Genomic DNA, 112,980 nt, shown 5'->3' with positions numbered 1-112,980 from the left:
ATACCTAGTAGTGAAACTACGGCCCGTTTGCCCCACATACACTTTATTGCAATCGTCACAGGTAAGCTTATAAACTCCAGACTTTTTCCCATTCTCGATCTTATCTTTGCCATTGCAAAGCTTTGAGTGCAAAGTATTATTTGTCTTAAAGGCCACAGGAATGTCGTTAGACTTAAAAATTTTGTAAATTGCATCAGACAACTTGCCAACATAAGTTATGCTCGCTTTATATTTTTTAATCGGTTCAGAGGATCGTGCCGCATACAACATAGTGTTGACCATACTATTCCGCTTTTTCCTGATGATACCATCCACAACAGACTTATCGTAACCATTCGAAACTGCTAAGTGATAAATATTATTTAATTCAATCTGATAGTGTTCATCAGAAAGAGGCACAGTCAACATTCTATGCACATAACAATGAAAAGCAGCCAACTTATGCTGCCACGGATGCGTGGATAAAGCCGGGATAACTGTATCGGTATGTGTAGGCTTACGGTAAATTTTGAACTGATGCCTGTTGTTTACTTTAGTGATTGTTAAATCTAGAAAATTCAATGAGTTGTCTTGCTCTAGTTCCTTTTTAAACTTAATTTTTGGATGCTTACCATTAATTTCAGCAATAAATGCATCCAGCAGGCCCATACTACCCGTCCAACAAATAATCAAATCATCCACGTATCACGTATGGACCATTTTGAGAACCAGCATATTGTGGGCAACAATAATATATTATACTATTTTAGATACGTGGATGATTTGATTATTTGTTGGACGGGTAGTATGGGCCTGCTGGATGCATTTATTGCTGAAATTAATGGTAAGCATCCAAAAATTAAGTTTAAAAAGGAACTAGAGCAAGACAACTCATTGAATTTTCTAGATTTAACAATCACTAAAGTAAACAACAGGCATCAGTTCAAAATTTACCGTAAGCCTACACATACCGATACAGTTATCCCGGCTTCTTCCACGCATCCGTGGCAGCATAAGTTGGCTGCTTTTCATTGTTATGTGCATAGAATGTTGACTGTGCCTCTTTCTGATGAACACTATCAGATTGAATTAAATAATATTTATCACTTAGCAGTTTCGAATGGTTACGATAAGTCTGTTGTGGATGGTATCATCAGGAAAAAGCGGAATAGTATGGTCAACACTATGTTGTATGCGGCACGATCCTCTGAACCGATTAAAAAATATAAAGCGAGCATAACTTATGTTGGCAAGTTGTCTGATGCAATTTACAAAATTTTTAAGTCTAACGACATTCCTGTGGCCTTTAAGACAAATAATACTTTGCACTCAAAGCTTTGCAATGGCAAAGATAAGATCGAGAATGGGAAAAAGTCTGGAGTTTATAAGCTTACCTGTGACGATTGCAATAAAGTGTATGTGGGGCAAACGGGCCGTAGTTTCACTACTAGGTATAAAGAGCATGTTGCGTCATATAGACATAACCATCCAGAGAAGTCCAATTTTGCAAAGCACTTATTAGATACAGGTCACACTTTATCTGAGAATCATTCTTTTGATATTTTACATGTTTGCGAAAAGGGATTGCGTTTGGGTGTTCTGGAACAACTGGAAATAATTAGGTACAACAATAGGGGCATGATTCTTAACGAACAATTGAATGTTGCGTCATCGCCGTTATTACGAATTTTTCCATCTCACTCACACTTGCACGGTAGGGGGAGTGGTCAAGGTATAAATATGGCCGACCATTCTGGACAGGTCATTCCGTTGCCGGGCGTCAGACCGTCAACAACTCCTGAGGATGCCTCGTAGAGAGGCGAAACACGTGTCGAGGTTTATTCTTTTGGTGGTGGTTTGTTATATTTATTTGCGTATTTATTTTTGCGGTGGGAGGGTGGGAATATTAATTGCATGTAAAAATACGCAAGTAAGTATAACGGGTTAGCACTGATTGACTAGCACGTTATCTTTTCGCGGATTAGCAAAATAATATTTTGGTTTTAAAAATTAATTGTTTTTTTTTTAATAAATAAATAAATAAATATTGGGGACATCTTACACAGATCAACCTAGCCCCAAACTAAGCAAAGCTTGTACTATAGGTGCTAGGCGACGATATACATACTTATACAGGGTGGAAAGGCACGACGATCCTTTCCGGAAATGGGAGATAGTTTAGCCTAAGCTCTATATTTTCTCCATAGAAACTATGTTAATATGGGCAACCGTTTCTAAATTATGACCTTTTAAACATCCACGCAAAAAACTACTTTGTTCTAACCCTAACAGGTGACAGGGTCAATGAACTTACTTGTAAACAATCAGTATTCGACAGGAAATTATGCTAATTTGTTGCCATCTAACCATTTTTAGGTCTGCTTACAGCACGGTAAGAATCATTGCAGGATTTTCGCTTTCTTAGTGGTTCCACTTGTTCAATACTTGAATGAAATAGTTATGTTATTCCTTAATATTAATAATACTAACCACAACATTGTTTACAACGACAGTTCAAATGGTGACATTGACAACCACTCAAAAGTACGCAATCGTCTTATAAATATCTCTGGTTTCCTTGACTGATAAAAAGGTTTTAGTTTCTTAACACGTTTCACAAAATTATTTTCGAATAATTGAAAACTATCTAAAATAATTAAAAATAACAAGTAGGTTGTGTTAGTTGCACCAAATGAACTTGCAAAAATTAAATACTAAGAATAAATCAAGAATAAATACTTCTTAAATACCTAACTAACAAACCGTCTTGCGTGGTAGGAAATAGACAAGACGTCTGATGTTTGAAATTAAATTTTCATTGAACTATACTTATTGAATGTCATATTCTTCAAATAAAAATGTTAGATGCTCGTGGCTATTTAAATTTGTGGGGCTGTGTAAAAGATATGGTGTACCAAACCAAACGGAATGTGAAACTGCGGACGAAATGAGACAAAGGCTAATTGGTGCTTTCTGCGGAGGATAAATGACGAAGAGCATACACTATATCGCATGTGCATCGACATACTCGGGTACGGGCTGCGGCGGCGTTGCACACTGGAACCCGCCCATACATTGCTGTGCTCAAAACTACAATAAGTAAAATTAAGCAAAAAAAATACTATTCTACATTCGTAATGTCAAGTAGTGCTTATAATAATAATTATTTACATTATATTTATATTAAAAAATAAAATATTCCTATGATGACGTTACATATTCACCGATAAACATGTTGACAGCTTCCGGGTGAAATATTTTTGAATTAATAATTGGCAGAGGTCGTGTGCAGGTGATGATGGGATCAGAAGAAACCAAGAGCCTATTAAAAACATCTGTCATGTTGTCGAATCTACAAGTTTTACGACTAAATCTCTCTCGATAGTTTTTAAAATCCTTATTCCTCGCTTCCTGGGCCTCTTCACTTAAATTGCCTATTGGGATCAGGTGCTCAGATATTATTGCGACTCCTTGAATAAGGATTTTATGAACAGTAGGTGTCATGCGACACCACCGGTACAGTTTTACATATAACTTTGCTGTCTCTAGACAGTATTTTTTGAATTTACACGTATCGATCTTGTAGCCACTGGAAATTGTTTGTAAAATTATGTAAAAGCGACGTATGAGTTCTTCATCTATTTTAGTAATTTCGGCTGATATTTCGTAGTTTTGGAAAAATTTTCGAGCCACATTACCGTTATTAATATTGCCAAAACCTGGTTTTGGTTGATCTATTATTAAGGAAGTTATTAAGTTATTATTAAGTAAAATTGTATCACTTTTTTCATCTGAAACAGTCGAAATGCATAGAAATAACCTTAAGGTAAAATATTACGCACTAAAACATTGTTTTAGTGAGAAAAAGTTATATTTTCGCTAAAGTAAAAACGCCTGATCAAATAGTCGGAGCAAAAAATTTGGCCCATTTCGAAAACTGGACAACATCTTTTACTTTCGAATAAAGAATCTTAATAACGACAACTTTTTTAGCTATCATGCCTAAAAATTATCAAAAGATGTTGTCCATTATCGGAAATATGACCATTTTTATTAAATTACAATATATGTTACTATTTGTCGGAATACCACAAACCCAAAATTGTTTTAGAACATAAAATACGTAAAACATAATCTACATACCTTGCTCAAGATAAGTCATTGCGGATTTTGAGTTATTCATACCAACTACAATTACTTGAAATAACTATTTTGTTAATCAATACAAATTACCACTGAGATGTGACATATAAAATCCTAGACCTTTGACATAATGCAACTATGTAATGACAACTGATAATGAAGGTATTTTTCTGCAGTGAGGTGCAATATCTCCCTGTTTATGCATATATTTCAATTTGAGTACAAAATACCCACAATTGCAAAGTTGAGTTTTGAGCACTGCAATGTATGGGCGGGTTCCAGTGTGCGTTGTAATACACGGAGGTACATTTGAACACCGTATGTGAAAAGAAGATAGTATTAAATATTGGAAAAAAGTAATTATCTAAGAAAGTAATAAAATTGTTTGTAATATTTTTGCATGCATTTGATTTATTTGACATTTATGCGTCATTCATACATCATTGCGATACTGTCAACGATCGGAAAAAAGTGTAAAGTCCCGAGCTTTCCCGACGGAGATCCTTAATCTAGCCGTCATGTGCACATGCTATAGGGTTATCACCACAGTTAAAAAGTAGTATTTTTGCAATTTTTATTTTTTACTCAATTAACGATTCTTACCATTACCAATAGTCTCTGTATCACTTAAACGACCTAATACTTCCGGGAAGGATCGTCGTGCCTTTCCACCCTGTATAGATAAATACATACTTATATACATAGAAAACACCCATGACTCAAGAACAAATATTTGTGTTGATCACACAAATTAATGCCCTTACTGGGATTCGAACCCAGGACCATCGGCTTCGAGGGCAGGGTCACTACCCACTAGGCCATACCGGTCGTCAATTGTCTTCAAAATATCCTGCTTTCGCTTTGATACACAAACGCAAACGTTTGTTAAAATTTTCAACGAAATGCCGCAGCTCCTCCCAGCATATTTTGTCCCATTCTTTGGTAAGTGTTGCTTTTAGAGCGTTTACACTTTTGTGTTTAGTAGCACAGGCCCTTGTCTCTAAGATTGACCACAAACTATAATCCATTGGATTTAGATCAGGCGACTAGGGTGGCCACTCTTTTGATCTTATGAATCCGGAAAAATTATCTACCTATGCACCACTGTTATTTTCCCGGATTCATAAGTTCAAAAGAGTGGCCACCCTATTCGCGTGATCTAAATCCAATGGATTATAGTTTGTGGTCAATCTTAGAGACAAGGGCCTGTGCTACTAAACACAAAAGTGTAAACGCTCTAAAAGCAACACTTGCCAAAGATTGGGTCAAAATATGTACCAATCTAATATGTATATCAAAATATGTATGTATCAAAAATGTATATACTTAGGAACTCTCTATGGTTCCCAAGATTCAGGCTCGGCCTAGTTTGGAGACCACTGTCAATTTGTTTTGATGTAATGTTTTTTGCCTCATTAAATCTTTTTTTTTTTTTCATTTTTAAATAGCTGAGGCATTTCGTTGAAAATTTTAACAAACGTTTTAACTAACAGACAATTAATTTATGTTGCATAAAAAGACTGTAGTATTAATTTTTAACTTACTTTGTACTAGTTACGTAAGTACTTAATAAAATAATTAGAAAAAACGTTGTCAACGTATTTTTGGGCCACCCTGTATAGGATCTTTGCATCCTTATCTTATACACGTGTATTAGAGGCGTAATATTAAGTCCAATTGAAAGTTGATTTGTCTTTTATTAAATTGAGCCCATTAGTGATTAATTATAAAATTTATAAATAGATTTATGTTATACTTGACTTATAATAATTATACGTAATTACCTATGCTCACTCGGGGCACGAATACTAAATTGATGATGTTTATTATTAAAGTTTATTGCTTATTGAAAATCCTGTATTACTGTAATCATCATTCTGCTTATTAAAAATCCTGTATTACTGTAAACAGGTTCCATATCATGTCTAATAATATCGAGCCTTTAAAGGTAAAAAACTTTAATACTTACCGTCACTTCAGTGTTCATGGCCCGAGTTAGCGCAGTATGATAATGATTATTCTCGTAGGTACATACCAAAATAAACAACATTGGTAAAAAAAGTCTAATATTCTAGTATTTATAAGCCAATCGGGGGTGACATTGATCGATCCAATTAATAAACAAATAAGATCGAAAGCTTTTTTCTAACCAGGTTCGGAAATTAACAGATCTGTTTAAGGACAAATTTTGCTACAAATAAATGTCTCTGCTTGATCATTATATTTACGTCTGTAAGGGTGGTATTACACCTGTCCAATTTCTTTGTCCAATTTGTATTTTGTATCACATTTTGCTTAATAAGTGTGAGACGCAGTGACATTGTACCAAGATATTGGACAGATGGAATACCACCTTAATTCGTTTTTGTAAACGTGGAGATTATTTTTAATTTGTCTGTCAGTGTAATGGTCTGTAGCAACAGTAGCAACTAAGTGTCTTATTTTAAAAAAAATCTCGCAAGATGAAATAATGAAACGCCGTTAAATTGTAGTTTTGTTTATTATTAAGTACCTACTCTCCCAAGAAAAACACACCGAAACAGCAAAAGTATTATTAACAGACTGTCTAAACTAATTAACTAAATTTATGTTTATAAATATAATATATCTAAGCACGTGTTTAAGGAATCATTGTCACATTGGCAACGGTCATAACAGTCATTCAACATTGTTCGCATTACCTACATATTGGCACTACTTTGAAAAAATCTGTGCTGGTATCTCACACTACTACTCAAAGTTGAAACTGTTGAAAGGCAGTAACTCTGTATGCTTCCCATACATAGACACCGCATTTTTATTTTTATTAACAGAACAAGATATAGTCGTATCATCGAGAGCGTGGAATTGCATATGTAGTAGTATTGTTTGTTTACAGGCATTCTATATTTGAATTTTCTATTTTCTTGTACTATCAGCATACAACCACTACAAATGCAATTCCATCTTCTCGATAATTCAACTTATACGAGTTTATTTTAAAGTAGTGCCGATATGCATATCGACATTTTTTTCCGGGTTATTACGTCATTAGCCGGGAAGTACCTCAGTGCGGTTTATCTTTAAGTAGGTTTTAAATTGATAGTGGTCTGCGGAGTTTATGATAAATGGGTAATTTAATATAAATAATTATATTATATTTTATCTCACTAAACTTGTTCGTAATGCATACGAATTTAGTTATACATACCTATAAAAATAAAAACCAAAGCAAGAGCATTACCCGTCCGTCACAATAGAAAGATTTTACTAATGACCAAAATGAAAGTTCCCTTTGTTTCCTGTGAAATTTTGAAATTTTCCGCCTTTTTGGAAACATCCGCACCTTTCACATGAATTGTATCCATATCTACGAGTATGTATTAAAGTCGCCTTGACTATACACTTGATTTAGACTTGACTAATATTATTGTATTTAAAATTAAGTATGAAAAATAATTTTGCCTATGCTTATTTGCTGAGAGTACATTTGACGTTTCAATTAAAGTTAAAAATACTGTATGTACAGGAAGGAAAATAGAAATGTTAGTTAATTACAGCCTCTAGTCGACGTTGTCTGATAAGTAATAATATTTAATTTAAATCAACATCAATGACTCAACCCGTTTTTATCGGGGAGTCCCCAACAAATTTAAGTACAATACACATCGAAGATACCTATTTTTGCGATTTCATAACTTATTCCATTTTAATAAGGCGTAAAATGTGCCTATTATCTTTAGAGTCGACTGTAGGTGCCTAGTACCTACCTGAACGCGAGTACCTAGCTACTACAAAATCTTTGGTATAATGTATTAGTTATTAATTATGAGTTTAAGTACATTAAGGTACCATATATACTACAGATAATAATATAATAATAATAATAATAAAAAATCTTTATTTCCAAAAATACAAATTACAGAGTGAGGCAGAGGTCTCCGCACTAGGCTTCGCCTGTATCGCGGGGTACCAGGATAAATACATATTTATAATAAAATTGAGAAAGAGCTGCGTTGATTACCCATTACAAAGTAAAACATCCATACATCGTTTTCTGGAAATGTTCAACACGTAGGAGCGGAAGATTTATTCAGTAAATACCTAATTGCATTACTATTTCTCAATACACATTACTACATTGACGTTTTATCGTTTAGGTTGATTTCTCACCACAAAACATATGGACATGGTCTAATAAAACATGGTCTTCTATTCCCAGAGTGACACAGGCCTACGTCACAATAACATGGCCGCTATATATAGCGCTATCGCATATTATCATATAGCGCTGTCGCATGATGACGTAGGCTTGTGTCAGTTAGGTAACCTAGAAAAGACGGGAATAGAGTACCAGGCGAAGTATATTATTATACCATGCATATGGCGCTGTATCTTCTATTTGCTCTGCAAAACTCGGAATTATATATATACCCCCTTATTCATGAACGTTTACTAAAGTTGACAAGCGGATAATAATCGTTTGTCCCTTTCCATCATACCAATACGTCGGATAAGGACAAATGATTATTATCGGCTTGTCAACTTTAGTAAACGTTTATGAATAAGGGGGTTAGTAAATAGTAGCTTCTATAAAATTTATTCAGACATGAAAAAATAAGTAGAAAAAAAAGTATAGTCAATCTCTTTCACCAAAGTCAAAAGAAAAGTATTTCTCAATGCAATATAGAAGTTGAAGAAGTCATTCTTTATTCTATGTAATTAAAATTGCACATTAAACTTTATAGCCGTCTTGGGCTGTTCATTTATTCAGAAAGCCCATCTCCAGCCTTTGTTATTTAAAATTGCTTGCCTTTTAGTCTTGTCTTAGTTATCAAAAAATGAATAATAAAGGAAAAATTATAACTTCCTGTTTTTCAGCTCATAGGGAGCATGGCACACTGCGTCCGATTCGCACGTCGCTCCGAAGTTTTAGCGAGACAACGCTATGAGCGTATTACAGGGACACACCGCTCGCACGTCGGGGCGATGTGCGAACCTGGCCGCGTAGCCAAGATGCCGATCGCTTACGCTCCGTAGCGATCGAAACGCAACTGTCACTGTCGCACTAATATGGAAGAGTGATAGAGAGACATAATGCTTTTCGTTGTCGAAGCGATAGCGATTGTAACCTTGGCTAGGCCGGCAGAGGCAGTATGCCATACTCCTAATTAATATTAACCAAAACGAAATATTGAAGCATTATAGCTTTTCAATCCGTCTACATTGTTTAAATGTGGGTTTTTCTAGACTATTTAAATGAATCATATTTTATAATTATGCCTAAGGAAATCGTCAGATTATCTACATTAGTTTAAAAAAATAACATAATACCTATGTACGTATTCATTTATTAGTGAGGTTATTTTGTTTTATTAGTGAGATTTAGCGAAGCATTTTTAGCGAAGTAATCGATTGTGCTCAGTATTTACTTGTAAACTTAAAAAAAAAAATTATCTATAGCCGTTTTTGTATGTGACGTCCATTTACTTTATGGAATAGGTGAATTGCTGATGATCTTCATTCAGCACAACACGCTTATAAATCGCGTAATATAACTTTGCTGGCCGTTTAAATTCACTTGAATCCTAATTTCAGTAAACTACGGAGAAATTCGAACACTTTCCTTAATTTCTATGAAACAGAAGTACGTAGGTCGAACAATTTTTTGATAGGTATTTTGTAGATTTTGAGTGTTGAAAGGTAAAATGTAATCGTAAACATTGCTAAATATTCATGCATTATTGTGTATGACCAGAATTAGTATGTGGGTTGACATTATCCCATGGCCTTATTAGAGTTTAACTGTGCGGGAGCTATTCTTCCCATGGCCCGGTAAAATGTCTTGTCATGTCATAAAAACTCACGTAGGTAAGTAATAAAACTGTTTTTGTGTTCAAGCTAGAGCGAATTCATGTACCTAGCTAAAAAATCTCCTTTTAAAGACTTTCCCTGAAGAATTTATTCTTGTAGATAGTATCATAAAATTGAATAATTGTGTTGCTTTTAACCAAAAAATGATGGATGAGTTCGCATCACGCGCGCGATTTGTCGTAACTAGTTGCGTTAGACTGCAGGATGGGCTCGAATTCGTGAGTGACACCGCTAAACTACTACCATTTTTTGTGTTTCGTAGTAGATTTGGAGTTAAACCTTGACTATGATAACCGATATAAGATGTGGGAGGAATATATCCCTTCGCCTGATCAAGAATATAATACGACAAAATCGAGTATGACAGTTAATTACTTAGACAGGCGACGGGATAACCGTAACCCACATTTTTACTTTTGGTTTAAAGGAACATCTCCGACTTTCGTAAATACATTTTTTACAAGGCGTTCAATACGGTTGTAACAGTATATACAGTACGTATGAAGACACGCTAGTTCTTAGGGGCCTGGTAAAGGGTTAATTCACTGTAATTAGTCTTCAGTTAATTAGTTCCACTATGTTACGCAGCAGCAATTAATTAAGCAGTTTCTTTTAAGTTACATAGGTACATGAAATTGTGTGAGCGTACAATATGCTATATGTATGGATTAAGAGGAATAAATAAAATATTATAAAATTTATATAGTTTTCGTAACACAATGGACTCAATTAACTTTTTAAGACTAAAATCACAAGTCCTGAGCTACGCTTACTTTTTTTTGCAATTCACCCGAATTAGCGCATGGGTCTCAATGTATGACTTACTGTTAAAATTCGAAGTAACTAGGGGCACACCATGTAAAGAGGGCATTTTTAAATGTGCTCCTGTTTGGTTCCGAAGATGAATTACTCGTTGTGGCTCGGTTTGAACTGTTGATGTTGATGGAGATCCAGTGTGGTTCACATTGTATTGACGCAATAATGTTGGTGCTGGAGTTGTCACCGTCTTTTTTCTATCTGGCATCCCAACAGGATTAAATAGTAATTTCCAGTAGGTTTCCGTAGGTAGCAGATTCGTGGTCTAAAAACGTACAAATTCATTTACAAAACGCTTAGTAACCCAATTTGAAAATTTTGCTTCATTTCGGAGAATTATTTATTGTATTTATAAATCCATATTTATAACCCCGTGAGAGTCGCCAGGCGACTGGAAAGGTTTGATAGCGTACCTATTTTAAGAAAATACTAGTATATACATTTATATACTAGTATTTTCTATTAGCCCTTTGGCTGTCCACTCGCTCACACGAGTGTATGGACTTTAGAAATTAGTTATTACCGAACATTAATAATTTAGTAGTCAGTTGTAAAGTGCGGAACATCTAATTTGTTTTAGTGTGCTGTACCATACTTTGTTTCAACTAGACTCTAATTTAATACTAGTGCGATTAAAAATTCCAAAAAGTGTTAAACATAAAAATATTAGGTACTTACTTATATATGTTGCAGTCAAAAGTGTGAACTGGTCAAAAGAACTTTTAACCGACAAAAACAGGCAAAACTGCTTTTGACTGAGCATGTTCGTACGTCGGGCTACGGCCGACTCTTTTAGTATGAGGGCGCCGAAGGCGCCCGGCTTTGGAACGCGTACAGCGAGCCTCGTACGTCCCTACGTACCCTCGACGTACGAGGGACGTGAACAGTTTACAAAATATGTCACTTTCAATGATACACTGATTATAGTAGGGGAGCCCAAGAGGGGATTTTTGTGTTTACTCGAGCGCGTCAGATGATATGAGTGATATGATAGCAAGATGAGTGATATCTTGCTACCCCGTGTAGTAGAAGTTATAGAAAAAATATAGCATTAACGTAGACAAAAACGACCTAACCCACAAACTGCTTAACAATTTTTTAACCCTCCAACAACCTTCCGAAATAAAATAAAAATTGTAGATGCTTTCCGGCTCGCTGTAAAAAATAACTTTATATAACTTTTTTTTCTTCTTATCATCTAATATTTCGATTCCAATAGGTCTGTACGACGCTCGAGTAACTACACATTTAGCATCATCGGCTCCCCAGCTATTATTTTACATTATCCTGAATAACTCGAAAACAAAAGAAGATCGAGGACTGATATTAAGCATAGAGTGTTCTTAGGACCTGCCAGTACACCGCCTGAAAGAATGACCAAATCCGTCGTTGGGGGCACTTCTTGCTCGCTTAGCCTGCTAGACCCTTTATATATGTCGTAGGCCGATCGTAAGATCAGGTAGATCGTAATGTTCCTGTGTAATGTTTTGACGATAGTCACATTAAACCAATACATAGGTAGGATAGGTTCGTTAGGTTGCTTCAGATGCCCGAAGGGCAAGCTGCCCAGGAATAGGAGCTCCGCGTAGCGGGGCTCCGTCGACTCAGGGAACGAGTCAAAGATTTTCACGTTTCACGATATGCCTAGGAATTTCACGATATGCCTGATCTTACGATCGGCCGCCGACATATACATGCTGAAGCAATTTGTACAACATTAGCTACAATGCAATAATCTTATTAAATAAACGCCCAAAAACGTCATTGTCTAATTCTAGTACGACCCTTTTTTGGTACCTACGATTGAACGAAGTAATCTTTAATTTGATGTAAATTACTTTTTCTTTGGATTATTCCTGTTCGTACCCTTGAAGTTTAGGTAACTTCCATCATCTTCTTATTTAATGCGCCTTCAGTCACCTTAAGTGACCATTATATTTATTTCATACACATACACTTACGTTTTTTATAAGTTTATTCATGGTATTCCGTAATTATTGTGACGACGCGACAGAATTAAGCAGGTTGGTCGCCCGGGCGGACCGTCGCGCAAGAAAATATATGTGTTCGAGATTTTGAATTTCGAACGAAAATTGTACGAACTTGAACTACTGGGTCTAAAAGACATCTTCTTTATACTGTGCCTATATAAGAGGAGGAAGTTATACAAAGGCAAGGATCTAACAATAGGTAGACTGAAAGTTTGTCACTACAGCCTAGTTTTCAGCTCTTTGCAAAACTTTCTACAGAAGAGTGCGTCAAGTCATGGTTAGACCTTATTCAATTAAAAGTACTTAATTGGAACTTTTAGTTCGACAAAGTACCCGGATTGCGTGGGATCCTCAGAAAGTTTATGTTTATTAAGGTAAAAACTTAGTAGGTAATTTGTTAGACATGATTCAGTAATTACATTTCAAAAGGAAGAAATAGAAGTCTATTTTGTAAGAAATTCGTATATAATCTCAAGAAAAAGTTCCTACAGTTTGTATCAAAAGTTAACATTACCGTTTTATCTGGGGGCACGGCCGTGCCCCCGCCAAGACGAGGCAAAGGGCAAAAGGCAGTGCATATCTTTTCTCGGCACGTTTCGTCGGTTTTTCGAACCCTCGTAGTTTCGGCTTGGATAATGCTAGAGGGCTGAAAATTTTTGTATACAATATAGATAGTGGACTTATCAAAAACACCAAGTTTTATTAGGCTACCTATTATACTTAAAATTTTATAGATATTTTAATTTTCACTGTCCGAACCATATGAAATTCGTGTCATAGAAAATACAGACTACTTCCTGAAGACCTAGAAGGCTGAAATTTGGCATGTAAAGATAGCTCTGTATGCTAACACATATGCTGATGAGAAATATGTAACTTTCGCCCTGCAACCCCTTGAAATGGGGGTACCTCAAAATAGCTGTAAACCTGAAAACATTGGTTCCTGAAGTCCTAGAATCGTGAAATTTTGTGTGGTAGCAGTGATTGGAGTGCTAATAAAGAAACAACAATAAAAAAAACCAAAAAGTTTTCAAAGTGCAGATTTGAACCAGCTTCACGTAAACCAGCCAAGTAGCGCCCTCTATATTGGTACTGTTTCTTGTCGTAAACTTTTCGAAACGGTACTTACCTACAACTTCAAACACAAGGGAGGTTCTGTGAGCTGAAGAACCTCGCGAACATAGCCTAAGTAAGTGTAGCCTATTAGAAGTGTAGCCTGTATTGATACTAAAATTGTTTTATCGAACCTGATTAGCAGTTAAAGGAGATCGTCGATTTTGTTCGGCACGTGGGCCCAGAACAAAGTTGAGCGTTTTGGATTGACCCACGAACGTCTTATTAATCGTCATAATCTCAAGATCACGAAAGAAAACACAGAATTACGAATAAAACGGAATGATGAGAAATCCTGCAGTGAAAACATGAATCTAGAAAGAAAAACTTTTGTACACCACCTATGCGTATACCATTCATACTATTCCGTAAATAAAGTCCTGTTTTTTTTTTCAGAAAAAATTACAAGATCTGGCGTGTAAATATAACTGAAAATTTTTCTCATATAATATGAAGCAATATTTTGATCTCGTTTGTAGTTCATTACTTCCTAATAAAAGTGAACATATTGTTAGTAGGCAATATTACGGGAATTCTGCGTAGGTGGCGCCACTACCACTATCTAGATCTGTCACACCCGTCTGGGGGTCCACCGTGAAACAAGAGATTCGAAATTTCGTTATCTAACCACTCAATCACTCTTGCATATTCGAGCGATAAAGAGGCAGATAACTCAATTTCAATTTGCGCATTTCCCGGTAGGCCCTTTTTAACAAACCGCCTTGATGCATCAATGTCACATTTTATTGTCTGTGAAAACTTGTAAAAAAACAGTTTAAGGTACAGTATGTATAAGTTACTCTATGATTTTACTAGAGGCGGTAGTGCTGCACTCTGGCGGCAGAACATTGCAGTAATATCCCCTATTGACCATTTGTAATACTTCATTCAACAATAAAAAGGTTTATTTAAGGTTGGCGTTGCTTGCAAATATGTGACATGTGACAGATTGATAAAAGATGGGTGCGTTTCGTTGTATAAAAAAAGTAATATATATTATCAATTTATCATTATTTTGAATACATTTACATCTCTTAAATTTAAACCAAAATGCAAAGACAATTAAGTATTTTTTCTAAACTACGTAGGTATGTTAGATATTTTGATAGCCGTTTGTAATTTAAACGTAGATACAAAAAAAAATAAACGATACTGTGATATTCTTAAATAGTATCGAAACGCACGTATGTCAGCTATGAGGCTATGACAGACAGTGGCAGTTAGTCAAACTAGAATACAGACTTGTCTACCCACCATAAAGCTTAGTGCAAAGAGAATATATAGCTCCTTAGTGAAAAATCCACACGGTTTGTGTGAATTTGAGGGTTATGTCAATGCTAATAAAGTTGTTGACGACGCAAAGCTTTTGTTAATAAATGTATTGATTAACGGAAATAAATAATGTAATGTCTTTTTATTATGTATTTCTAATTCCCGTTTCATTTACACCCTAGATTATATATTTTACCGTAATAAAATCCGTATATAATTACTGTAATAGTCTGTACCATATACGCGATGGTTTTTCCTACGGACCCAAAATCGACGATCTCCTTTCTGTACTCGATGTAAGCATGTAAATAGCTAGAACACATGTCTCAAAAAAGAAAAAATGTCTAATGATATTGAAACCGCTACTTGTTTAGGCGCTGATCTACAATGACTCTATCATTTTGTGAATTTTCCAAAAACTGAATAGGTACCTATTCAAAACACACAAGAACACAAAATACACAAAAATCGGTTGAGTAAGCTGAATCAGAGACCTTCGTTAACGCTTGGGTCATTAAAAAAATCCCTATTATGTTTATAATGCTTTAAAATTTCTAGAAACTTACAATTTATAATACATAAAATTCCCGACTTATAATTTATATAGGCCCTACATAGATGGCGCTAGCAATAGGTACGTAACTTTTATAAAAACCTAAATGTTAAAATGTTTTAAAATTATGCCTGTATTTATATGACCTTTTACTATCGTAGTTTCTATAAACGAATATGTAATTTTTAGCCTATTTCTAGCTCGTAAGTATACTCAACTCTTACAAAAATGAATGAAATCCCACCAAAAACATGTCAAGTTCTAAATACAACTCTTTTTGCCTATTTAAATATGGTTGCATTTCCCTAATTTCCGCACTATCTGGCCAACCATTTTTTATATAATTGACCACTCGACCTAGCAATGGATCTTTTGCCGTCTTTAAACGTATTTCATTACAGTCTATAAAAAGCGCGTCAGATGCAAAATGCAAGTAAGATTGCTCCGGAGGGTCGACTTTCCTACTCTGTCCTATTGGTAACCGCGACAGCGCGTCGGCGCAATTTCCCGCTGAGTTTACATACTGAATGTCAGAATCATAAGCCATTAATAGCAATGCCCATCGCTGCATTCGACTCGAAGTCATGCTTGGCACACCAGTTTGGGGACCGAAAATACTTACTAATGGTTTATGATCAGTTACTAAAGTGAACCGCTTGCCATTGATGACATTTTTGAGTAGAAAAAACAATTGCGAGTGCTTCTCGATGTATCTGCGAATAATTTTGTTCAGCTGTATTGAGTTTCCTTGATACATACGCCACAGGGCGCTCCCGCCCCTGCCCGTCTGGCTGGCTGAGCACGCCGGCGACCCCGCGCGGGCTAGCGTCACACGTTAGCGTCACGTGGTTGTTAGGGTCATAATGCACTAGTATCCGCTTCCCTATCAACAAAGATTTGATTTTATTAAAAGCCTCATCGCAATTTGTGGTCCAATTCCACCGCGCACCTTTCCGTAGCAAGCTATGTATGGGGTCCAAAATATCGCTCGCGTTAGGAATGAACTTAGAATAGAAATTAACCATACCCAAGAACGATCGCACCTCGGTCACGCACGATGGTGGTGGCATTTTTGCTACAGCCGCGACCTTGTTAGGGTCTGGTTTTATCCCGTCTTTGCTAACCACAAACCCTAAATAACAGACCTCATCGGCAAGAAATGTGCACTTGCTTTTCTTTAACTTTAAACCTAAGTGCCTTAATTTCTTCAATACAGCTTCTAACGTAGATAAGTGATCCTCCCGAGTTTTTCCAAATATCAATATATAGCACTTTAAACTCTCGCGTTTTGTACACATATTTAATTACACAAACGGGTCTACCGCGATATAATTTCATTGTTTTTACCTTTAATTCCGACGTTTCAGCTGAGTTGCACCAGCTGTTGGGACGTCAGTCTTTCCGTGACCACAGCTGGTGCAACTCAGCTGAAACGTCGGAATTAAAGGTAAAAACAATGAAATTATATCAATATATCGTCACAAAAACTCTGAGCATTAGGAATATCCCTCACTATTGACTCACTTATTCTGCAAAATATACCCGAACTTGATGACAAGCCATACGGAAGCCTATTGTACTTAAAAAGCCCCCGGTGAGTATTAATAACTGTTAATATGTTTGAATCCTCCGACAAACAAATCTGATTATACGCCTGTGACAAGTCTATTTTTGTAAACAATTCTCCCCCCGATAAGTTCGCAAACAATTCCTCAACTTTCGGCAACGGATACCTATCTACCTTAAGAACCGGATTAAGCGTCACCTTAAAGTCGGCGCACACTCTCAAACCTCCATCCTTCTTAGATACCGGCACCAGGGGAGTCGCCCAGTCGGCGCAGTCAACGGGCTCGATGACGCCGCTCCGCAGCATGGCGTCCAGCTCGGCGTCGACGCGGCCCCGCAGCGCGAACGGCAGCGGTCGCGCGCGCCGGTACACCGGCGCTGCACCCTCGCGCACGCGCAGCGTGGCCGTCCCACCGTTGTAGCACCCGAGTCCCCCATCGAAAACTTCCTTATATCTGTCGAGAATTACATTTAAATCGCTATTAACACTGCTAACGGAATTGACATTGCTAACCGTAATTCGGCCAGCCACTCTCTGCCTAACAAACTGGTTTCACCCTGTTCTACAACATATAAGTCCAAATTCTTTGTAATTGAACCATAAGTTACTGGCACTGTAATTACACCATATGTTTTCATTTTAGTGCGGTCGTAAAATCTGAATACACTACTTGGTTTTTTTAGAGTCTCATTCCTAAAATATAGTTCGTAAGTTTCTTTGCTAATAAATGAACCAGCCGCCCCGGTATCAATTTCCATTATTAATTGTTGTCCATTTACACACATAGGTAAACTCACCGGCTTGTATTGGCTTAATGAAACTTTGTACAACGCTTCCTCCTCCTCCTCCGATTCAGTTTCTCCTTCGCTATCCTCTCCGGTAACAAAATAGGTCCGCGGCCGACCGCCATTGCGCCCTCGAGCCGCTCTTTCATTGCCAGATGACCTCTTGGGACACATTCGACGTAAATGCCCCGTCTTGCGACACATACTATATATATATTCTTTGAACTTGCACGTCGATAAACAATGGTTAGTGGCGCCGCAGGCAGTACAAGGCGTTGCACCGCCTGCAAGTGCAGCTGTTCCCCGCGCACTAAAACCTGTTTCCCGCTGCTGGCGCTGCGCTGGCGGCCGCCGCCCAGCCCCGCGCCCCGCGCCGTCCCCGCTAGCCACGCGATGCACCGCTCCCGCGGGCTCTCCGGCTGCTCGACTGCCGCCGCCCGTCATAATTGCTGCATCACGCTCCGCCGCCTCCAATGAACATGCCTAGGTCACCGCCTTAGCATACGTCAAATCCTCCTCCGCAAACAGCCGTTGCCGTATAACGTCCCCACTCACGCCGCATACCAACTGGTCTCGAAGGTTGTCCGCTAAGGTCTCTTTAAAATCGCAAGCTCGCGCCAACTTCTTTAGCTCCGCTATGTACTGCGATATGGACTCGCCCGCCGCTTGCCTTCTAAGCCGAAAACGGTATCGTTCGGCCATTATGGATGGCTTCGGCTTTAAATGTTTATTTGTCAATGGATTGTTTGTCAGAAAACACATCGATATGTTCGAATTTACAAAAAGTACGCGCCGCCGTAACAACTTAGTCCTTCCGCCTCATAGAATTCATATGTACAAAGTCGGACCATACTATAGGTGTATACAAATATATAATAAGCTCCCAATAGATATTAAGAACGAGACTGATTTTAACGTGTACAAGAATAGGCTGAAGACCTTCTTAACCTCAAAAGCCTACTACTCAGTCGAAGAGTTTATGACAGATATAAATATATGATTTGATCTAGGAATTACTTTGTTAGTTTATAAATAAATGTGCTAATCACTTGTAAATGTATTATAATAAAATGTGGATAACGTACTTATGAATTTGGACCCTTTTATGAATCTTATCAATTTAACCATAAATGAATTTCAATTTAAATGTACTATTTTATATTACTTTTATTTTTATTTTATTTCAAACAACTATGATTATGTCTTAAAATTTTACTTAAATCTGTACCTGTATTATTCCTTTATTTTAATTGTAATGAATTTCTATTGTTTACTTACTTGAATGCGACTTTATGTTTGACTATGTAATTATGTATATTTAGTAATTAGTCTTAGAATATATGTTGCTATGCCCTGACAGGGTAACCATGCATGCACTTAATACAAATGTAATACCTTAATGTAACCATGGTTCTGCAATAAATGAAATGAAATGAAATGAAATGTTTTTGCACCAACGCTACCAACTCCGTGAAAGATAACTCCGATGGCTTTTTCGGACTCGCCAAATTTGTCATTAACTCATAACACCGATCACCAACCACCGCAATTAACGTTGATAACTGCTTATCGGTCGTCACAGAATTAGCTTTAAAATACATTTCAAGTCGCTCACAGTACAAGTCCCAACTGCCATTTTCGATGTCGAACTCGCGAATTTTACCGATAGACATTTTTTTTATTATTTCGCACGCGTCTCACAGGCTATTATTGCGATAAATAGCTTTAAAACTTGTTTTCCGAAGTCGCCAATGAAGTATTTGATAATTAAAACAACGAGAGTACGCTAACACAGCTGATGCTTTATTCCGACTAACGGTATGCATACATATTATAAGTACCCACATATCTATACATAACACTATGCTGAAACGTTTTCAGAAGTTTTAGGCTTGAATTTGGTTTTGTATGATAGCTGTGTGTTCGTAGTATATAAAACAGCGGAGTTCCGGGCATTGGTTCACTTTGAAAGAAAAATAAAAATTAAGTTTGAAATTTCGATTTAGTGAATTTACAGGTGTGCTATGCTGAAACGTTTTCAGGTGTTTTAGGCTTGAATTTGGTCTTGTATGATAGCTGTGTGTTCGCAGTATATAAAACAGCGGAGTTCCGGGCATTGTTTCACTTTGAAAGATAAATAAAAACTAAGTTTGAAATTTCGATTTAGTAAATTTACAGGTATGCTATGCTGAAACGTTTTCAGAAGTTTTAGGCTTGAGTTTGGTTTTGTATGATAGCTGTGTGTTCGTAGTATATAAAACAGCGGAGTTCCGGGCATTGATTCACTTTGAAAGAAAAATAAAAATTAAGTTTGAAATTTCGATTTAGTCTACTTAGAGGTGTGCTATGCTGAAACGTTTTCAGGAGTTTTAGGCTTGAATTTGGTCTTGTATGATAGCTGTGTGTTCGAAGTATATAAAACAGCGGAGTTCCGGGCATTCGTTCACTTTGAAAGAAAAATAAAAATTAAGTTTGAAATTTCGATTCAGTCTACATAGAGGTGTGCTATGCTGAAACGTTTTCATGAGTTTTAGGCTTGAATTTGGTCTTGTATGATAGCTGTGTGTTCGCAGTATATAAAACAGCGGAGTTCCGGGCATTGTTTCACTTTGAAAGAAAAATAAAATCTACGTTTGAAATTTCGATTTAGTCAATTTACAGGTGTGCTATGCTGAAACGTTTTCAGAAGTTTTAGGCTTGAATTTGGTTTTGTATGATAGCTGTGTGTTCGTAGTATATAAAACAGCGGAGTTCCGGGCATTGGTTCACTTTCAAAGAAAAATAAAAATTAAGTTTGAAATTTCGATTTAGTCTACATAGAGGTGTGCTATGCTGAAACGTTTTCAGGAGTTTTAGGCTTGAATTTGTATGATAGCTGTGTGTTCGAAGTATATAAAACAGCGGAGTTCCGGGAATTGGTTCACTTTGAAAAAAAAAATTAAGTTTGAAATTTCGATTTATTCAATTAACAGGTGTGCTATGCTGAAACGTTTTCAGCAGATTTAGGCTTGAATTTGGTCTTGTATGATAGCTGTGTGTTCGTAGTATATAAAACAGCGGAGCTACGGGCATTGGTTCACTATGCAAGAAAAATAAAAATTAAGTTTGAAATTTCGATTTAGTGAATTTACAGGTGTGCTATGCTGAAACGTTTTCAGGAGTTTTAGGCTTGAATTTGGTCTTGTATGATAGCTGTGTGTTCGTAGTATATAAAACAGCGGAGTTCCGGGCATTGGTTCACTTTGAAAGAAAAATAAAAATTAAGTTTGAAATTTCGATTTAGTCTACATAGAGGTGTGCTATGCTGAAACTGACAAAGTGGGTTTGCCCGAGTATATTTAGTAGATATTTTTTTTTGTCTAATTATTTATTCTCAGTCAAGCTAAATATGTTTACAATGCAACTACTTTCACATAGTCAATCAACATCTCCGGTTGATCCCACGTATCTCGCCACGCGTCGATGTCGTTCCAGAAGTTCAGGGTTGCCTTCGACGCCTGGTTTTTCCACGGTTTTGGGTGATTGTCCTTCGTAACGCACGCGTCAGGGAATTCCGAGTGACCACCTGCAGCCAACCCTAGGGTTATGTAGAACTGGAAGAGATATGTATGTGTTATTTTTGTGCTTTCCGAACTTTTGCGGAGGTCAATGTTGGGATCGAAATTAAAATTTGACATACATAATTATAATATTATCTTCTGCCATACATAATTATAATATTATCTTCTGCTCATGCGTGCGATATTCCACCCGGAGGTCACTAACCCCGGCTGGTACCAATGAGTATTTCGAAACTTATGTTTGATATATCATTTGATATTTACCAGTCGCTTTTCGGTGAAGGAAACAGCGTGAGGAAACAGGACTATTCCCAATAAGGCCTAGTTTCCCATCTGGGTTGGAAGTCGCTTTCGTAAAAACTAGCCAATTTTTGAAATTAGTTACCAACCAAACCCCGGGCTCCTATGAGCCGTGGCAAAAACCTGAACAACGCCAAGAATCTTAGCGTGATAGCGTAATAGTGATGATTATTATCTTTGACTCATCTCGCAGTTTGTAAAAGTTAACCATCCAATTTATGTGGATAGACCCACTCACATGGTCATCAAAAGGGGCCATCCCTGATTCGTGTGGTCCAGCGCAGGTCTTTGGAAGACGCGCGCGCAAGCCGTCGCTGCCAGGATCCACGCGTGCATACTCTTCGCCGTCCACCGATAAAATCAAATTATCTGCAAAAAAGTAAATATGAATGTGATATTACAAATCCAGAACAGCTTGCTTGCTTTCATTGGGCATTTTATACGTGTGGGCGATGTGATAGAATGATGCCAAAGGTATTTTTGAACAGTCAAACTATTCAGAAACTGCAAAAATTGGGAATCTCAGTATCAGACATCGTAAATTTTATAGTATCTTCGGTGCAGCGGAGTTGCGTTAACGGAATTAGTATAAAAAATTTCAACGCTAATGATTAATTAGCGTTAACTACGTTAATATTAATCTTAATTTACCATTTCAGTTGGAATTATATATACCAATTCCGTTAACACCACTCCGCTGCACCAAAAATGCTATAAAATTTACGATGTCTGCTCATTATAGTGTTCCTTACCTGGTGTCCACTTCAGAGAATACACATGGAAATCATCACCCCAAAACTTTTCTGACTTTTTGGTGACCAGCAGTGAGTCGTGACACTTTGTGTCGATAACAGGGCCGCTGTACAGCACCTTAAATTTTTAAATTATTTATTGTAAATACTTTGATCGCCTAATAAGGCGGCAGGATTAGTTCTTTAGATTATTATGTCAATTTTTTTTTTATATCTGCTTGCATTTTTCTTTGAAAGCAGGTTATCACATCGACTCGTTTTCCGGTTTTCTCACTCACTCGTACGCCTATGCAGAAACGGCATCACTGTGATAAGTATAACTGTCTCGTCTATTATTGCTCATAAAAACAAATCCAACACGCCCAAACTCAATGAGATTTTTTTATTACAGAGTTCCTATGCTACCTTAGTTTTCCACCATCAGATCTTAGTCAGAAACCGCGAGTGCTGCATTTGCAGTATCATTGGTTGCCAAATAAAGAATTAATTTCACCAGATCTTAAACCAGCCATCCAATTTTTTTGCATACAACTTACTTACCAATTTTACGTTTAATTTAATAACATCGTTTACTTTACTAATTATAAAATAAATAGGTTTGCTTAATTACCAAAACACAACAATACCTTATTGCCGTACTGGGTGGTTCCTTTCTTTAGCTCTTCATTGCCTCGGGCGCACGCTATCTTCAACATTCCAGAATTCTTTGTTCCGTAGACAAACTTCTTTGAGAATGATTCCAATAATATCTCTTTAACAAATACAAATTATTTATTTATCAGATAGGTTTGTTTATAATTTTTGACTTTATTTTCATAGTCGATGTTGTTCTACCCTTAGATAGATGTTTAATTATGATAATATTATAAGCATATATTACTATACATATGTACAGAACCTACAGAACTTATTACAGAGATCCTTATCAAACAACTAATAATATGTCTACGCCAAAATTAAACATCAAAGTAAGTTAAAAAAATAGCTAACCTAACCGGCGGAACGAGCATGTACGATAAATATTAGTAAAGTGGAATACCTAGAAATAAATGCGAAATTCGCATAATATAATATAATAAATGTAAATATGAGAAAGTAACTTATACCTTTTTGAAGCAGGTGTGTATGTACAATTGTACATGTATAAAGACGCACCTAATATGTTGTTAAGTTACATTAATTATTAAATTACTTTAATTATTATTTATTATTATGAGCCCATATTGCCCCCTGCTGGGTAAAGGCCTGCCTCTTATTCTTCCACGTATCAGCCACCTAAAACAGCCGGGTCCCACAAATTATAAGGCGTCACGATATACCTCGTCGGAAATGGCTAGACGAGCTTGATGCCTTTGACAGAGACTTTTGAGGATAGGGATACATGAATTATAGGTTTTTTTTTTACAAAGGCTTTCATACAATCACTTGAGGCACCTCCTATTTAACAGATTGCCTTCTTAAGAGCCAACGGGAGTGGTCATTTCTCCATACAAACGTACTCCTCGTTTTCGTCCGTGGTTTTTGAAGCTAGAGCAATGATTTTTTCAACACAGATTAATATTGTCAATATCTGTGTCGGACCGTTTTGCTTTTTTTGATATTTTTGTTTTTTAAGGCGCTAGAGCCCTTCAAAAGTGCCCAAAATGGCCTAATTGACTATGCCGCAATGAGAGGCGTGGCATTCAAAACTGATATCAATTAGCCAAAAAAGCAAAACGGTCCGACACAGATAATTTCATAATCATTTAGATTTCCAAATTTGGTTACGATTGGTTAAGTTTTGGAGGAGGAAACAGAGGAGTACGAAACCTCGATTTTTGAGATTTATACGCAGGATTTTTCGCCTTGTCCTTATCGCACTACTTTTAGTAGGTGCCTCTTCCGTTAGCGAGACGGGTATATTTACCTAAAATATTTAATACTCAGCTCCTGTTTCGTCTTAAACTGACCTGGGTAAATCCAGTCTCCCTTAGGCAGTTTGGCCCGAACACTGACGATGCCATAAGTGAAGGCAAAGCTTGATCTACTTATAATGCGGCCTCCAATCACAGGCGGGATAACTGAAGAACCATCGCTGGCTTCTACGTAGCATGAACTGGATTGCCCCGATGTGCATCTAAAACAACGGAGTACAAGGACTAACAGATCCGACCCCAAAAATATGAATATTTGGATTTTGGAGAAATGTAGGTACTGTACAATGCAGTTTTGTAAATGTTGATTTGAATATCATACAAACATAATAGCATTTGAAAGCAAGAACCACATCACATTGAATATTGGATTTTCATACGCTTTATATAGGCTAGAATATAAGCTATAAGATAATATTACAGCAGCAGCTGGCAACGGCCGGATGACAGAAGAAGATCGTAATTTTTTTTTCTATTGATACTTTGCCTATAGTCTTTAGCAGTTTATTTATTCTTCTTCTTCTTCAACCTTGTCTTTTTCCGGCCAGGGTTCGCTTTCCTACTCAATCTTCTCCACTTTGCCCGGTCTTCGGCATCCTCAGGTGTGAGGATAGCAGTTTCTTCATTATTAAAACATAATTTACCCTTTATATAAATCCAAGGAGTCAAACATGCTGGAGTGGGTAAAACCTGGCTGGTTTTGCTGAAGCTTTGGAGCAATACGGAGGTACCCATTCTTCACAGACACCGTGGAACGCTGATATGACACGAATGGCAGCTCCTGTGAAGTCAAGAATAAGATTCAAACGGTACCTAAATAGCGAGTGTTTTAACCTACTGAGGTGGATTACAGTTTATTCATGAATCGTGCTCACAACTAATTACATGAATTCCTCAGCCAAGCCACAATCTCACGGCTGATCATCGTTACTTAATTTATTCCGTAATTTATTTATTCTGATTTCTCAAGCTGGACTGACATAATTCACCAATCAGAAGCGACAGAGTTTTTAACTGAAAGAGAGGTTTCATTTATAGTTTTCTGTCTAAAAAAATCAAGTCGTGAGATGGCCTGTAAGTTTTCCAGTCTAAGTCTGAATGTTATAGTGCGCCAATTACAAAATCAGTTTGCTCGGTGTTCCAGATACGTAAGTGTCCAGTACTTACAGGGTGGTCGACTGGCACGTATTGTTGCACTTCCCAGATGTCTTCGCGTAGAGTGTCGAAGTTTTCCTCAAAGACAGTCTGCCCTGCGCAGGCGGTGCCCTGACGAAGGCGCGTCAGCGTTGATGCGCACACCATTGGCTTAAATATGTGTTCTGGAAGAAACACCAAATATTATTGCAACCATGAGCTACCTGATACCTGATTTTGTTTTTTCTACGATTCTTTAAATCAATTGTTCCGACAAAAGATCCAGCTAGATACCAATGGTAATCACGTCAAATATTGACTGCTTAAAATGCTCCTTATCTTACTTTAATTATTTTATGCATGAGCTGCATACAAGCTATAAATATTATATTTATGCTAGGAATAGTGGTGTGGGTAATTACACAAGGACAATTTTGTAATAATTTACTTACCATTACTATTTGAAACTATGACGTCTTTTGTAGAAGTATCTGAAAAAAATCCCCATGTGGGTGTTTATATTTTTCCTTGTCGCAAATCAGTACAAAACAGGAAGCGTATTCTGAGCGCAGACGTATCTGCTTGTTAAAAAAATGGTATTCTGATTGTAATAACAGGTTGATCTGGGTCAGTATCAAAAGTTACATATGTGCCATCAGAATATGCCTCCAGATTTATAAAAATCACAACTGAAAGATAAAAACATATCCCAGACTCAATCCTATGTTAATTAATGTTTGTATTGCAAATTTTAATTGATGTAATCAACAGCAAATCGTAATTTTAATATGCCAGCCTATTATTATGTTTTCGCTCATAAGGAAGGACAAAAAATTGTGCTCTAGAGTCTTCTAGACGATAAACAAAAAAGGTTGCCGTACTTTCAATCTCCCAGACGCCCTTAGAACCATATCCAGTGTGCACGCCCATGAAAGCCACAGGAAAGGGGTCAGGGTCTCGCCACGATATGAAGGGTTTGGTCTCGCCTTCTCGCCCAGCCATGAAGTTCCCGCCGTCCCAGCGCACCCAGAACCCTCGCGAATCTCCGGTCTTTAATATCCCTTTGGTTTCTGCTCTGGCTTTATCAGGGTTCGTACAGCAAAATCTTCTGAGCACGCTCTTAGTGTTTCTCCAGCCTCCGAGGACTACCTGTAAATATATTAATTACCGTAAAATGGGGTGAATAGGGTTCGCGGGGAGAGTTGGGTTATGAATGAGGAGAGAAGGAATGAAAGGGGGGTGAGATGGGATTTTAAGGCTACTGCTTCAAAAATAATTTAAAATGGAGCTATAGTAATACTCATAATAAAAAAAATCAATCCAACAATCTTCCAAAATCACCTTTGTACGAGAACCCATCTCACCCCAATTACGAGGGTGAGGTGGGATTTTCTGTTTATCGTCAAAGTTATGAAATAGAACTACCCAAAATAAAATAAAAACTAAAATACAAACGTCCGGAACACTTATTATATACACCATTCAGTTTGCATGTGTAAAAATAAAATGTTATCGAGGTTTGAATGGCAGTTTTGCGCCTACTCACCCCATTTTACGGTACTACACGTATAGTCAGAATTAATAGTAGCGGATAAAACAACGCTCCAAGTACCCGCCAAATCTGAAATTATTTTACAAATCTCTAGAGATATTTATCTATATCTCTACAATTCACGTTCTAAAGTATCTGCCACACAGTCCAATTGTTCTATACGTGGGCCATACTGAAAGTTTCTGGATTCTGATATATGATGAAACTTATTTTTTCTAAGTGGCCAGTCCAGGAATTTTCAGTATGCCCTAAGTATACAGGGACTTATATCCTATTGTAAAACTATCAGAGAATAGAAATAGAAATAGTTTAGTCTTGACAAAGAATTAACAGATAACAATAAGAGGAACAAAAAATAGAATAGTAGCTACTTTTGGCGCAAAATATATTATTTATTCGTAATTTTTCGCATAATCGTTAATTTTGATGCTGACTGTACGTGCACAAAGTGAAAATAAATAAATAAATAAATATTGGGGACATCTTACACTGATCGACCTAGCCCCAAACTAAGCATAGCTTGTACTATGGGTACTAGGCGACGATATAAACATACTTATATAGATAAATACATACTTATATACATAGAAAATACCCATGACTCAGGAACAAATATCTGTATTCATCACACAAATAAATGCCCTTACCAGGATTCGAACCCAGGATCATCGGCTTCGCAGGCAGGGTCACTACCCACTAGGCCAGACCGGTCGCCTAAATATACTAGTCTATATAATATAAAATATACTACACGAGCCTAAATTATAGCTGAATATATATATAGCTCCGCCATTTTGTAAAAATCAAACTCTGAGTCTGAATCAACAATTTTTTTATCATCGAATTGAACTAAGAAGGAGAATTGTGGTGTGTAGAGTAGAACATGTGAACATACGAAAAAACGTTTGCCCGAGCTGAAATGGAATAGGTGATTAGCATCAATTTTTACACGACTGCCCAAACAAAAAGAGTGTATTGTTTTCAGCGTTCATGTTTGTATGTATGTGAGTTTCTTTATTCCACCTTAACTTCTGAATGCCTTAACCGATTTAGACGAATGATACATCATTAGAATCCTTACGTCATCCCGGCTAACATAGGCTATATGACGTCATTATAAAAACAATATGGCGGACTTAATGCGCCATATTACGCAACCTTTAGAAAAAAATATCGTGCAAACCTATCGAGTAGGGTATCAAAATGAAGGGCTTTGAAAGCCAATTGATAAAATATATGCAACATGTGGGTTTAAGTTTCATTTTGAGAAAGTAAGAATTGACAAAATATGTTAAGAGAAGCTAATCTCATAAAACCAAATATTATTATTGAATGGGATACTTATTAAAATAAAAGGAAAGAGTTTGACCGCTGATCATAAAAAAATATCATCATCATCATCATCATCATATCAGCCAGAGGACGTCCACTGCTGGACATAGGCCTCCCCCAAAGAGTGCCACAATGACCGGTCTTGCGCCACCCGCATCCAGCGGACTCCCGCGACCTTTACCAGGTCGTCAGTCCACCTTGTGGGGGGTCTACCCACGTTGCGCCTTCCGGTACGTGGTCGCCACTCGAGAACCTTTCCGCCCCAACGGCCATCGGTTCTACGGGCAATGTGCCCCGCCCACTGCCACTTAAGTTTAGCGATTCGGAGGGCTACATCGGTTACTTTGGTTCTGCTGCGGATGGCCTCATTTCTGATGCGATCACGCAGAGAGACTCCAAGCATAGCCCTCTCCATTGCCCTTTGGGTGACTTTGAGCCTTCTTATGAGGCACACAGTAAGCGGCCACGTTTCAGTTCCATATGTCATCACTGGCAACACACACTGGTCGAAGACTTTCTAGTAAAGTAGTAGTATAAAAAAATATAATTATATTATATTAGGCACATACTACTCATAGTTTTTAAAACATGTTCGTAATTGCGCTAATGGAATCGGAAAGTTTAAAATATAACTTCTATTTATTAATCGATACGATGCAGAGTCCTTCTAAGCTAACTCTGCACCGACTTTGGCAGAACAAATCGTGAAAGTATCATTATAACCGTATGTTTTAATTTAATTTTAACATTTATGATGATGACATTACTCAGAGCGTAAGAAAGATGTGCGCTTCCTGCAACTTGTCCAAGTATATGCACTCGGTCCAAAGCCAGGCGCCAAAGCCGCCCCCACACTAAAAGGGTCAGGCGTAGCCCGACGTACGTGACACGCTATACTCTTACCAAAGCCGGGCGCCTTCGGCGCCCTCATACTCAAAGCGTCGAGCGTAGCCCGACGTACGTGGCGCGTTGTACGCGTTCCAAAGCCGGGCGCCTTCGGCGCCCTCATACTAAAAGAGTCGGGCGTAGCCCGACGTACATACGTGGCGCACTGCGCGCGGTCCAAAGCCAGGCGACTTCTACTTTCTCATACTAAAAGGTTCTGGCGTAGCCCGATGTTCGTGGCGCGCTGCACGCGGTCCAAAGCCAGGCACCTTCAAATCTCTCATATTAAAAGTATCGGGCGTAGCGTGACACGCTGTATGATTACCAAAGCCGGCCTCATACTCAAAGCGTCGGGCGTAGCCCGACGTACGTGGCGCACTGTACGCGTTCCAAAGCCGGGCGCCTTCGGCGCCCTCATACTAAAAGAGTCGGGCATAGCCCGACGTACGTGACGCGCTGCGCGCGGTCCAAAGCCAGGCGACTTCTACTTTCTCATACTAAAAGTGTCGGGCGTAGTCCGACGTACGTGACACGCTGTACGCATACCAAAGCCGGGCGCCTTCGGCGCCCTCTTACTCAAAGCGTCGGGCGTGTACGAGGCGCGTTGTACGCGTTCTAAGGCCGGGCGCCTTCGGCGCCCTAATAGTAAAAGAGTCGGATGTAGCCCGACGTACGTGGCGCGCTGCACTCGGTCCAAAGCCAGGCGCCTTCGACTCTCTCATACCAAGTGTCGGGGGCGTAGGCCCACGTACGTGACACGCTGTACGCTTACCAAGACGCCTTCAGTGCCCTCTCACTCAAAGCGTCGGGCGTAGCCCGACGTTCGTGGCGCACTATACGCGTTCCAAAGGAGTCGGGCGTAGCCCGATATATGCGGCGCTCTGCGTGCCTTTCTGTACTGAGGACGCCCTCGCAAAAGTAATATAAAGTGACTTCAAATGGTTAGTAACGAAATCATGACCCCAAAGTTAATTAAATAATTAAAATTAAAAAACACGACTTCGAGAAAGCGAACTGAAAAGATGAAAATATTTTTTAGTTGTGTTAGTTACTCAACTTAATGAATGTAAAAATTCTAAAAAGTATAAAATAAAATAAATTAATTAAAAATTAAAAAAACACGCCTGCGAAAAAGCGAACTGAAAAGACAAAAATAATTTTTAGTTGTGTTAGTTTAGTTGAGTAACTTAATGAATGTAAAAAATAATTAGAATATGAGTGTTTAGTGAAGGTTATAAACAACAAACGCAAAAGTTTTATGCTCATTTAGGATCGTGACTGTACCTGTGTATTTTATTTCAATTGCAGTCGGGGACCTTGATGTATTGTCATTTTCCCATTTAATAGGTTCCCGACTGCAATTGAAATAAAATACACAGGTACAGTCACGATCCTAAATGAGCATAAAACTTTCGCGTTTGTTGTTTATAACCTTCACTAAACACTCATATTCTAATTATTTTTTACATTCATTAAGTTACTCAACTAAACTAACACAACTAAAAATTATTTTTGTCTTTTCAGTTCGCTTTTTCGCAGGCGTGTTTTTTAATTTTTAATTAATTTTCGTTGGGCTACCACTATTTGGAAAATGAGATAGATACCTCATACATCGGATCGGTTTCCCAGGGGTGCGTGGCAAGTCCGATCGTCGCATCGTTACTTGCGCGCACTCTGATCCGCAGCGAATCACCCTGTATAGGGAAGAACTGCCACTTCACGTCGTTTTCCGTTGCTACATCTGAAAGCAGGTGCGCGAGTACTGTTGCAACCCTTCTAGTCCATGCACGGGTATCTTATGACTTATGATACTTTTATTACAAGCTAGCGGCTTCATGCCTCGTGAGCTAAAGGTACACATACCTAATGATGTATGTATGTACATAATTACATTTATGTCGTGGTTTATTGTATGACGTGGGTGATGTAAGCTACGTTTGTGTCGCTTAACTTTAAACTCGGGTAAATCCCATGGTATAATAATATACTCCGCCTGGTACTCCATTCCGAGATTCGCGTATGACCTAACTGACACGCGCCTACGTCATCATGCTGTTTACAGGTTCTCAAACTTTGAAATGTGGGAGAATTTTAACCAACGGTGAAAATTATTTTAACGGCATTAATTTTAAGTTATTCATGTAGAAACATAGTAAAATAAAACAAATCTAATGTATTAAATTAAACTTTATTTATCTATACAAGACAAACGTTTAAAAAACTAATTCACAGTTACACATTAATTACCAAGCTTACGACGTGAAAAGTTTGGAAAACACTGCGACTGCTGACACTGAGCGAGAAGGAAATAACAATTAACACGCGTTCGACAAGGATGACGGTCAGGGCATGAAGTTATCTAGATCCGAATTGTCAAATGTCCACAGCGCTATCCTGTGTTGCCAGTAGTATAAACAGAATTACCCGAAAGTCTGAAATTTCTTTCGTGAATCGGAAGATATTGCTAACGAGTAATTAAAAATGACGTGTTATTGTAAAATTTAAGCTAAAATACATATAAACGAAAATTATAAAATTATAAAGAAATATTTTAACTTATTAACCATAGGTATAATGTACCCATGTAACATGATATGTTGAAATAAAGTGGCAATGTTATTGTGACGTAATCGCGTGTCACTCTGGGAATGGAAGACCATGTTTTATTAGACCATGGGTAAATCCATTCGACCCTCTCAGCAAGTAATATACCTAATTTCCTTTTCTTAATACCAAAATCGCATAATCTGACAGATGGATTTACCCGAGTTTGAAAGTTAAGAGACTCATTTTATCCGACTTAAATGAGGAGGTTTTTACAAAAAATCACAGTGGAGTTAGTTTTTGAAAAGTTTTGCTTGATGTAGGCAATATTAGGTTTGTGTAATAACTTGTGAAACTTGGCTACAGGTAATACTCAAGCTTAATTTAAAACAGGTCCAATTCCATCAACGTCTGTTATTGTAGCGTACCTAATATTCATTACTTCCCCAAGGCCCTAACTTCGCAATTGAGTAGCTCATCTGGTTACCTAATGAAATAAACGTAATCCCTCTCGACCTTGTTAATTTATCCTAAATTGTTACTTGTGCTTGTGTTACTTTGTCCTGTACTCCTGTGGTAATTTCCATGCTAAAGTATTTTTCATACAGCATACTAATTATATTATAACCTTAACTTAATAACACAAAATAGTACTGGAATGACATATGTCACCCCAATGATCCTTTTTTTACAATACTGTAAGTGACCCGTTGTCATTGTTCTTAGGTTTACCTATCTAGAAAAACTAGTATGTAATCTTTTTGAAACAGTTTTTTTAAAGCATCGTTTGGATATACATTACATTACACTTACCAATGCTATCCGCGCCCTTATTAGAACCACCTGAAAAAAACATGATATGTTATTATAATTAATATGGGTGTGTAATGTTTAATATAATTATAAAAAAAACTATCATACATTTGTTATAACGCCATTTGATATATTATTATATGTTATAATGTAATTTTTAGAATACGTTTCCTTTATTATATTGTGATTTCATCTAAACTGTCATTGATATAATGCCTAGTGTAATATAATTTACAAATAGTATATAGACAAGTTATATAATGACATTTGTTATATTATATTTTTGTATAACGTAATACTTCATACAATTTTATCAAGTATAAATACATATATTGTATAACATTTTTTGACATATTTAATTTACTGATAACGTAAAGTTTTACATACTTTTTATAACTAGTACGCAGCCCTACTGCTTTTGCTAGCTATTTTATTCTAGGGAGGTCGCAGTTCTAACCTAACCTAACCAATTTTATCACAGTTTTCGTTCTACGGGGGCCGCAGTTCAAACCTAACCTAAACCACTTTTTTGCCAGAGTATTTTATTCTACGGAGGGTCAAAGTTGTAACCTAACCTAACCCTCCTTTTGTTAGGTGGTTATTCGTTTGTGCGGAGTCACCATTCCAACTACATAACCTAACCCATTTATGTCATGCAACTATTATGCCACACAAATAATTATGTGTAGTCACTTGTTATAACAAATAATATGCTTTAGAGTATGTAATAATTATGACAATGTATATTAGACGAAGTGTAAAAGATACCTTATCACCATTATACCAATAATAACATTATGTATACCGTTAATTAGGTATTACGGTAGTATGCCATTTATTACGTTATTCAAAATAACGATATATCAAACTATAATATATGATAAGTAATTATAACAAATTTAATGCACCCAATTAATATACATAAAAACATAATGGATATCATTTTTGATTGAAAATTACTAAGATGCCAATCCTGATTTTAAAAAATTGGTACGGCTTTGATATAAGGCCGTAGGCCCGACGTGAGCTTATTAAGACACTTTTACTATTGGGTCGTGTTTAAGCTCCAACTTCCTCGCCAGCGCGCCTCTCAGGGGACGCTTCGGGCCGTCGGCCCTCCGGCTTAGCTTATCAAGACAGTTAACTTGGTAAAATCTTATGATATGATTGGTCAACATTTTGTCTACTTACTCGCTAATTTCCAATTGCCAGTAGAGCCCCATGTTGTTCGCACACCTACATAAGCAACGCGCACCGGATCAGGATCTTGCCACGATAGGAAAGGCTGGGCCTCGTTTTCTCGACCAACCAAGACGTTTCCATGGTCCCACCGCAACCAGAACTCGCGGAACTCTTTGTCGTTTAGAATTTCGGGCGTTTGGCGTTCATCTTTCTCTGCTATGTGACAAACGTACTTTCTGATCACGCTCTTTGAATTACTCCAACCTCCAATAACAATCTGGTAATATTAATATATTCAGTTTTAAGCGTCAATATTACCCAGCAACAACGGCAACTATGGCTGCTTATAATATTACCCAGAACTCTCATAAATACCTGCGTATTTAATTTAATAACTCTTTAAAAAAATTGGAGTATTTTCTGCCTCAACTTGGTTCAATTATCAATAAAATATAGGGCTTATTTGAGTTCCCGTTCTTGCAAACGTATCTCCTTACGGATACTTTCATAATTAATTCAACGCCAATTTAAACTTATGAAGATGTTCTTGTGCTTCTCTTTAATAAAAAAAAATGCCTGAATCCCGAAAATGGTCACATACCTCATACATGGGGTCAGTTTGGCGGGACTGACTGGTCAGTTCAATCGTGACGTCATTTCGCGCGCGCACTTTAAAGTGCATCGCGCTACCCGACACTGGGAAGTATTGAGCTCGAGCGTCGACTTTTGTTGCCACATCTTAAAAAAGAAATAGAACAACATCTTTTAAAAATAATATACTCATCAACTCATTCGTGCATAAGTTTAGTAACATATTAATAGAAGTACCGAGTGGATCTAATTCGATTAAACAATAAGAGATTGAAGATAAAGCCACTAATATATTTCTTTGAACCAGCAAGTAAAAAAGTACAATTTGATTGATTGAATTCCAGTTAGTAAATTTCCAAGTTAGTCGGTTCACACCGAATAAAAAAATTGTATCTTGGACTTGTGAAACACAATCGGTCTGATAATAAAATTCAATTTTAACTTTCTAGACAAACAGTTTTTTGGTTTAGTAATTTTACCAGAGCAGCTTTGAGTTTTTGAACAACTTACCAATACTTTGTTCATTTCCGCCGTTGTAGCGTGAGCCGTCTGGAAAACAATATTTAACTATATTATTTTTGCTCTGAAATATATTTAAGTAAGCACAGGAGGCTATTTGCAATATTAATGTCATGTACTATTGCAAATATCTAAAGAGCATGTTTGTGCTGCGTAAAAGACATAAGTACTTGCTAATTTCCAATTCCCATCTGAGCCCCAGGTAGTTCTCACGCCCGCATACGTCACTGGAGAAGGCTTCGGGTCTTGCCAAGACATAAAAGGCTTGTCCTCTCCCTCGCGTCCAACCAAAATGTTTCCATTATCCCACCGTATCCAAAATCCTCGATATTCCTGATCATTTAGGACCCCAGGTGTCTCCGCTTCATCTTTTTCACGTGGCAAGCAAGTTAATCTTCTAAACACGCTCTTTGTGTTTCCCCAGCCTCCAATAACTAGCTGAAATATAGGTATCAGTTGTGTAAGGTTATGAAAAAACTGTGAGTCTGTTCGGAAAGAGAAGAGTCCTGGAATGTATTGCGCCCCATACATGCCATGGCTTTTCTCTTTCCGCACAGTCTCTAGGAGCACTGTCGATGTGTATTTTGCTGAAATGTTGTACCTACCTCACTGGCCGAATGACCGAGTCAAGTGGTTTCCTAATATCTTTATTTGGGGAGAGAAAAGGGTCGTTTGTGTGAAATAATTAGCCGTCCACTATCCTCTTAAAGGAGTTGAAAGCATGTTAAATATTTAAGTTCTAAAAGGTTATTTTCCATTTAACAATGAGCATAAGTATAATACATACCTCATACATGGGAACGGAGAAATAAGGATATTTGCTGAGAGCGACGTGGGCATCGTTGTGAGCATCTACTTTAAACGACACTGAGGTGCGATCTTTCACAGGAAAGAACCGGTAGTTGACGTTGTCCTCTGTAATTATTTCTAAAAGAGATTTTGTAATGAGCACGATGTAATCGATGTATACCTTTATAAAGTAAACTAGCCTCCTTATGCAACATTGCGCTTGTCCACAAATCGTGAATTACTTTCAACCTCATTTTAGGTTGTTATGTTACGTTTCAAAAATCGCTTCTTAACTTTATAATATTAAAGAAAGTAGAAGGTTCTATCTTCATCGTTTTAGCTTTAAGTTGTCCGTCAATACAGTAAGGGAACTGTTTTATATATTAATAAGACTAGCCTCCGCCTGCCACATAAAACATTCATATGTGTTCCTAAATGTTCCTAATTTCAAGATCCTACCTTCGACAGTTTAAGCTTAGCTTTGTGTTGCCAGTCCATGTGTAATTAACTGAACTGTTTATATATGTACAGATGTCAATATGTTAATACATCAACCAATATTAACATCCATTGACGTCCGCATTATTGGCATCTAGGCACCGCGTGCCTGACCGTCTACCGAATGCTATTTAGTTTCAGTATTTACAAGCATTCAATATATTGGAACTTAATATGTAAAGATGTATGAAGTATACTAAATAGGTAAATTTAAAGTGTAATCATTAGGTATATAGTTAACATTAAAGCTTGATAGAAATTATTTGCCAATAATGTCGTAATTTGGTTAAATTAATGATTTAAGTACCTATGTATAAGAATATCGTAAATCAATATGAGTGGTTAGAGTCTGGCTAGCCAAAAATTGTTGACAGATATTTCGTTGTTGTATCACCAATTGTCTATAATCATAATCATAATCATAATCATTTATTCAATGCATCCATGGTATTTTACATAATAAAAAAAAGAAAAAAAAAAAGATGATATGATGATTTATGATTAAAAAAAAGAGCTAAAAGTCAGTTGTCAATTTATGTCATGCATTCAAATTGTTTTCGGTTTATAAGGGATTTATTTTAAATAATATTAATAATGTCTATAGGTACCTACTGAGTAAGGTTTGCAAACTATTATTTAAGCTCGTAAATAATGACGACAATGTGCGAAGTCGACGTGTAGCGTTGTATAACGAATGTTTACAACTCCTAAACAAATGTAAACAAATTAGGAGGTTGGTACTCTATAAATATTTTGATACTTAGCAGGTAGCATATTTGGCATAGTACTACTTATGTATTTTTTTTGGTGATGGATTAATATTACGGTATTATCGAGCTAGGTCTTATTTACACTACATTTCATTTTTCGCCTTGTTACAATGGTATATGGTAAGAAAGTGTTAACATATGTGTTTATCGTTGACTGTACTTTACATAGTGGTAGAAATTATGTGAGCTGACTTTGAGTGCACGTCAACGTATATTTAACTTATATCCTTAGGTAGGTGCCTAATTACCTTACGTGTACAGTTGTGCACAGAAAATCAAAAATATTTTCTAGTATCAAAACTATAATTCCTACTACACAAAGTGTGACCAGCCCAAGATTTTTTTGAATATCCTGCTAAACATTTGTGTAATATTTGAGTAGCCAGACTCTATTGATTATATTAATGTACGTATCCTAGCTGCGTCTTGTATGTGTATGAGTTTATATACTGAATATATTGTTTTTTTTTTTAATATGTTTTATGTTTCATATAATTTGTATTTATTTTAAGTGGAAAACCTAACTCAACCATTTTAGTACATGATTTACAAAAAAAATTACGAAACCGTCCTTATAAAATCGGCTTGAAATGAATAAAATAATATAATAAATAATTATTTGGGGACAATCTAACGCAGACCGACCTAGCTGCAAACTAAGCAAAGCTTGTACTAATGACGTACTATGCGAAGGCACTATGGGTACTAGACGACGGGTGTGTATTGTTTTTATAACAACTATTTTCGAATTTTCATTTTGCATACTTCTAATTGCATAATTTTGAAGTGCAGAAATGATTATTTAGTATAAAAACAAAATGAATAAGAACAAATTGCATAATTTCAGAAATAATAATAAATCAGTTGCATAGTAATGTATTTGCATAACAGGCAATCAGTATAATGATCACTTTGTATACTATTTAATGCTCATAACATAACGTTCTTTTTCCATAAAAACCACGCACGCCTTCCAAATGTCCGCGACCCCACCGTCCCGAGAATTTGTAAGAGACAGACAAAATAATGATAATAATTCAGCCTATACACGCCCCACTGCTGAGCACAGGCCTCCTCTCATGACCGAGAGGGTAATAAAATATGTAACTACTATTATATTATAAAATAAGTCGGTTCTGGCGCTTCGCCGGCCGCTGCAGGCTTCGCTCGCTCTGCTCGCGCGCTGTAGGGTTGCAGTTCTACCTAACACTCCTCCTCGCTTCGCTCGTCGTCATACCTAACGGCGACCTGCCTTAAGGTAGAATATGTAAGTTATTTTATAAATTATAATTTATATCATATTATATTATGTCACCCGATCATTCGTTAAAATATAGTTCTACATTTTATTCATAATACTAACTGTATGTTATAACTAGTGATCGTTATCAACGTGCAGTTTTCGTAGGAAAGGGTATGGTTGGCAGATAAAACAAATACATTTGAATATTCACTTTTGTTCTTAACTATAAAATAGATACTTATCTTGGGATTACACCTCTAGATATAACTTTTTACGGTACAAAACCTTTTCCGCCCTAATATATTTTTAAAACAATGTACGTCAATGACATTAAATGTCATAAAAATACAACTATAGTTGCGTGTAATATTTTAGAGACTTAAATTAACCTTCCTGTGACTTCTGTTAACGTAGAAAGGTCATTTAGCTATTAAAAATGGATTTTTTCCAATCCACGTGAACGACTGACAGCCAAACCTGTTGAACAAATTTTAGTCGTTTATTCAGTATAATTTGGATAAGTGATTATAAATATGTATATAAATCTAATAATTTATGAAATATAGAATATTTAAAATACTTCCGTATTTGTTTTTTTGTCAACCATACTTTGCTACCTACCAATACAGCACGTTGATAACGATCACTAGTTATAACAAGTAAAATTATTCCTAATGGTCGTTATAAACAAGGTTTTTATGATTATAGAACATTCTGTAATATAATTATTATAACGAATTATATTGTGGATTTTGTTTCTATACATTATGTCTATTATGAGTTTTAAAAGTAGTTAATCATCGGCTTCATAGGCAGGGTCACTACCCACTAGGCCAGACCGGTCGTCCGTCGTAATGTCTATCAGATCACGATTAGTACTTTGTATGTAACGATCGTTCAACCTATGGTTAATTTAAAACTACACTAAATAAATGCACTATGGTAGATAAAAATACAATAAATAAATTTTCCAACAATTAAAGAGCACACCTATTTAAAAACCTCTAAGATTGAATGATGTAAATAATTAAAATCAATACTTTACCTTTTTGAGCGCTTACAAAGTGTAATATCGCAAACACCACGGCACATTTTCTCAAAAGCATTTTTGTTGTAGATCTACTTGAAGGTAAAACTTAACTGAACCAAACAACTTCAAAGGTCATCCATTCAAGATCTCAAAGGTTACTTTAATAGATTTTCCAAAAACATTGTAACCATGTATAATAAGTAATTGAAGAAAACGTCCGCATAAACTCAATGGATGCTACCGAATATAACTGTTTCAACTTTGAGGAAGCCGACTAGGACATACAATTTGAGGCAAATTTGATCTCAATTCGACATCACTTACATATGCAGCTCGCTCGTTCTTATTTATAGGTGCGTGTGAGATGCTCTCAGGTCTCAGCCCTAATAACAAATCAATTACAAATTCATAAAGTTCGAATGCCGCTCGAGCTTAATAACAAGCTATACCTGTTTCGGAAGGGCAAGGGGGGCTTGGGTGATGATGATGAGTCTTATATTAGGTTTTACTTCAAAGACGACATAACAGGAAAATCATAATAATAATTGTTAGAATATCATGGTTTACTTAGATATCGAGTGGATATCGATGACTAGAAGAATGTCATATTTGAGTTTCCTTAACTTATTGATTTAGCTATCAAATAAAGCACATATGTATGTCGTAGGCCGATCGTACGTTCAGGCAGATCGTAATGTTCCTGTGTAATGTTTTGACGATAGTCACATCAAACCAATATATAGGTAGGATAGGTTCGTTAGGTTGCTTCAGATGCCCGAAGGGCAAACTGCCCAGAAATAGGAGCCCCGCGTAGCGGAGCTCCGTCGACTCAGGGAATGAGTCAAAGATTTTCACGTTTCACGATAAGCCTAGGAATTTCACGATATGCCTGATCTTACGATCGGCCGCCGACATATATTTCTATATTATTATTTAATGTAATTAGAGATACAACAGAATGGCGACGAGTTATGATTGAATAAAAATACAACAATTCCACGCGAAGTTATATCCGCGGTACCTCAAACTACAGCTAGGTGACTAATTCCTTTACAATGGAAAAGCTAGCAGAAGTTCTCACCGAGATGATGGAAACCATGAAAGGTATGCAAAGCCAACAAATAATTTTGCAAAGCGCATTACTTAATCAAAGCGCAAATACAAAACCAGTAAGCGGAATTACACTCCAACCTTACGATGAATTCCACGAAACATTCGATAGTTATTTACAACGGCTACAAAATTACATTACTCTTAAAGGCATTACGGATGCAAATATAAATTTACAAATTTTCTTAAACTGCATCGGGCCGAAATACTACCAAGTGTTGAAAAATATAACAGCACCGAATACACCTGAGTCAAAGTCTTACGACGACTTAGTAAAGATATTGAAAATGCAGATTGCACCCGAACCCGGTGAAGTATCACAACAACACAAGTTTTGCCTGAGATTACAGCATAAAGTCGAAAGTATTGCCAACTATGTAGCCGGACTCAAAGAAATAGGTGGTAAATGCAATGTCATAACAACATAAACAACATTTGACACACACCTACGTGTCCAATTCATACGCGGACTCCGAAGCTCTGAAATTAAAGAAAAACTGCTACAAGAATCTCCTGATACAAAGTTTGATGATATAATCAAGATTGCCTTGGCTATAGAAACATCCAAATCTGAAACGAAAGAAATGGGACAAGAAATAGAGCCTAACATAAACAAAATATCAATAAAAAAGAAATACAGAAAGAGTACATTCAATGGTAATACAAGTACGTACAATGAAAAAATAAATACATATATAAGAGATGTTAATACACATAATGAAAATAAAAATACATACAACGGAAATAATACTACGAAGGAGAACATCACTTGCTTTCGATGCGGAAAAGATAACCACAAAGCTAATCAATGTAAGCTTAAAAATAAATTATACTGCAAGAAATGCTACTCCAAGGGAAATGTACAGTCAGTCTGTTTCAAAGACCAAAACCAACTAGATATGGATAGTGACCAATCATTCTACGAAAGTGAAGAAGAAATATACGAAATAAAGAACATACATAATAATTCATCTACAGACAAATTCAACATTACACTTCAGATAAACGGAAAAATACACACTATTGAAATTGATACGGGAGCTGCAGCTACTACATGCTCTAAAGAATACTTTGAAAAGAATTTTAAAAACGTGAAACTACAAAATACACATATAAAACTGCGTGCATACAACAAATAATGGAAATAATGGAACCTATCGGAATCTGCAAAGTCAAAATCCTATACAAAAATAAAGATATTGTAGGAAGAATATTTATAATCAATGATAACGTGGACACAGTCGTTGGAAGAGAATGGTTGAGAGCGCTAAATATAGACTTTGACATAAAAACGGAAGAAGATGTTACAGAGAAAGAAATTAAAGATAAACTGAACAAATTATTACAAGATCATGAAGAGCTATTTTCGGAAAAGTGGGAGAAATTAAAAACTTTTAAGTTGCGTTTAAGTTAAGAGAAGATACTATACCTATATTTCTGAAGCCACGTCCAGTACCATTTGCTCTTAAAGACAAGGTTGAAGCCGAAATACATCGATTAGAAGAAGAAGGGATAATAGAAAAAGTAACGTATTCTCAGTGGGGCACACCAGTAGTTCCTTTTTTTTTTTTTTTTTTTTTTTTAATTTATTTATCAAAGGCACATATACATAATCAGTTTTAAAGTTACTCGCCAAACTACGTAGAATGCAGTTTGTTGGCGAGACAGCGCTCATTTTATACAATTTTATGCACCTACTTAAGTTGCTATCATTCTAAAGCTTACCCTAAATTTAACATTAAAGTTATTATCAGAAACTAAATAGATATAAAATGTAAATACATAATAGGTAGTAAACTTTCCTTTTACAAAACATAATTTTAGAAAAAGATATACTGTGCAAAAACAACAAATCTAATTTTAATAATAATACACGGTGGCTGGAGTCAAGGTAAGTTATCTAAAAGTGTTTTTTTTAATTTGTTCTTTACTTCCATTATACTATATTTCTTTTCCTCTCTTAACCATTCTATTTCATTATATATTTTTGGTACCAAAAATTTTTCAGTTCTTCTACCATAATAGTTTTTGACAAAATGTTGTACATATTTCCTTATTCTAATATTCTTAGTTCTATATCTGCTTTGTTTATAGACTTTACATTTATTATTATAGTAATTATCTACAGCTATCAGATATTGCACTCTTTGAGTCACAGGTAATATTTTATACATTTTATAAAGTTTTTCGTAGTCGCCTTTCAGCTTGTTTTTAGTTTTGCTGTCCAATAAGTATTTCAGTGACCTAATCTGTAGCTTTTTTATTTCAGCAATATACGTTTGGAAGGTTCTGCCATATACATTAAGTCCATAACCTATCACTGAGTCCGCTAGTGCGTAATACACTACAAGCATAGTTTTTTTGCTAATTAATTTATGTAAGTAGTACATTTTGCTCATTACTGAGCGTAGTTTCGAACAAACCGCGTTGATGTGTGCTTTCCAATTAAAGTTGTGATCAATATGCATACCTAGATACTTATAAGTGTTTACATATTCTAGCGGTTCACAGTTACATTTCTTATCCTTTCTGTTGTGCAAGCAATCGTATCCGTGTCCTATCACACCTATCTCACAATAATTAACCGACTTAGCCCTGCGGTTGTATGGGGAATATATGTGCATACTTTTCGTTTTTGATAGGTTTATAATTATTCCGTTATCGTGGGCCCATTTAACAATCTCGTCAAAGTCGCTTTGAATACAACTGTGAGCTTCTGATATATCTGTATGCGAATATAGTAGGCACATATCGTCCGCATACATGTATACCTTGCATTTCTTTATAACGTTTACAACACTGTTGACAAGCATCACATAGCCGACAGGGCCGTACACAGAGCCGGTCGGCACCCCGAGCGTGACGTCACACTCCGCACCTGTGGTGCCGGCGATGCTCGTGCGTACGGTCCTGCCCGCCAGGTAGCTGCGGAACCAGTCATTGACGGGGCCGTCTATGCCACATTCTCGCATTGCCTGCAGAAGCACTTCATGGTCCAGGGTATCAAATGCTTTTTTATAGTCTATAAAAAGCGCAAGTACCTGTTTACCTTCGTTTAGACGGCTGTTGATTTCATCCGAGAACTGGGCCAGAGCCGACCCCGTACTTCGCCCTTTCCTGAACCCGTGCTGCGAGTCCGTAAGTATGTTGTGTTTCTCCAGAAAACCTGATACCTGTCCGACAACCACCTTCTCGACAATTTTATTAATTACAGACAGAATTGCGATAGGCCTGTAGTTTGTATAATCCAAATGATTTCCATTTTTATAAATTGGTCTTATAAATGATTTTTTCAGGTTTTCTGGATAAACACCTTTTATCACACACATATTGACGAATTTAGCCAGAATGGGACATAATTGCCTCCTAATGTACTTAATATCTTGTATTCTTATTTGGTCAATGCCTGGCGCCTTTTTTAAATTTAAATTACCAACAATCTTTTCAACATCAATTGCAGACACTTTTTTATACCTAAAAGACAAATCAATTTTATTAACATAAGAGTTACGATCTAAGAATTTAACGTTACATGTATGTTTAATATTTAAAATTTCCTGAGTAAACGTTTCTGAAAATCTAGTACAAATATTATGTACATTATCTACTTTTCCTAAGTAACGGAGAACCACCTCATCTACATTTAATTTTATTCGCCCTAACCAGCTGTTGATTGTGCCCCAAATTTTTTTATAATCATTTTGACATTCTTTTATTTCTTGTCTACGATACTTATTTCTAGCAATATTTATTAGTTTATTTACCTTATTTCTGTATTTTGTGTATTCTAATCGTTTGTTCATATTACTTGGCGAGGCTTTCCACACACGAAACAACTCGTCCCTTTTAACTGTCATAACATACAATGTTTTATTTATCCATGGCTGAGTAATCCTTCCTCGTTTAACACTTTTTGTAACTGTACTTTCGCGATAAATTGATTCAAAAACATGACTTAATTTGTGATACAACAATAAAGGACAATCTATGAGAAGTAATTGCGACCAGTCGTAGTTATCTAATTTAGCCATAACTTGTTTATCATCTAACACTGAACGCGTACTTTTTTGCTGTGAATTCTTGCAATGTTCACGATCAAAGTCCAAACTTATACCCACTATATGGTGATCAGATATACCGCACTCAATCACACTCGCCGCCATAAGCGCATCTTGCACGTGTTGCCGTCTCGCTCGCACCCACACATGGTCTATGCACGATGTCTCCAGGCGCCCGTTAACAATAGCCTCCCGCGTTATCTCTGTACTAGGTATGCCGCATTGTAGGCCGTATCCACACAAGGTGTTTTTGTAACTGATGGTAGTTGCATTCATATTGTTTTTAGATAAGTCGATGTTCATATCCCCGATAATTATTAAATCATCGCAAGTTTGCATACGTTGAATGAACAATTCCAAGTGTCTTATAAATAAAATCTTATTCTTTTGTGGTGGTCTGTAAACCGATAGTAAATTGATTTTTCTCTTGTCTACGCGTATAATTCCATACAATACTTCCATACCGAGGCAACTAGCATCTTCCATAGTAAAATTAACTTGATTTTTCACATAAATTAATAAGCCCCCTCCTCTGGAACTTTCCCTTGTCTTTGAGTAGGTACTGTATCCATTTACTTTGTAGCATGCAACTTCATCCTCCTTTATGTTAACTTCCGAAAGAATAATGACATCTATTTGACTTTTACTTTGGTTAATTAGAACTAATAGTTGATTGAAGTGTTTACGCAGCGATCTTATGTTTAAATGCAATATGTTAAATTTATTTAATTTGTTACTAATTGATGTACTCCATATGTCTATGTTTTTATACCGTGAGTATTCCAATTCCGACGAAGTATCCGAAAACACATTGAATTTTGATAGCGAAAGAAATCGTGTAGTGTATTCACACAGCTATTTGCTTAGTGACTAGATGCTACTATGTTATCAATATCTTTTTCACACCTTATTTTGAAGATTTTAGCTTCGTTTTCTTTTCTAGCTAGTATATTAGAGTTTTGTATCCATATATATCTGCATATATCTTTTAGCTGTGTTTTAGCTGACCAAAACAGCTGTCGTTTGAACTTTGGGAGGTCCTCATTAATGTAGACAGGCTTATCACTTCCGTTACCATAAACAGTGTTGTTAGTGACCCGGGACTTTCTAGCCAGGAGCCAGTTCTCCCGCGAGGTCCTGCACCTGAGCCTGACCACAATCGGCTGCGGCTTAGCATCGCCCGCCTTTTCTCGTCCCACCCTCATTGCGCATTTGATGTCCTGGGGGTTTAAATTGAGTTTTTTCGCTATTTCCTTTGCTATTTCCGTTGTATTCTCTCCCTGCTTCTTCTCCACCCCCACTATTTCCACGTTTTTTTCTTTCTTCTCCTGCTCTAAGTCCATAATTCTTTCTTCCAACGCCTTATTGCACTTTTCCAGGAAAGTATTTTTCTGTTCCAGCGCTTTCATTTTTTTCTCTGCCGTTTCTTTAAATTCAATCAATGTTTGATACTGAGCTGAATAAAATTCCACTGTATCTTTTAGTTCATCCAGCTTTTTTTCTATATTATGTACGACGTCCAGCTTGCTATTCACTTCCTTGAGCACGGATTCTAATGAAGATTCACCCGGTTTGAACTCTATTTTGGCCTTGCTCCCATCCTGCTTTGATCCAGCTGGGCTGCCAGATTCTTTTCTAAGACAATCCTCACACATCTCTTTTTTCGCACACTTTTTGTGAAGAATAGCATCACAGGACCCCGATTTGCACTTAACAGTATCCTCCTTTGACATAGACACAAACAGTTTGCACTTTTTGCACTGCACCATTGCACTTGATTATCTCGTAACTAAAGATAGCAAAAACTACACCACACGTCCACTCGCAGAGCGCGCGCGCGCGGAACTCTCCTGTAATAAAACCAACTGGAAAGGTACGCTTATGCGCAGACTTTAGAGCTACATTAAATAAAAACCTTGCTTGCCTAGAGAACTTGGCTTCAGTGGACGAAATCAACGACGGGCTAGTGGAAACTGTCCACACAGTAGGGTCTAAGTTTTTTAGACCCCGCCGTAAAGATAGACCTCAGAAATTGACCGAGCAAACCTTAAACCTCATGGCTGAACAACGCTCGCTACAGTTGCAGTCTCCCGATGACGCGGAGTCATATAGGCAGCTCAATAGACGTATATCTAAGTCCTTGCGACATGATCTGTGTCTCTTTAATACTAACCGTATTAAAGAGACTATTGAGCGAAACCAAGGCTCCAAAGTGTTCGCAAAGGACAAGTCTATTGGGCAAAGCCAGCTGACAAAGCTGAAACGGGAAGATGGCAGCATAGCGTCGAGCAAAGCGGAGGTTTTAGGTGAGATCGAGAGGTTCTATGGACAGTTATACACTTCGATCGCAAAGCCCGTTGACAGCTTGGTAGGAGATCCAAGAGCCAAGCTGTCCCGACATTATACCGAAGATATCCCGGACATCAGTCTGTACGAGATTAGGATGGCCCTGAAGCAGCTTAAGAACAACAAGGCGCCGGGCAAAGACGGAATCACTTCAGAGCTTCTGAGAACGGGTGGAACACCGGTACTTAAAGTCCTCCAGGAGCTCTTTAATTCCGTCTTGTCCGAGGGCATAACGCCTGAAACATGGAATAGAGGCGAGGTGGTGCTGTTCTTCAAAAAAGGTGATAACAACCTATTGAAGAACTACAGACCCATCACGCTTCTGAGCCATGTCTATCAGCTGTTTTCAAGGGTCATCACGAACCGTCTCGAACACAGACTTGATGACTTCCAGCCTCCCGAACAAGCCGGTTTCCGAAAAGGCTATAGTACCATAGACCACATCCATACGCTGCGGCAAGTTATACAGAAGACCGAAGAGTATAACTTGCCATTATGCTTAGCGTTTGTGGACTATGATAAAGCCTTCGATTCGGTGCTTGAGTCTCTTCAGCGATGCCATATTGATTATCGGTACATCGAAGTGTTGAAGTGTTTGTATAGTAACGCCACCATGTCGGTCTGAGTACAGGAGCAGAGCACGAGGGCGATTCCATTGCGAAGAGGCGTAAGGCAGGGAGACGTTATCTCTCCGAAACTGTTTACTGCCGTAATGGAAGACGCCTTCAAGCTCCTGGAATGGGAAGGACTTGGCATCAACATCAACGGCGAATACATCACTCACCTTCGGTTTGCCGACGATATCGTAGTCATGGCAAAGTCGATGGAGGAACTCAGCATGATGCTCGATGACCTCAACCGAGTTTCACAACGGGTGGGCTTGAAAATGAACATGGACAAGACGAAACTTATGTCAAATGCCAATGTTGTGCCCATCCCAGTCTCTGTTGGGAACTCGGTACTCGAAGTTGTTGACTCGTACATCTACCTAGGACAAGTAGTCCAATTAGGTAGGTCCAACTTCGAGAAAGAGGTCAACCGCCGAATCCAACTCGGTTGGGCAGCGTTCGGGAAACTACGTAATGTCTTTTCGTCCGACATACCTCAGTGCCTCAAGACGAAAGTCTTTAATCAATGTGTGTTACCAGTGATGACTTACGGCTCCGAAACGTGGTTTTTCACTATCGGCCTCATCTCAAAACTCAAAGTCGCTCAACGAGCTATGGAGAGGGCTATGCTCGGAGTTTCTCTACGTGATCGAATCAGAAATGAGGAGATCCGTAGACGAACTAAAGTCACCGACATAGCCCACCGGATTAGCAAGCTGAAGTGGCAATGGGCAGGCCACATTGCACGCAGAGAAGATGGCCGATGGGGTCGAAAAGTGCTCGAGTGGAGACCACGGACTAGCAAGCGCAGCGTAGGACGTCCACCCACAAGATGGACAGACGATCTTGTTAAGGTCGCCGGAAGACGCTGGATGCGGGTCGCTTCCAACCGGCACGTATGGAGGTCCAAGGGGGAGGCCTATGTTCAGTAGTGGACGTCTTATGGCTGAGATGATGATGATGAAATAAAAACCTGGAAGATGATAACTATCCGATCCCTAGAATAGAAGAGGTATTTTCGAAACTTAGCGGCGGGAAATACTTTTGCACGCTAGACATTAATCAAGCATACTTACATATGACGACAAATGAAGAAACAGCCGCAATGGAAGCTATTAGTACATGCAAAGGCACCTACAAGGTGAAGAGGTTAATGTTTGGAGTTAAAATAGCGCCGAACAACTGGCGACGATACATGGACCGAACCCTGCAAGGAATGAAAGGTACAGCCTGTTTTTTCGATGACATTGCCATACAAGGACGTACTTACACGGAACTGCTACAGAGAATCGAGGCGGTATTCCAAAAATTACAGGAATGCGGATTACATGTAAATAAAAAAAAATGACAATTTTTCCAAAAGTCAATTACATACTTGGGACACACGATAAACGAAAAAGGCCTCCATCCAATGCAAGATAAGGTAAACGATATTAAAAATAGTACACGACCTACAGACGTATCATCGCTCAGAGCTTTTCTGGGGATGATGAATTATTACCAACAATTCATTCCCAATCTTGCTTCAAAACTAAATCCACTTTACAAGCTGTTGCAAAAAGATACCAAGTTTGTATGGTCAAAAGAATTTGATAAGATTTTTAATGAATTGAAGGAAGAGATATGTGGAGATAAAGTATTAATACCATTCCATGCCAACTTACAAGTGACACTTGCCACAGATGCGTCCCCTACAGGATTTGGAGCGGTTTTATCGCACATTATGCCGGACAAGACGGAACGACCTATCGCTTTTGCGTCAAAAGCAGAAAAAGGGTACAGACAGCTAGATAAAGAGGCGGCAGCACTGATATGGGGACTTAATAATTTTTTCCAATACTGCTGTGGACGAAAAATTACATTGATCATCGACAATCAACCATTAGCAAGAATACTACACCCTGAAAAAGCGACACCTGATACTACTGCTATCAGACTAGTACACTATGCAAATTTTTAGCAGGTTTCGATTACAATATAAAGCTAAGAAAGACGACTGAACATGCAAATGCCGATTATTTTTCAAGACTACCTAATCCTACAGATACAGCAAAAGATACACTTACAGATGATGACGCGTTTTACTTAAATCAAATATCAGAGATGCCAATAACCTTACAAGAAATAAAATACACTACAATAAAGGACTCAGAGCTACAAAAGCTTTACATGGACATACAGTTGGGTAGAGACGACCCTAATCGACTTCATGAATTCTCACTGCAAAATGGATGCATTTTCTATGGAATAAGAATTGTCATACCTAAGAAGCTACAACCTCAAATATTAGAAAAACTTCATACGGCCCATACAGGCATTGTTAAAATGAAAGCCTTAGCCAGAAGTTACATCTGGTGGAAACATATTGACAGTTGACACGGACATTGAACATACGGTAAATAAATGCAAAGTATGTTGTTTAATGCAGAAGAATCCTACCAAAGTACCAGTACATACTTGGGAATATCCGAAAGAGCCATGGACACATACACTATGCCGGACCGTTTATGAACCATTACTTTCTTATTTAGCAGGAGATCTAAGGTCCACCACCTTGCATTTTGGAGACAAAGCAAACCGCTTGGAACAGGTGTTCCTGGGGGTGATCTGAGCTGATTAAGCCCGGTTGCCGAGAGGTTCCCCCCAGCAGGTGGGCAGGGGAGGGGGGGAAAAAGTGCCTCCGACGCGCCTCACTCTAAGCTTTATATCTGCATACATCTCGCAACTATATCAAGTTTGGTGTCTTTTTCGTGTAATTCGAGGATGAAGAATTCATTTCTGTGACTAAATTTTCACTCACCCATACAAAAAATTCGAGAAATTTAAAATTCAAAAAAAATATTTAAATTTTTTTTTTCGTAAATCCTCTAAAAAATTTAAACAATGAGGATTTGCTCTAGAAAAAAAATACCTGTGAATAGCCCAGTTATCCTACTATACAGAATAGTAAACTTGTCCAACATTTTTTTTTCATAACTCTGTTAAAAAAAATGTTTTGTGTCGCGCGGCGTACCTGCATTGTAAGAACGGTATGCAGCGTTTAGGATTTTTAAGTATGTTTAGATGATTTCTGATAAGTTGTTATTCTTCTGGTTGTAGATTGCATTAATAAATTACTTCTGGACGTGATATATATACAAATATAAATTAAATATATAAATGTAGATGTTGGGAAAACCTTCGCCAACAGAGTTAAGTATTATAAATGTGATAAAATTAACATTATTATTTGTATGTCTTTTCCATATCTCGGGACCATGGGGTCCCGGACCTTTGGGAGGCGTACGTGGGGCCGAAGCCAACAGCGCAGAGGCCCTTTAAGGCACTTTAATCTAAAAGCAAGGGATACATGTGGTGGATACTATCCCCGAACGCACATCTGTGATACATCCAGAGATGGTCCCCGCCAGGTGCAAAGACTATTGCAGTGCAGCACTTTTGTGCTGCGATGGGAACTAAGATCATGGGCTATAGATTTGAAAGTTGGATGGACTGGATAATGGGCTATGGGAGAGACTAGCGGACACCTGCCGTGACAATCAGTCTCAAAATTGTAAATGACAGGTGGTGACTCGCCAACTCCTTGAGTGGGCCCCGCAATGGCCGCACGCACAATGCGACAACAGGGCAACACTTTGAAGTGGCTGTGAGGTTGTTGAGATGTGAGTCTGCGGTAGCCAGATCCCGGTAATCCGTTCAGCAGGCCGCCGGCGTTATGACATTTTACACTTCCAACCTGGAGCATAGGTCCCGCTCTTGCGACTCCATTCTGGCCGGCCAATCAAGGCAAGCACAGAGGCGAGGGCCAGATGACAGGGCCCTCTGGAATAGGGGTCCGCGGTGTCGCCACTCACCGTCAGCTCGCCACAAGCTGCCCCCGCGGGACATTATTATTATTATTGTGGTGTTGTGGGCCTTTGAGTGATGCATTGACCAGCATTGATCTATTGTGACGGCCCTTTAAGTTCATTACTAATGCCCGTTGCATCCAGAAAGTTCCAGATTCTTTGGACCGTAATGTTTTGTACCTCATAGGGTTGCACTACGTGTCGCCCTATGTAGGTACTCCTTTTTGACATTAGTGGTCCACAAGAACAGAGAATGTGCATTGCAGTCTCCTCTGACTCCTGACAGAACCTGCATGTCGCATCTTGTTTCTTGCCAATTTGAAACATATGTTTGTTCAACTTGCAGTGTCCAGTCAGTATTCTGGTCACCGCGCAGGTTTTGTGCCTTTTGAGTCCTAAAAGCTCCTTAGCAGTTTTGCTGTTGAACCCTTTGATCAGAGCTTTCGAGTGTTCTTGTCCTTTAACGAACTTCCACCAATCGATTGCTCTCGTTTTTTCTAAGTTGCTGAGCAGAGAATATTCATCTCGTTTTGTGCTTCCACAGAACGGTTCTGGGCCGACCAGGGGTGTGTCTGCGCCCTTTCTAGCAAGTTCGTCCGCTTCTTCGTTTCCGTTAATGTCGGAGTGCCCTGGTACCCATCTAAGTGTAACTTTGTTGGAGTAAGCCAGTGCATTTAGGTTTGTTTTACAGTTCTGGACTAGTTTTGAGTTTGACTCAAGGGATTCTAGTGCCAGCGGAGCAGCCTGGCTGTCTGAGTTGATGTAGAAATGCTGGTGTCTTAGGTTTCTATCCAGATTGATCTCCGCACATTTGTTGATGGCGAAGACTTCTGCCTGCAAGATTGAGGCCAGTGTGCCCATGCTAGCTAGCGCTCTGAGCTTAGATCTCTCACCATAGATCCCACATCCTACATCATTGCCTTTCTTGGAACCATCTGTAAGTATACCAGATGTGGCTTCCCTTTTCGACGTACATTTGGTTGTTGATCCATTTGTCTCTAGGAGGTATTTCTACTGTGTACAGTTTGGTGAGATGACATTCGATGTGCGTGTCATCAGTAGGTATGCTAAGAGTTCTATTCGCAAAAACCCAGGCCTTTAGATCGGTTAATGCCTGAGAGCGCCATTTTGGCCTGTTTAGCGTGCATATTCTGTAGACGCACTGCTTGGCCTCCTTTTGCACCTGCAAGTGGAGTGGTATGATGTCCAGCAGTGCATCTAGGGCCGCTCCCGGTGTCGAGGAGTAGGCGCCTGTTACTGTTAAAGCCGTGCGTTGCAGGCTGTTTAGAGTGTCTATTGCTGTCTTTTGGCTGGTTTTGTTACACCAGACAGCGGAGGCGTCGGTGACAATTGGCCTCACTACCGCTGTGTATAACCACATAGCAATTTGGGTCTTAAGCCCCATCTTGCTCCTGCCATTCGACAGCATGACCACATGGCCATTTTCGCTTTTTGTATAATGTTTCTCAGGTGAGGGTTCCAAGTTAACTTTTGGTCGAAGGTGACCCCTAGATACTTGACCTCTGCCGAGAACGGTATTATTTGTCCATTAAGTCTTGGTTTTGTGAGTTTATCGAGCTTCCGTTTCCTTGTGAATGGTTAAATGGCTATTACAGTCTTGCTCGGATTAATGGACAAGTCATTTTCTCTACACCATTTGAATATTGTGTTTAGAGCTCCTTGCATTAGGTTGGATATTGTGTTGAGGCAAGGGCCTGTGGTGACCATAAACTCCACACTACCGACTTCTCCAGCGGGCCCGTAGTCAGGCGACGGCGAGAGCGGCCCGCAGCCTGGCGGTCCCTGGCTGTGACGTCACGCCCCCACCGCGGCGCGACCGGCCGGAGCTCAGTTCATCGCCTGCGCTCGGACAGAGGCTCCCAGAGATTCGCACTGAACGCACGCCGCTTTTCTCCGCCTTATCGCTAGCCTCTGCTTACGCGCGTTACATCTATATTGTACATAGTTTCTTTCTGTCGCCTAACTTTCTTCCGCACTTTGCACGCATTTTGTTATTTTATTTTCTTAGTTATTATAAACTTTATATGGATCTGCGAGTTTAATTTCTACGCCGCTGAATAGGAATCCATATCTGGTGACCACGCGACTGTTTTTTTTTTTTAAACGCGATGTCGGACACGGAGCGCGAGCAGACAAAGGAGACAGCGAGCGGGGCAAAGGTCAATCCGCCGGGCAAGACGGAAAACGTGGCCGCGGCTCCCTCGTCGGATAATGGCGTCGCGGAACCTTTAGTGTACGGCGCAGTGAATCGAGTTGCTGTTCGTTTGCCCCCGTTCTGGCCAGATGACCCAGAAATTTGGTTCGCCCAGGTGGAGGCGCAGTTTGAAGTTGCGGGTACGAAGACTGACTCCACTAAATTCTACACCGTGGTGCAGCAGCTAGATCAGAACGCCGCCAGGGAAGTACGTGACATAATTACAAATCCACCCACGAAAGACAGGTATGAAAAATTAAAATATGAATTGGTGCGGCGGTTATCGATGTCACGTGACGAACGCTTACGGAAACTTCTAGTAAAGGAGGAGCTAGGCGATTTAAAACCGTCCCAGTTTCTGCGTAAATTACAATCGCTAGCAGGATCAGGAGTGAGTGACGAATTTTTAAGATCGCTGTGGTCGAGCCGTCTGCCAATTAATGTCCAGCAAATTATCGCTTCGCAAAATGTAAGCCTCAGTGATTTAGCAGATTTAGCTGATAAAATAACGGAAATTTCACCGCCTAATAATGTACTTCAAGTAGCTAGCACCAGCTCGGCGGCCGTTCAGCAGTTGTCATTTGAGGGTATGCTTTCAAAAATGGAAGAGTTGATCACCAGCCGTATTAAATCTGAAATTACCCAACAGATCTCTCAGCTGAACATTCGAGAACGACGGGGCCGCAGCCGCACGCCACAGGGACGAGGCAACCGTTTAGCCCGGTCTAGAAGCAGGGGTCGTCAACATTCGCAGAGCCGTACTCCAGGTATTTGTTGGTACCATAATTTACTTGGTGATGACGCCGAGAAATGCACCGTCCCGTGTAGTTATAAATCTTCGGGAAACTTAAACGACAGTCAGTAGAGGCGGCAAATGACTGTCTTAAACCTACCAGCCGCTTATTTGTCACAGACAAGAATACAAAGGTGCAATTCTTAATAGATACAGGCTCAGATCTTTGCGTTTTGCCACGTAGGTTCGCCCGGGACAACAGAAGGCCAACCGGTTACAGCCTGACTGCTGCAAATAGCACAGTTATCAAAACTTATGGGACAATTAAGCTGCATCCAGAATTAGGCCTGCGGCGCGATTTCGCCTGGAATTTCGTGGTGGCTGACGTAGATAGGCCGATCATTGGCGCTGATTTTCTTTCATTTTACGGGTTGCTTGTTGATTGCAGAAACAGACGCTTATTGGACAGTGTGACCTTATTGTCAACTACCGGCGTGGTCAAGACCTGCCAGCCGCCGAGCATCAAAGCTATTTCGGGTAACACAGAGTACCATAAACTTCTGGCGCAGTACCCGGACCTCACCAAGCCATCCGGCATCATGAGAGAGGTAAAGCATTCGACTGTCCATTATATACGCACTACAGCTGGACCACCTGTTTTCTGCAGACCTCGACGATTAGCACCCGACCGTTTGAAAGTAGCAAAAGATCAATTTGACGAGATGCTTCATGATGGAACAGCTAGACGCTCAGATTCTCCTTGGGCATCGGCATTGCACCTGGCACCGAAGAAGGGGGACTCTTGGAGGCCGTGCGGCGACTACCGTGCTCTAAACGCACGCACGGTACCTGACAGGTATCCTATCAGACACATAGAAGACTTCTCGCTCAGACTAGCTGGTTCTAAGATATTCTCGACACTGGATTTGGTGAAGGCTTACAACCAAATCCCAGTATATCCTGAAGATATTCCCAAATCTGCCATTACGACGCCGTTTGGATTGTTCGAATTTCCGTACATGTCGTTTGGGCTCAGGAATGCGGCTCAAACATTTCAACGCTTCATGGACGAAGTTCTACGGGGTTTAGACTTCTGTTTTTCCTATATCGACGATATTTTGATTTTTTCCCAGACCCACGAGCAACACCTGGAGCACCTGAAGCAGCTGTTTCAGCGCCTAAACGAGTATGGCATTCTACTGAACGAGGCCAAATGCAGCTTTGGTGTAAGTGAAGTCGTTTTTCTGGGGTATAGCATATCAGCAGAAGGCGCACGTCCGCCGGAATCGAAAGTCACAGCCATCCAGCAGTTCACGGCACCTGAAACAGCAAAAGGTTTGAGAAGATTTCTCGGAATGCTCAATTTTTATAGGCGTTTCTTACCCAAGGCTGCAGAAGAACAGGCAGTTCTACACGGCATGTTGGCCGGTTCTCACGTCAAGGACTCTAAGGTCCTAACCTGGACCCCACAGCTTCTGAACGCTTTTGAAAGATGTAAGTCCAGCTTGTCAAAAGCTACTTTACTGTCTCATCCAGTCCAAGACGCTCCACTGGCTCTAGTAACAGACGCTTCCAATACAGCCATAGGGTCGGTAATTGAGCAAATAATAGATGGCCAGTCACAACCTCTGGCGTTCTTTTCAAAGAAATTGAACAATGCACAGAAACAGTACAGCGCATATGACCGTGAACTGCTGGCGATATATGAGAGCATAAAACACTTCCGCCACATGATCGAGGGACGACATTTCGTAATCTATACGGATCACAAACCGATTACGTTTGCGTTCACGCAAAAGGACCGCACCTGTTCTCCTCGTCAGTTCAACTACCTCGACCTAATTTCTCAATTTACAACAGACATTCGGCATATTTCAGGAAAGGATAACCTGACTGCCGATGCCCTTTCTAGGATTGAAGCCATTTCAGCTCCTGTCGACCTGGAGAAGTTAGCGCGCCTACAGCAGAACGATGCCGAGTTGCAGAACCTTATGTCCAGCGGTTCATCACTACAGCTAAAACGTGTACCGATACAAGGTATGAATATTTCCATAACTTGCGATGTCTCTCAGTCGAAGCCACGACCGTTCATCACAAAGGAACTACGTCACCAAGTGTTCCAGTCTGTCCACGGAATGAGCCATCCAGGCGCGAAAACTACGACCAAACTGGTAACAGACAGATTCGTTTGGCCCTCCGTGCGTAAGGACTTGCGAACCTGGGTCCAGAGCTGCGAGTCATGCCAACGCGCAAAGGTCCAGAGACACACTTCTGCACCCCTGGGAGATTTCGAACTTACAGGAACCAGGTTTTCTCATGTTCACATAGACCTCGTGGGACCCCTACCATCTTCATGCGACAACCGATACTGTTTAACTGCTATAGACCGATTTACACGCTGGCCGGAAGTCGTACCGCTGCAAAATATCAGCGCTGAGACGGTAGCTAAGGCATTTTGTGATACATGGATTTCAAGGTTTGGTTGTCCACAGATCGTGACCACTGACCAAGGCCGGCAGTTCGAGTCCCATCTATTTAAAGAACTCTCCAGGCTGTGTGGCATTCAACTGCGACGCACCACAGCGTACCATCCGGCTGCCAACGGCATGTGCGAGAGGTTGCACCGAACTTTGAAGGCCGCTATAATGGCCCACAATGAGATACGATGGACAGACGCCCTACCCATCGTGCTTTTGGGTCTACGGACGGCGTGGAAGGAAGACTTACACTGCTCAGCGGCAGAAAGGGTCTATGGTGAGCCTCTGAGGATCCCTGGTGAGTTTTTACAACCACATTCTGCGAATAAGGTCCAGCCAGTGGGTTTTGTTTCCCAGCTGAGGCAGCACATAGCTAAAATCAGACCTACTCCTGTTTCAAGGCATGGTACGAAGTCAGTTTTTGTCCATAAAGACCTCAAAACCTCAAGCCATGTATTTTTAAGAAAAGACCATCTTAGAGGGTCCTTGGAAGCTCCGTACACAGGTCCACTGAAAGTCTTGAAGCGAACCGATAAAACTATAACTCTAGACCTACAGAGAGGACCAGTAACAGTTTCGATCGACAGAGTCAAACCAGCTTATGTGGTGACTGACGACAGTTCATCTCAATCCCAAGTTAACGTCTGTCCGTCTGAAGTCGTCAGGACGACACGCTCGGGCAGAAAAGTAACTTTTCCTGATTTTTATGTCGCAGGGCCATAAATCTCCAAGGGGGGTGGTGTGGTGACCATAAACTCCACACTACCGACTTCTCCAGCGGGCCCGTAGTCAGGCGACGGCGAGAGCGGCCCGCAGCCTGGCGGTCCCTGGCTGTGACGTCACGCCCCCACCGCGGCGCGACCGGCCGGAGCTCAGTTCATCGCCTGCGCTCGGACAGAGGCTCCCAGAGATTCGCACTGAACGCACGCCGCTTTTCTCCGCCTTATCGCTAGCCTCTGCTTACGCGCGTTACATCTATATTGTACATAGTTTCTTTCTGTCGCCTAACTTTCTTCCGCACTTTGCACGCATTTTGTTATTTTATTTTCTTAGTTATTATAAACTTTATATGGATCTGCGAGTTTAATTTCTACGCCGCTGAATAGGAATCCATAGGCCTTTGACGATGACTACAAGGTCGTCGGCATATCCTTGTGTATCAAAGTCTTGGCCTGACATGATTGCAAGAAGTTGGTCCACCGCTAGGGTCCATAATAGTGGGAATAAAACGCCTCCTTGTAGGCACCCTTTAGTGGTATACAATTCATGCTTTATATATAGTATTGATGGTCAGAGTGGCTACTCTGTTCGAGAGCATGCTATGTACCCATCCGGTGTTTTCGTCTACTCCCTTTGATTTCATACCATTGAGTATGGTCTCTGTGGGTGTATTGTCGAAAGCACCTTCAACATCAAGGAACGCACATAGAGCGGTTTGCTTTTCCTCTAGGGTTTTCTGCACCTTGTCAACCAGGTTGACATTTCGGCGACACGGCGGTTTTCAGTTGTGTCGCATGTTCCGGTGTAGGATTTGGTCTATGTTTGGGGACAGATTATAGCCCCTCAGCAACAGCCACCATGCCCTGCTGACTGGGGCTGGTCCAAACAACATGGTTATTCGGAGCCCATATGGACAAGCCTACCTGCGGCGGCTGCTGCTTGTTTAGAGCTTATTCGTTGCCGCTGCAAAACAAAATGCGCAGGGAGGTGCAACTGCGTTAAAAAAAACCTAAAATGCACAGTCCCATGGGCATGTAATGGCAATTACGAACAATATATATCTTATTTTAACCCGCATTTCTTGTCAAACATCTCCTATGTTAATTTTATCACATTTATAATACTTAACTCTATTAGCGAAAGTTTTCCCAACATCTTTATTCATATATTTAATTTATATTTGTATATATATCACGTCCAGAAGTAATTTATTAATGTAATCTACCACCAGAAGAATAACAACTTATCAGAAATCATCTAAACATACTTAAAAATCCTAAAAGTTGCATACCGCTCTTACAATGCAGGTACGCCGCCCGACACAAAACATTTTTTTTAACAGAGTTATGAAAAAAAATGTTTGACATGTTTACTATTCTGTATAGTAGGATAACTGGGCTATTCACAGGTATTTTTTTTCTAGAGCAAATCCTCATAGTATAAATTTTGTACAGGATTTTCAAAAAGAAAAATTAAAAGATTTTTTTTTAATTTTGAATTTTTCGCATTTTTTGTATGGGTGAGTGAAAATTTAGTCACAGAAATGAATTCTACATCCTCGAATTATACGAAAATGACACCAAACTTGATATAGTTGCGAGATGTATGCAGATATAAAGCTTAGAGTGAGGCGCGCCGGAGTCACTTTTCCCCCCCCCTCCCTTGCCCACCTGCTGGGGGGAACCTCTCGGCAACCGGGCTTAATCAGCTCAGGTCACCCCCAGGAACACCTGTTCCAAGCGGTTTGCTTTGTCTCCAAAATGCAAGGTCCCCTTAGAAAACGGGACCTTAGATCTCCTGCTATATTGTAGTGGACGCGTATACAAAGTGGTTAGAAGTAACACCAACAAATTCAATTACATCTACGGCAAAAACAAATATTCTTAAAAAGTTATATACTACATTTGGCCTACCAATCACGCAAGTTTCAGACAACGGCAGACAGTTCCGGTCAGAAGAAATGCAAAAATTTCTTAAATCAAATGGAATCCAGTCTAAATTTACTGCTCCTTTTCATCCTTCGACGAATGGCCAAGCAGAAAGATACGTACAGACAGTAAAACGAAAGCTGTATGCAATGGCAAATGAAGAGGGTACATTACAAGACAAACTACACAGATTTCTAATGGTGTACAGAAAGACACCAAACGGCGCTACGGGTTTGAGCCCAGGAGAAATGATGTTTAAAAGATTATATAGAACTAGGATAGACTTAGTCAAGAGAGGACCAGAGATAAGAATGAAAAATGATAATGATGACAAAAAAAGAATTCAGAAGAGGTGATACAGTTCAAATATGAATGTATTTATTTTCTTTATTGGGGAAAAAAACAGACATAGGCAGATATATAATACAAAAGAGGACATAGATTTATACATTAGTAGGTGCAACCTACATCCTGAGACAATTCCCACTATGATTTGTAAACCTAGGATATTTAAGTGGCATTGTCATCGGATTGAGGTATAACAGGATAATAGATACTAAACTAACATTGATAGACAGACGATAAATATAATCATTACAGTGCTGACAAGATTACACACATAACATTCTAGCAGCGAGATGAGGAACTACATATTTACACTTATATTATGATAAATATAGGACTAAGCATATATTGGGCCAACAGTAATTATCTAGTTAAGACGAATCAAATTTTATGGTAAGTTTAAGGAAGTACTTAAACGCTTCATAACAGTAGGTTTACCTTACGTTTGAAATTTGCACGACTATTGTTAAAAATGTCAACCGAGACCAGGTTGTTATTGTACATTTGACATATTCTGCGAAGCGGAGCGCGGACTCCAGCGTTATTCGACGAGGCAGGCAACGCGAACAGGGATGTAGTTCGTGTTCTATAGGTTGGAGCACGGAAACCGATATATTCAAGCAGTTCTGGACAATTATAATAACCCCCACATATGTTGAACAAAGCAATAGCGTCTTGGACATTGCGTCTGCTAGTGAGAGTTTTAAGTTTGTAGCGTTCAAGGAGCTTGTCGTATGACAATGGAGCATGAGCCATTCTATAATGGAGCGCCCTCAGGAATCGTTTTTGAACAGCTTCAATCGCATTTTTGTAGACTGCGTAATGAGGGTTCCAAACTTGGGATGCATATTCAAGGTAGGGGCGGACTAAGCAATTATATAACAGCAAGTAAGATGAGCATTTTTTTAGAGGTTTGGCAGCCCTAAGAACGAACCCTAACATTTGATATGCTTTTGTTGTAATTTTATGAATATGTTGATCGAGAGTAAGCTTTTCGTCAAGCGTAACCCCTAGATCCTTAACATGATTAACTCTTTGAACAAGTTCTCCTCCTATGTTGTAATGTGTTAGTATTTTATTTTTGTTTTTTGTGAAGGTTATATGCACGCATTTATCGTAGGCTAAATACAGTTTGTTGGACTGACAATAGGCATGAAAGCGGTCCAGATCATCCTGGATAAGTTTGCAGTCGCTTTGATCTTTTACGGCTTTGCAAATTTTCAAATCGTCTGCAAACAAAGCAAAGTTACAGTTTAAGAAGCACTTATTGATGTCATTAATAAACAAAGAATATAGCAACGGCCCCAGTATAGATCCTTGAATTACACCAGATGGCACCAGGGATGCGCGAGATTCGAAGCCGTTTATGGTTATTTTTTGTGTGCGATTATCCAGGTACGAAGCGAACCATCTTAGTAGGTTACCCTTGATGCCATTATACGCTAGTTTACGCAGTAACAAGACATGATCGACCTTGTCAAAAGCTTTACGGAAGTCCGTGTAGACCACGTCAACCTGAGCACGCTTGTCCATAGAAGTAAACAGAAAGTTTGTATATACAAGAAGATTCGTTACTGTAGATTTTTGTTTCATAAAACCATGTTGTTGAGGTATAATGTTATTTCGAACCAGTGGATAGATTACATCATGGACTAGGGATTCAAGCAGTTTGGAGATACAAGATTGTATAGAGATCGGCCTGTAGTTGCTTATTTGGGATTTAGACCCGGATTTGTGAATAGGAGTTACATTGGATATTTTCCAGCATTCAGGAAATATTCCCTCTAATAGGCACTTATTAAACAAAATGACAAGTGGTTGTATTATTGCTGGGGAAGTATGTTTGAGAAAATGAGGGCTTATTTTATCAGGACCCGGGCCTTTTTTGGGGTCCAGTTGTCGAAGCTTGCGCTTGATGTCTGTGCCGCGTATGAGTATGCTGGGGATAATATTAGCCTCCGGCGAACAAGGGAGGTCGTCGAGATCGGATATGTTATACTTACTTTTACTTTCGAACACTGAGCTAAAAAACCTCGAAAATAGTTCACATACATCGTTTGGGGTGCTGGCAGACATATTACCCAAAGACATAGTATGCGGGTAGTTTGATTTAGATTTTTTTAAAGATGAAATATATGACCAAAATGATTTAATGTTAGTCTTCATCGTGTTTTCAGTGTTATCGGTATAATTACGGAAGCATGTTGTCATCATATTTTTGCAGCGTGTCCTTAACAGAGAGAATTCTCTATAATCTCTAAGGGACCGGTACGTCTTCCATTTTAACCAAACCTTCTCTTTTCGTTTGAGTGTTTTAATGAGTGCATGTGAGAACCATTTGGGGTAAGCCTGATTTTTATTTTTACAGAGAGGGACATTACTTTCAATTATTTTATTAATAATACTATAGAATTTGTTAACAGCATCATTTGTTTGTAATGCGTTTAATTCAGCCGACCAGTTTACGTTATTTATTTCGTTATTGATTTTCGGGTAGTTGGCTTTGTAAAAGTTATATTTTGGTACGTTCGTTGAGGACAGCGTAGGAGCAAATGCCAGACTAACATCGAATTGAAAGGGCGGATGGTGCATATCAATATTACTTAAAACTACAGCGGGAGGGGAGAGGTGGCAATCCATATTTGAAAATAGCAGGTCTAGTGTCCTGTTATTCTGGTTGGTCAGATAATTATATTGTAACAGGCCGAGGAGATTACTTGTATCAAGCAGGTGCTTGGAGGCTTCACTAGGTGTAGACAGTACCTGAGCCCTAACTGAACCCTGGGACACCACCCATGTTAAATCAGGTAAGTTATAGTCCCCCACTATGCATATTTTACTGTTAGGGGGCTGTCCATAAATGACGTCATCGATTTTTGACAATTTTGGACCCCCCCCCCCCCCTAAAATCATCCAAAAATCATGCTTCGAATGACCCTGTTTCCTCCTACGTCGCGCTACCGTCATCCGATGTCCAGACCCCCCCCCCTAATTTGAAATGACGTAATTTATGAATAGCCCCTAGGCTCTAACTCACATATTCTTTCGATTTTTTTGAAGTGTTCAAAATATATATCTTTATGTGAAGCGGGAGGGATATAAACAACACATATAATCAATTTAAAATTAGCGGTAGGTAACACTAAAAAGAGGTCCTCGGCGCCTTTAGATTCCCAGTTCGCGCATCGGGTCGCCTGTATGGACTTCCGTACTCCAATAAGTACCCCACCACCGTCCTTTTTACGGTGGGTACAAAGGTCGCGGTCCCGCCGGTGAATAACGTAGTCACAACCTAGTACCTCGGCATCTAGTATGCCAGATTTTAACCATGTCTCAGTTAACATAATTACATCATATGAGGAGTTTAGTACGTTGAGTCGTAGGTCAACCAGTTTAGAACGCAAACCACCGCAATTTTGGTAATAGAATGATAGTTCACGTGTGCAATTTATAATAGACAAATATATAATTTATAACGCAAAGTAATTTTGATAATACGTGCGCGGTGGTTTTCGCGTAGCTGGGACCCTCGTAATGACGCAACGACATAAATATGGTACGATAGGTATTACTTATTTGTGCATGGTAAACTTTAAAGGTATATTTGGACATATTCAAATAGTAATAAGCCATAGGTATTATTATATTCAATCTAAGTAACAGTTTTGTTATATATAGTGCATTATTACAGAATTTGGCGATGGCCAGTGTGGTAGTATTTATTCTTAACTTAAATCTATCACAACTAACATTCATTCGGAGGCTTTTGGGCAAAACAACAGACACAGGTGGATGTAAATAGACGTGTCACAAACGATCAAGGTCTGATTCGGTTTTAATTGCCAGTATACGAGAATCATCGGTCTTACGCATAAGTATTGTAGCATTTTTAACCCAAATCCACCTGTAGTTTTTGTTTTTCCTTATCTCGCGGGCCTTAGCGTATAGGATTTTGTTTTTTAAGGTTAAATGTTCGTTAATGTATATGGGAGAAGTCGCCGCCACCGTCTCAGCTGCTGACGAGGCATCGCTGCTGCAGCCGGCGGCCTCGAACAGCTGGCCGGCCGTCAGTCCTCGGCGTACCCGTGCAGCGGCCACAAGGTCGTCACGCAGGCGGCGTGTGGTTAATTGAATTATAATATTCTTAGGCCGGCCCATTTCTTTATAGTGGGGGACACGTTGGACATCTTTGATGTGATTATGTGTTAGTGTTGTGCCCAAAACTTTACCTAGGGCAACGGCAATGTGGATTAGGTTTTCACTTTTTTTCTCCGGTACGTTTTGTAGTTCGATATTGCATAGCCTTGACTTTTGCTCCGCGTCGTCGCAGTGTTTTTGTAGTGTGGAGACCTCACTCGTTGGAGAAGGAGTCCACCTTGGACTCGAGAGTCTTGATACGGCCGTCCCACGAGTTAACTGTTAAGGTAAGCTCCGATAATTTGCTATCAAAGTCAGCCCGCAGTGCCGTTAGGTTAGCGTTTAGAATGGCAAACTTACCGTCGAAATATTTCATGAGAGCGTCTGTGTCAATATTAACTATAGATGTAGACGGCAGGTTTAGCTCGGGGTTTGTATCAGCCAGTGGCTTGTTGATAACGACGGGGCTAGCTGGTTTTTTTTTGTACGACGATGTACGACGACAACAAGTGGAAATTCGGAACAATTACAGAAAGAAAAGGGAAGCTCCATTACGAGGTGGAAGTAGAAGGAAAATTACACCAGAGACATACAGATCAAATTAAAAAGGCATCATACAGTGGGAATGTTCCATACGTCTATTTACCCTGGCCAAGTTCACCGACAAAAGAACCTACACCAAGTCAACCGGATGTAGAAACAACTGCACCTCCTGAATGTGTTAATGATGCTCAGAATGTGCGTGGCCCAAGGACAAGGCAAAGTGGTGTGTCTGACTTAAGAACCAACTACATTGCCAGAGACAGTTGAGAACTCTACAGAGCCCGTGCTACGCCGGAGTACAAGGAATAGAAAAGCACCAACCCGTCTCAATCTCTAACCTGACTTTGAATCCATTAACGAGGGAGAGTGTTATCTTCATGGTTTACTTAGATATCGATGACCTAAACATCGGTATCAACGTTCAAATTTCGTGGCACTTGGTAAGGGTCGCAAAAAAAGAAATACATAGGTATCATTGTTTTATTTATTAGTAATAAATAACATTTAATTTATTTTTATTCTTAATCGTACTTTGGTAAACTGTACATATATTTAAAGAGGTTTATATTCTTAATACGTCATAGAACCTCAATACTCATTTCATTATCCATTTGTAATAAAAATTCTAAATGCCAAATAGGCAACAAATGTCAATTTAATTGTCATGCAAAATAATATGTGGTAAAATCTTCAACGATAATAGTTCTTAAAAACACTTACAACTACAATTTAGCATTGATAAATCTTTACCCAACTCCCTATCAGACTTGAGAAAATGGATTTGACGCAGTATACTGATTTTATATTCACTAACGAAGGTGCTTGCTGTACTATTTGCGAAATGAATATAAAAAAGAAAAGGTACAATATAGAGAAACATTTGAAATCAAAATCTCATCAAGATAAATTATCTGATTCACGCTGCCATTTACAGGATATAATACGAGATAATGCTGATTTCGAAATTAAAGACGATATCGTATATTGCAAATTGTGTAATTCGAAATTATTTCCCTCTAAATCTAGTATCGACCGCCATTTAAAAACAGATTTACACAACAAAATTCATAAAAATAATGCACAAGAAAAATTTAATAAAGATTTAACAGAGTTTATGATTTGTTCGAATATACCGTGGTCAAAATTAGACAATCCTAAATTTAGAAATTTTGTAGAAAACCTTTTAAATCATAAATATGGAAACGATATTACTGTGCCGAGTGAAACAAAAATACGAGTAAAATGCTTACCTGAATTGTATGAAAAGAAAAAAAATGAATTGAAAGAGAAATTACAAAATAAAATGATTTACCTCAGTGTTGATGAAACATCAGATTCCGTGGGAAAAAAAGTGGCAAATATTTTGATCGGAGCTCTAGATGGAACTAGTACCCAGCCACATTTATTTGCTTCTAAGGTATTGGAGGCGACTAACCATTCGACAATAACCAAACTCGTTGAGGAAACCCTTGAAGATCTTTGGGGCGATGAATACAAAAAAAACATGGATAAATTATTATTTTTTATAACGGATGCCGGTTCCTACATGGTAAAAGCAGCTAAAAACCTTGTTCAGAAATATAAAAATATGACTCATGTAACATGCATAGCACATGGATGTAATCGAGTCGCAGAGATAATTAGAAGTCTTTACCCGACCATAAACAGTTTGATTGACTGTATCAAAAAAATATTTCGTAACGCTCCTTCAAGGACAAAATTATTTCATCAAATGTGTGTAAATATTCCTCTACCACCCCGACCCGTGATAACAAGATGGGGAACATGGTTAAATGCTGCCTCATATTATCACATGCATTATGATAAAATCAAATCTGTCATCGATGCCTTAAATCCGCGTGAAGCGAGTGCAATTTCTAAAGCAAAAAAAATTTTCCGTAACCGGAATTTAAAAACTGAGTTACTATTCGTCGATACACACTTTAGTATAATTGCTAAGTCAATAAAATTATTGGAGGATCCAAAACTGAGTCTAGCAGAATCATTAAACATTGTTCATGGTTTGCAAAAAAAAATATCAACGTTAAGGTTACATCAAAATGCCAGAAAAGTTTATTTTAAATTAAAAAGTGTATTAAAGAAAAATCCTGGTTATAAGACTGTACAAATAATTAACCAACTATCTAAAAACAACGAGGCTGAAATACCAGAAAGTGTAAATAAAAACTGTGTGCAAAATTTTCAATGCTTGACATACCTTCCTATTACCTCAGTCAGCGTGGAAAGATCTTTTAGTCATTTAAAATGGATATATTCTTACAGACGTCAAAGATTGACAGCAAAATCTATGGAACAAATTTTAGTGATCTATTCTAACTCGTAAAATATTGTATGCCACACCTGGACATAAAGTGGCTTTTTCCGCACGCTACGCGTACGGATAGAGCCGCTTTCTGGCCAAATGTGCACATATTTTTCCAACACGGGAGGTAATAAAGAAAGCCCTCGATCGCATAATTACGTCCCTCGCTTGCAGCTTGGGCCGCAACAATTGCGATTGCGCGGCCTTTCTTTGTTTTACCACCCTAATTAGGAAATGTACTATTTAGGGGCTTTTTTATTTACATATACAAAATAAAGGTTAAAAATACTAAGTGATTTGTTTGTATTTATTTTTCTGCCAACCGTACATTGCCACGAAATTTGAACGTTGATACCGATGTTTAGATGACTAGAAAAATGTCATATTTGAGTTTACTTGACTTATTGATTTAGCTATCAAATAAAGCATATATATATTTCTATATTATTATTTAATGTAATTAGAGATACAACAATAATAAAACAACCTAAAAATAAAAAAATGTATATTTGTTTTGTAGTAAACTAACGCTGCTGCTATTTTTTATAAGTCAGAGTAATTGAGCTATGTAGAAGGTCAAACTCGTGCGATGGCCATTTCTCCCGCCGCAAGTTTCACGCGGCAGCGGGAGCTTAAGTTCATTTTACTCCCACGGGAGTTATAGCTTTTTGTTTAAATATGACACTTATACGAACCAAGTAGGTTCTAATAAGTAACAACGCGCCATAGTATCAACCCGCCATTTATTATTTATAGAAATAGAGATAATATAATTACAAAGAGATACATCATTCGCGTTCAAAAGTATTTGCCACAATCTAGGTCTTACATATGTATCGAGACATTTGACGTATAGTTTGATCCACTATTACTAATTCTGACTGTAAAACTTTTAAATAAAATTGTCCTCCTTCGTAAAACTCTTATTTACCTATACTCGTTTTCTAGTTATAGACCGGGTGACTAGTGGCCACTCTTTGTTTACTTACACCAGTTCGAGTAACAGGATATTACTTTATTCATCGCACCGAAATGAAAACTTAAACAAGCAAAAAAGACCTTGATCTGTCCAGACAGAGCTTAGAGGATTTTTATGACGTCATTGAAAAGAGAAATTTAACACTCCTAAACACTTACCACACAAGGGATATATTTCGATTACGATAATATGGCATAGTGTCATTCTATGGAACTTGCTAACTATGTAAACAAAAGTTACTAGTAAATTCATCATTCAGAGACAATTTCAATTATGGCGGTTTGTTTACATAGCAAGTTCCATAGAATGACACTTTATAATATTATATGTTTTTTTATATAAACAGGTGATATACACATATTTGGCGATATTTTGGGTGGGATATTTATATGACACAAATAATAATGTCGGCTACGTGGAATCTTGTTTCTTCAACTTGCTAAGTTACACTGCTTGGTTACCGGTTTAACGTTTAGATAAAACGATTTTAAATTAATTAATGTTAACCTAATATAGCTAAGGTACAATAAAATACAATTAAGTAATTTGATAAGTCCATATTATTGGGAAAGCTCGGGTTCCAATGAAATACTCCCTTTAGTTTTCCTTGTTTTATTGGTTTTACATTTTCAATTCCGCTTTACACAATATCCATCCATCTAGTCTACAGCTAATGCCGACATAGGTTTAATCACAAAACTCATTAAATTATCACAGCAGCATCGTCTACTTCATTGTCTTCTGTTTTTTTTAATAGCCTTTCCAGTTCTGACATCTGTCACATTTCCCGCGCATCGCGCTTAAGTTTTTAAAAAGGTCTCCCACTAATAAGGCGCGTTCACATTTACTTACTTTTTGATATAAAGATAAAACATACTACTAAAATTAACTATGGACGCGATGTCGGAACCTAACAGCTTCGGCCATCCTCTTTAAGCGAGTCCCTTCGCTGAGATTGCTATCACAACGCAAAATACTATTTTTAGAAATCAACGATAACAAATTCAACATAAGTCTAATCATTGAACTGTGCTTCTAATGACAACACGACATCAACATACAATTTGTAAGTTAAAACAAATGAAACAAAAATTCAATAAACAACAAAAATGACATCTGTTTCAGACGATATACGAGTACCTACCCAATTATACAACAGGTTGTTACAATAAGCACATCGGCCATCCTCTTTAAGCGAGTCCCTTCGCTTAGGTTGCTATCACAAAAGAAAACTACTATAATACTATAGTTGGTCAAACCAATTTGTCAGTCAGTAAGAACCAGGAAAACTATACTCTTGTCTTTTGGGTGCTAGTACTAGTGTAAGACAAAGATAGTATTATTATCTCTGTCAACGATAACAAATTCAAGAAACTATAAAAATTAAATTTTGCGTCTAATGACAATATAACATCAACATACAATTTATAAGTTGCAACTAATGAACACAAAAATATAAATTACCATTAACCAAAATCGATGTCTATTTCAGACTATAATCATAACGACGATTATATACATAGTATAACAGAAATTAACATGTACCTAAGACATACAGTTTATGAAATCTTACAAACATATATGTATTATTAGTCGATATTAGGTACAATGCAAATATTTTTTTAATAACCTGCCTTCATGTGCAAACATGCTTACTCGCTTTCAGTATATGATTGGATGCATTCGATTATAAATCTCGAGAAAACACCATACAGGATTGTATTTTGCCAATAAATATATATTAGCCTCATACTTCCTTATCGTTACTTCGGGTCAGAAACCTATCGTTAGGAAGAACGTAGTACAGTAGTTACCAGGGTTTTATTGATATTCTCCATCGTGTGGACCCTGTCTCACTACCCGTACTAAATCACCCTCTTTATGTTGCCTTAATGATTTCCCATGTTTATTGAAATTAAGAACGTCTTTCGATTGCTGCTCTTTTAATTTTATCACCAGCGCCTATCCTAACTTTTGTAAACTTGGCGATTTTGGATGTGTTATTAATAAGAGCCCAATATACCTTCTTTCAGTGATATCAAACCCTATTAACAGTTCCAAGTGGCTCTTTTGTGCAGTCGTGTATACGCACCAGTACATCGGTGATATGTGCGTCCCAAGCTTTATCGACGTAGCCAACGCGTCCAAAGTCCAAAATGGTCTTGTTGAATCTCTCAACCTCCTTCAAGGCTCTCGGGGTTGCTACCGCGTTAACAATGAGCTTCATACCAAATGATGTAAACTCTCGAAAATACTTATTACTTGTCAAACCCAAACCTTTATCGGTGATGAGAGACGAACTGGAACACCGAAGCAGCTAATGTGCTCTTATGACTCGAACGGTTGTCCCAGGCTTGGGTTAGTCGGTTTGGGAAACTCAGACTACATCTGTATTCCTACTAACAAGCCGGATTTCCTGAGTATACTTACCCCAAAACCCAGATTGCGGAAGACTATTTGGTGAAACAGAAATAACATTTACTCAGTTTAGTATGAGACCCTTTCTTTAAGTTGCAACACCTCCGCAATCTCTGAATACCTTCGGTCAGTATCATCCACATGAACTAAAAATATCTATATGTCGATATATAAACTACTACATATTGAGCTTCTCGGAGTATCTTGTGAATAGTTCTTTTCGAGGTCCATCAAAGGTAACATCAACTCGGGGTAATGTTAATTTTGTGGTCTAATACAATACGGCCACTTGGGCCAGCTTAAGACAAGAATGCTCTAACAATACCACTGTCTGGTATAGGCCTGTATGCAACTGGTTAGAAGTCTTCTATATTAATTACCATCTCGGCACCATTGAATCCTAGAGGTCTTGAAGCCAAATAGAAAAGTCATTCTTATGTTGTACGAGTACCTGTTCCAATATTGAGCACTGCTCGTCAATCAATTCCTGGTTACAATTAATTCCTGATAAAGTGTCCAAGGTCGTTATCTGTTTTGATGAAAGGAGTGAACTTCTGGAAAAGGATCTCATTACTAAGGTTCCCTTTTTGGTAGTTACAAACTAAGAGAGCGCCAAGTCCCTTTTTCAATCATACCAGGTACAACTAGTACAAGATAATATCGATTGTCTCCTTCGCCCGCAGCGAGCCATTCACGTATACCTACATTGAATTTACTTTAAATTCGTAGTAGCTGTTATCAGCCACAAGCTACAATACATTACCGTTTTGATTAGTGTCCTTCTAGACTACAAGATGTAAGCTGTTTTGTATTGGCACCATGTGAAGTGCATGGTGGGGGTAAGTAAAGCGATCGCAGTGCATAAAGTGGTAAAAATAGACACTAACGAAATTAGCATCTATCATTTCATACAAGTGTCTCGAAATGGGACTTTAATTTACGATTACTCCTGGGATATTCATTTAAATTGTATGGTGTAAGGGACCATTGTAATCTGTCTGAAATGCTTAATCTAAATAACGTATTCAATAAGAATGGGTATAGTAAGTTATCCTTAAAAGATAGACATATACCATCGCGAAAGAAAGAGAGACAATCGCATCATACATTGTGTTGTTATATGTCAAACGGATTCGGTAATATTTTCGATTGAAGCTTTTAGCCAGCACTATTTTTCTCTGACTTCATTAGCAAATATCGTCATATTTCAACCAATTTACACAGAACCTTAACTAATTATACGGCTTAATCTTCCTCAAGAATCACTCCATCCATAGGTATACTCCACATATAACTCCATTCAGTAGTTTTCACTGAAATTATTACGATTTACTTACTACTCGCTTAACCTTTTCGACGCCGTGTCAAACACAAAAGCTATCACTCGAACGCCACGTCACCGAAGTGTCAAAACTGAAATTGAACGTTATGCATATGTACGTAGGTCTATGTTGCTCTGTGGTCTGGACCGATTAATCCGTCTTTGGCGTCCAAAAGGTTAATAGTTGTGACAAAATACGGGCCTATAGTTGCAACCGATGTGTGATGCTATCGTCGTGCACTAACAAGGTCGTTTAATAAAGTTGGCTGAACCGTAATCATCTATAATTGTTATTCCAATTGTTTCCTGTATTCCTTGAACTTCAGCGTTTAAGTACAATAGAGATGCCTATAAGCGTCAAACTCTTTTTTTTACTCCCCTCTAGAAATGCAAATTATCAAAAGAATGAATTTGGGTTCCTAGAACTTTTATTGTACTAACTCTAATGAGGCTGCACCCATTTTCCAGATCGATTAGTTATGTGTTAAGTAAATGAATATTGGCGTTCATAAGTTATCTTTTTATTTTGGGTCGCCACTGTTAATAGTCGCTTCGCAAACTGAACGTTTTTGTCTTTACCTACTGCCTGTTTGAATGCCATTCATATGTTAGTAGTATTTTTATTTCCAAACAAAAATCTGTTGCCAACTATCGTGACCAATCTCTGATCCTCAATTCCATAAATACCTAGTGTAGTCTACCTACATCTTCCTTATTTTTAATAATACACATTATTCTTAACAAACTACATAAAACAAATTACAAATTACATAAAACAGTATAGGTACCCCTGGTACCAAGTATTAGCTAACCCTCTTAGTTTGGGTAACGCATAGTGGATTGTTGCCTTATTTATCGTTCCAACCATATATTTCGGCACATTTCACTTTCGTTAACCAAGCTAACACGGTTTGCACCTTTGTTATCGGATCAAACTCTGAAATCACATTGATACTTGTATTTATCCGAAACCCTGACCTTATCAAGAGTACTTATACACGAATTTAATACTGCACTAGTATCTTATTGTTTACTTGTTCCTTATGTAGTGATGATCGTCCATTAGATCCCGATGCAGATGTTGAATAGTGCCTCAGCCTCGTTACTGGAGTTGCTCTGTTAGCACTGTAGCGACTGACTCCTCCTTGAGTTCTCATCCATTTCCATTAGTGCTCCTTTGATCAATTGCACTCCGCATTACCTGAAAATTAGATTCATGGCCTAGTCCTTGGCCTCCCTGATGTCTTAGCCCTTCCCCTCAACTAAGTCCATCCAAATCCATTAGTGCCGGGTTCTCCATCCTTGAACCCAATGCACTCCGGATTGAATGTTTATACTGGCCTAGTCCTTGGCCTCCCTGATGTCTTAGCCCTTCCCCTCGACTAAGTCCATCCTTATCCATATCCATCAGTGCCGGGTTCTCCATCCTTGAACCCAATGCACTCCGGATTGAATATCCATCAATATCCACTCCTTGACGTACTGACCCTCCTCCTTGGTCAGTTCCGTCAGTATTGCATCCTTGACGTACTGACCTCCTCCTTGGTCAGTTCCGTCAGTATTGCATGCTTGACGTACTGACCTCCTCCTTGGTCAGTTCCGTCATCCATCCTGAAACTTCCAATCAAATATTAGTTTTTATTCTTTATTTATTTTGCACTTTCTATTCTCTTGCTCTTTGTACATTTATTTATTTATTATTATTTATTTATTTATATTCCTGTTACATATCATGATATCACTCATTTACACATCTCAAACAAAAGACTAATACTTTTAACAGATAAAAACAAAGAATCAAATATAATAGTCACTAGCGTTCACACAAACACCCACATACAAAGATCACTTCTTCAGTCAGAGGCTGTCACTTATGTCTATTTTTTTTTCAATTACATACCCTTTTCCTTGGCTATACTTTAATTCATTATGTAATGACATCTTGCCAATGCAGCAATATCGAATTTTAAATAAATATAGAGACTTAAGACTCAATCTAACACCAGATGACTGATTTTAATCTGGCAATGTTAAAAGTGATAGCACAATATATTTGTACTAATACTGTACTATTACAAAAATAATCTGCAACACACACACACACACACACACACATACATGGTACACACTATAAATGTTATCATAATAATTATATTAAGTATCCTTTTATGGAACAGCAGAATCTCAACTGATGCCTGAACCGTATAAGAATATCAAAATAAATATGAAATTTATTCAACTAGGTGCCTTGAATAACTTGTAACGTGGGTGGGTAACTTGTACTCGACTCAATGAATGTTTTACTAAACAATAAAAACATAATGTCAATCATGAAGTAGGATCATTTTCTATTTTACTAAAATATGGGAGGATAATTTTGTAAAAAACATGCATATGGAAAAAAATAATAATTAAGTAACCAACTCCAAAGCACCTTGTGATATGTTTACCTTTGGTTAAAATGTGAAGCCAAACTGCTTTTACTGTAACTGATCAAGTTAGACAACAATACTTTTTATCCCATGTATTAATGTGAATCTTCATCTTTTTAGGAAATGTTATGCATGAAACTTATTAATTCTACAAAATGAATCCAATAACATACATACAATTTTACTTAAGAACAAATCTTTCCGCAGTCCCAATGACAGGTAAGTACAAGTTATAATGCATGATTGGAATGTAAGAAAGTGCAGTAAGTAGGTAAAAAAAAACATTTCTTGTAATTAATAGACTAAACACACTGGTATTAGCCTGTACCTCAATCTGTTATATTGATAAAAGCACTCAAAACAATCAGTAGTTTATCCTGTTTATCTTATAATCACTTTTCTTTCCATTATATTTCGATATCCGTTCACAATATCTGAGAATCATTATCATGTTGAATCGTTTCACTCCATTGCAAAGTATTCCAAAATAAAGACTGTTTACCTGCTGTTTTCCGGGATGTGGACGTGATTTAGGCGATTTACATGAGAGTAGCCTTACGATCCCACTGGCTGAACTATTGGGAAAGCTCGGGTTCCAATGAAATACTCCCTTTAGTTTTCCTTGTTTTATTGGTTTTACATTTTCAATTCCGCTTTACACAATATCCATCCATCTAGTCTACAGCTAATGCCGACATAGGTTTAATCACAAAACTCATTAAATTATCACAGCATCGTCTACTTCATTGTCTTCTGTTTTTTTTAATAGCCTTTCCAGTTCTGACATCTGTCACATTTCCCGCGCATCGCGCTTAAGTTTTTAAAAAGGTCTCCCACTAATAAGGCGCGTTCACATTTACTTACTTTTTGATATAAAGATAAAACATACTACTAAAATTAACTATGGACGCGATGTCGGAACCTAACAATATATTGTTTAAATAACTTAATAATTACGAGCATTAAGGCGTAAACACACTATGGCAGATGTTGTGCACTACTAGTAACATGGCAGCATATGCTCCATGCCGAACGAAGCAGAATTGATCGACATTTTTTTTTTTAATTTACCGCTATAGGGCAAAGGCCGTCTAAAGTTGAATGAATTACAACGCGACAACTTTCACGTAGTCCACCAGCAGCTTGGGCAGTTCCCACGTATCGTGCCAGGTGTCAATGTCATTCCAGAAGTTCAGGGTTGCCTTCGACGCGCGGTCCTTCCACGGCTTCTTGTGGTCCTTTGAAACGCACGCGTCGGGGAACTCCGTGTGGCCTCCGACTGCCAACCCTAGGGTTATATAAAACTGAAACCAAAACAGAATATTATTAAAATACTTTTGGTCGCATCAGAGTTGATTTCTGGGAAAGAAAATCCGCCTTCCGTGATTTTCATTTCGGCTTCAAATATGTAATTGATAAAGTTATGTCACAGTTATGTGAACCACCAATACGACGGCAATAACGTAGAGTAACCCCAATATCTAATAACAGTAAATCCCGGGGCTGACCTTTGATGATAGGTATATAGGCGTTCCGCGAAAGTACTGCTGTGTATTTTAAAACTAGCCCGGGCTCTATTTATAATTATAGTATAGGCATAATATGTTTTGGGTTTTTAAAAAAGTAAGTCGTAAAAGCAGCCACGGAGTGGGTGCCAGAATATAAACGCCGGCAAGGTCGGCTTAAGAGGAGATGGCGGGACGACCTGGACACATTTCTCAGCAACTGGACGGATGCTGCACTTAATTGGGAGGACTGGAAGTCTAGGGGGAGGCAGGCTTTGCCCAGCAGTGGGACACATTATAGGCTCGTAAAAAAAGTCTTAAAGCACCATAAAATTGTTGAAAAAAGAACTTTTTGGCCGTAAACTATTTGTTCATATTTGCTTCAACTATCAAAATTAATAAAATTCGGACAAACCGGATCTATGTAGATTCAACGGTAGGTATGTAATGTTATTTTCGGTTTTTTGTAAGGTGAAGTTACTTAACATGGATAAAGACACTATTTCAAAAGCCATTATTTTGCCCTAATCGGACCTTATTGACTTACGTGGTCGTCAAATGGCGCCATGCCCGATTGTTGCGGGCCAGCGCAGGTCTTTGGCAGACTCGCGCGCAGACCATCTCTCCCTGGCTCTATGCGACCATACTCCTCACCATCCACCGACATGATCAAACTCTCTGCAAACATAAAATATATCATTGATGTTCACTCATGAATCAAGATAGCATGGCCTGTGTCTTTCAAAAAAGTATATATAAGTATACTAAATAGCCGTCGTGGAAGTACGTTTGCTTTTACCATATGTATGGAAGCTAAATTCATGAAATACCTATGTGCCTAAATAGAAATCAACAATTTTTTTTATGTAAGGCACAAGGTATCCTCGTCTTAATTGTGTTTTCAAATAAGTCAGAACTCAGAACTGTTTTTTTAATTAGTCTCGACAATGAATTGTGCGTAAAAATAATATATTTCCTCCTCACCTGGGGTCCATTTGACAGAGTATACGTGGAAATCGTCACCCCAATACTTATTAGATGCTTTGTTGACAAACAACGCGTCGTGACACTTTGTATCTATCACGGGGCCACTATATAGTACCTGAAATAATATAACATTATTTTTTATAATTTATATCTGTCTACTAGTCAAAATAAATATTCCTAGTTCTACTAACGACCCACAAGATGACGCTTACGCTTACATAATGTAACTATGTACATTCTAGATCTGTGTGACGACCAGACTTAGACACAAAACAAAAAATATATGCAGGTACTAATTTGTTATACCTAGTTTACCTTATCATAAACGATTACTAATATTGATATCATTGTTATATTATTTATCTTTGGCCATTTTGAACGTACACTTTGACATCAAAATGACATCATTTAGTTATCTCTCTCGTAGATGTATGACGCCACGCGCACGGCCGAATGTAAACAAAACAACATCATTTTGTTTACATTCCTCCTAATATTATCTTATAATTTAGTAACTATAATTTTAGCTTGTGTTAGGTTAATTAAAACCTTATAAATAGAGGTAATTATACTAATTACTCTTGCCTACTTTTTCTACTGTATACCTTATTTCCAAACTGAGTAGAGCCCTTTGTGAGATCTAAATTTCCACGTGCACACGCTATCTTCAGCATCCCGGAGTTTTTAGTTCCATAGACATATTTCTTTATCAGCGGCTCTAGAAGTATCTCTGGAAAAAAGGAAACATTCAAAACGATTTCCCAATATTCCCGTTCTACCGGCTGTGCCAGGGAAGCTGTCCCTGAAGCATTGGTACACAAATTACTGTCTTTATCTTAGTTTTTAACCCCCGTCGCAAAAGAGAGGTGTTATAGTATGTTTGACGCCAATATCTGTCTGTCTGTGGCATTGTAAGTAGTTCTCCAACGGATGGATTTCGTTGCGTTTTTTTACAAGAAAGCGAGGTTCTTTGCGATAGTTCCCACGTAGTTATGTTTGATAGAACTCGATCCAGCAGTTTGAAGAGTATCAGCTCTTTTTTATAGGAATGGTTGCAGCCTATACCTGGGTAAATCCAATCGCCTTGAGGTAATTTGGCTCGAACACTGATGATACCATACGTAAAAGCAAAACTAGATTTGCTAATGAGACGACCTCCCACCACTGGTGGTATGATGGACGCGCCATCGCTAGCTTCTATATGGCACGAAGAAGATTGTCCCGATGTACATCTTAAAACATAAGTTTAAAGCAAAAACACGTTAGGTTTAACTGATTACACTTTAGGCGCCTGACGCCTCAATTATGAGGTCACATATCGGCACTACTTTGAAAAAATCTCGTATCTGACACAGCTAGTCAAAGTTAAAAACGCAGTCTGTATTCATCCCATACATAGTTACAACATTTATCTTTTGATTGACAGAACAAGATACGAGTTTTTTTCAAAGTTGTGCCGATATGTATTTGGCCGATTTTCTTTAAATTTTAATGGCATTTCCAGTTAGTCCAACCGGGAGCACTGTCATTTGATTTTTCATTTATCTACTGTCGCTATTAAACAGAAGTGTCTAAGAATATGATTCGGAACAAACGTTTTTTTCAACTTGTTTTAAGCTCATAGATTTACTTACCCATTATATAGATCCAAAGAGCCATATAAGCTGTAGTAAGTGAAACCAGGCTGGACCTGCTGTAATGCAGGTGTAATACGGAGGTACCCATTTTTCACGGAAACTGTGAAGCGTTGGTATGACACGAATGGAAGCTCCTAAAACAAAGGGTTTGTACACAGGGTGGATACGAATAGGTAACATGGCCAAGAAAAGTTTATGGATTTTGCCAATTGATATAATTAATTTTGGCAGTAATTCTAATACTAGATAAAATATCATAAGAGATTTTTAGCCAAGATTTGATACAGATATCCAGAACGTTAAGGTAGATACCATTTATAATGGAACTATGAAAGTCAAGAGTTTCATAGCCAAGACTATTACGGCTCTCGAAGATATCAGTTAGCACTCACAGGGTGGTCAATAGGCACGTACTGCTGGATCTGCCACACGTCTTCACGCAGAGCGTCGAAGTTCTCTTCGAAGACGACCTGCCCTGCACACGCTGTGCCCGTGAATAGGCGCGTCTGCGTCGGCGCGCACACTGCCGGCGCCGGAGTTTCCGCTGGCAGCACAAGCGGGATTACTACCGGCTCTGGAAGAAGAATTTCAGTAGACATATCAGCTTTGCATTCGGTTGGTTTTGAGAAGGCAAGTTCTTGGTGTTAGAAATTCCTATAAGCCAATCTAAGACATTCCAAACTGTCTTAGATGTGATTTATCACATTTTAATCTTCAGATTTTATTAGTTATTGTAAAGTATAGTATTAATAGTATATAGAGTATAATACTAACAATATTTTATAAGTCATAGTCGTAAGTACTAACAAAAATGATCTCAGTTGGTCCTTAAATAAATGGAATTGAAATTGATTCTGGACTTTATGTATTAGTTGTATTAAGACTTACTGTGGCTAACTCGATCATCAATAGTAGAAGATCCGAGTTTCCAAGTCCCGCTAGACCCAAAACCGGTGTGCACGCCCAAGTAGCTAACTGGGAAAGGATCAGGGTCTTGCCACTTCAAAAAGGGGCTCGTTTCTCCCTCCCGCCCAGCCATAACGTTTCCCTTGTCCCAACTCATCCAGAAAGTACGGAAACCGGCGTCGTCTAAGATTCCTGGTGTGTGAACTTCGTCTCTCTCGGGTGGTAGGCAGCATCTTTTTCTAATCACGCTCTTTGAGTTAGCCCAACCACCAATGACGATCTGCAATGTGACTAATGAACTAAATCACCTACTTAACTGAACATATGTGACGTCCCACGGTCAAAGGTACCTTATGGCGGGTATGGAGTTATGCATACCCCAGTAATCTACAATAAATAAGCTATCGATAACACGAAAGATCAACCTTCTAGGTTGCGTAGTTACAGAGATATGATTTTTTGAAAATAATGTTGTGAAATTAGCAACTTTACGATAGAGAAGTTTTAAGTTTAGCCGCCTAAAAAACTATGTTCCTGAAGTAAGTTACATAGTTGACTACAAATAATAATACCTTATATATGTGAGATTAAAAAAATATTGCGACTTGTTCTGTAATGCAAATAGAAACTTTTGATATCGACTGATTTATGTGTATACTAGCCAATCTCTTGAAAATAAAGTTTTATTTAATTTTCACGATTGATTGCAATGAGCTCTCAAGATTTAAATTCTATCTATTAGAAAACGACACTGACAGACAGTTTAAGCAAAAAACAATACCGATTTAGAGGTGAAAATGTATTTTCTGACTTTTTCATATAAAATCACAAAATTGAATATTTTTACTTTTAATGTGACACACAATCAATTTTTCTGAGCACATATGAAAGAAATTCTGTCATTCAAATGAAATAAATCCTAAAACCCCAACTAAATACTATATTTAACCCCTTATGCCACTTTAAACTTACATAACAATAACAGTATTTGCTCCATACATTTACGAAAAGGTACCTTATGGAAATAAATCTAATAATACATCACTACAAAATATCAATCATATTACAGTTTATCTTTTATGAATAGAAAATATTAATTTACATTAAACTGCCCCAAATTTAATTAGTTCTTCGTCATAATAATCTTAAAAAAGACCAATAATTTGTATGTAATGAAAAGGTACCTTGTGATTAAGTTACATGATGAGGCATGATGATGATGGAACAGTTAGGATAAACTAATAATATTTTGGGGTTAAGATGGTATAAATCGTCTATTTCTTATCAATAATATATTTCGGTTGCTATTGAAGATAAGCGGCATTGAGGTTCAATGACCTCAGATATTCCATAAGGTAATGCGTCGGGTATTGGCATTTTTCAGCAAACCAATGGCTGATTTACTGCATGCGACCAAACCAAATGAAGATTATTCTAGTTAAGAAAGACTTGACGAGAGTAACTTTGGTATAATAGCAGGCTACTTGGATTTGTGATGTCGGTCTATGTACGGTTATAATATTTGCGAGGCGCCCCAACCAGAACTGAAATTATCAAATTAGTTTTGCAGAATGCTAATACAGTTCTCTACCAAACTTCTTTTCCCGTATTGACTAGTTTTTTTGGGAATTTTCAATCTTTTTTCCATAAGGTACCTTTTCTACTAAACTCTGAGACGACATTACTAGGCTTATAACTAACTTATAACAAAAATAAAAACAGGTAAACAAACGTTACGCATTAAGGTTTCAGATCACACAATAAAAAAAAATTGAGCATTTTTTCACCTCTTTACAAAACATTTCATATCTCCGAAACTAGAAACCCTCATAAGGTACCTTTTCCCGTGGAACGTCACATATATGTATTATGGAACCCACGCAAAGTGCAACGCACGATTGTCTTTTCGCTGTCATAATAATATCTTCTCTCTAAGTCAGACTTTTCATCATTAAATATTATGTTACATTTATTAGGTATAATTAATCTATTGCGATTATTTTTCTCGGTGACAGTTCTTAGTAAATAAGATATTTTTTGGAGATATTCAGGTTATTGAAAATTGCTTGTCACCTAAATAACCCGAACCTATTACCTACTGAATATCTGAATAAGTACTTGCCTCATACATAGGGTCAGAGTCCTGAGGCCCTGATGTAAGACCAACGTGGACGTCGTTGCGAGCCCGCACTTTAAAATGCAGCGATGTACTTGATATCGGGAAGTACTGGTACTGGGTGTTATCACCAGTGACAATATCTGGAATTTGACATTAAACGCCTGGTCATTTGTGACTCTTCTTCCTCGCGTAATCCCGGCATTTTGCCACGGCTCATGGGATCCTGGGGTCCGCTTGACAACTAATCCCAAGAATTGGTGGTCATTTGTGACTAGGGCTCAATTTGTCAATTTAATTAACAAATTATTGTATAGGTACTTTGACGAATCGGTTATTTAAGGTCAAAATGGAAAATTACTACCTATACTATAAATTAACAACGATGACTATACTCTCAAGAATCGAATGAGTATTGAGTACTTACGTTCTTCAGCGTTGTTACGAGATTCATCTGAAAAATAATTAAAATAAATTAATCCATCCTTCATTGTTTAACAAATCGTCTCGTAAAAATAAAACTTTCAAATAGCTGGAGAGTGCATGATCCAAAAATCATTTATACATATTTTCAACTAATTTGGTTATCTTCCTATGATTTTATGGATCTAATGTTAACTGTCCGGAAATGTACATTCAAGTGGAAACTTACTTTTGATCTTCCAAGTGCCAGTTGACCCAAATCCAGTGTGTAAACCAATATGGGTCACACGTATGGGATTCAAATCGTCCCATGACATAAACGCCCTATTCGAGCCTTCCTGTCCGACCGAGATTTTTCCATTCTTCCAGCGCACCCAGAAACCTCTGTACTGATACTCATTCAAGTAATTTGGTGTCGAAACTTCATCTTTTTCAATTTTTTGGTGGCAATATTTCTTTCTGATTACGCTCTTTGTATTTCCCCACCCTCCAATAACAATCTGAAAATATTTTTTACAATCACCTCTTGATGTGCAATGACAATGAGCTACAAAATTGCATGAACACATTATGTATACCTAAATAAATACGCTCAATTTCTCAGCTGGGTGTACAGTTCTTGTGCTTTGCCATACTGCAATTATACTTCAATACAAAATTAACTTGAATATTTGAACTCAACTTAAATATGTCAGACGCTTATATTTAAGTTTAAGTTTTATCTAAATTCAAAACTAATCTTAGGGCTCCAGGGAACTTTATAAGTCTGACACTAAAGTATCAAGCCACCGAAAATTGTTTCTAAATTGAACAGACTGAACTAAGGTAAAGTTATCTACACAACATTTACCTAAATGTGAGGTAAAGTTAAGCAAGGTTAATATCGCAAACACGCCTGATTGGACGCTTGATTTTGACGCACGTCCCAAAAACTTTCGTACCTACCTCATACATTGGGTCTGTTTCGCGGGGTTCCGAGAAAAGACCGACATGAACATCGTTATTTGCCCGCACCTTGAAGTTCACTGAGCGACCCGATATTTGGAAAAACTGATACTCTGTGTTATCTCCCGTAGGTAAGAGAGCTGAAATACATAACATTGACACATTATATGAAAAAAGCATGTATTTATGTGTAGATATAGGACGTAAGTACGATTCTGGAAAGCAACTAAGGATTTCGGTTAATAACCCTAATAAGTAATAAGTATAGGGCTTCAGAACTCACATTTGCTTCCTTCGCCGCTTTGTAAATTATCTGTAAATTAAAACATACTATCAATTTTTGATTTATCGAAATCATTACATATACAATTACGTATATGTAGAGATATGTAATTCTTATTTATAAATAGTTTAATGTTGCTAATCGAAATGCATTATTTAGCTATCAGGTGGCGGCACGTCCATAAAAGCCGATTCCCACCAGCTTGCCTGTTTTTGGACGTTTGAGCAGAGTTGTAAAGGAAATATGTAAGCCAAATTAGCCCCGGCTATGGATATGTTTGACGCGCCGCCACTGTTAGCTATAGTATTACAAAAGTAAACTCGACTCTATATGACAACCACATCACAAGATATCGTTTCTTGAGCTGTGTTATCAAATGAAGTTTATAATACTAAACTATTTTTAATATTAAACCAAGTGGCGAGAGAGTGGTGGAGAACTATCTAATGTTACTTGGAAACTATGTCAGAATGTAAAATTTTGGAATTTCTTATGACAGATATTGGAAGCTTAGGTACCAATCTCCCACAAGCCAGTAGCTCCAAAGCCTGTATGCACGCCGAAATAGGATACTGGCATTGGCTCCAGATCAAGCCAAGTCATAAAGGGCTTGGCTTCGCCCTGGCGCCCCACCAGGATGTTGGCACTCTCCCACCTGACCCAGAAGCCACGGTATTCGCTCCCGCCCAAAATATTTGGGGTTTGGACTTCTTCTCTCTCCCATTCGAAGCAGCTTCTCCTTCTTATTACACTTTTTGTGTTTGCCCATCCTCCGATAACGATCTAAAAACAGAAAAAGTAATAGTTGACAAACTTAATTAGTACACCTCTTCTTCCCTCATTGCTAAGGATCGGGATATGCAGCATGAATGCCTTCAAAACCACCTTTGACCCAGTGAATGTGTGCTAAAGGGGCAATTAACAATTGTAATAATACCTAATGACAGCATAGATACCTCATACATGGGTCCAGATTCCCGAGGTATGGAGGCGAGAGCGATGTGGGCGTCGTTTCGCGCGTGCACTTTAAACTTTGTCGAGGTGCCATACACAGGGAAGAATTGGTATTGCACGTTATCTTCCGTAAACACATCTGAAATCAAATTCATGTACCTATGGGCTAAAAAGATTGTTTTTGCTTTCATAATCAAATTGAACCTAACCACTTTAGCTTCAGGAATTATGACCTATCAGGACATGCATGTGTGTTTGTTACAGAAAATGTTAATAATTACCAAATCTTTCTGTGTATCTAAAATCAAAGCAATGTTAGAAATAAAGTAATAATAGGAAAATCTACTGTCTCTGGCGTGACTCGAACTCGCGGCTTCGGGATACAAGACTTACCATTATCGATATTCTTGGGCTCAGAAGGGACATCTGAAAAATAATTTTAGAAAGATAAAGTTTTATAAGAAGAGAACCATGCGATTAGAATTACTACAAAAACATAAAAAAGTTTTACTGTTTAACCGAATTTATTGAAACCGTAGCAACAGGTAATGGTAAAGAAAGCTAATAATAATAACTTAGGTACTCGAGATCGGATTTCCCAACAGTATCTTATGTCAAAGGCGATTTTATCGACGACGGCTATGCGATTCTATATGTATGGCAATGGGAATAACCTGTTTTAGGTTAAAGAAAAAAAAGAAATACTAGAACAAAGAAAAAAAAGCACTAGTAAGACCAAAATTATATTTACTATCGATCTTCCAAGTGCCAGTTGACCCGAAACCAGTATGAACTCCCACAAAGGCGACCTTGAAAGGTTCAGCAGGGTCATGCCACGACAAAAACGGGCTGTCTTCCTCTGTTTTCCCGACCTGAACGATTCCATTGTCCCATTTAATCCAGAACCCACGGTATTCATCTTTGTTCAAGAACCGAGGCGTCGCAAGACCGTCCTTCTCTTGCTGTTCGCAATATCTTCGTCGGATTGCGCTTTTAGAGTTTGCCCAACCGCCAATGACGATCTAAAAATTATATGTTACAATTAAAGTAGTGAATGATGACAACTGTAATTTATAACAGGGATTTCCCAATTACGGCCCGCGGGTCGGACTCAACCCGGACCACGAAAAGGGCCGAATTCCATATGATGTACCAGTAATGACGGTGGTGTAGGTACTGCGTACTGTCTACCTAGACAGCAAAGAGTATTAGTAGAAAAGTTTCCCCGTTATCATCATCTTCATACAACCATGAGCTATGCCCACACTTTAGGATGGCAAAATGTATTTTCATCTCTCCTGTTCGGAAAGTTCACCTTTCATAGGTTGATAGCCGGGTGGAAAATTGCATTTCCCACCCTAGGGTAGAAAGTATTTTTTTTAATTTGTACTTCGAGCAACGACTCACAGCCGTATATGCCACATTATTCAAATAAAAGCTCTCATATTAGCTTCGGCATTTCAGACCAAGTATTATCGAAATTGGATGTCAATTGCATTGCATTATTATGAAAAATTATACTACTTGTATTTAATACTTAAATGTATGAAATAAAAACATAAATATTTACTTAAATGATGATTAATGTTTAAAATACTATCATTACATTACATTCATTGATATAGTTTCATTTCTTTTAGGGCGCATATAAATTAAGACCATTTCGGACTCATCCCAATTTAAGATCGGTTTGTCTATGGTTTTAGATTTTTATCCGATCAAATTGGCACCAATTCCAGTCCCTAATTCTCTTAGCTGTCAAAATATTTTCTTGTGTTTGACTTTCCTCATAGTCGAAATAAAAAGTAGAGTGTTTAACTCGGGTAAAAGGAACCATCTCACCCTCGAACTAAAATATCTCGGGTGATATGGTTCACTTTCCACCCTTGGTTAACAATCTACTATTACATGACTAACCGTAAGGTTACTTAACTAACCTCATACATTGGACCGGACTCCCACGGGTGGCTGGAGAGCGCAATATGAGCATCGTTGCCCGCGCGCACCTTGAAGCGCAGCATATTGCCCGACACCGGGAAAAACTGGTACTTAGTATTGTCGTCCGTTTTCACTAGAATCAAATTATACCCTAATTAGTTTGCAGCATTTCTTAGGTGTCTTGAAGATATATGAATTATGAAAATACTAATTATACAGGATGCAAAACAGTACTATTCCTATGAGCTCCTAAGATTAAATAAGCATTTACGCTAAGTAAAAAGATAATCAAATAAAATAGGCTTCATGATTTCAGCTGCGTGAAAAGGGGGTAAAAAACTAATAAATTAAACTGCAAATCGACAATGTTCTTCCAGTTCCCGAAGGATACTTTGTATACAATAAATGTACCGAGTGCTCCCGTCGTAGGTATATGTCGTAGGTATATAGTGTTACTTTACTTGCACTAATATTATAGGTATCTTGCTCCCATAAACTGAAATAGATGTCATATACGAATGAAAAAGTGACCAAGACCTCCAGTACGCAGGACTGGGAATCAGACGGCATAACCACTAGACGTGAGAGTCAGGATGGCGGGTGTACCTAGATAAAAATAAACAAAAAGCATACCATATTTTAGTACCTAATTTGTACTATTTGGTACCTCCTTTAAAAAAATTAGTACCTCACGGTATTAAAAGTTATCACCAAAAAACATTACACCCGCCATTCTGACAGTCAGAATGGCGGGTGTATTTTATTACGCAATGATCCCGCGATTATTGATAAATTCTTTAAAAGCCAAATTTTAGTACCTTTTTAGTAATTTCATATTCATTTATAAATTGAGCCACATTATTTGTGGTTTCCGAGTTTTACTCATTTTACACTTTACATTGCTAGTACAATTTTACAGGCGCTTCGATTTTTCACCCTATCGATTTCGTTTTTAAGAAAAAACGCTACGCTACAACTATTGTTATTACGCCAGGATTTAGTACCTTTTACGTTTAATTTGTTACCTTTTCACGTTTAATCTGTTAAGTTCAATTAACTATGAAAATTACCTCTTACAAATGGCCAGGCGCGATGTCAAAGAATTCTTCCTATGAAAAAATTCCGTGATTACTGATTAATCAAATAAAACCCGCAAATGATGTCTGTTTGTCGGTATATTAGTGTGATGAATATACTTCTTTGTGGGATCCCGTTGATTTTGCTAAGAAGACATACGATTGAAATACATACCTTTTAGAAATACAAGCAATTATTTCATTTAACTATTACATGATGTTTTTCTATCGTCTTGGTACAGTTTTTCTTCTGACAAGGTCGCTGTGTCTGAGTATGAATATGGCACGGAAAGCGACCCCACAATATTACGCAAAACTCTGCGTAGAGGGCGTCACTAGCACCAACACAGGGCCTACCGCGAAACACGAAAATCAAAAGTTCGGTTTCTGCCTCTGTATCACTCTTGCATATTCGATCGATAGAGAGGCAGATAACGAAGTTTCGATTTTTGCGTTTCGCGGTTAAGCCACTTGTACACAAACCGCCTTGAGTATCAATGTCTAGCCTAGTTCGGACTACGTAGTCGAGTGGCGAGTTGCGAGTATTACGTGTCTGAACACCAACAATTTAGTCGAGTAGATTAGTCAGTAAATTAGTCGAATGGATCCATTTTGTTCTAATTTTTCTGGCGAGTGAGCCTCCCCGTGGCCTCACTCCACCACTCTTACTAGTCTTCTCGACTAAATTTTTGGTGTTCAGACACGTTTAGTAACTAAAATACTCACTGTATGTATGTTGGTTTTTCGGGGATACTTAGGGGGGGGGGGGGGGGATTTAAGGTCAATGAGGGCATTTCCGTCATAGTTTAAGTTCACTTTGGCCGGTCATAACTATGATGATATTAACTTTTTAATAAACCTTATCACTGTAATAGATTAAGCATTTATTTAACCTATGAGATATAGACGACCAGTCTGGCCTAGTGGGTAGTGACCCTGCCTGCGAAGCCGATGGTCCTGGGTTCGAATCCCAGTAAGGGCATTTATTTGTGTGATGAACACTAATATTTGTTCCTGAGTCATGGGTGTTTTCTATGTATATAAGTATGTATTTATCTATATAAGTATGTATATCGTCGCCTAGCACCCATAGTACAAGCTTTGCTTAGTTTGGGGCTAGGTTGATCTGTGTAAGATGTCCCCAATATTAATTATTTATATATTTTATTTATTTATAAAAAGGTACTCATATTAAACTCCTAGTACTGCTGGTTATTTAAATATGATTTTTTTTAAAGACATGTCAGTTGACGGATTTTCCCTAGGGTTTGGGGCATTTCTGTCAACCAACGATTTTTCTTGTATCGTGACGTATTACAAACATGTAGGTACTTACGTCAAGTGAACATAAATACCACTATACCCTTAATCGAAACTAAACCTTAGTGAACACAATTTAAGGTTAAATTTAGATTTTATTCCCAAATATATTCTTGGGGCAAATCCGTCCTATTTTTAAATTAAACCTTTAAAAAAAGTTTAAAAATAAAATCTACTTTTTAATTTTAAATAATACAGCACAGATATCTTAGATTGATGTACGAAAGCTACCACGAATTTATATGAGAAATTTGACAATTCAGTAAAAATCTCGCATCACTGCATGAGTATGATATGAGTTATACTTACCTAAGTGAGTCAAATCAAAAAAGGTTGGCAATATATGAAATAGGGAAATTCCGGCACATAACGATTTTTCCCGTTTCGTAATTGACGGATTTGTCCGCTCGATAGTTTTGTAAACACAAATTTTAACCACCCATGGTTTCTCACCAAGAGATTATAATGTAAAATGGATAAAAAGACCGATAAACATGCATATCGAACAATAATAAACATACTAAGGGCTGATTTAGACTGCGCGCGAACTCGCATGCATTTTAGTTACATTGCGGACTGTTGGTTACGTCCAATTCAACCGACCGATCAAAAACCGCAGTGTAATGAAACTCGCATGCGAGTTCTCGCATCGTCTAAAATTCTAAATAAGCCATTATTAAGGCCTAACTTACATCGTCTCATCCCAACTTCACAAAACAGAGCAGCACACTTAGCTCGATATCAAGTTCGGAGCGCACCTGAACTTTAATAGCGTTATTTTTTTTCATTTACTGGCGACTGAGCGCTGTTTCTGACTACTGTTGTGATCTGTTTTTGACTACTGGTATTAAATATGCTCTCTGCTTTAGCGATCGAGTCAGCAAGTGTATATATACTGTTGTTAGAATAGTCGCAAATGTTGTTGGACGGATTTACTCCTCTGACGGATTTGGCCACATCGACCTTAATAGTTTTGTTTTTCACATTTTTCCTTCAAATATAAATTTATTTTTCAGTGTGAAAAAGAAATGTTTTGTAATGTTCAATTCGAGCGCTTTCAAATGATATCCTACTCGACCTAGTAACTATAGACTTGTAAATTTTGCCCCCTCTTTATATTTGGCATTTTCCATAATTATTAAAAATTCATAAACAAATAATCATTCCAAATTTTAAATCGATAGCTTCCGTAGTTCTCGATATATTTAGCGATGTGACATACGGACGGACAGACGGACAGAGTCGCACCATGAGGGTTCCTTTTGTACTTTTTTGGTACGGAACCCTAAAAAGGACATCAACGGGACGAGAAGTCATATACCGACAAACAGACATAATTTGCGGGTTTTATTTCATTAATCACCATATACTTAAAAGTAGGTATTAGGTACACAATTACAAGCACAATGAAGAGCAGAATTTTTTCATATGAAGAATTCTATGACATGGCGCCTGGCCATTTGTAAGACGTAATTTTCATAGTTAATTGAACTTAACAGATTAATCGTGAAAAGGTAACAAATTAAACGTAAAAGGTACTAAATCCTGGCGTAATAACAATAGTTGTAGCGTAGCGTTTTTTCTTAAAAACGAAATCGATACGGTGGAAAATTACAGCGCCTGCAAAATTGTAATAGCAATGTAAAGTGTAAAATGAGTAAAACTCGGAAACCACAAATAAAATGGCTCAATTTATAATTGAATATGAAAGTACTAAAAAGGTACTAAAATTTGGCTTTTATAGAATTTATCAATAATCGCGGGATCATTGCGTAATAAAATACACCCGCCATTCTGTCAGAATGGCGGGTGTAATGTTTTTTGGTAATAACTTTTAATACCGTGAGGTACTAATTTTTTTAAAGGAGGTACCAAATAGTACAAATTAGGTACTAAAATATGGTATGCTTTTTGTTTATTTTTATTTAGGTACACCCGCGATCCTGACTCTCAAGTAGAAACTATTCCCCGATTCTGGCCCCACCTCTCAGTGGTCACCGATCCTGACCCCAGGGCCGATCCACCGCCCCCGGTGAACCTAAAAAAAAAAAAAAAAAAAAAAAAAAAAAAAAAAAAAAAAAAAAAAAAAAAAAAAAAAAAAAATAGCCCCCCATTTGAATTGATTGCGCTAGGTCTCAGCAGTGCCCGGCGCCTCCTTCAGGTACTTACGAAATACGCTAATTAAACAATACACCTTGCTCACCACGGTAACAATAGGCTTATCGACCCTTTTCTATTGTTCGATCTAGACTCGGGCGCGTTATTGTGTTACCGAGAATACTACCTGGACCCTTCACCCACCGACGTCTTCATTCATGCCTTCTTTATGTGTGTATTATACTGTAGGTGTTTGTGATAGGTATTAGCGATAGGTATTTGCAATAGGTATTAGCGATAGGTATTTGCAAAAGGTACTTATTTGCGATGCATTATCTTATTATCTTACAACCTCTTGGAGCTATTTCGATTTATAAGGAATACAGTTCTAACCTAACCTAACCTAATTAGATTTTAAGATGTAGCCTAAACTAACCAAAACCTTCTTTTACCAAACCTAACTTGACCAAACCTAACTAAAATCAACCTAACTTCTCATTTCAAACTAACCTGCTTTCACCTAGTCTTCGTTCAAGTTATGTTTTAACCTAAATACCTAAACTTCTTACCTATCCAAACTAAAGCATCCTACATATCGTATACATACTTACCTATATTGTGCATATTGTATTGTGTTATTTTATTTAGTTTTACCTATTTCTAACTCATTATTTTTGTCTGCGATAAATGCAATTCAACCTAATGTAGCCTTTTTTATTCTTAAACTATTCTATCTTCTTAAACTTAGTATGTAAGTATGTCTCATTATCTAATACTATATGTTTATTTTCACATACATTTTTATGTTCTTTGTAACACGATAGAAAGTAAACTCGTAGCTACTTGTTTCTTTGTATTATTAAAATAATAACTAGGCGTGTGAGGCATTTCTTGTGCACTTGTTTTCATTGTTATAACAGCTTAATTGCTTTATTGATAGACGTCTATTATATTTTATGCTGACAATGGATTATTATGTGGATATAATTTGGGTTTGAGTACAGGGAGCGTCTGTTTAGATGAACTTGTTGAGACATGTTACTTTGTATGATTTAAAAAAAATAACGAGACGTGTCAACTGGTTTCAACATGATTTAGTCTAATACGTCGGCATTTCTTGTGTGTTGGTATTCATTGTTATAACAGCATAATTGCTTTATTGGTAGACATCTATTATATTTTATACTGACAATGGATTTATTGTTTCCTATTATGCTTTTGAATTTGGGTTTTAGTAAAGAGAGCGTCTGTATTAGATGAACCTGTTGAGACATGATTTGAACGATACTGTATCCTGCTCACTATCACAGTATAAAAGCCGAAGAGAAATGGCTTTGAGTAAGTATTACTGTCGTGGCAGTCCTCTGTATCAGAGCTCCTTGTATCTACTGCAGTATATAGAAATATAGTGTTAATTCAACAGTGAAGTGTTTAAGTGTTTATAGAAAGACCCAACAATGGATGTAAGTATGTCTTTTATTACCGTAACTTACTTTGTTTTGTTTTCACTTGTGTTCTTTGTGTTTTAATTATCAAGATTGTAGACAGTGTGTAAATTATTGTTTTATATTGTTTCAGTTCACTGAAAATACTTTCAAGAACTATTACTACCCGGATGATAATAAAGACGAATCAAGCGATGAAGAGGGTACGCTTGGTCTCAAAGTTAAACAAGCCATCGCAAAGAAACGTTCAGGAAACAATATCGATAGCTTCTTTGAACGACCTAAAAAGCAGTCTAAAGTTGTGAAACGGTCTTCAAATGTGAGCAAAAGTTCACCAGACGGTGTTGCAAACTTGTCATCCGGACAAGACGACGGGGCCTATGCATCACATTTGATTAAAATCGAGATATATGATATGCATAAAATCAAAAACGTCCCACCCATGGAACACTGGAAGCATGCGGACTTCAGATTGAAATATTTTGCGTTGGAAGACGATTTGGAGCTACAAAATACGCGAAATATTATTTATAACATAACAAAGCAATTAGCTTCTAAGGACAGTAGTGTGAAATATTTTATAGATAATAAGAAACAGTGATAGTTATAATTATTAATGATAGTAGTAGCTTAATGATTGTGTTAACGTATTTCTCATTTTTTACCTCTCCTTAAGTACATTTTCCATGTAACAGATTATTTTTATTGTATCACATTACAACAAGTTTTAATTTAATACTTCTCATTTGTAAAGATTACAGTCCCCACTCTTAGAAATCTTATACCTGTAGTCAACTATTTAAATGAAAGAAAGCACTGTATGATTTCTCATTTCATAATGGACTCTTTGAGTTGTGATGTCTACGATCTTGAACTTATCAGACTCTGTGAAGAAATAGAAGAAAATGAAGATCTATGCGAGGCTGCCCGTCTTGTGAGCCAACTACATCGAGAGGCGTAAGTAAAAGTATTCCTGTTCATACATGTTTATAACTCTTAACCAGTACCTGTTTAACAAAGGATGGGTTCCTCATAACTTGTTGTGACCAGAACTTATTGTTAGGATAAACGTGGGGTGGGAGAGTGCTGGTTATATAAGCGGGGTATCTCGAGTTCATATCATTCAGTGTTTTGGTGCCGTGCTTGTACTGTGATATCCTTTTCCTTATTATCATATAATGGTGTTTACTTACTATCATATTGGTCTCACTTTGCCTCGTGATAAGATTGAGGAATTAAGTAAAGAATTTATTTTAGCATATTTTCATAGAAATATAAGAATGTGGTATATATCAAACAAATTACCTCACTCGTTACTGGAAGATTCTGATATTATACCGTATTATACACCATGTGATGGGCATATCAAAAATTCCAAGGGGAATACTCAGTCATCAGATGTGATTGATGGAGTTTTGATGATGCGGGCCTATTGTCAGCAGTGTCGAAAAGACTTACGTTAGTATATACAACCAACCGTTTTAGTAATTATTTTTATTTTATCTGACATTAAGATATTTATGTTTATTATGTATTGTTATAGATCTTCTCAAATAGGACGGGGAGTAAAAAGGACAGCTGCAGTTTTGGAGACCGAAGAATTCTTGGTGAAGAAAAACCGTTCAGCAGCTGCTGAACCTGTAGCATCAACATCATCCGAACCAGTTCCCGATGTCATTGTGAGTGCAAATAATAATCATGAAATTGAATGTTCTGTGTGTAATAAGTTTGTTTCTAAAAGATATTTTAAAAATCATTTAAATAGTAATCTTCACAAAAATAATGTTTTAAGGGCTGACATTGAATGGGTTAATGTTCAGTTAATTGAAAATGCTTTTAAGAATAGGGTGGCCACTTACAGAATACTATTAAATGAAAATGTTCACCAACCATTTACTCCCGAATCCATTTTACTAGGAAATAAAGATAAAATCTTTGCATTATTGGATCGTTCCCTCACTGATCACCATGCTTTAAAAGTAAACTTTATTTTGAATGCGGATTTTACTCAAGAGAGCAAACAAGTAAATAATACATTTGATTTCCAATTATGTAACAATGTAGTTGATGTTAGCAGCGACAAAGATGATATTTTCGAGTCAGTTGTTAAAGATATATTAACAAAATTATTTAACTTTGAGAGAAAAGACAGTGGATGGAGTTTAGTAAAATTTAATTATCTAGATGTCAATGTAAACAAATTTAATCCATTGCGTGGTTCTTCCTATATCGAATTACCACGTGATATTCAGAACAGAAAAGCAGTTATTAATGTAAAAAATAATGATCATGAATGTTTTAGATGGGCTGTATTGTCAGGCTTGTATCCACCTACAAGTCATCGTTCAAACACTACGAAATCGTATATAGCGCATAAAAATAAATTAAATTTTAGAAATTTAACTTTCCCACTTAAGGTTGGAGATATTCAGAAATTTGAAAAAATGAATGATATAAGTATAAACGTTTTTGGTCTTGAATACAATTCGAAAAGTAAAAAACATGACGTAGTAGGCCCATTACACTTAACGAAGTGCAAAAAAGCTACCCACTTGAATTTATTGTACATATCCAAAGACAGTAAGGGGCATTATTGCTATATCAAAAATTTATCTAGGTTAGTATCTAAACAATTATCAAATACACAGCATGCTGCACATATTTGTGATGGTTGTTTGTCGAACTTTACAACTCGCGACAATTTAATGAATCATCAAAGAAACGATTGTTTCCATGTTTGTACACATTTACCTTCAGAACAGGATAAAAAGAAAAACTGGTTCAATGAAAACGTTTCCTCCAATATACTTACTTTCGATAATTATGAACGTAAATTAAGGGTACCTTTTGTTATTTATGCTGATTTCGAGGCCTTTCTAAACCCGATTCAAACAGGTACAATTAATCCTACTACATCCTCAACAACAAATGTACAAAAACATGAGGTATATAGTTTTGGATACTACATTAAATGTTCTTATAATGATAAATTGTCAGTGTACAGAACATATAAAGGCAAAAATTGCACCCAGGAATTTATGAAGTATATGGAACAAGACTTAAAGGCTATTTGTAGGAGAAATACTTTTGTAAAAACTCCATTGCCTTTATCTAATGCAAATAATGTGCATATTGCTCAGAGTAGTACATGTTATATTTGTGATAAAAATTTAAACGAGGATTCAGTCATTTCCTATAATTACCATACTGGTCTTTATGAAGGAGTGGCACATAAAATTTGTTCTGAAAAATACAGGGCACCTAATTTTGTACCTGTATTTTTCCATAATTTGTGTAACTATGATAGTCATTTTATAGTGCATGGGCTTGGTTTGGCGGAAGGCGACATTGAACTGATTCCAGAGAACAAAGAGAAATACATTTCATTTTCTAAGAGCTTACAAATAAATAATCGCACAATTAAATTGAGATTTGTCGATTCACTTAAATTTATGTCCAGTAGTCTTGACAAATTGGCAAAAAACTTGTTGCCTGAACAATTTCATGAATTAAAATTGAATTTTTCATGCGAGGAGGATTTTAAACGCTTATTACGAAAGGGTGTCTATCCCTATGAACACATGTCATCATACGATTCTTTAAACTTAACAGCTCTTCCCTCTAAAGATGATTTCTTTAGTTCCTTGTCTGATAGTCACATCTCAGAAGAGGATTATGATCACGCAAAAGATGTTTGGTCTCATTTTCAATGCAAAAATATGGGTGATTATTCTGATTTATATTTAAAAACTGATGTTCTATTACTAACTGATATATTTGAAAATTTTAGAAACCTTTGTCTTAAGACGTATGGATTAGACCCCGCTCATTATTATACTGCTCCGGGATTAAGTTGGGATGCAATGTTAAGAACTACAAAAATAAAACTAGAACTCCTAACTGATATCGATAAAATAGCTTTTATATCAAAAAATATTCGAGGTGGCATATCACAATGTAGTAATAGATACGCGAAGGCTAATAATATATTTTTGGAAGATTATAATCAAAATATCCCATCGTCATTTCTTATGTACTTTGATGCAAATAACCTTTACGGGTGGGCTATGTCTCAATGTCTTCCTACCGGTAAATTTGAATGGGTAAATACAGATACTGACTTTAATATATCTGATGACGCTGATCATGGTTTAATTTTAGAAGTTGATCTCGAATACCCTAACGAGTTGCATGACTCTCATTCAGATTTGCCATTTTGTCCTGAAAACGTTTGTTTGGGTAATTCCAAAGAAAAAAAATTAATTCCTAATTTAAATAAAAAAACGAATTATGTCATTCATTATAGAAATCTAAAACAGTGTTTGAAGAATGGTTTGAAATTGAGTAAAATCCATCGCATTCTTAAATTTCAGCAGTCTATGTGGTTAAAAAGTTACATAGATTTGAACACCCACATGCGATCACAGGCATCATCCGATTTTGAAAAAGATTTCTTTAAACTAATGAATAATTCAGTGTTCGGTAAAACCATGGAAAATGTTGCAAAACGCGTAAATGTCAAATTATTAGATCACTGGGAAAATCGAGGAAAAACGCAGGGGGTTCAATCTTTGATAGCGAAACCTGAGTTCCATAGTTTATCCATATTCTCTGAGAATTTAGTGGCCGTTCAATTGAATAAAACTAAAATATTTTATAATAAACCGATTTATCTGGGATTTTGCGTATTAGATATATCGAAAACTTTGATGTATGACTTTCACTACAGCTACATGAAAACCAAATATCCAGACAACCTTAAGCTTCTTTATACAGATACTGATAGCTTAGTATATCAAATTTTCACGGAAAATTATTACGCAGATATAAAATCAGATCTTAATTTATACTTTGATACATCTGACTATCCTCCTAACAATAAATATGATTTGCCGTTAATAAATAAAAAGCGATTAGGGTTTTTCAAAGATGAAAATAATGGTAGAATTTTAAAAGAGTTCGTAGGTCTGAGATCTAAAATGTATACCTTAGATGTTGAAAAATATGACGAGAATGATGAGAAAACTGAAAAATACGGTGTTTTATCAAAAGCCAAAGGAGTCAATAAATGTGTTACAAAAAAATTTACTCTTGACAATTACAAAACGTGTTTATTTAATAAAAATTTGCAACGTGCTCAAATGCTAAGATTTAAGTCTATAAAACATATAATATTCACTCAAAAAATAAATAAAATATCATTATCGCATGAAGATACAAAACGGTACTTATTAGAAAACTCTTCTGATACTCTAGCGTGGGGTCATTATAAAATACCGCAATAATGAAAAAGTTTCAAAGTTGTAATATAATCACACAGAACATTCGAATTCCAAATTATTGTTTGTACATTGTATATTTTTAAGGTATTACTTGTAAACATGTAAAAAAATGTATGAATTTTATTTTATTGTATCTTTTAAGGTATTTTTGTAAATATGAAACAAAAAAATAATGATAAAAGTGTGATCATAAATAATAAAAAAAAATTTACGTAATCATTTTGTTTTGTTTTTTTGTCTACTATATCTGAGTTGTTTAAATAGTAATCATCTTTCTGAATATTACCATTTAAAGTCCATCCGTTAACATATCAACACTCACCCACACACATACACACATAGACATAGATTACGATATTTAATAATGATTCACTTTTATCATCCTTTCACCACCATTGTCGCAGGTCCTAGTGGGTGTGGTAAAACGCAATTTGTTACAAACTTTTTGAATAACTCCAAAGAGATATGTAATGTTGAATTTGATGAAATTATTTGGTGTTATGATGAAATGCAACCTCTCTACAATCTGGAAAATATAAATTATAGTCAAGGAATACCAGATTTTTCAATTTTTGATGGGAAGAAACCTAAACTTCTTATTATAGATGATTTGATGAGAGAATCGGATGGACGAATCGTTGACATTTTTACGAAAGGTAGTCATCATAGAAACTTAAGTGTTTTTTATATTACACAAAACGTATTTCATCAAGGTAGAGGTCAACGTGATATTTCATTGAATACAAGCTACATTGTATTTTTTAAAAATCCCAGGGATAAAACTCAAATACGCTACCTGTCACGACAAGTTTACCCAGAAAACTCAAAGTTTGTGGACGAAGCCTACAAAGATGCTACAAAGGAGGCTCATGGTTACCTCATGATTGACCTGAAACAAAATACAAATGACATATGCCGTTTTAAATCAAAAATATTTCCGTTTGATGGGCATTGCACAGTGTATGTACCTAAAAAGGGGTTTAAATATGATAAAAATCACCATATTTTAGTCAGTTCTACATGATGCATGCAAGAGTAAACACATATAAACATTTACTTGAAGCATTGCAGTTGCTTAAACCCAAATATCGTACTGCATTACTTAAATCTTGTGACGATGAAGAGATCAACATTATTTGTGAGTGCATTTATAACGTCCTAAATGGGAAAATTCCATTAGAAAAAAAAGAAAAGACGAAACTAAAAAAATATAAAGATATTTTAAGAAAATTAGTTTCGAAAGGGAAACATAAAATAAGAAAAACTGTTATAGTTCAAAAAGGAGGTGCATTTCTACCTATTATTTTAGGTGCAGTTTTAAGTGCTTTAGTGAACTCTTTATCATAAACAAAATGGAAAACACAAAAAAAATGTTATTAGTTGAATCAGATTTTATTGAAAGGCTGAAACGGAATGAGAGTCCACCCGAAAATTCCTCATCTCGGCTAGATGGAGAGATGCAAAAAATCCTTAAAAGTAAAATGAATGATCGCGAAAAGTGGACGTTATATTCTCAAGCATTACAAAGATTTCTACATTTTATTGAAACAGATCGAAAACCGTTTAGAATACCCATCGTGATGGAGGGGGTAGATCAAGTCATCAACGAAAGTAATGATATTATAAAAACAAAAGTGAACAAAAAGGAGGAGATTGAAAATAATGAGTCAGTTACAGATAATGTAACTGAAGCAGCCACACCGTCATCGTTTAATACACCACCTGGCGAAATAAATCAAGAACTAATGCCAATTAGTCCATCAAAAATTATAAACATATTACCTAAATCTTATGAAAAAAAAGCTCGAACGTTGTTAGATTACATTGTTTCAAGTAAACCGAAAATTTGGTGGAAACAGACTGGTGAAGTTGTTATAAATAACCAAACCATTCAAAATAGTAATATTACTGATTTGGTAAGCGACACCGTTAGATGTCTTAAACGTCCTAAGCCAATTGGATGGGAAGTGTTTGCTTTACTTTTAAAAGATATCGAAGTTCCTAGGTCATGCATAGGTAATCCTACAAATTTAGCATTTATTAATGGTACTCCTTTGATTGAACCCTTTACCCCCTCCACATCTGTGAAGACGAGAGCCTCAACAGATAAAGATAATAACACTTCTACGCCTCTTGCTACACGGGAGCAAAAGCGATCCGGAAAGAAAATAGAGTGGGAAAGATGGACTCCTTATTAGATATTAACAGAATCTATTATGACGTCTCTAATCCAGCTGGCTATAGCAGTTTAAATAATTTATCAAAGGAAATGAAAGGTCAAATGAACAAAGAGGAAGTGAAAAAATGGTTACAATCTCAAGATACGCACACGCTGCATAAGCCTATTCATAGACGATTTACTAGAAATAAATACATTCTCTCGAACTTTAATGAACTTTGGCAAGCTGATTTAAGTGATATGAGTACTTATAGTCAATATAATGATGGGTACAAATATATTCTTTGTGTTATTGATGTGTTCAGTAAATATGCTTTTGCAAGAGCCATGAAGAAGAAGGATTCAGCAACTGTTAAACAATGTTTTGAAAGCATATTTACTGAAGCCAACTCTGTTCCCCGTCACATCCAATCTGATAAAGGTACAGAATTTGTTTCAAAGGCGGTTAGAGATTACTTTAAGAGCAAAAATATTAATTATTATACCACTAATAACCCCGACATTAAAGCAAGTATAGTAGAAAGATTTCAAAGAACACTTAAAATGAAAATGTGGCGTTACTTCACTCATAAGAATACATATAACTACACAAATATATTACAAGATCTTCTACATTCTTACAACCATAGCTATCATTCTAGCATTAAAATGCGCCCAGTTGATGTTAGCTCTAATAATATTATGACTGTTTGGTGTAATTTATATGATCACAAAAAAGATAGGCAAATTTCATTAGAAACTAAAAAACTAAATGTAGGTGATCATGTTAGAATCACTAAATATAAGCATGTGTTTCAAAAAGGTTATGAAAGTAATTGGAGTGATGAAATATTTATTATTGATTCGATTATTAACAGATCGCCACGAGTTGTTTATACAATAAAGGATTTAGAAGGTGAACCCATCATTGGTACATTTTATTCTAAAGAATTACAAAAGGTAACTTACCTCCCCTCCAACGAGTATAAAATTGATAAAATAATACGCTCGCGTCGAGTTGCTGGCAGAAAGGAAATACTAGTTAAGTGGCAAGGTTATCCTAATAAATTTAATTCTTGGATACCTGAATCAAACTTAAAGAAAATATGAGTGAAAATAGTTTTTATCTAACTTTGTTAAGTAATAGTTCATCAGATTACTACACGGATAACACGACTGCACATTTCTTAACTAAATTACCAAAGACCATTAAATTGGATGGAGAATGGGTAGTTGGGTTGGTGGAATTTCAATATCCTTGTTCCATGTATAATGTTCAAGAGCACGAAAACATCATTTATTTAAAGAAAAAGGTGTTATCACCCACCGATAAAACTACAAAAATAGTAGATATAAAAACTCATATACCAGCCACTACATATGATAATATAGATCATTTTCTTCAAGCGTTTAATGAAAACCCACAGTTAAAAAATAACGTAAAATTTCGATATGATGGATTAACAAAACTGGTTGGAATAGCAACAACAAATAAAGAAATAACATCTATCATTACAACTCCGATACTAAGTCTGCAATTGGGTTTTAAACCGAAAACAAATTTAAAACAAAATACATTAGGAAAAAGCCCTGCAAATTTATATTTAGGTTTACCATCTCAAATATTTGTTTATACTGATATAATACACCCACAAGTAGTCGGAGATGTTATTACTTCATTACTCAGAATAATACCTTTAGATCCAACTAAGTTCATTTATGGAGCTTATAAAACTCACATCTTCTCACCCGCTCATTATGTACCAGTTTTACGAAGAGAGTTCGATACCATTGAAATAGATATAAGAACAACGACTGGTGTCAGAGTACCATTTCAATTTGGATCTTCTTGCGTGAAGCTACACTTTCAACGAGTAAAATGATTTACAACAGATCGTCAGTCTCTTGTCCTTACGAACATTATTATTCACACCAAGCCGGCTCTGGGATAGGTATTGTCTATAAGGGAGTTCCATATCAACGAGGACATGGTATAGGCAGTTTTTTGGGTGGACTATTTAGATCAGTGCTCCCTTTGTTATCTAGCGGTTTAAAAACCATTGGAAAAGAAACCTTAGGGGCAGGGGTTGGTTTGTTAACTGATATGGTAAATTCTCGTCCTATGGATAGTTCCATTCGATCACGATTTAAGGAAGCGAGCGCTAACCTAAAAAGAAAGGCTGATGAAAAAATTGATTCTCTCATGTCAGGATCTGGGTATAAAATGTCGAATAAAAGAAGAGAACCGCTCATTACTCGAAAAGCATCGCGACGAAGAGGAAGTAGAAATAATAATAAAAATAACGATATATTTTCAAGTTAAATAATGTCATTTCTACACAGTCATTCATGTGAATGTGCAAAATCTGAATTAGATATATTTGCCCTTCCATCAACTCAAACAAGTATTGAAAGCGGACATTGGATTCATTACAAACCAATTTCATCTTTAAGTGATGATGGCCCCATTGAATTTCAAGTACCTGGATCAGGAGATGACTACATTGATCTATCACACACAATGTTACATATTACTGCTAAAGTATTGAATCAAGATGGGACAAAATTAAAAGCAGATGCCGGAGTTGGACCCACCAATAACTGGCTACATTCCCTTTTCAACCAACTTGATGTATATTTAAATCAAAAACTCATATCACCCCCAAACAATACATATGCTTACCGTGCTTATATGGAAAATCTTCTCAACTATGGACCGGCAGCCAAAAAAACCCATCTTACTTGTGGGTTATGGTATGAGGATACCCCAGGTTTTATGGATACCGTTGATGCCAACAACAAAGGATTTCAGAAAAGACTAGAATTTATCAAAGAGAGTAAGGAAGTGGAAATGATTGGACATTTGCATGGCGATATATTTAACCAAGAGAAATTCTTGATAAATGGTGTTGAATTGCGTATTAAGTTAGTCCGATCAAAAGAATCATTTAATTTAATTTGTCATCAAGATAAAAAACTTAAAGTACAAATAACAGATGCTAGTCTCATTGTTAGAAGAACAAAAATCAATCCTAGCGTTTTGTTAGCCCATCAAAAAGTATTGGCAACAACGACTGCGAAGTACCCCATTACGAGAGCAGAAGTTAAGGTTCTCACAATACCAACAGGGGTCCAGGGTAAAACATTGGATAATATATTTCTCGGACAAATTCCTAAACGCTGTATTATTGGATTTGTATCAAATTCAGGTTTTAATGGAAATTTAGCTTTGAATCCATTTAATTTTCAAAATTATAATATGAATTCATTTAGCTTGTTTGTAGATGGTCATGAAATTCCTTCTAAAACATTACAACCGTCATTTAGTTCTGGTTTAATAGCGGCGGCATATCACACCTTATTTTCTGGAACTGGTATTCATTTTCACAACGAAGGTAATGGAATAAGTAGAACAGATTATGGTGGAGGATATTGTTTGTTATGTTTTGATTTAACCCCTGATTTATCTGCTAGTTCAACTTCACACTGGAATCTTGTTAGACATGGAAGTGTTCGGATAGAAGTACGCTTTGATTCGGCTCTAACTAGCACCATTAATTGTATCGTGTATGCAGAATTTGACAACATTATTGAAATAAACAAAAACCGTGATGTATCTGTAGATTATAATAGTTGAAAAACATAATTATATAAATACAATGTTTTCTTTCGTTTACTTTATTTTGTTGTAGTCATTGTTTGCAGCATCATCAAGACATAAATTGTTATTAATTAAGTAATTATGGATACTAATGAGATTCAATTTTGTATGAAGAAATTAAACCCACTTTTTGAATCAAATGTTTTTGCTGCTAACAAAATACCTATTTGGGTCGATCTACCTGTCTTTATTGTTAGTAATTTGGACCCTGACACGAAACCAGGCTCCCACTGGGTTGCCATACACATTGATGTTACTGGTATAGGAGAATATTTTGATTCCTTCGGACGGAAACCTTCAGGTTACCATAACTTATTTTTAAAAAGAAACACCAGACAGTGGTTTTATAACAATAAACCTCTTCAAAACCAATTTACTTCAGTTTGTGGTGAATATTGTCTAGTTTATTTGTATTTTAAATATCATGGAAAAACTATGACAGATATGCTAAGTTTGTTTTCTGATAATTCTGTATGTAATGACCTTATATTAAGGAATATGTTTAAAACATTTTTTGTGAAATAAAATAATACGTGTACTTAAATAAGATTTTTTATTTTTTCATATAAAATACCTAGACCTTTTAAACCACACATTTTTTTTTAAATTTTATTATTTACAAAATATTTCTTAACATTCTTTGTTACTTAAAAAACGAGACGACACAAAAAAAATCTGTTACATGGAAAATGTACTTAAGGAGAGGTAAAAAATGAGAAATACGTTAACACAATCATTAAGCTACTACTATCATTAATAATTATAACTATCACTGTTTCTTATTATCTATAAAATATTTCACACTACTGTCCTTAGAAGCTAATTGCTTTGTTATGTTATAAATAATATTTCGCGTATTTTGTAGCTCCAAATCGTCTTCCAACGCAAAATATTTCAATCTGAAGTCCGCATGCTTCCAGTGTTCCATGGGTGGGACGTTTTTGATTTTATGCATATCATATATCTCGATTTTAATCAAATGTGATGCATAGGCCCCGTCGTCTTGTCCGGATGACAAGTTTGCAACACCGTCTGGTGAACTTTTGCTCACATTTGAAGACCGTTTCACAACTTTAGACTGCTTTTTAGGTCGTTCAAAGAAGCTATCGATATTGTTTCCTGAACGTTTCTTTGCGATGGCTTGTTTAACTTTGAGACCAAGCGTACCCTCTTCATCGCTTGATTCGTCTTTATTATCATCCGGGTAGTAATAGTTCTTGAAAGTATTTTCAGTGAACTGAAACAATATAAAACAATAATTTACACACTGTCTACAATCTTGATAATTAAAACACAAAGAACACAAGTGAAAACAAAACAAAGTAAGTTACGGTAATAAAAGACATACTTACATCCATTGTTGGGTCTTTCTATAAACACTTAAACACTTCACTGTTGAATTAACACTATATTTCTATATACTGCAGTAGATACAAGGAGCTCTGATACAGAGGACTGCCACGACAGTAATACTTACTCAAAGCCATTTCTCTTCGGCTTTTATACTGTGATAGTGAGCAGGATACAGTATCGTTCAAATCATGTCTCAACAGGTTCATCTAATACAGACGCTCTCTTTACTAAAACCCAAATTCAAAAGCATAATAGGAAACAATAAATCCATTGTCAGTATAAAATATAATAGATGTCTACCAATAAAGCAATTATGCTGTTATAACAATGAATACCAACACACAAGAAATGCCGACGTATTAGACTAAATCATGTTGAAACCAGTTGACACGTCTCGTTATTTTTTTTAAATCATACAAAGTAACATGTCTCAACAAGTTCATCTAAACAGACGCTCCCTGTACTCAAACCCAAATTATATCCACATAATAATCCATTGTCAGCATAAAATATAATAGACGTCTATCAATAAAGCAATTAAGCTGTTATAACAATGAAAACAAGTGCACAAGAAATGCCTCACACGCCTAGTTATTATTTTAATAATACAAAGAAACAAGTAGCTACGAGTTTACTTTCTATCGTGTTACAAAGAACATAAAAATGTATGTGAAAATAAACATATAGTATTAGATAATGAGACATACTTACATACTAAGTTTAAGAAGATAGAATAGTTTAAGAATAAAAAAGGCTACATTAGGTTGAATTGCATTTATCGCAGACAAAAATAATGAGTTAGAAATAGGTAAAACTAAATAAAATAACACAATACAATATGCACAATATAGGTAAGTATGTATACGATATGTAGGATGCTTTAGTTTGGATAGGTAAGAAGTTTAGGTATTTAGGTTAAAACATAACTTGAACGAAGACTAGGTGAAAGCAGGTTAGTTTGAAATGAGAAGTTAGGTTGATTTTAGTTAGGTTTGGTCAAGTTAGGTTTGGTAAAAGAAGGTTTAGGTTAGTTTAGGCTACATCTTAAAATCTAATTAGGTTAGGTTAGGTTAGAACTGTATTCCTTATAAATCGAAATAGCTCCAAGAGGTTGTAAGATAATAAGATAATGCATCGCAAATAAGTACCTTTTGCAAATACCTATCGCTAATACCTATTGCAAATACCTATCGCTAATACCTATCACAAACACCTACAGTATAATACACACATAAAGAAGGCATGAATGAAGACGTCGGTGGGTGAAGGGTCCAGGTAGTATTCTCGGTAACACAATAACGCGCCCGAGTCTAGATCGAACAATAGAAAAGGGTCGATAAGCCTATTGTTACCGTGGTGAGCAAGGTGTATTGTTTAATTAGCGTATTTCGTAAGTACCTGAAGGAGGCGCCGGGCACTGCTGAGACCTAGCGCAATCAATTCAAATGGGAGGCTATTTGTTTTTTTTTTTTTTTTTTTTTTTTTTTTTAGGTTCACCGGGGGCGGTGGATCGGCCCTGGGGTCAGGATCGGTGACCACTGAGAGGTGGGGCCAGAATCGGGGAATAGTTTCTACTCTCTCACCACTAGACCACCCGATGATGACTATACTGATCGAAACTTCTCGAGTAATGTAATAACTTTATCTTACTCCAAATAGGCTGTAGGTATTAGGTACTCATAGAAAATCACAATACGTACCTTCTAATTGTTCATGCTCATCTTTATTTCTTACATCAATGTCTTCAAAAGACGCATCTGTGAGTATAGAAAATTATTATTATACTGCACACAATCAAACATAAACATTAACTAAATAGAAAAGGGCACATAAAGTTAGCTAATGTACTTACCTATACACACCGATTGCGACGCAATTTCAGTAGGTACTCGAAAGATAACTTTAACTGAAAGTACCTATTGAATACTACTTATTATTTTTCCAAAGCAATAACTAAATTTTATTTGTATAAACAAGCACATACTTTGTAACTTCCAGACACCCTTTGATCCAAATCCAGTATGCACTCCTGCAGCAGCAACAGAGAACGGCTCATTATCACGCCATGAAAGGAACGCCTTCGTCTCGCCCTCGCGCCCAGCTGACACTATCCCATTGTCCCAATGCACCCAGAAACCGCGAAACACATCCTCGCTGAGGTATTGAGGTGTCGGCTTTGCATCTTTTTCGTGAAATGAGCAAACCCTCTTTCTGATCACGCTTTTTGTGTTATCCCAGCCTCCGATGACGACCTGAAAATTGAGTCTAATTGTAATTATGATCACTACACTTACACTACAAAAGTCGCTTCTACATACTTAATACCATATTTCGTTAAGACTATTTGGCCAAAAATATTTAAAAAATACTTCAACTATCGCCCCTGTAGGCGACGGACCTACCGACCTCTTTGCTGCGCGCGTGCTGGCAGCTTGGCCTGTAGCGGTACGGATGCCGCTGCCATCAGCGCGCGCGCGTCTTTTGTTTTTATTGTAAATTTCTCAGTTTCCTTGCTGAATAAGCGACTAATGTTTTGGTTTTGCACATAATTTGTAATTTATATGTGTATTTTAAATAGCTTATTTTTTGTATATATTCTGTGTTTCTTCAATGCGCTGTGTGTAAATATTGTGTAATATACTGTACAGACAAAGTTTTCGCGTATTATTCAACATCGGTGTATTATGCCCGACAGTGTACAGCCCCCTTGAATAGCCTGTAAACGGGCTGGATTATTATTATTATTGAACACTAATTTATCGTTTTGTACCTCATACAGAGGATCCGTCTCCCTTGGGTGCAAGGACAGCGCGATGTGGGCATCGTTGTGCGCGCGCACTTTGAACTGCACCGAGGTCCCCACCACCGGGAAGAACTGGTACTGAAGGTTGTCTCCTGTTTCTACATCTGAAATGTATAAATATACTTTAACCCTTTACCAGACTGACATTTCAAAAATGACAATCGAATGTCAGACTTACTCATCGAAAATAGAACACATGTTTGAAGTGCCGTAGGTGGGAAATATCCCTTAGGCTGGTAACGTGTTAACGAGGCTAATTTTAAACAAATTATTTATGCCTAGCTAGGTTTGTATAAGTGAAAAACCCAATCGGTGTTGTGATGTGAGTGTGTTTAATCCCATATTTAGTATGTTGTTACACTTCACCACACTACACATAGTAGAAATTGTGCGGAAATTGCCTGACCTTTTTCATAAGAAACTCATGATGATTCAGCTGCTTCTTTCAACGTTAGTGTCACAAAAACTAGAAAAAGGAATAATCTTCATCCTGGTTATTGGAATGTGTATTAGAGTGGTTTGAGTATTGGAATTTCATTCTTTCCCAACAACTATTTCTTTGATGTGTGGCCTTATTATTCTCCGAACTATCTTACTACAGGACAACCGAATGTACAAGCGGTAAGCAATTTATTTATCACATAACATAACTTAAACATATTTGTAGGTAGGTACCTATAATCCCACATATTTTAAAGTGCTTTTTTCCTTAAATCTAACAAAACACATAAAGTAAATTGCAGTTAGTGTTCGTACTCTGAACCCTTGATTGATACACCTTTGATAACCTTTGTTATCGACGTTATAATGGCGTTTGAGAAACGACTAATACAATTCAACAACGTAAGTTTATAGTAATTTAGAGGAATAATAACACCTGGTACACCTGCTAGCCTATGAAAACTTTGCGCTTCGTTCAACAATTTATGTACCTACTAGAATACAACTGGTGATGTACAAATCCGTACAGTATGCGGCTATATTATCCGGTAACTCTGATTGACAACGTTAGACAGTCTCTGTGGGCCAATTAGAACGTACACTGACATCAGAATAATATTTGAATCATTACATGCACGGGTATACAATATCTATACTAGAGGTATACAATATAATATATATCATTATACAATCATTGGCGATATTAGGCAATATTAGCTATGTTTAGCCAGAAGAGACCGGTGCTTCATTTGTGGTGTAGGTATATGCATCACTTGAGGAAAATAATAAGATTTCCGTGCCCGTTTTGCCCTTATTAGGCTGGTATTTTAGTTTAGTTTCCTTATTTGTTGAATTATTGGAGTATTTGTTTCGGTATAACTATATACCTATTTAGATTGGTTCAATATTGTTTTTTGAAGTGAAAACTTCTTTAGCGGCGCTGTGCACTTTTTGTGATGGGGAAAAATGTTAAACTCGCGACAGGTCACGTGACCGTAAGATTCGTAAGATATAAGACGGACACGTGACCTGATCGAAAAACTGTTACAATGGCATTGAGTATTCACTTCTGCCGGCACTCCCGGAGTGCAACCCGTTGTATTTTTTTTTACTTACAAACCAACTGAGTGCGACTTTGAACTTCAAACAAACGTGCGATGAACGACTGTGCGACAGATCGCTATTGCCATAAACCGAGAGCCTACCGCGAACCACGTTCGACGTGTTGCCTCTTTGTTGTACTTGTAAATTCGTACGTAAGTGTGACAGGGAGGCAACACATCGAACGTGGTTCGCGGTAGGTCCACTGTTGATCGAAAGACGGCTCCTCGACGAACACTTTGTTCGAAAGATCGGAATCGCTATAAACTATTGCTTAACCCTTTACCAGGCTAAGGGATATATATTTGCCACATGCGGCACTTCAAACATGTTTGTGTGTTCTATTTTCGATGAGTAAGACTGACAATCGATTGTCATTTTTGAAATGTCAGCCTGGTAAAGGGTTAACAGGATTGTGATTCCTATATATTTTTTCGAGAGCCAAATATCGGTATTTCGAAAAACTGTTGCTCGATGGATGCTCTTACAACACAGCTAGCTTTAGTGCGACAAATTACTGATTGATTTTATTGAGCAAAGACTTGTACAGTACCTAACACAATTTTAGTGCGACAAGTAATAGATCCACTGATCGATTTTACAGCACATCTTTAGTGGGAGAAATTGCTACAAATGCTTGTGCCTTCCTTAACAGACTTGAAAATTTCAAAGGTGGAGTTTGTCTGAGCCTTGATTTTTTTTTAAAGTAAAACATAAGATTTTTAAGCCACTTCGTATAATGTACCTTGTGACAATGACAGTAATATTAATATGAGATCCCTAGCGGCTTTCATATTGTGCACGAAACGAGGAGGTGGAACAGAAACTATTTCAGTGTATTTATCGATATACATATTTATAATCGGAAGTCGATAAACGAGAAGTCCCTATGACAGCTCAAAAATGCTACGAGAATTCCGGGCTCTGGTGACAATAGTATGAGGTCCCAAGCGACTATTGATTGTCACTGTAACAAAGTACGAAATTGTTCTGAAGTTAAATTCTTTGACTTATGTAAGTATTAAGTTTTACCCAGGACGTAGGTCATTCCACCTAACGGAGGTCAACGTCCGTCCCTTTCTTGCAAAAATACTTGTTTATCAAGAATCCGATGGCGTACCTACGTTTTGTATTTAAAAAAATCAGATTTACCTATGTATTTATGTCAACACAGGAATTTTGAGGTTAACTTAACCACAGTTTAACTTATTGTTAGTCAAATTAATAAATCGATTACGTTATTTAAACTGTCTGAATGGAACTCTTATAGTTGAAATTGTAACGATTATCATTGATATATATATCGCATATGATTGTAATGATAATTGTAATGAGTTGAATTGGGAACGTCAATGAGACAAGTGCAAGACTCTTAGTTGACGTAGACACATTCGTTCGATAGATAATTTATAAGTGGCCCTGTACTTCATAATCATAATGGAAATGTTAAAACCTCGATAATAAAACTCGATAAAAAAATCAATAGGTATATAAATTACGTACAAAACTAAACAAAATCATATCCATGTAATACTTTCGTCGGAAAAATGCTACCGGTGTACGATCATTAATAATTATAGCTTTTTCTCTTAATATGAACTAGAGACTGTGCGGAAAGAGAAGAGTCATGGAATGTATGGGGCCCAATACATTCCACGACTCTTCTCTTTCCGAACAGACTATAGGCTATTGATAATTGTGGTAAAATAAAAAAAGCTTCTTAAACTTTCTGAAAATATAGTGAAAATTCATCCAGACAGGAATCCGTTTCGTCTAAAGTTGTTTATATGAACATTATTTTAAGTTGTTTATTCATATTTTGATATTTATATTTTTCTTAAATAAGCAAGTTTTGTTCGTTTTTAACATACAGTTTACTTTCGGTTAAAGTATTGAATGTAGATTTTGTAAACAAAATTCACATTCCATCTGAATAACTCCAATACAAGTAGGTACTGTCAATAATTAAGCTATAATATATGTGGCACATATATTAGTGAGATTTCTTTTTGTAAATTCTCAACTACCTTCATTCTCATAAACCTTAATACTACTTAAAATTAAAAACAACAAATTAATTACCTTCTTGTCCACAAACAAAGTCAAAAACAACAACAACAAGCACGACACACTCCGCCGCACGCATCTTCACTTATCACTTTTTGCGACTCTGAACTCGGCCACATTGACACGTAGAGTGACCACTTAAGTTTGAAGTTTAAGACTAAACCAAGTTAAACGATTGGTTAAACGTTAAATAAAAATATACTCAAGTAAACGAGGAAAGAGGAAGATTCAAGTTTGTGGTCATCGTGGCTTAGCGTTTAAACCATTAATAAGACCTGTTTGCGATCGGCTGCGGGGAGGGGATCTCAGAATTCTCAGATCACGTTATACGGGTGTATATTGCATACAAATTCGTGATATTATAGTAATTGGCTTAAATCGCATGTGGAAACCTAATGTCTTGTGTTTGAGACTTCATATTCATATCATTCTGTTGCTTTATTCTCTTATATTATGGGTAATTTTTTTTAATGCCGAATTCTCCCTCTGAATTTGAAAATGTTGAATCCCTGATAGGTACTTGTCTTTATTCGGCAATATTTATTTACTATTCATTTCGTATCGCTTCTCTTTCATTAAATAGAAAAATAAATTAAAATTCATTTAACATAAGAAATGATAGACTACCAGAACTTAATAAATACATACTTAATAGTTTTAGTCTCCATAGTTTGTGATCTCCTAAGACTCAGACAGTCATCACAAAAATTTACCGGCTGCGTCACAATTTAAAAAAAAATAGTTATTTTACCTTAGTTAATTAAATTAAATCCTATAATTATAAATTCGTAATTGGTTATCATATTTATTGTTTAACGTTTACACGAGTAGAAGATAACATTTAATTAAATTTTTCCTGTTATGTTAAGGCTAGGGATGTACCGACTAGTCGGGAAAGCCGACTATCCGGCCTCATTTGTAGTCGGCGATTAGTCGGCGACTAGTCGGCAAAAATGGCCGATTAGTCGGCACTTTATAAGTGACAGAAAACAGGGCAAAAAGAGATAAACAGCACCTATTTTCATAAGCTTTTCACATATTTTACCCAAATTCCTATTTAGGGTCCTTACGAAAACTTTTTTTCTAAATTATTGACTGCGTGGTCGCTTTCTTATGTCCGATTGCCCGGTCGTCGTATGAAATATAGCCTTAGGATGTTTTTACTGCAGTGGAACCTCGATAGTATGAATCTCAAGGGGAATGCCAAAAACTACGTGTTAACGAGGTTTCGTCTTATGGAGGGCATCGACTTAAGGAGGTTCTTGTAGATTTTGGTTTGTCTAAAAGAGGTTTCGAATTACAGAGGTAAAACGCATGAAATAATCGTGTTAGAGAGGTAATTTTAGAAACGCATAAAATACAGTCTAATTGTCTTTTTCGAGTTCCAGAGGTTTGTTATTAAATAACTTCGAGTTATGGAGGTGGTAAAACAAAACGACTATTTTTTCGAGTTGTTGAGGTCCAATTTCATTTTTCGTGTTATAGAGGTAAAAAATGTACTGAATAGTCATGAAGGGAATCGTTGGATACTTCGTCTTAATGAGGTTAAATATTTCTAGTTATGGAGGTTTTGGGCTCTGAAGAGAAGGGAAATAGCATTTTATTTCCTGTTAACGAGGATTGCGTCTTATCGAGGTTAGAGTTAGCGAGGTTCCACTGTATATGATGAATAGCGCGACGAACAGGGCCGTCTTAAACTATGCTGGGGCCCTAGGGCACATAAGAATTTGGGGCCCTTTTGGAAAATAAAGAAAGCTAATTAAACTAACATTTTTCTACTATGATCTTCTATTTATTATGGGTAATGAAATATACTTTTACTGTCCTTCCTTCGGGGCCCCCTGAGGATGGGGGCCTTGGGCACGGGCCCCGTGTGCCCTTATGGTAAAGACGGTACTGGCGACGAAAGGGGCAAAACGATTGTTGTTTAGTGCATTTGAACCGAACTTAGACCAAACTAATGATCTGGCCGACTAATCGGCCATCCGAGCGCCGATTTGTCGGCTAGTCGGCTAGTCGGCCAAATCAATAGTCGGTACATCACTAGTTAAGGCCCACCCCACGCATTCTCGCAGTGCGTTGCCGCCGTGCGAATTCTGATTATGATGACAATTATTTTCTTCTTTTAAATTCAACTTAATGACGCTTCAATTAAGCTGACATTTGTAATACCTACAGGAGGCCGATTATTTTGATACGGTCAGTGGCTCACGCTGATTTTTGCTGAATAAATGCAATGAGACCTGCTAACATGAGTTGCGTTCACGCGCGTGTTAAGGGTGCCAGACTCCATACATCTTGCGCGACTTCAAGTATGGATGCGCGCAAGAACGCAACTCATGCTAGACGGGCATGTCGCACGCACTTGGTACTCGTATTGGCGCGCGTAAGATGCCTGATAAATCTGATAAAACGATTCAAGGTAGAATGAAAATGAGATGAAAACCATATAAAATTGTGAA

At 37.3% G+C, this 112,980-nt stretch overlaps 1 protein-coding gene across 1 annotated transcript; it reads right to left on the bottom strand.

The window, feature by feature from the left end:
• Positions 1-21,456: 21,456 nt before the first annotated feature.
• Positions 21,457-110,768, bottom strand: LOC134792233 (uncharacterized). The gene is made up of 29 exons (XM_063763496.1): positions 110,534-110,768; positions 106,877-107,013; positions 106,091-106,358; positions 105,807-105,863; positions 85,714-85,847; positions 84,528-84,798; positions 84,170-84,202; positions 83,779-83,915; positions 83,341-83,605; positions 82,823-82,852; positions 82,540-82,679; positions 81,824-82,094; positions 81,599-81,625; positions 81,174-81,314; positions 35,320-35,583; positions 35,141-35,179; positions 34,641-34,777; positions 34,049-34,316; positions 32,858-32,887; positions 31,105-31,241; positions 26,613-26,880; positions 26,184-26,222; positions 25,765-25,916; positions 25,242-25,378; positions 24,634-24,800; positions 23,311-23,435; positions 22,685-22,802; positions 22,171-22,301; positions 21,457-21,665 (listed from the first exon to the last, which is right to left on the bottom strand). Exons 1-29 carry the CDS (start codon positions 110,595-110,597, stop codon positions 21,465-21,467), a joined length of 4,188 nt encoding a protein of 1,395 aa, XP_063619566.1. The 5' UTR covers positions 110,598-110,768; the 3' UTR covers positions 21,457-21,464.
• Positions 110,769-112,980: the final 2,212 nt, after the last annotated feature.

Source organism: Cydia splendana, chromosome 7 (genome assembly GCF_910591565.1).
Source record: "Cydia splendana chromosome 7, ilCydSple1.2, whole genome shotgun sequence".
Taxonomy (NCBI): Eukaryota; Metazoa; Arthropoda; class Insecta; order Lepidoptera; family Tortricidae; genus Cydia; species Cydia splendana.
Note: the sequence above shows the minus strand (reverse complement) of the source record. Positions and strands in the feature narration are given on the sequence as shown.

Excerpts from the sequence above, each read along its gene's own strand:
- LOC134792233 (XM_063763496.1), bottom strand. The coding sequence starts at position 110,597 with ATGCGTGCGGCGGAGTGTGTCGTGCTTGTTGTTGTTGTTTTTGACTTT. Across the intron at positions 107,014-110,533 it reads CTTTGTTTGTGGACAAGAAG|ATGTAGAAACAGGAGACAAC; the intron begins GTAATTAATTTG and ends TATACATTTCAG. Across the intron at positions 82,680-82,822 it reads AAGCGGCGAAGGAAGCAAAT|CTCTCTTACCTACGGGAGAT; the intron begins GTGAGTTCTGAA and ends TATGTATTTCAG.